Raw genomic sequence first — 141,634 nt, 5'->3', positions numbered from 1 at the left:
TTGGACTTTAAATTTTGAGTTTGTGATCTGAGCTACCCTAATAATCAAGTCTATCAAGATCAAGTAAAGTTGCAAAGGACCCACTAATGTAGTGGTTTGGAGTATTTACTCCCTCAGGCAAGATCTTGGGTTCGAGTCCTAGCATCCGTGTAGTGTGTGTGAGTTTAGTATGCTATCGCCCCTCTCAATAAGAAAGGTCCTTAAAAAAGTAAAGCTAAAAGTACAACAACAAAGATAAAACAAGAAAAAGAGAGAGAAGCAAAATTAACGTAAAACACTTGATAGAGTTCTTATTCATCATGTATGTCTTATGGGCTGGCCCACAACACAAGCAAACTCATAACCCCAACGACTATTTCGAACTCTCCTCCCACCTTTAATATATCCCCACTGGATTTAGGGATGGCAATTTTTTTTGCGGGTAAGGGTTTTTGTGGGATAGGCCCACTTCATATTGTATTTCACTAATCCAAACATCTATTTTATAGATATTTATTCAAAGATCATCTCTAAAAAAAAATAAAAATAAAATAAAATAAAATAAAAAAAATCACTTGAATTCAATATCATTTGACCACTCAATTGAATTATTGAAATTTTAGTACTTTCTTAAAGAATCGTATTCATTGATTTTGTATGACACAATTAGATGTCGAAACGATTTTCGATTTGTCTAATTTTTTGTAAAGATGATCTATGAATTTAGACTTAAAAAATAGATTGTTCGAATCGTTGAAAAAATATTTGTAGGAAACCCTAAAGAGTGTCCCTCAAATAAAATTATTTTTTATTTGAAGAATCCATCAATATATATAAATATATATGATATTGGAGTGATTATGTTGACAAAATTTTATATTTCCTATTATTATGACGTATATTTATATAATTTATACGAATCTTAAGCCACACTACTTATATATTTAGTTAACTTCCAATCAATATGTAAACATTCTTATATTGCTTTATATATATATTCATTATATTATCCTAATTTTATTTTTTTTTCTTTCAACAAAGTTGTTTTATATTGATTTTTTCTTTCGTAATGGGACGGATCGGGAAATCCATTCCCTAATGAAAGTGAAAATGAGGAATTCTCGATATGAATATTGAAAGTATGAAAAACAGGTATAGGGATGGGAATGGTAAATCCACCTCCGATTTGATCCATATCATTCCTAACAATCCCATAGGTGGGCCCAAACACGTCTCCCACCCCAGCAACTCGATGACGTGTCATACAAAACGACACGGCGCAGATACGTGGAACTACACCTCTCGAGGTGCGGCACACTCAAACTGACCGTCGTCAGTGAGACACGTGTCCACTCATCCTCCTCCGGTTCCTGCCTCCACCGCATCCCACCGCACCTTCCCTCTCCACAATCCTATAAATTCAAACCTCACTTCTTCTTCCTCCTCAAACCATTAATTATTTCTCTTAATTTTATCTTATTGAAAAAATGGAAAATCAAACTCTAACAGGTTTGTTGAAGAAGGTGGCCTCGGAGTTTCCGAACCGCCGCGCGCTTTCCGTTTCTGGAAAGTTCGATTTGACCCACGCGCGACTGCAAGAGCTCGTCGATCACGCCGCCTCTCTCTTAATCGCCTCCGGAATTGGCCCAAACGACACCGTTGCGCTCACCTTCCCCAACACCGTCGAGGTATTGTATTGCAACAGTTTCTTTTCCATTCACTTTCCTCAACTTTCTCGGGAACCAAACAAGTTTTTCATTTAAAAAAATTAAATAAGATTGTGTTTGTTTCTGTAGTTTGTAGTGATGTTTTTGGCGGTGGTTCGGTGCCGAGCCACGGCGGCGCCGCTGAACGCTGCTTACACGGCTGAGGAGTTCGAGTTCTACCTCTCCGACTCAGAATCGAAGCTTCTGATCACGCCGGAGGATCCGATTCAAGCCGCTAAAGCGGCGGCTACCAAGCTCAACATCCCTCACGTGACCGCCAACCTGGCCAGCGCCACCAGCCACGCGACTCTCTCTTCCGCCGCGGAGTCGAGCCCCGACTTGGTCTCGCAACTCGTCAACGACGTGTCCGACGTGGCACTCTTCCTCCACACGTCCGGCACCACGAGCCGACCCAAGGGAGTGCCCTTGACCCAGCTCAATTTGGCCTCGTCGGTCCAGAACATCAAATCGGTCTACAAACTCGCAGAGTCTGACTCGACCGTCATCGTCCTCCCTCTGTTCCACGTGCACGGGTTAATCGCCGCGTTACTGAGTTCACTCGTCGCCGGAGCCTCCGTGACTCTCCCAGCCGCGGGCCGATTCTCCGCCTCGACATTTTGGGCCGACATGCTCTCGTACAACGCCACGTGGTATACCGCGGTACCCACCATCCACCAGATCATCCTCGACCGCCATGGCAGCAAACCCGAACCGAAATACCCGAAGCTCCGGTTCATTCGAAGCTGCAGCGCCTCGTTGGCTCCGTCAATATTGGAGCGGCTGGAAGAGTCGTTTGGAGCGCCGGTCTTGGAGGCTTATGCGATGACAGAGGCGACCCATTTGATGTGTTCGAATCCGTTGCCCGAAGACGGGCCCCACAAGCCCGGGTCGGTCGGGCGACCCGTGGGTCAGGAGCTGGCGATTTTGGACGAGAAGGGTTTGGTTCAGCCAGAGGGCGTGAACGGCGAGGTGTGTATCAGAGGACCCAATGTGACCAAGGGGTATAAGAACAACCCAGAAGCCAACAAAGCGGCTTTCTTGTTCGGGTGGTTTCATACTGGAGATATCGGCGTTTTGGATTCTGATGGGTTTTTGAGCCTCGTGGGTCGAATCAAGGAGCTAATTAACCGCGGAGGTAATGAATTAATAGAAACTGAAGCCCAAGTGTTTAATAAAATGCGTGAGATAAGTTTAGCTCACAATGTGTTTGTTTGATTGTCTCAGGGGAGAAGATATCACCCATTGAAGTAGATTCAGTGCTTTTGTCACATCCAGGAATTGAGCAAGGAGTTTCCTTTGGAGTTCCTGATGATAAATATGGTGAAGAGGTAGGTGCCTACATTATATGATATTATTTGTATTTGTGTTTCTGGTTGTAATTGTTCTTAATTATTTATTCAATATGTGGTAATCTGCAGATTAACTGTGCCATAATCCCAAGAGAAGGCGCAAGCATAGACGAGGAAGAAGTGCTGCGATTTTGCAAGAAGAATCTGGCTTCTTTCAAAGTACCCAAGAAGGTGTTCATCACTGACTCTCTTCCTAAAACTGCAACGGGGAAAATCCAACGTCGAATTGTGGCCGAGCATTTCCTTGCACAAATCTCCACTGCCAAAGTTCCCAAGTTTGGTGCTTAATTTTCCTAATTCCTAAAAGAGTCGTGCACGTTTGTAATGGCACAAAAGTATATCCCATTTGACTACTGCTGTCTACAATGGTAGGCACATGGGCACGTTTAGGCTGCCTCCATTATTATAAACCTCTCAAATGGCACATCAGGGTTTTCTTTTCTTTTCATGATGGAGAAGATGAAGTGATGAACTGAGGGCCCTACCATACAACTACAGAAGCTGTTGTGTATTTTGTATCTCTTTATTTTTATTTGATCCGGATGTTCAAATGAGGAAATATTGACAACCATGTTGTTTGATTCGTTTTGGGTTTGTAGTGGTAAATAGTTAAAATGATACCTTTGCCACATGCTAACTCGATCTCCACTGATACCATATTTCCATAAAATAAAGGCAAAAGAGGCTTCTCAGCCAATGGAGCTGAGATTTTTTACTTTGATAAACTGAGAAAGCAAATGTCTGTTCATCTTTTAGGTCTACCTTTGTGTAGTAGATCATGACTCATCAAGTTCAATTGCAACTTTTAATGTAATGTGCTCGATAATGCATGGATTCCCCTGCCTACCTGACCTTGTGGGACCCTTGCACATGAAATAATCTTGTTTAAGATGGGGCGTCGTCTATTTTGTTTTAGCTTTTGGGCAATGGAGTAGGGCGTTGAATTCCTCAATTTTTATTAATATTTAAAAATATAAAAAAAACATGTCATTTGTATTTCTTTTTGCCAAAAAAAAACATGCCATTCACACAAACATAATTCTCTCACAGTAATTAAACAAAAAACGTTTTGAGGAAATTCAAGTCGTGTTCAATAGTTGTATTCTTAAGATTTCCTTTTGTTGCCTACTTAGGGCCTAAGCACAACCCGGGCCGGAATGAATTTTTCAAGATTAATGTGGCGTTTCATATAGATTTGAAATCTTATCGGTTTGATGATCTATGATTGGTCACAAGCTCTCATAATATATACCACAAATATGGCCGTTGGTGGATTCCACCACATGATTTATAAATCATACACATAGGTGAGTGCAACTACAATATTTTCTTTAATGAAAACATAGTGGTTTTCCAGCTCTTGATTTTGTTTTTATCCGATTTTTTCAGGGACAATACTACGGTTATTCTTCATGTGTGGAATATACACGTAGGAATCACGGTGGTATCACGTTGCAGTCTATTAGACTGATTGATGGTAGGGCTTATCTGACGTGGCTTAAGATTCCTGGGATAGACGCAAAGGAGAGATATGATGTTGAGGTGTTTAAAGACTTGATTTGTGCTATCCATTCTGAAGAGAAACCGGAATCGGAAGAGGTGACCCATTTAGCAATTATATAAATTAACTTTGTTACGGTTAGAGTAGTGTTGTGGGAGCGATTTTCGTCCCACAAGAATATTCAATTGATTGATTTCCCTTTCTTTTTCGTCGTCTTTTTATTCCTGCAAAATATATTAGAATAAGAGGACCACACCCGAGGAGTGTTGGCCAAAGGCCCTCTGATCCCTAAGTTAGTTCGATTGATTCGTAGAGAAACAATAGCTAAAAAGGGTATGGAGCTCTCGTGGGGAGAACTAGGTGGCCGGAGCCTTGTGTGAGAGAGAAAGAATTATGGCAGCTAGGGTTTGTGGGAGGGAATTTCTGCAGAGTTTCAGATGGGATTTTAGACGCACCTCAACCCTTGTGAGTAGCCATCTATTTATAAGGGCCTCGGAGGCTAGGGTTTTAGAAGAATAATTCCACATATGGAAATGAATTATTCTTCTCTGATTTGGCGAGATTGGTAAATCAAATCCCTAATTAAGGCAAGAATCAAATAAATCCCAATTAAATTAGGTAACTCCCAATTAGGTCAAATAATTCCTAAATTGATTGGCTTAATTATTTGACCTAGGATCTGAGATATTTTGCTTCTACAAGTGTTATGATTTGTTTTTAAATTTCAGTTTTGAAGTTTTATAGTGTATTAATTTTTTTGATTGAATACCACCCAATCTTTAAAAATTTGGAAGGAAAGATGGACCTTTGGTTATGGATATCCAAAACATTTCTTGAGTCGGAAGGGAGGAAGGATTCATCTAGTATTGTGTATGAGGATATGTGTTATGCATAGGACGAAAAGTATGGTTCGAAGAACTGTTTGTAAGCTATTTCATATTTTTATTCAATAATACTAAGCTTGATGAGACATGGTTTTAGTAGGTAAGATAGAGATCTTCTTCATCTATGCAGTCCTTAAGCTCTTTCTCTTATGGGGTGAGATTTTTGTATGAGTAGGTAATTAACTACTAGAGAAGGGACCTCTATTTATATGCATTTACTTAGGTTTCCTGCCCATTAAGAAACACTTAAGTAATCCAATTTGCATTAGGATAGTTTGTTTCAATCCATATGGAATTAGGAATTCTCTAGGTTCTTGTTTCCTATTAAAACACTCTTAGAAAAAGAACCACAAATCATGTTTAAGCCTGTACTCCTAGATCAGTGTAAATTGCCGAGTCCTTAATTATAGGATTAGAAGACCATAATCATGTAGGACAAGTTATTGTCTTACAGTCTCCCACTTGGTCAATAATCACAAAGCAAATTTCACTGATCACTTTAAGGCCTTGTGGAGTTTCAACTAAACAAAAATTCCCACTAAGCAACTGTCAATTTTGGAAAACTATAAGGAATTATCGAGGCTTATTGAACATACAATCATCAAAACCTTTATAATCACACTTCCAACACTACATGAAGCTTTGCTCAAGACTAAAACTTCATAATAATTATGACAAAACTTGGAAGTGCTTAATTATATCATGATTACTCTATTGTCCTGCAAATGTCTACCAAGGTCTATCTTTGAACAAGCAAAGACACAACTGTCATGAACACAAAACCAATATAGCTTGCCTTAATGCTAGCAATGTTGCAATAAATATGTGTTCAAGCAATCACAAAATCGATTCCAATATTTAAATTAAATATAAAACTTTATTAACCTCAAGTCTGAAATCATTCATCGAAACTCTACTAGTTAAGCAAATTAAAACGAAAATAAAAGGGCTGATTAACAAAATGCTGAACAAAAAACAAACTCCCACTGATGCTTGTTGCGTAGATTTAGCTCCACCAAAATGGATTAAGCTGCATCCTCAACTTGTGATACTCGCAAGTGCACGAACCGTTGGTAGTATAGCATATGTAAGTGCGAGGTCGATTCCACAGGGATTGGTGATTGAATGATCCAATTTAGTTTCCCTACACAAAATAGAAACAAAAACAAAGAACATAAAACAAGGAAGAAAGAAATAAGTAACTCAAGCAAATAAGTTCCCAAGTTCAATTTAGATTAATGGATTGATTCTAGCTAAAGTATGATTAAGCCATGGTGTGTGGTCATAACCTTGTGTTCCTAATTCCCTAATTTGATCATTTGTTGTCTAACCTAAAATTAAGCATTAGGAACCCATTAAGCATAGAAGAACATTTTAAACAACCAAGTATGTATCTAATCCCTGTTGTCGAATGTCCATACATACTCTTCCTATTCATAGTTCAATTCGAATTAAAGCATGGTGTATACTCTTAATTCAAACCAAGATAGCTAACATGCAAGCCTAAATGGTGATCAATCATTCAAACTAGCATATTAACTTATAAGCATAATGAATAAGAACAAAAACCATAATTGAAACTTGGAAACTAATTCAACTTGAAAACTTAAGAAAAGAATTTACATAACAAAGAAAAATAAATTACAACTAAGAAAACATTAAGGAAACTAAGAGAACTTTGAGGAAGAAAGGAAGTGTTTGAGAACTTTGAGGAGGGAGAAGAAAGTGTTTGGGAACTTTAGAGAATTTTGGAAGAACATGTGTTTGAGAGCTTTGAGGATTTTGGAAGGGAATGTGTTTAAGACATGGGGAATTTGGAAGAGAGTGTTTGAGAACTTGGAGGATTTGGAGAAGAAAGTAGAGAGGTGTTTTGAGAGCTTTGTGGATTTTGGAAGAGAGTGTTTAGGAACTTTGAGAATTTGGAAGAGAGTGGTTGAGAACTTGGAGGATGTTTGTGAACTTGGAGAATTTGAGAACTTAGGGAAGGAAGAGAAATGTGTTTGTGAAGTGTTTGAGACATGGAGACTTTTGGAAGAGAAGGGAAGTAGAGAGATGTTTGAGAACTTTGAGGATTTGGAAGAGAGTGGTTGAGAACTTGGAGGATGTTTGTGAACTTGGAGAATTTGAGAACTTAGGGAAGGAAGAGAAATGTGTTTGTGAAGTGTTTGAGACATGGAGGCTTTTGGAAGAGAAGGGAAGTAGAGAGATGTTTGAGAACTTTGAGGATTTTGGAAGAACATGTGTTTGAAAGCTTTAGAGAATTAGAAGAAGAGAAAGGAAAAGTGTTTGATATTTAGTACAAAGAAAATTTAATAGAATGATCTTATTACAACAATTGAGAACTACAAAGGGAAACTAAGAGAATTTGAGGGAGAGAAGGGAAGGGAGCTCTAGAGAAGTGTTTGAGAGCTCCCCCCCCTTGGGGTGTTATTACAAGCTTAGAGAACATCCCTATTTATAGGCCTAGGGGAAGTGAAAATCAGAATTCAATAAGACTAATGCATACAACACTTGAATTATAAAATCTGAAATGGTTGATGCACTTGTATTAGAAAATCTGAAATGGGTGATGCACTTGTATTAGAAAATCTTGAATTGGTTGATGCACTTCACCACTAAATCCCACCAGCAGCCCTAGCTCATCTTCATGTCACCATGACCAAGCTTCCAACCAGAAATGATAGCTCATACCTAGCTCACCATGACCAAGCATCCAACCAGCACATGCTGAGGTCAGCATGACCAGCAACTTCAAGGGCTTACAACTTGGGCTTCTCTTAATCAAATTAGGACTTTAAGCACTCTAAATTGAAGTTCAGAATGTCTTCTTTCCAGCCATATGTTATTTGGGCCAATCCAAGGTCGGAGGAAGAAGTTAAGGCCGAAACAAATTGCTAACTCATTTTCCGCGCTGATAAGATCCATCCTGAGCATGGTTCTGTGTTTTGCTAGGTAACGGACTCCAGATTTATCCAATGAGGCTGAATTTTGGATATGTTATAGTACACACCAATTGGAGCAACTTTCATGAAGAATGTGGCCTCATCCGAGCTATGTAGGTTGCTGAAACAAAGCTTGCAATATGACCTACGGAACTGGACTGGCAGGGGGCTGTAGCCATAATGAATTTGTCTTTAAGCTCTTCATCAATTCATCCAAATTAGGCCTTAACATGCTTGAATTGCATGAATTATGTTCTCCAAAGCCATCATTGTTACCTAAAGCTCAATTAACTGAAAGATAAACACAAAAAGGATTAAAAGCACAAGTTTAACTCAAAAACATAACCAAATCATAAGCTAGAAGGGTAAGAAATAATATACAATTATGAACCGATCAATGCTCTCACTATTTTAGCCACTCATTTCAGTTGTTAATCCCATACTAATCACATGTCTGTGGAACACACTATTAGGCAATCCTTTAGTGAGTGGATCAGCAACCATGTCATTTGTGCTGATATGATCCAATGCAGTGTATCCATCTTTGATTTTCTCCTTAACAGTAAAGAACTTAACTTCTAGGATGCTTGAAGCTTTGGTCCTCTTGTTCCTTTTTACAAAAAGAATCGTTGCACTATTGTCATTCCATAGTTGTATAGGTATGTTAATTAATTCAACCACATTTAGGCTTGTGATAAAATTCTTTAACCACATGGCTTGAGAGGTTGCTTCATAATAGGCTAGAAATTCAGCTAACATAGTTGATGCAACTGTGAGAGGTTGTTTAATGCTTCTCCATGATACTGCAGCTCCTGCAAATCGAAAAAACAAAACTTGGCGTTGATTTTAGATCATCTTTGCATCTGCAAAACCTTCCAATTCCAGTCTGTCACTTCTTCTAAAAACCAACTTATAACCCTTTGTCCTCTGCAGATATCTCATAACCATTTTACTTGCAATCCAATGAGCTTGTCCAGGGTTTGACTAAAATCTCCCTAATACACTTATAGGAAATGCTATATCTGGTCTTGTGCAGACCTGTGCATACATTAAACTCCCTACTAGAGAGGCATAAGGCTTGTTAGCCATCTCCAACTTTTGTTGGTTAGTTTTAGGTGCCTGGTCTCTACTGAATTTGTCTCTCTTCAAAATAAGCACATCCGTGCCTGCACAGTCTTACATATTAAACCTATTAAGTATCTTTTCTATATAAGCTTTCTGTGAAAGTCCCAGTAGACCCTTGCTTCTATTTATGCTTATCTCGATTCCCAATACATAAGAGGCTTCTCCCAAATCAGTCATGTCAAAATGCTTAGCAAGGAATGCTTTGCAGTCATGCAACAATAACATATTAGTGCAGGCTAACAATATGTCATCAACATAGAGAACTAGAATTATGAAATGACTCCTACTCCTTTTCATGTAAATGCATTCATCCAAGATATTTTCTGTGAAACCATATAGCTTATCAACTTCATTGAACCTTATATACCACTGTCTAGATGCTTGTTTGAGGCCATAAATCGATTTACACAGCTTGCAAACCAGATTTTCTCCCTTCTCTTGAATAAAACCTTTTGGTTGTTACATATAGATTTCTTCCTCTAGGTTTCCATTCAAGAATGTAGTCTTTACATCCATCTGTCCCTTTGAGTCCCTTTTGGTTTTGAAAACCCACTTGCAACCTATTGGTTTGCATCCTTTCTGTAAAGGCACTAATTCCCAAACTTTATTCTTTTCCATAGAGCTTAATTCTGACTTCATAGCAGCCCACCGGTTTTCACATTTCTCACTCATCATTGCTTGCTTAAAATTAATGGGATCTTTTATACCATTCACATCATTTTCAGATTCTTGGAGATAGACATGATAGTCATCATGTAAGGCTCTTTTCCTTGGTCTCTATGATCTTCTCAGTTCCATATTTAACTATGCATTGTTTCCTTCTTCTGCATTTCGAGTTTCTGGTTGCACGATTTGTTGTTCTTGAATTTTATCTGTTTCTATCTGTTCTTCTGCATCATTTTGGTTGTTACTCAAGTTTAAACTTGGTAGGATCACAATCACACTTTGTGCGTTTGTTGCAATAGAATTCTCAACTTCTGTTATCACTTCATCAAACTCAAAATTGTTATCTTCAATTCTTTCATCTTCAGATTCTATAAACACTGCACTCTGTGTTTCCACAAACCTGGTTGTGTTTTTGGGACAATAAAATATGTATCCCTTTGTTTTCTCTGGACATCCAATGAAATAACCAACTTGTTGTTCTTGAGTCCAACTTCTTCTCCATATGGTTATAAAGCTTGGCTTCTGCTTTGCATCTGCATACTTTTAAATGGTTTAGGCTTGGTTTTCTTTTGTTCCAGATTTCATAGGGAATTTCTCTTGGTTGGAAATCGATTGAGTATGTAATTGGTTGTTTTCAGTGCTTCTCCCCACATAAACATAGGTAGATTTGTGCAACATATCACACTTCTAATCATATCCTTTAGTGTTATGTTTCTTCTCTCTGCAATGTCATTTTGCTGTGGAGTTCCTAGATTTGTGTACTGAACAATTATCCCTTCTTGTTGTAGAAATTTTGCAAATGGTCCAAGATTTCTTCCATTTTCATCAAATCTCCCATAAAACTCCCCTCCTCTATCAGACCTTACAACTTTAATTTTTAGGTCTAGTTGGTTTTCTACTTCAGCCCTATAGATCTTGAACATGTCCAAAGAGCTAGATTTTTCTTTGATTAGAAAAACATGTCCATACCTTGAGTAATCATCTGTAAAGGTAATGAAATAGTTGAACCCTTCGTGAGTTGGAGTTGGGAATGGTCCACATATTTCTGTATGGATTAATTCTAGAACACTTTGACTTCCCACAGCTCCTTTCTTTCTCAAGTTAGTTAATTTCCCTTTTACACATTCAATGCAGACTTCATCTGTGTCAAAATTCAATGGTGGTAGAACTAATTCTTTGCATAAGGTTTTCATTCTTTCCTTTGATATATGTCCGAGCCTTTTATGCCATGCTTTAAAAGTATCTGTTTTGATTGGATTGGATTGGATTGGATTGGGTGACATTGATTTCCATTTATGTTGTTTTGCAATTCAATCGAAACAAGTTATCAACAATGCTTGTTTTTCCAACTATTTCTTTATTTCTTAGAACAACCAAAATCATCAAAGTTCAAAGTGAACTTTGACTTTACAAGCCTAGTAACTGAGATCAGGTTTTTCCTTATAGTAGGAATGTATACCATATCTTCTAATTCCAAAATAAAACCAAAATCTAATTCAAGCCAAACTACTCCAATGAAGTCTGCTTTAACTCTGACTCAATTGCCTACGGACACCTTCACTTCATCCTTGCTTGGCAGCCTCCTCCTTGTTAACCCCTGCAAAGAATTAGTCACGTGAATGCTTGCATCACTATCTAACCACCATGAATTATTTGGGATATTAACTAGATTAAATTCGAAGCAAACTAGAACTTGATCATTCTTACCTTTAGCCTTTTGCTTGTCCAACCATTTCTTGTATTTCCTGCATTCCTTCTTCAGGTGTCCATTTTTCTTGTAGAAAAAGCACTTCAGTCCCACTGATTTCAAGGCCTTCAAACTGTTATTCTCCTTTTCCTTTTCTCTTCCAGCAGTAGTTCCTTTGTTCCTAAATTCCAGGTTTTGTTTGGATTGAACCAGATTCACCATCTTATCACCTCTTTCTTTTATTATATTAAGTTCCTGTTGAACACATATGGTTATGAGGTCATTTAGTGTCTAATTTTCCTTCTGAGCTATCTATGTATCTTTGAGAGACTTAAACTCCTTAGGCCGTGAATTCAAAACAAAGTGCACCATCATATCTTCATCCACATTCATTTCCAGTTCTCGCAGCTTAGTCCCTATATCGATCAGATTCATGATGTGAGCTCTAACACAGCTTTTTCCATCATATTTCATGTCAGTCAGTTGACTCAGCAAGGTACTCTTAACAACTTTCTCTGATTCCTTGAACCTCTGTGCAATGGCTTCATAATACTGCTTAGCATGCCCAGATTTAGGGATGCTTTCTTTTACAGATGATACCATAGCTTTTTGCATAATCAACATGGTCATTTTGTTTGCCTTTTCCAATTTAGCATACTTGATTTTGATTTCTGTAGAGGCATCTGTAGATGGTGCTTGAGGTGGGTTCTCTTTGAGGACAAAGTCATAATCCAGAAATCCCAAAGAAATTTCCAGGTATTGCTTCCACTTTTGGTAATTTGATCCAGTTAGAGTTACAATGGACTGATAGCTTGAGGAATTAAATGAAACATAATGATAAAATAAATGAACTGTCCCCAAATAAATCTTTACTTAAACATTATCAATTTATACCTATAGGTTATAAACTAAACATGTTCCAAAACACTGAAAATTTTAGGTCTGAATAAACTTCCTTTGCAAGAAACTTCTCATACGTGGATCAAGAAATTTCATGTAGTTTACACAGTCCCTTTCCATGTTGTTCCATCACAACTGTCATCAATCTGTGCCTTTTCCATCTGTGGATGAAAACAACACACAAGGCTACGAGTTGTGATGCAATTCTTGATCAATCTATTGATTGAAAACTGATGTGGCTCGTTCAACTATTGCAGCTGTAATTTTCAGTAGTTGATCAAAAGTCTTACAAGCATGATCGAGCAGAAAACTTGATGCTCTCAATAAGATATGCAATTAGTTTTAAAATACATGCTTCATGACTAATGATCAACTTGAAACTGTAAACTTGTATGCAAACTTTATAAAATTCGAAAGATTAGATTAAAGACCAAGACCTAGTGCTCTGATACCACATGTAAGTTATTTCATGTCTTTATTCAATAATACGAACCTTGATCAGACATGGCTTCAGTAGGTAAGATAGAGATCTTCTTCTTCTATGCAATCCTTAAGCTCTTTCTCTTATGGGGTGAGATTTCTGTATGAGTAGGTAATTAACGGCTAGAGAAGGGACCTCTATTTATATGCATTTACTTAAGTTTCTTGCCCATTAAGAAACACTTAAGCAATCTAGTTTGCATTAGGATAGTTTGTTTCAATCCATATGGAATTAGGAATTCTCTAGGTTCTTGTTTCCTATTAAAACACTCTTAGAAAAAGAAACGCAGATAATTTTTAAGTCTATACTCCTAGATCAGTGTAAATTCCCAAGTCCTTATAGGATTAGAAGACCATAATCATGTAGGACAAGTTATTGTCTTACACCGTCCAAATTGGTGTACCACGTTGTCACGTTATGGTGACAAGTATGGTGTATTTGATAAGAACAAAATCTCATTTTCAAACATCCCGTCAATCTTCTAGTGTGGGTCTAAATGCAGCGAAGCATAACATAATGGTAAGTTTATGATTTACATTGTTTTTTATTGTATTTTTGGGTAAACTGCATTTACATTTTGTTCTTGTGGTCTAGGCTCATGGAGAACAACTTTATATCTTAGAATTAACTGCAGCATGAAAGGGATATCTACCTATGTTCCTTGTTTTCATACTTGCACCTCATCTGAAAATTAAAATTTGCATTTTGATAGATTTAGTTTCTATTGCTTGAAAATTGCGAGGATTGATAGGTAAATATATCAATTAATTTTGTTACAATTTGAGTAGTGTTATGATTTTTTTGTAAATTTCCTATTTGAATTTGTTTAGTGTATTAATCTTTTTTATTGGGTGCCACCGAATCTTTAAAGATTTGGAAGGAAAAATGGAGCTTTGGTTTTGGATATCCTAAACATTTCTTGAGTTCGAGGGGAGAAATGATTCATCTAGTACTGTGTCTGAGGATATGTGTGATGCATGAGACGAAATTATGATTTGAAGAACCTTCCAGATTGGTGTACAACATTGTCACGTCACGGTGTATTTGATAAGAACAGAAAGTCTGATTTTTAAACATTTCATCAATCTTCTGATTGTGATCCGAAATACCGTGGAGCAAAACATAAAGGTAAGTTTATGATTTGCATTATTTTTTGTTGTATTTTTGGGTAAATTGCATTTACATTTTATTCTTGTGGTATAGGCTCATAGAGAACAACGTTATATCTTAGAATTAACTCCAGCATAGAATGGATATCTACCTATGTTCCTTGTTTTCGTCTTGCACCTCATCCGAAAATTAATATTTGGATCTTGATAGATTTAGTTTCTATTGCTTGAAAATTGGGAGGATTGATAGGTAAATATATTAATTAATTTTGTTACAATTTGAGTAGTGTTATGGTTTGTTTTTAAATTTCATTATTGATTTTGTCTTGTTTGATATATAACATTTTGATTAACTGTGAAAGCTGACCTTGAGGGGTTTGATGGTACTCTATTGGGCATTAAAATGCTCATACCATAACAAATTGTGTAGGATTCAAGGCGAAGATTGAGGGATCGAGTTTTCCTCCAAGCCACTAAGCACTAGTTGTGTGTTGTTGATTTGTGTAATATTAGTGAGTAGTAAGCTATTGTTAAAGATCTTAGTGTGTGTATTCATAATTTTCGAGTCGGGACGTGACAATTTTGAACCATTATTTCAGATAGTATCATCAATATAATTAATAAATAAAAAGTGTCCAAGCCATTTAAAGATAATCCCCTTTTTGGGTGAAATCAAATTACTATAAGGTCTTTAATCTTAAAGTCCATTCCTAAAGTTAAAAAGGGTAATTTTTGACATTATCAAAAGACTTTCGATTTTTAAAATGTTGTTGCTAAAAAAGTTTAGAGAGAGATTGGCTACTCTCACCACCAATGCCAAGTATTGGCTGCTGGCAGCAGAACTTGAACACTAGTGGAGCTACACACAGTGCAGGGGCCTTACCAACTGAATCAGCCCTCATTGGCGATTTTCAAAATGTTTGTCATACATATTGTTGCATTTCTTTTCCTAAATTATCCCTAAATTAAATCTCACTCATTTTGGGATCCTACGCAAATTACACTGGTACATAAATCAAGAAACAAGAAATAAAAGGCAATACTGAAATCCACATATTCTAAAATGATATGCTAAAATAATTTAGCGAATTATTTAAATAATATATGAAGGTATGCTAGAATAAGTCACACTCATAAAAACGTAGGCTAATTTTGGTCGTTTTCTCGACTCCACTAGTTGCTCTCACCACACGACGCGATTTTATTTGTCGTTTTTTGTTTTAGAAGATGATTTGATTTGGTGCCCGTTGGCCGTTGCTTACTGGGAAAATAGCGGAGCAGATGAAAAAAAATCAGCTGGGAAATTAGGCGTTTTGGTTATTGGCTCAACACTGTAAGTCCTTGAAAGTTGAAACTCTCAAAGTTCTTTTCTTGTGTCTTCTCTCTTTGATGAATTATCGAATTCTATATAATTACTTCTACTCCAGAATTTGATGAAAATGTAAAAACCCATTGAACACTTCACTGCTACAACAAAATTGAAGTGATTTGTAGATAGTAGGATTGAGAAAGAGGCTTTAAGGCATAATCTTTAACATCCAGGAATTAATGGGTGTGATTCATTTTAGCTCATTTCATATTCTTCAAAATTTAAACTTGTTCTGATTGATTTATGAGAACTTTTGAATATCTCTTTAAATTCTTAGATTGTTGAAGGTGTTGCTAAAAGTTCAGTGTGATTGTTTCTTACCCAGTTAAAAAAATCAAGTTTTTGTTATTGGTGGTATAAAGATGGAAGCAGAGAGTCAAATGAGGGAGGTAAAATATGCTGCTGATATTTCCTCTGTAAGGGAAGCACAAGCACGCATCAAGCCATTCATACACCAAACTCCTGTCTTGTCCTCTGAATCTTTGAATGCTCTTGCAGGAAGGCAGCTGTTTTTCAAATGTGAATGTTTTCAAAAGGGGTTAGTGTTTACTTCTTTCCTAGATTGGTTTGGACTTCATTTAGTTTTCCTCAGCCAATAAGACTTCTTATTATGTGGCTATGCAGTGGTGCTTTCAAATTCAGAGGCGCTTGCAATGCTGTATTTTCACTCGATGATGATCAGGCTGTTAAAGGGGTTGTAACACACAGCAGGTTTGCTTTCGGCTCATTTGTCTTTCTTGGGTATTTCCTTTGACCAGTTTGTGGGATTACCACTTGATATTGTCCTCCAAATTCAGTGGTAACCATGCTGCAGCATTGTCTTTGGCTGCAAAACTACGCGGAATCCCTGCATATATAGTTATACCAAAAAATGCTCCGAAATGCAAAGTTGAGAATGTCATTCGTTACGGTGGTCGGGTTATCTGGAGTGAGCCCACAATGCAGTCAAGGGAAAGTACTGCAGCCCAGGTGTTGCAAGAAACTGGCGCAGTTCTTTTACATCCTTACAACGATAGGCGCATAATAAGGTACACATGCAACTTTCATTTGTTTTAACTGCATATGTTTGGAATTTTGGCCCTTAGATGAGGGAAGAGTAGAAATCTTTTGCATAAAGATGACCTTGTTTTGTATCAATATTATTGAAACTTAGGATGTATCTTCAGAGTCTACTGTGTTGATACAAAATAAGACAACATAAAAAGGTTGCTTTACAGTGAGGGTGTGCGAGAATGACCAAACCAAAATCATATTATGAATTGTAAACTGTTGATCGATATGTGTGTCATGGTTACCATATTTTCTTGAGAATACAATCATAGATGCTGCCTTGAATTTTATGGTGATATATAATATCACCCCGGCTACTCCTTGATTAGTATTACCTAGCCTAATTCATAATACTTAAACAATTCAGATGCATTAACGAAACTTCTTCCTTGTAGGTGAATGCATTGGATACTGTTTTACAATATCATAGTTCCTATTAAAGTAATGTGAGGACAGTACCATTCATTAGCATACCTAATGGAGTTAGGGCCTTTATGGCATGTTTAAATGTTCTTGCAGTGGGCAGGGTACCATATCATTGGAGCTTCTGGAGCAACAAGTTCCACAGTTAGACACTATTATAGTTCCCATAAGTGGTTGGTTCAGTTACATTTAATCATCATTTTTAAAATTAGTTCACTATTGTTCCTTCACATTTTTGTTGTTGACTTCTGAGCTTTGTTTTCTGGCGTTGATATATGTGTGCTTGTGGGTGGGTGTGTAGGAGGTGGCTTGATATCAGGTGTGGCTTTGGCTGCCAAGTCCATCAACCCTGCAATTCGAGTCTTAGCTGCTGAGCCTGAGGGAGCCAACGATGCAGCTCAATCCAAAGCAGCTGGGAGGATAATAACATTGTCTGAGACCAACACTGTAGCAGATGGTCTTCGAGCTTTTCTTGGAGATCTTACCTGGTAAAGGAAAATCTCATTTTGTCTAAATGGTATTTATCTTGCCTAGCTCAGTATCAAATGAGCTTTTACATGTTTTTGGCAATTTGCCGTAAGTAACTCGATCTTTCTTTCACTGCCCCCAGGCCCATAGTAAGAGATCTTGTTGATGGCATTATAACCGTGGAGGACAAGGAGATAATACACGCCATGAAACTCTGTTATGAGATTCTGAAGGTTGCAGTAGAACCTAGCGGAGCAATAGGCCTTGCTGCTGTATTGTCCGATAGTTTCAAGAAAAACTCTGCTTGGAAGGATTGCAGCAACATAGGAATTATACTTTCTGGAGGTAATCTAGATCTAGGCATCCTATGGGATGCCTACAGAAAATGAAGTAACTTTGTTCCTGTCTGTCTGTGAACTCTCTCTTTCCTTTGATACCTTGAGACATTTTACAAGCTGTCCTCTTTTATTATATACTTATTTCACTCATTGTTTGGTTTAGCCATAGGCATAGGAGAGAAAAATTGCTTAGAACTTCCTGTTCAATCCTTTTGATTCTTCTCTTCATAGTAAACTGATGGGGGTGAAGAGATATTATAAGCCTCTGGAATTGTATAGAGGTCGTGTATATTGATATTGATTATATAATGCTATACAAGAGCCCTACACCAGTAGGAGATAACTACACGTTTACAAGATAAAGAGGTATACAACTGTAATTCTAGGATAAGGACACGTGAGGAATACAATAGATAAACTAAGGAGTAGCATTAGGACTCTCCAGATCAGGATTGGATGCACGGCTCTCATTAGGGGGGATGTGGGGTACTTTCAAGCTGATCTGTGATTAGTCAAGGCGGCCAAGAGGACGCATACCTCCTCTATATTCCTTAAATAGGCAAGACTTGGATAGGAATTTATAGTGCTAACTTTTGAGAGACTTAGTATACATGCTTGAATGCAATCTTTGCCCTATAAAGTTGAGGACTGAAAGGGAAAAAAAAGCTTGTTATATATTCACAGTTTGTAGAAAATCCTTAGGTTATATTCATGGGCCAAGTGTGAATTTACTGTCAAGAAGCTGAAAGCAAGGCCTAGCTCGCTTGAGCTCGGCCCAATGAAATTTGGAGAAACAAAAACGAACACCAAATCAAACTCCTTCACTTCCACGGTATGGATGAAAGGATTTATAAAAACCAAATAAAATTTTAAGACTTATTGACAAACTTTCTAGGTGGTAAGAATTTCTTTGCTAGATTTTTTTCTCAGTTCTTACATTTAATACTGGGAAAGGAAAGAGACGAAAGGCATCCAATTCTAGCAGTTCCATTGTTTCTGTAGCAATTTGTGATATTTAAGTGATCAGTCTGCTATTCATTCATCCACTGTACTATATGGCTTAGCAAAATAGGCAAGTTGATGTACTATGGTTAAGCAGAGCACCGCTAACAATTAAATGAGCTAACTTATTTACCAGCATTTGGGACCACTGAGATGTGAATGGTCCAAAAATTAATGAGTTAAATCGGACCCTAGAAGGACAAACTTTTGCTAAATAACCTGGTGTTGAAGCCATTCTTCAGTCTTGTACAATGTTTGTTTTTTTTTTCGGGATATAACAACTGCCGTCCATGAGATTTGAACTTGTTGAACTTGAGACTCGAACTTATAATGGTTCAAGTCTCATGTTTCTGTGTGACTCTGTGGTTCAGAATTTATTTACTGGTGCATCAATGTCATATTCATGGGCCAATTGTGGTGGTTTCTCTATTAAAAGGCCAGAGCCATCAGATTAAAATTCTGTGTTTAGCCAATCAGGAACCAATATGAATATATCTTTTCCCCCCAGAACCGTATGTATATCCATGTCTACCACCGTTTGAAGTTTGAAGAATGGTTGAGAGATGTCGTCTTCTTCCTGCTCTGAATTCTGGTTCAGATGGTGGGGTGAAGAAATTGTAGTTGGGGACATTGACATGTGGATTTGACAGTCTTTCTTCATTAAATTCACACATTAATAACGAAGCGACAGAAGCAGCTTTGGTGCACCACACATGTATTTGTTTCCACGTACAAGAAGATGAAAAATCACATGTCACATTGCCATGTAGAACTAAAATACACATAATATTTGTTCTTCAGATACTCAACATATCAATTAGGTGGCCACAGGACCACAAGTCGTGGCTTAAAAATTTTAATTGCTTTGCCAACACTCAAGTAATTCGCCAGGAATCACCATTATTAACCGGTGCGAATGCAGTTTCACATCGTTCAATTAGCTCAATTAGCGCATTGCTCTCTAGGAATGACAGTTTAGGTCTTCAAACAAATACATTACTATTCCAAGGGCAACACTACCACTCTAAACAAAAATACTACTTGAAACACACACGTTAACGCCCTAAGTATAAACATTATCACTGTTCGCACTTTTTCACTGTACTAGACCCCGTAGACGAAACTTATGATTCTTATCTCTAACGGAGAGATAGTTCACTCAATGATAAATTGAGGTGGTCCAAATAGCTACTTTTTACATAATGTACACCTCTATTTGTTTTTGGGTAGATTAGTATCTTGTCAATATTAAGTCACTTTCATATTATATATATTGGTGGAACCACCTGCAAGCTGTTTCTGTACGCTACCTTGATGGTCGCTACCAACCCAACCCAAGGAAGGAGCTCTTCTTGCTTTCTAAAGTTTAACCAAACGTTGAACGTTCTTCCTCTTATATCCACTTTGATGAAGACAGATAATCTCGTACCCTATCATTAACCCAAAAACTAACTCATATAATTAACATACATAATAGTCATTGTTCCAAAATTTTCAGGATTAATATTTTGTTTGCATATAATTTTAAACAAGTCCCAAAATTTTATTTCATTTTCAGATTTTTTTGTCCCATTTTGCTGGCTGAGTTCATCAACTTAAGCTTTGGCATTTTAATATGTTCTTAACCTTCACAAGGTCCAAATTCAGATCAGAAAAATGGATAAAATCAGAAGAGAAAGTTAGAAAGAAAAAGATGAAATGATGTGGTATTGTGGTGTTGAGGGAACCAATTTAATTGCAAAACCATCATAGAGAGGAAAACCCTAGCTTTATTAAGGGTGAAACTTGGTTGCAACGGGGATAGTATTTTACCATCTTTGACCGATAACGCTATTTTCTGCGAAAATATTATCACGCATATCATAGTGTTATTTGTCGGGAGAGATAGCAAAATAGTACGTTGCAATGCAACAAAGTGTTTCTCCTCTGTTTCATGCGAGTGTTGATCTACTTAGGAAGGAAGGAAGGAAAAAATCCAAGCTCTGGAGGGCCCACCTTGTCCTATGTTCTATATGAAATGCGAGGGCTTTGTCAAAAGTTTGTTGACTCTTTCACTTTTTGGCGCCTTGATCATGTTTGATTCAGTAACATTTTGACACCTATTCGTTGAAGATGAAATGGGTTTTGGTTCACTTTTGAATTCTGATCAGTGCGAAGTGTCTTAATTCAAAAATCCAAATCATGAGGCTCCTCTCTCTCTCTCTCTCTCTCTCTCTCTCTCTCCCTTTAAAATTACTCAAATCCCTTTTTAGAGTGTCTTGCTTGGAAGCTTTGTATGGGGGGAGGACCCTTGATGCTTAAACAATGTCCAGTTCTTATGTCAAATCCAAATTGGACAACAAAAAAAAAGATGACTCTCATCAAGCCAAAACATAAAAGGCAATCATAATAATATAAGCTGCAAGCAACTGGAATATTAATAAATAAATAAATATATATATATTTGGCCCACATATTTAACAACTTGTTTTTTTTTAATCATGGGCAATTATTATTTTTTTATACATTATTAGTCAATTTTACCAGATGCACCAATATTAATAAGGTGTTTGTCGATTCTTAATACTCAAAAAACACAATCTAGAGAGAGAAAGGAAACCGAGTGATGGTGGTTGGTGTATTTCAAAACCTTTGAATATTTTGATGGATCACATGCTTTAGGTTGATGGAGAACAACTGGATGTTGTGTAACTTCAGAAGAATTTTCAATCTCTTTGGCCTCTTTTTATTTATTTAATTATTTCAAAGATGACTTTTTTCTCAACTAATTAAGAAGAAAAAAAAGGACTCAAAGGATGGCCGAATGACTTGACTGCCCTTGTTTGTAGGTGTTTTGATAATGAATGAGACGGCAGACGCATAAAAATACAGTCGCAAGGAAGGAGAAAAACAAAAATTAAAGTCCAAAGAGGAAGAAGGGTGCAGGCATGCAATTTGTAAATTACAAATATAAACAATCAAATATGAGTCAATGGCCGTACGTATGGTAGTAACATTAATAGCAGTATTGTTCAAATGATTGGTTTTAATTAATTTTACATTGACGTCAATTTGGAATTTTTATAGTTCAAAGTGTATTGTAAACTTAAACTTGAACTCACTCGGCAACATCACATTTCTGAATAGAGGCGTGATTTACGTATCACAGTCTATCAATAAAAGAAATATTGTCGAAAACACAAAAGTCAATAAATAACTATAGTTACTTGTTCATAGTCAACAAACATATTTGAATTTCATGATCAATATTTGTCTTGACAAACAAAAAGTAAACAAAAGGGCTATGGGATTCGGAGCTTCACTCCTCTTTTGATGCCAAGAAAAAGTGAGGGAGAGCCAAAACATGAAACACACATAAAAGAGATGCATTCATACTCAAAACTTACCTTAAAAACCCTAATTTCAAGTTATTCATGTTTGGGGGCCTTGGGCATGGGCCCACTAACTAAGAAGATTGTGGAAGTATTCCTTTACATTAATTCCCTATGTTTAATGGAGTTTTAAAAGCTTTAGGAGCCATGACCCCCTGGCCTTAAGACTTAAAGTGGCTCCACCATTGGATGCTAATGCTTGTAAGTCTCAAGTGTAACTTACCTTAAACTCAAAACAATACTACAATTAGGGTTTAATAAATAATAAAGCATCATGGAGGTGGCCAAAGGAAAACAAAAAATAAATAAAAAGTAGCACAAATGACAAAGTAAATTACTTGGAAAATGTTCTAGAACCAAACTTTTTCCTTTTGCATTTTCATTTTTCATGTAAAAGAATTTGAAGAACAAAATAAAGGTTAGGGCGTTGATTTTACCATTTATGTAAGGTAAAAGTGAAACCGACCATGAACAAAAACTTTGCATGTAAAAGAAGAAGGCTAAAATCAATGTGGTCAACTCTCTCGTAACAAGTCACTGAGAGACTCACAGCTGTTGTCTCACGAGATTTTGATTTTCACGAAAAATTAAGACATTATTAAACGACAAGAGCAGGCACGTCGTATCGTGTGCTAATAATTAAGGGGGAAGTGGTGTATTGATGTGATTATGAGATTAAAGGCACATGATTGCTGCCGCAAATACCGGAAGGTGCTTGTTTTGCTAAATTAAGAAATTTTACCAGCCAATGCATTTATCCAAAACTATCCATCCATTTATTACATGCCTCACTCTCTCATTATCATATTATGCAAGTTTTGTTTTAAGCGTTTGGTTCGCGGAAAGGAATTTATAGGAAATTAAACTCAACAGAATAAATGCTAATCAGGGTTTAGTCTAGTGAAAAATAACATTGGATTTGCATATCAATGGTCTCATGTTTGAATTTCTATGACACTTTGGTAGTGTGTGCGAGAAAAACCTCATCTCTGTTTTAAACTTTAGCAACAACCCAAAAAACTTAATGGAATAAATGCTTGTCTTGATTTTCCATGGTCAAAAAATAAAAATTAAGTTCAACACACACTCTCCTTGATAGAAAAAAAAAAGGCTCATTATTAAATAGTGGAATAATAAACAATATATTTTCTTTTTTAATGTGGTACATGCAAATAGTTCGCATTGCGCGTTAGGAAAATAAGATGCAATGATTTGCTGTTAGGTTTTTAAATGGTAATATTTTGTGATAGGTACAAAATAAAATAAAAATATTCATGGAAACCAGTCAACCATTAAAATAAATATGTAGAACTAATATTTGTTTATTTCACAACTGGATTCATATAAACTCATAAAATGATTCTCTAAGCCCTCAGTTTATATATATATATATATATATATATATATATATATATATATATATATATATATATACTTTTAAAAAGCATTTAAAAAAATTAATTTTTTTTAATTTCTAAAAAAAATATTTTTAATGATACTCTCCTCTCCTTCCTAGCTGCTTCCTTTATTTAAATTTAAAAAAAAAATACACTCTCTCTAGGTAGAAACACATACAGCAAATCCAGCCAACCAATGGGGTCAACGATTTTTATTCTGATCTTTTATTATTGGGTGGTCAACCATTTTTTGTGTTCATTTATTTTATAAAATGTTGTCGACCATTTAATTTTAAAAAGCAAGTGTAACAACCAAATTCCAATTATATTTAAAGGAAAAAAAGAAGAACCAAAAGCACAAGGATCAGCAACTTGGGCCCACCTTTGAGCGGCCTCGTAATCCTATCCGTCCGATCCAAAACCGCGTCGATGTGATCCATGTAGCCTACCTTCTTACAGTGCGCGCATCACACCATATAACAGAGGGCGAGATATTCAGTTCGGATATCTCGGGGACCGATATATCGTATACTCGAATTTACCAGTGAGAAGCCCCTGTTAACTGTCAAGTGTTAGCGCAAAATTTTAGCAGTTGGCAACAACGAAGATCCAAAAACTCCCACGACACCAAAACCCACTAATCAAAAGCGAAAAAAAAGGTAGAGAACAAAATAAAGAAAAAAGAAAAATGGAACCGCCATTTTTAAAGAAAATATTCTCTCTCTTTCTCTCTGGGTGATTTTGTTATCCATTTCTTTTGCTTTTTCGCTCTGGCTAAGCTTTTACTAGCAGCATTACCAAACCTCTCTTCGAATCCAAGTTTTTAGTCTACGTCTGTTGGGTGTCTTTCAGCTTCCAAATTTTGCTTCAGTTTCCACACTGGCCACTGATTTGTGTTGGACTTTTTAGTGGGTAGTTGCCAAAGCCTTGGATTTGGAACTCAGTGGTATTTGTTTCAACAATTTAACATATTTTTCATCTCTGGGTAGCATTTCTTTTTCTACTTTGTTGGTTAAGCCAACCCCATTGTAGTGAGTAGAAGGAGATTTACAGTATTAGTAGGATCTTGAACTTGGTGTAGGCTTTATTCTCTCATAAAGTCCCAAGCTTTAGGCCATTGGGTTTCTTTTTCCTTTTCCTTTTGCTTGGGTTTTCTTCTCTTTGGGTGATGCGTAGATGAGTTCTTCTTGGTTCTGTTTGTGTTGAGAAAACTGAGAGAAAAATGAGAACGTTTGCCTCGTTTCAGCTTCTGTGCTTGGTATCTGGGGTTCTTTTTGTGGCTTGTGAATCATTTCCATCAAAAGAAGGTATGTGTTTCTGTTTAGTCACTCTGTTTCTCAGATCTTGATTTCTGTAAATCTCCATTTAGCTGCTAAGCAAGTGTGGGGGAACAAAAGAATTTGATTGTCAATCTTGCGTTTAGTGTTGTTAAATTGACAGAAAATTTTACCATAGCTAAGAAGTTTCCTATCTTATAGTCGATGGAAAATTGTATAGGAGTCAAGGTTGTGTTTGACTTCTTCCTTAACCAACAGAGAGTGAGTCTTGAAGTAGTGTGAGGGTGATCATGCTACTTAAATCACTATATAACCGTATTGATAGTTTGGTTGAAGTGTTCAACTATGTTATTTGCTGGCTTACTAGATTAGCTAGCTCTACTTATGAAAATTACAGGAACACGATTTAGTATGTTTATTTGTTTAATTGGCCATTTGTTGTTTTAGTAGATTTTCTCTGAGTGAAAACTGGATTTTTGCACAGTTTGGGCCCTTACAACGTTTAAGGAAGCTATATATGAAGACCCACATCTAGTTTTGTCCAATTGGAATTCCTTGGATGTGGATCCTTGTGGATGGACCGGCATTATGTGTTCTCTGTCTCGAGACCATGTTCTAAAGATGTAAGATATGACATTGTCTATGTTAGTGCTAGATTATAGTATAATGTTTCCACAATTACATCCCTTTGAGGGGAGTTTGAGAATGAACGGTACAGACTTTGTTGTAACATGTGCTGCCATTTTGTTTTGGATTTTATTTTACTTTTTGCAGTAACATTTCGGGTTCATCAATAAGGGGATTTCTTGTACCAGACTTGGGTCAACTCAGCTTCTTGCAAGAACTGTATGCTTCACCCACCACACTGATTCTGAAATTCTATTTTCTTAACTTCGATCTAATTTGGCTGAAGCTTGATTACTTTTCTTTCTGTTTTATAGAATTTTGCATGGGAACAAGCTGCTTGGGATAATACCTAAAGAGCTGGGCTTGTTAAAATACCTCAGGATCTTGGATTTGGGGATGAATGAACTCACTGGTCCAATTCCTCCAGAGCTTGGGAACTTAACCAGTGTTGTGAAAATGTACTAGGAATTTAATATTCGTTTTTCTGAATGATACTTTAATTTTTGAGTTGTTTGGGATTTCTCTTATAGTGGGAATTACTACTTTTGATGCAGAAATCTTCAGTCAAATGGGTTGTCCGGTAGGCTACCTCCTGAACTTGGCAATTTGGCATACCTTGAGGAACTTCATTTGGATAGGAATAAGCTTCAAGGAACTGTTCCTGCCAATAGCTATCCAAATTTACCTGCTAATCTCCATGGAATGTAAGTAGCAGAGTGTTAAAGTGTTTGAACAGTTCCTGCAGCTTTGTATTTACACTGACACAGATGCCTTTAAGCTAAAAATAGCTTTGAAGATGGAAAAAAATCAGGATTTTATTTCTGGAATTTTGTTTTTCACAGTTCGTTTCTGCTTCAGGTACGCCTCAAACTCAAACTTAACGGGCCTTTGTCGATCATCTCAGTTAAAAGTTGCAGATTTCTCATTCAACTTCTTTGTTGGTAACATACCTAAGTGCTTGGAGTATCTTCCCAGGTACTTTCCTAACCAAGAGTGATGTTTAGGTTGTATCATTTTGTGTTCATGTCCAGTATTAATCAACCCTAACCTGTGTAATTGTAGTGTCACATCTTATGATATGAACATGACAAATACTCAAAACTAGGACCCCTCTTATCTCTAAACCAAAATCATTGCGCGTACATTACATTCCCATATATTTTTCTGCAAGATTAACAAGTTTGTTGTGTCAAAATTGTGTTATTCGTATTTGTAACGAAATCTGATCCATTTATAATTCTAGTTAGTGGGTTGTGTTATTTTCATGTTTGTGTCAACTGTCAAGTAATGGTGTAATCTCATATTTGTGTTGCATGCGTGTTTTGAAAATTGCCTAAGTTATCCTTTGATTGTATGCAACTTGCGCACCTTCGTTTACTTTCGTTATTGCTTGCAGGTCAAGTTTTCAAGGAAATTGTCTCCAAAAAGAGGATCCCAAACAGCGTCCTGTAGAACTATGTGGTATGCATGACATAATTGTGTGATTTAAGTTGATGAACTGTCTAGGGTTATACATGCTTAGTGGTTGCAAGAAAACTTTTAAAATGGATAACGAACACAAAAAGGGTGAACAAATGTTCATATGCTCCTTTCTGAGTGAGCATCCTAATTTCAATTTAATGATGCTGGAATTGCTTATTTGTGGCTATTTAATGTTTTTAATCGCATTTTAACTGATTATGTACTTTGAATGTTTCTCAACGAATGTTCGTTGATTTTTATAATACTGATTGTTGTGTTGTAGTTAGTGACCTGTTCTTTTGTCGGTTCTTTGTAGCTGGTGCGCCACCCTCTAAAGGACATCCAGGAGTTAACCCTAAGAACAAACCTGCTAAAGATGTCCCCAAACACCAGGAGACTTCAAAACCTGCCTGGCTGTTGGCTCTGGAAATAGTGACTGGAACCATGGTCAGTTCTCTCTTTCTTGTTGCTGTTTTCACTGCTCTTCAGAGGTGCAATAGCAAATCTTCTATCATAATTCCTTGGAAGAAATCAGCAAGTGAAAAAGATCATATTGCAGTCTACATAGGTTTGTTACTTCTTGCATCTGCCTCAGTGCAATTGAACTTTAACTGCTTATGGAAAGACAACAGTGGCTAATTTGGTTAGCGGTTTTTATACAGATTCCGATATGTTGAAAGATGTTGTCAGATTCAACAGACAAGAGCTTGAGGTAGCCTGTGAAGACTTTAGCAACATTATTGGCTCCTCCCCTGATAGTTTGGTTTACAAAGGCACCATGAAAGGTGGGCCTGAGATTGCTGTGATATCCCTTTGCATTAAGGAGGAGCATTGGACAGGCTATCTTGAACTCTATTTTCAGAGAGAGGTGACAGATTTGGCAAGATTAAATCATGAGAACGCAGCAAAATTACTGGGTTATTGTAGTGAGAGCACCCCATTTACGAGGATGCTGGTTTTTGAATATGCTTCAAATGGGACACTGTATGAGCACCTCCATTGTGAGTGAAGATCCTTTATTTTAACCACATTTAATTGCTATAAAAGGGCTCGTGAGGTCTAACCAGAATTTATTTTGCTGCAGATGGAGAAGGATGCCAGTTAAGTTGGACACGGCGCATGAAAATTGTTATAGGAATTGCTCGGGGACTTAAGTATTTTCACACAGAGCTTGAGCCACCATTTACCATATCCGAGTTAAATTCTAGTGCTGTATATCTTACAGAAGATTTTTTACCCAAGGTATGCCATAAAACTTCTCAACTCCCATTTTGTTCTTTTACTTGCTGAAACATCATTTCAGAGATGAAAATTCCATAAATCTTTGTGACTGAGAATAAGAGTCACTGGCTATAAGATTAACACTCTTGATTTCACCTGTAGCTGGTAGATTTTGAAAGTTGGAAGACAATTCTGGCGAGGTCAGAAAAGAACTCGGGCTCTATTAGCAGCCAAGGTGATATTTGTGTTCTTCCAAATTCTATGGAAGCACGCCACCTGGATGTTAAAGGCAATGTTTATGCTTTTGGCATACTTTTGCTTGAAATAATCAGTGGCAGGCCTCCCTACTGCAAGGACAAAGGGTGCTTGATAGAATGGGTAAGTAAGTTTCTGGACGTGCAATGTTTGTCAAATTTGCTCCCAAGGTAAACTGAGAACTGTAGTTTAAGCTAGTTGTGCACCACAAACTTAGACTTTTCTCTTCTGCAGGCCAAAGACTATCTTGAGCTGCCAGAGGTGATGCCTTATGTGGTGGATCCTGAACTGAAACATTTCAGTTACGATGACCTCAAAGTTTTATGTGATGTGGTGAATCTTTGCACCCATCCAGAGCCCACGAAGCGGCCTTCCATGCAGGAAATATGCACCATGTTGGAGAGCAGAATCGACACATCGGTGTCCATTGAGCTCAAGGCATCTTCTTTGGCATGGGCCGAGCTTGCACTTTCATCATAAATGAGTTAAATTAACACACTGTAAAGAAGAAATATACGACTGTAATACTCTGGCCTTGACTTACTTTTTGTTCCTTGTAAATGTTTGTAATTGGAGAGGAGGGAACTTAAGGATTCATGCAGGACAAAATCTCTTTGTATACCTGAGGTTACAGTAAACTAAGTTGCTAATCAAGTATGTTCCATGATTTTGTTGCTTCTGGTCATCTTATCAAATTGTCTCTTCCTGTGCATGATGATGATGCATTTCAGTTTTAGATGCGGATTTATTGTTGAGTGATTTTCGCACTCCATTTTTATCCCCACCTCCTTCAGAAAGAAAAAAGCTTCAGGACTGAATAGATGAAAATGCAGTTGAATTAATATTTGGAGAAAAAAAAAAAAACCAGCCACCAACACTCCAATTCGTTTTCCTGATAAGTGGCTTTCTCTTCTCTTCCTCACTTGCTCAACAAAAGTGAAAATTCTTTGATGAATTTGAGGAATTATAGGTGTTTTTGAATCTCTATGTGGAGAGGTATGTGATTTCATACAAAGTTTGATTTTATGTTTTATTTTTAAGGCAATATTGCTAATGCTTGATTTTATTTTTCTTTAATAACTAGGTTTTTGTGTCAGTTGGAATTCCTCTGTTTGTCTATTAGATTAGAGTTGTGTTGAATTTTGTCTTGCTGCATTCAAGAAGCCTTTTTTGTCCCTCAGCAAACTCATGCATTCCTTTCCAAGTTTCAGACCTTACAAATGATAGTCTGAAAATAGACAGGCATGATTGTACTCAAAGAACCACATGGAATTGCTCTCGTATACTATAGTCATAAATACCACATAAATTACCCACAAATCATTAGGCCACACTCAACGTATCCTAACAAAGAAACTGCTAAAATATCAAAACTGGTTTAAAAAATCCATTGGAATCAAAAGCTAAAGAAACCCGCTATTTATGCTTCGGCGAGTAATGATTGTCGTTGGGATTCCTCCTTCCACTGAAAACAGCTAGTGCCTTCCTAATGGGAGGCTGCAAAGGAGCTTTTTTATCAGTATGGTGGCAGAAGATGAAGTCATTGGTAGTGAATACGTCATCCCCCTGCAGATGTAAGATATAGTATAATCAGATATTTGATAGCTAAGCAAAAATCCACACATCAATAATCAGAGGCAGTCACAATTCAGGAACACCATAGAGTTTCAAAAATGACCTCCTTATTTGCTTTCTTCTTCGTCTTTGGATGAAGAAACTTTTGTGGGAGTTGATCTTCACGTAAAACAAGGTTCTTAGTAATGGCATCCCTTCCACCTTGAGGTAAAGGCAGTGAAAACTGCAACCAACCAAACATCAAGATGCATAAGCGGACATGAGCAACGAAACTTTAGGTGAAATACCACAAGTAGAACATGAAATCACAAATGCACATGTGGAAGCCAACACTCAAAGCGATGGACCAAAGCGATGGACCAAGGTATGATGGCTGATGAAATCGTGAATGCAATATCTTATGTTTCCTAACAACATATATTGGGATGGGATATGTTGTCCTCACATCCTAATTCAGTCATGACTTTGTGAACAAATTGCATGTTTGTGTGATCCCAGTACCTACCAACAATGTTAGTAGCATACAAATGACCATTAAACACTCATAATCAAGGAAATATTATCTTCATGTTAAAAGACTAGTGTCCAATAACCAAGCGAAGAGTATGCAATATATGTGTGGAAAGTACCACTGGGGCAACCAAAATGCCTAACAACCAATGGATAGGGGCCTTCATATTAAAGAGGTTATATGTGTTTTACTTGCAATAATCCAACAGATCTAAGCTATCATAGATGGTGACCAATTCCTGGTAAAAGCTGATATAGATATACTCACTCTTGTGCCACGCAATATGATCCGAGGTCGACGAGCTGCCAGAACAATGCCATTTTCACCAACTGTAACTGCTACCTTGCGCAAAGTACCACCATTTCCACACTTCGGACAGAAAATTTTCCCAATTTCACCAGTCACAGTATTGCAGGCATGGCATTTCAAAATCCACCTATCAAAGATGACACCACAGAAGCTCATGATACAGTTGTTTCATCAAGTAATTTTAGACACCGTAGTGAGGGGAAGAACAAATTTAAATCCAATTGGAACAGCCTATTTCTCACCGTTCCATACAGATCCTATGTAAGATATCTCTAATAAACATCATGGTATCTAAACTTATGAGTGGACCAAAAGAAAAGAGTTTGTAATAGTATGCAAAGGATAATTAAATGGGAAAAAGTGTATCAAATATATACCTATGGAGCTGTCGGATCTGCATTCCTCCAGGTGCCAGCAACCGTAAACCCATCTGCAGAATAACATTCTGCATTGCAAAATCACTAGTTATACAAGCTACACTGGACTCAGACAAGGATCTAACCATCCAGCTCTGCTCACTATGATCATCATTCAAATTGGATGTATCAACGCTTTCGTTAGTCTGACTTGAGATCTCCAAGTGATCCAGCTCCTCATTTATCATTTCAACTTCACCTCCTTCAACATCCAAATTCACATTATTATCAGTAGTAGCTTCCTCTGCCTCGGGATCATTAGCCTCTACATCATTGAGCTCCTTTCCTTCGTGAAGAGCCCTCAATTCATCTTCTTCCAGTCTTGTTTGTTTCAGGATTGAAGAAAGGCCTTCATCACCATTCTTCGCCTTTGTCACCTCACTCACCTCAGAAATTCCATTTTCAGGGCATGCTTCCTTAGAGTCCACAGGCAACGATTGATCCTGGCCTCTAGCTTCCTCATGTATGTCGCCACTTGCATTTTCCTCTGCATCTTGCTGAGCATCCTTTTCAGATAATGCCTCATTAGACTCACGCCTAGCTTTTCTTCTCAAAAACCTCCTATGAGTACTTCGACTGACAGCAGGCATCCAGTCCCCAGCATTATCATCAAACTGTCCTTGGGATGCATCAATTCCGTCCGAAACCATCTTCTTCCCTTCGATGTTTATCTCTTTCTTCTTGGGAAAATTTCTCCTAGGTCTCCTTTCAATGCCCAAACCATCCTCCTGATTTTCAGAATGAGCATCACTTTTAACTTCCACTGCAGAACCATCAACAGAATGACTATCGGAATCCATCACATTCAGGCTTATATTTTTCAACGGAAGAATTCTTGAACTGGGGTTCGCATTGTCCTCCGCAGCATTTTCCAGAGCTTCCCACTCTTCCAAATTGGGCACATTATTGCCCCAACCCGGCAAGTCCTTCTCAGGCAGCCTCCTGACATTGACTGTGTGAACTGGGGGAGGGCAGTCCCTGAGATTTTCAGTTCCATGTATCTGAGCCTCCAACGTATAAGTCAGAGCAATGAGCTTAAGATCCACATCCGAAAGCGTCTGCAAATCCCCGGTAGCCCTTGCAAACTTAATAACTGTCCAAAAATACACAGAAACCCATCAAACCCAATTCCCACATACATTCAACCGCCTTATACATCACATACTCATATAAAAAACCAACAACAAATCCATAAAATCATCTCATACCAATACTTCTCAACCATGATTGCTTGAAATTAAGCAACAATGCATACTAAAGCTTCAAGCTTTCACAGGTAAACATAGTTCTATTGATACACATACAAAAATATATTACCTTTGTTGAGAGCTTCCGGAGACGGCTCCATGGTTTGGACTTGGAAGGGAACAAAGGCGAGCCGGTGGCGGGAAACAGGGTCACGGACCTCGTCCATGACCTCGGGGACGGAGACCAACTTGTCGGCGCGGTGGCTGAGGCTCTCTCCGCCTTGAATGATGGCATTGGCATCGACCACTGCTATGGCTATGCCCTTGGAGGACTTGCAGCTCTCCACCAAAACTTGGGTTGTGGCGTTTGACTCCGAGGTCTGGGGCCTTGGCTCTGCTTGCTTCTTCACTATGTTGCTCCAGCCTGAGATTGGAGCTGGGTTCGCATTGGGGGTCGGGTTCTGGTCTTGGGCTGGGGCTGGGGCTGGAGCTGGGGCAGTTTCTTCGTCCATGGTTGTGTTCGACGAAATGGGGTGCAGGGGAGGTTGATAAACCCTAAACAGGCTGTGTGTTTGTTATGCTTGGGGAGGAGTAGGCAAGCCAAACGCTAGCGACGTCGTTTGATGTAAGGGATTTCCCATTTTGGTTATTTGATATTGGCTTTTATTTATTTATTTATATGTGGCTTTGTTAAATAAAAATAATTAAAAAAATTATGTACTAAAAACCACTTTTTGTTTTTGTTTTTGTTTTCAATTGCTGCTTTACTTTTCTCTTAAAATAGAGACAGAGAGTACTCCCATTCAATGTGAACTTGATTTTGCCATTTCTCCTTGTTACTAGGCCCAAGGTCAATTGTGGCTAGTTTAGGTTGTTTGTTATTGAGCCTTTTCCAAGACCCAATAGCTTGTGTTTGTGTGTGTGTCTTTGCACAAAGGTATAACAGTCAACACAAAGAAGAATGGAAAGTAACATATAGATACTTCAATTTTTCTTTGACAACAATATATAAAACACACTACACAGAATCACCCCGAGTGAAAAAAAACTGAGATTGCGATAAACCAGAGATTATCATGCTCTACTCATAACAATCTGTCTAAGAGCAACACTAGACAAATGGAAGCAACCCTATTCAAAGCAGCATCCACAAGCATCAACAAATGCTCTCATGGCTGCAGCCAATTTGGTTTTGAGAGCCTTTGACCAATCCCAAAAACCATATTGTTTTTCGAATATGGCTATTGACGTTATACAGAAGAGTACATAGTACATTCACAGATTCACTTGGCTAATTTGGAGTTTTTAAAACAAAAATCCAAGTAATAATAATGGCTATAAAATTTGGTGGCCCCCAAAGGAAACAGTGAGGGAAAGCATGGAAAGATTGGAGAAGAGAGCAAAAGGGGTGGCTTGGCTTAGAAGACTCGCCCTTTCACTATGTCCAAGCTCATCTCACTTGGATCTGTTGCTTGCAATTCGAATGAAATGCCATCCAATTCTCTCTTGAATCTGTCCTTGGAACTAGCATACACCATCTTCATCCTCACCTTTGATGAATCCGGTGACCTAACCCGTGCCACAAAAACATATGTACACATATAGGTTTTTAGTGTCCAAAGAAAAAGAAAGAAGCAAATATGCATCATGAGCGTCGTGTCGTACTTTTAAAAATTACTAATTTTTCTTCCATACCACCGGTTGTATACAATTATATATCTATTAATTTGTCATATGATCAAGAAGATAGTCATATAATTATATACAACCAGTTGTATAGAAGAATTACTTCTTAAATACAGACTCGTGAGATTGACTATTGTATGATGAGCCGTACATGTTTATTTTCAAGATGTTTTCTAAAAGCAAATCTAAGATGAGTCGTAGTTTCTTTGTGTGAAGTTAATTACCATGCAATGAAGAAAATCTTGCTTTTCTGGCAGTTCTCTTCGGTAGTGAAATCGAAATCAAAGACAGCATAACGACACTCATCAGCAGGAAAACTGGAGGTGAAATCATCATAACTCTCATTAGGTTCCCCGAGCTTATCAATCACAATTTGTTGTTGTTCAATCTTGAACAGAATGAATCGATAGTTCCTCTTTGCTTTTAGCTCCAAGAACTTCAGCTTGCAGTCATCGTGCACAGCCATTCCAGAAGCTGCATTGGCCTGTCCCATTCCATCACAAAGCTCAATTATTAGAACCTTTAATTAATTGGTCAATTACTTTGTATACCTATATTGTTCATCAAATTATCACCATGTAAGATCTGACTAAGGATTTTTTTATCTTTTTTTCTATGCGAGTTATGTAATCGTATCATATAAAGAAGCATTTTACTGGATGTTAATTAACACGGGTATATGTTCTCTTATTTGTTCAAACTATGATTCAAATCGTCAATCTAACATGTTATGTGTTATCATAAACGAATATGCATCAAAATGAAGCAACAAACAAGTCTAGCATGAAAAAAATAAAAAAGAAGAATCACAAAGCATGCACTTCAATACTGACATTATGGCCATGGTTGAAATCGAAGATATCAAATCGATCATTTCTTTAAATCCCCCCAAAAAATGAAAGGCTATCCTTATAATTGTATCTATGATCAGTACAAACCATAATAAATTGGTGTAACAAAAAGACAGAGAGAATGCAGGCATACCATTTTGTCTCCAATGAGAAAGGGCTTCTGAAATGTGAGAAAAAAGAGAGAAGGTAATTGGGGCCTAAGAGAATGGAAGTGGGGGCAAGAAGCACAATGAGAGCCTATGGGAGCAAAAAAAGAGAAAATAGATCCTTGTTTTTGGGAGGCATGAGAGGTGGAGAAGTTGGAATTTTGGAGGCTAAGATAGTGGAGGAGGAGAGAATTTGGAGGACAAAATTTGCTTCTTCTGCTTGATTATGTCCACAATTCACTTCAATGCTTCCACGTTGTAACCTTAATCTGTTATTGCTTTTTGGGATAAATTGCCCCTATTGAATTTTCCTGTTTTGGGTTAAAACTGTTTGTTTGATAATCCAAACTTTGGGAGACCCAAAATAAAAATAACTGACCATCGGATCCATTTTATATCCGAGACCCCTTCTCATGAATATGATAAATTTTGGTGATGGTAATTGGGTTTTCTTATTGTTTCAAACAGGTGACAAGTTGTGATTAATTTATGTACTTTACATTAAATTTGCATACTTGCTAAAAGTAATCTGTAACTAGTCCATGTGAAAATGTACGGCTAATCCTGCTTAGAGAGATTTTCCCAGTACTTATCTTCCCACTTCTGCACTTGTTTATTTAAATTGATATTCCTCCTATACCAGTTTCCAAGTGCTTGGGGTTTATAGGCAGGAGGCATGGTGCAGGGGCTTGTCACTGATGGACTCTTAACCAAGGACTCTGTCATGAACTTCTTCTCAGACTCAGCCGCAGGACAAGCCATACTCTCCGAGCACAAATGCGTCGCGCCTTCGGGTATTTTTGGCTCAAATCTTAAGAGTTTTGCGTATTCATTTAACAGATGGAACATGTAGTCATACACAAAGTCCATCTTTAGCTCTTGCTGAATGAAGTCGCTTGCTGCTTTTCCAATTGCTTGTGCCTGTGAAATAATTAATCCACAAGTATTATAAACTATGGAGCACCGAATTTTTGGGTAATGGTCTAGATGGATCACACTATGGACCGCATCTCTAATACAGACGAGCGCACTTTCGTAAATATGGTACAAATAGTTTTTCTCGGAGTTTAAAGGGGTTAGAGAAGTTACCTTTTGTTTGTGGTTGTTGCCCCAATCTACAGCAAACTTAATGGATTTACATTTGTCTTCATGCCTTATAGGCCAATAATGGCGAACTGGCTGCAGACTTCTTGTGAAGAAATCATAGTATTGTGGTTTTACAATTAGTGTTACTGAATCACAGGCTAGAATGTATTTCTCACTGACAGACCATGCATATCCCTCAATATAGATCTTGTACCTATATAAATCACATGAGAAAATAAAATGGAAAATGGAAAATCAAATTTTACTAAGCAAGAAGATTTTATTTTATTTACACTACTCTTCTGTGAGACATACCTGTGTGTGCATTGGCTTGCTACATCTGATTGCTTGAAGCCTTGCTGAGATTCAAGGATCCAATCCTGCAATTATACCCAACTAGTTAGTTGATTTAATTGCCCGAATGATCGATTTTCAGAGTCTTACAAAATTTGCTCACCTTGTTTTCAAGTATTGGATAGCTTGAAAGAATTTGCTTATGTGTTACCTGGATGAATAGGCGAGCATTCCAATCCTGTGAGTCAGAGACATTGCATTTGAGGAGGTCTTGCCTGCTTTCAGCGACAAAGGGGTTTCCTTTCCAGTATGCATAAGGTTCTCTTTCCATCCATTTGCTCCTGTCATTGCCTTTCTTGAGATCTTTCAACAAACCTTCCCATGGTTTTATGTTAATCTCAGCCCTTCAAAAATGCATGTAGCTTATGAGTAATAAGCGAGCATGATTAAAAACGGTAACATCTAGTATATTACGTTGCGAGACAATGAATTTGGACCACCTATACTTTATTGTCAAGGTTGACATGTGACATGACAGATTGTCCCCGGAGAAATTTCTCAATTCTCAAACATATCTCAGTGAGTATGGTTAAATTGATGAAGTACTATTTTTCTTTAAAGCAAAAGGAAATCACCAAGTATAACTTTTGAAACGTTCCAACATGAATGGACATTAGAGAGGTTGGTGCCCCATCATTTTCATGCCAGAACAAGAAGACACAGAAATTTTAAGCCTTGCCTAAAATTCAAACTTACCAACCCCAGAAGGACCAATCAGGGAACACAACGTCCCTTGTCCATCTGTCACCACAATACCGGAACAGTGGCGGCACCTGAGTCGAGTTCAGTCCCCGGTAGTCGCTTGATTGGATGACCGGCTTGTCATCACAGTCAAACATGAGCTCCAAGTCAGGCAGTCTCCCAGGGTACCTCCTAAGAAGCTGCAAAATGCCCCATATAGTAAACACATCCCTTGTCTGTATGGACTTCTTGTACTTTTCAACATAGGCCTTGCCATTCACAATCACTAGCCTAAAATGTGCTGTTTCCTTTGCTCTCTCCACCATGTCCCTTGTGATCCCTGTGGCTTTCCATGGCATTAGGTCCTGGTGGATGAACCGAAAATAATCCGGGCATACCGGGTTTGTTGAAGAGTCAAGATCATCAAGGTTGCTAAAGGTTGTAGGGTAGCTTGTTGGGCCGGTTTGTGTCTGATTAATATTGCTGCCAATAGAACAGTTGAGTGGGAATTCAATCACCTTAAAGGGTTCCTGATACTTGTTGGAGATTAATACGGTTTCGTTTGCAGAATTACCAATCTGAAAATTGGACTGCATGACACACAAAACATGAAACAAAAATTTGAGGGCAAACTAAATTTAAACATTCAGAAAATGACCCAAAAGTCTCAAAACTACATGCTAAAAGTTGACTGAAACTTACAGTTTGGATCCAATAAGAACACAAAATGGCAGCAGAAATTACGAAGAAACCCAAGAAGAGGATGGTGTTAGTGGCAGCAGCAATTGCAGGGCCCTTCCTGAAAGAAGATGGCAGCCAATCTGAACTTGTCCCTTGGAACTGAAAAGGCCTGAGCCTGACCAAGCGAGACCCACGCAACATTGAACTAAAAATAAATGTTGGGCAGGCAGCTCCTTAATTCTTCCTACTTGAAGACAGAGAAAACCCCTTGTCTGCTTTAATTCGGTTGAACTGAAGTGGAGTTCTAGAAGTCTAGAGCTTCAGTGCCTCTTTTGAGTTTTATTTTATTTTATTTATAGTTGTGTGCTTCACCAGAAAAGTCCTATAATAATTATGAGACTTTTCCCAAAGTTAATGGTGAAGTATCTTGGTTCTCCTCAAATTGTGTAATTCTAGATTAATTCTAAGTTGATGGTAAAGAATTAAAAAGTTAAAAGGTGTAATTAATGGAAGACTGGAAAATAGAAAAAGTCAAGAAAATCAGTTGTGTCTTTTTGTTTAATTGTACAGGTGTGTATACTATATAGTATGTAGATAAGAATTTTATAGGGTAAGATAGAGCCAAGAAGATTTTATGGAGCTATGACATCATTTGCATCCATTCACTCCCTGTATTTTTTTTCTTCGGTTCTGAAAACTCAGGCAGGAGCCTACTTGCAAGAACAGTTCAAAGGGCAATACAAAGAAGAAAGGAGACAGCTCCAAACTACAAGCACGAGGAGAGTTAAGGCACAGCAAAGAGGTGACCAACAGAGGACCACCCACCCAGAAGGCACAGAACAGAACAAAGAGCACACCAAAAGACAGCAAAACCAATATGATTGGGGTTCCCAAAAGCTTTCAATATTTTTCACCAGGTTTTGCTTCTTTTTTACGGGAAATTCTGTATGTTGAATTCGTATTTTTTTGTTCCAATGTAGAAGTTGTATTCAATATGAACATTTTTCAAATGATTTGATTGACGAGTTGACTTTTTAATAATATAGTTTATACATTGGAAAATCACCGTTAGTAGGGATGGACTTAGGATTCCCAGGATTTCAAAATGGGGTATGCTAGATTTACCTTACGGGTGGGATGTTAGATTTTGGACTGAGCTAAACCGTAAAACCTATATCCTAATTATAAGAGGAAAAAAAAAGACTCATATGGGCTATAGTCCAAGTTAGATACTCATAACTATTGGATTTGTACAAAATTTACATTGGTGAATCACCGTTGGATTTTTTTGTATATATTGAATATGAATCACTATTATGGAGGGTTTAGGGCTTGTCTGCTTTAATTCTTCATATTTGAAGACAGAAAACCCCTTGTCTGCTTTAATTCGGTTGAACTGAAGTGGAGTTCTAGAAGTCTAGAGCTTTAGTGCCTCTTTTGGGTTTTATTTTATTTTATTTATAGTTGTGTGCTCCACCAGAAAAGTCCTACGATAATTATGATATTTTTCCTTAGTTCATGTTGAAGATTCTTGCTGCTCCTCAAACTGTAATTGTAGAATAGATTAATTCTCAGTTGATGATAAAGAATTATAAATTTAAAAGGTGTAATTAATAATGGAAGACTAGAAAATAGAAAAAGTCACGAAAGTCAGTTGGGTCTTTTTGTTTAATTGTACAGGTGTGTATACCATATAGATAAAAAATTTATAGGGTAAGATAGAACCAAGAAGAATTTATGGAGCTATGACATCATTTGCATGCACTCTGATCAAAATCAGTAAAATATATACAAGGATCTTGAATTACAAGTTTCCTCTTCCACATTTATATTTTTCATGTTCTCTCTGTTTTTTTTTTTTTTTGGTGTTCTGAAAACTTCATATTAAACCCTCACGAGGTAGAAAAACTCACTCTATGACAAGTGAAAAAGTTATCACATATGCTATAGTGTGATTGATCGAGAATAGCAAAATAGTGCTATCCCCGTTGAAGACAAATGTTTCTCCTAAGAAGAGGGCAAGAAATTAGGCAGGAGCCTATTGGGAAGAAAAGGTCAAAGGGCAATACAAATAAGAAGGGAGACAGATCCAAAATACAAGCACGATGAGAGTTAAAAAGCACCCAGAACTAGAAGGCTCAGATATACGAGCCCACCATTTTGCAAATTTTATACGCTATGTAGCTCAGCCCCACCATTTATTGTATTTTGTTCCACAAAGTCTTATGCTTGCTGCAGATATATTAATATAAATTGTTTTTATTCATTACATTTTAGTTTGGAGGCCACCTGAGTGCCTTTTCTATTGTCTGGTTGGTGTTAAAAAACAATTCCCACAATTCAATTTTGTATTGTCTGGTTGTGTTTTTATTACCTTTTCTTTCACATTTTTTTTTCTTCACTCTCTCTCTCTACTTCTTCACTCTTCTCTGTGTTCTTTTTCGTCTTTAGGCCTCCTACCAAATTTTTTTTTTTGGACAATTTGAACCATCATATATTATATTAGGGTATACCGGTGAAATACCCCTTGAATTTGTACCTCGCTTTCAATTAGCCCCCTATCCTTTTTTTATAGAAAATTAAGGATATGAACTTTTTTTTTTCATCAATTTCCCCCCTACCGTCTAAATCATCAACATTTCATCCAATTTTCTGTTAAATCATTAAAAATAAATATTTTTTTTGGGAAAAAATTATAGAAAAGAGAAAACAAAAAAAAACCCTCCCAACAACCATCACCTTTCTTCTCACCATCACCACCACACCTCTCCCCACCATTGCATCACCAAACCTCTTACCCAACCCCACATCCAAGGCCACCCGCTTCCTCACTGCCACCTCCCCTCTTAGCAGCCCACCCTCCTACAGCCACCACACACACACACTCTCTCTCTCTCTCTCTCTCTCTCTCTCTCTTCCCCCAAAAAATTTACTCTACACGCCCAATCACCACAACCAACCACTCATCTCACTGACACAAAACAACTCCTCCCTATCCCTCAACTTAACCAGTCCAATGCCATCACAACAGCCAATGATCCACCCCATTCCCCACCTGCAATCAACCCCCACATCCAAAAAACCCAAAATGAAAACCTTATCCCCACCCACAAACCCAAACCCATTTCGCACCGTCCTCCTCCTCCAATTGTAGCTTCTTCACGCACTCGGAGGTCGGGTCCCACGTAGGAGCAGAGGTTGGTCTTCCATTCACGGTGTATGTGTTTGTGGCTGTGGTTGATTTGGGGAAGAAGGGATTGTAGAGAGTGGAAGAGACAGAGAGAGACGGAGAGATATGGAAGGTGAGGTTTTTTTTTATTTATAAACTTTATTTCTATTATTATTATTTCAAATTATTATTTTATTTTATTTTCATATGGAGATGACCAATTTGCCCTCATATTTAATGGAAAATTGGATGAAATGTTGTGGATTTAGACGGAGGGGGGAAATTGGCCAAAAAAAAGAGTTCATATCCTTAATTTTCTAAAAAAAAAGAATAGGGGGTTAATTGAAAATTAGGTACAAGTTTAGGGGGCAAATCACTAGTATACCCATTATATTATAGAAAAAGTCAAGAATTTTTTTATAGCCTAGTTCTATATAAATTCCTACTTCTAAGCCATTGACGACTGATATGAAAACATCAACTCAATCTTCTTATGGTTCACCATTATTCAAAAAAGAGAGGTAACTTTTCTATTTTTTTTTTTTCACTTACACTCCATTTATTGGAAATTGTAAGTTCCCATTAAAGTGATAATTTTCGATATAACCCGTTACAGAACTCGAAATCCACATGAGAAATTAGTCAATTCAACCTACATAATAAAAATTTGAATCATTTTTTAGTGAACCCCATGACCCTTTTAATAACCCGTTTATTTATAAATATTAGTAAGCGTGCAGTCCACAAATGAATATTTAGTTAAGTTGGTTTCATTCACATGCTTTTCGTTGGTGTGAACTAGGATCGAACTCCAATGCTAGTGCTACAGTATTTTTTCTTTTTACTCTCCTTTTTTGTAACTTCGAAAAGAAAAAGAAACGGGTCCACAAAGAAAGATAAAACATGTCACTTATCTGCCAATGGGTCCTTACCATTATGGTAAGGTGGTTGTCCTCTAAGAGCAGTTCCACCACTCCCGGCAAAGGGGGCACTAGGCCCAAAAAGGGCTTCCAGTGAACAAATGCTGCCCGGGTTGTTGGTGGGCTCCACAAGTTTGGGCTGGCTCTCAGGCAAAATCTGCTTTTGTTCTAATTTGGGTTTGTTGATGTCAGTGTTAACGTCAGCAACTAAATTTTTATAAAAAAATCTAAAAAAATTAAAAAAAAAATTAAAATTTTCAGAATTTTAAAAAAATAAATACTTAGTCATATTTTTCACTTCCCACACCAAAACTCTATACAAATTCCTCTACTCATATCTCATATGAATAGTGGTTGCCATAGCAATGAGTGGAAACACCACAAGCCTTTTACAAGAGCTGGCACTATTCATATGAATAGTAATAGCCCTTGCCTCCCCTTAAATGGGTGGAAGTGTATTTAGTAGTTTGTTGCAATCCCCCCTCCCCCTCCCTATCGACTGAAGAAAAAAAATCACAATATTTTTTCATTAACTAAAAAAAAAAAAAGTGGGGAAGCACATTAACCCCTTCCCCTTCAAGGCATGTTTACATATCAATAATGGGTATGGGAAGAAAGGGAATGATTTCCATTCCTGACTTCCCCTGCGTTTACTTGCAATCAAGAATGAAAAAATAAATGGGCTCCACCTCAAATTTCGTAATCACATCCCCTCAAAACTAGGTATCAGATCAACTAGGGGGGAGTAGTCGATACGATTCCCATTCCTGTTTTCTCTTAATAACTTCCAAAAATACCCTTACCACTTTACCATAATTCCAAAACACCCCAAACCATAAAAATAAAAAAAAATAAAAAAAAAGACTCATGCAAAGAAGTTCCAAGACGCTCTAACTTCTTTTTCAAGTTAGCGTTGCAGACACAACCTCCCAGAAGCAGCAGCAACGCCTTATGCTATGTAAGTCATTCTATTATGTAAGTCATTCTATCTATCTATCTATCTTCTTCTTCTTCTTCTTCTTCTATCTTCTGTCCACACATTCATCACAAAACAAAGTACGATCATAGATAAAGACTTATGTGGAGATTCTATATATTTTTTTTGTAGTATGAAGATTATGTATTTAATCGTATGAAGATTATGCAGGTTATTATTATTTGATTGTTTACTAGTTACGTAGGTGAAAGATATATATTTTTTGGAGTTTATTTTTTCGTTTGAAATTGGCTTTGGACAAAGGTGTTATTAACATTATCATTGAATTGGGCTCTTGCTGTTCATCTTGTTCAGCATATTGATTATTCCTCATGTTTACACTGCCTTACTAGTTTGTTGCATGATTAGTTTTGTCTCCTTAGCCAATTTGAGAATTATATATGTGTTGTGGTGAAAATGTGCAGGGCATTTTAGTAATCAAATTAATTTGGATTCTGATTCAAGAAAATTAGTAAATAATAACAATGGGAATCAACCCATTTACTTTGCTAATTCCATATGTTTAGTAAACAACTTAATGGGAATGATTCTTCCCATACCGATTCAGTAGTTCCCCGATTCATAAATTCTCTGATTCCTTACTTTCTCCATTACTGATACGTAAACATGCCCTCAATGTTTTTTCATCAACAAAACAAAATAATGTTCATGTCTAATTTTTTTTTTTCTCTTAAGCTCTCATATCATCATTAATCTCACTATGTCTCTTTGCTTTCGCCTACTGGAAAAAAGAAAAAAAATCTATTGATGGAGTTGTTCAAAACCGAATCCCACTTGCTACCATTTTTTGTTAAGGAAAATTAGGTATTAGACATAATTAACTTTATTAATTAGTATTTGAGACATTGGGTATTTTAGTTTGGGTTTTAATACCTATAAAAGAATTGTTATTTTGGATTAAGCCAAAGAGGAGGCTCAGATTCGTTGGCCCACCTTATATTAATCACTGAAAAGACAATTATATCCTTTTTATTAAAATATTTATTGGTCTCCTTTTTTTATCAGATTAGATCTCTTTCTCTTTCTTTCTCTCTCTCTCTCTCTCTCTCTCTCTCTCTCTCTCTCTCTCTCTCTCTCTCTCTCTCCGCAGCAACGACGACCACAGCCTTCACTTGCGAATGCGATGGAATTCTCAAGTTGCTCATCCCTTCGGCCTTCGCCAGTAACTCCAAGGTCGTGGTGGGACTGGTTGAGCCTCATGTGGTCCCGGATTTTCTCAGAGATTTGGAGTCCAAGCGTTCGGTTCCGATTAGGGTTAATGCGTACGAGACGCGGTGGGCCGGACCAGGGTACGCTAAGCAAGTGGTGGAGAGGATTGAGGAGGGAGCGTTGGATGCGATGGTGTTCACGAGCACTGTGGAGGTGGAGGGCTTACTGAAGAGCTTCAAGGAGTTTGATAGGATGTAATTACACAGAAAATAGCTTTTATCTTCGTTGAAATTATAGAATGTTTATTAGAATTTACTGGAAAATTTTGAGATTCTCAACTCTTGTGTATCAAATCCTTCGATTGAGGTATGGTTTTCTAGCTATTTTCCACGATCTAGCTGTTAGTTGAGTAAGATTTCAGAAATTTTGAGGTTTAATTGGTTAATTTCGGAGTTATTTTCCACGAAAACGAAAACGAAACTGTGATGCAGAAAACGAAACTGCAATGCAGAAAACCGTTTGATGATCGTTGGTGGTCTGGAGGTTTCTGGAGGTGAAGTTGAAGAGGTTTCTGGAAGTGAAGTTGATGTCGTTTTTAAGCTTTGGTTTAAAACTAAATACTGAAAATGGCATATGTTGTAATTTTCATATTTTGTAATGGTATTGTTGTTACATTTTGGTGTTTGGCCTTTTGCTAATTAGACTAAATTGTATTTCTTTCTACTAAATTAGTAAACTATATTATGGTTTAAAACTAAAGCTCCCTTTTTGTTAAACATGTTATTAACCAAGAAAGGAGGGAGAAGGCGGTGAAAAGAAGAAGGGGGGAGGGGGGGAGAGAGAGAGAGGAAAGCCATGGCTGTAGTGTTGGGTAGGTGTGGCTTGATGGGGACATAATAAGGTGCAAATAATTAGTTTTTAGTTTAATACTAGCCTCTTCACACGCCCTTCCGCGCTTGCGAGAGGCTTTTAAAAAAAAAAATTATTTTAGAACTAAAAAAGATAATAGGTAGTTGTGTTCCATAAAAAGAGGATCTATTATCATATTTTTCTTTTAATTTTAAATTTTTTTAATATGAAAAAGTGTGAATTTACCATATTATCCTCATTTAATTAATAATTTCAATTCTTAATGTTTACATTAACCAAGGACATTTTTTGGTGTTTTGAATGTTTCACCATTCTCTACCTTTTGCTTTATATATAGATAAGTTTGATGATGTGGACTTATTAAAATTATTAGATTAATTTCATAATTAATGTTTTTTAAATGCGTGCAAATGCACTCATGCTAAATATAGAGACTCAGAATTTAATGAAAATAATAATAAAATGATAAGTAAAAATATTTTCCAAAAGATACCGACAGGACAGGATGGAGAAGTTTTTTTTTCTGGGGCCGAGAATAGAGAAGTGATAATTATAAAGTGCAACGTGTGAGTTTCAGTTCAATACATCTGTCTCATATACCGACAACCAGATATGGGTCAAAGAGAGATGCATGCATGTGCCCAACCGACACATCATTTTTCTTTTTTCAAAAACGGATTGAATTGGAAATGTGTGGATCTGTTTTAAATTTTTGTTTTTACAAAGGTAATATTTTAAATTATGTTTCTTTGATTATAAAATAAAATAAAATACTGGCCTACATCAAAAATTTTTAAAAAACCTTGGCCTACATTTTGTCAAGAAATAATAATGCACAATATTACATTTGACAAAAAAATAAAAATAAATAATGCACAATATTACAAAATGCCAAATGTGCGATAATAACATATGGAAAAACTCACTTAAAATATAAACACCTTTTAAATATCACAATCATCATCACCTTATTAAGAAACTTTTTTGAATCATTAGATTAATATCCAACGGTGGGTGATCATAATCTCTTGGACTCCTGTGGTCCAAGAGATCGAGACTGTATGCATGTACAGTCCTGATCTCTTGGACTACAAGGGTCCAAGAGATTTGTGGTCACTCACCGTTGGATGTAAATTCAACGGTTCACTTACTCTTGCACTCATTTTAAGAAACTTTTTTGAACCATTAGATTAATATCCAAATAATTATGTACATAAAATAGTTTCTCTCTTTAAATGGTGTTTCTGTTTTAGTGTTTTGTATGTTCTTTTGGGATAAGATATAAATTTCCTCAATGATCTTATCGTGTGTTATTGAGAATTGCTTCTTACGAATCGTATCCATAAAATCCCTAAACATAAGGCATATAAATGCACGAGATACAATTGCTTTGATTACGAACTTCACAATCTTGTAAATCATTTCCCGAATAAAGACGTGGTTTTGAATTTTATATACACCTTTGTTTTTATTTATTTCTCTAGATTAATAGACGCAAAGTAATTCGTGGGATTTGAAATTGCGAGTTTCCTTCCTTGTTGTTAGTTTTGCATTTTAATTTTTGTTACCAAGAATAAGATGGCAAAATGACGGAGATTTAAAATCATAACATCAACATTACCGTAACTTATGCTAATTTTCACCTAATTGATTTTCATTTATATTCAACTTAGGGCTCGTTTGGGAGTGCTTCTTCCCGAAGCGCTTATGCCACTAGCACCTATGCCAGTAGCGCTTATGTTATAAGCGCTTCTACAAAGAAGTAGTTTGTCGGTTGGATGTCACATTTAAAAGTGCTTTTACATTACATAAAAGCGCTTTTGATATTTTGTTGAGTGTTTGGCTGACACAGTAAAAACGCTTTTAAAAGTACTTTAAAAAAATTTAAAAAATCCCAAAATATTATAATAAATAGGAAATAAAAATTCACAAGATCCCAAAATAAAAACACAACTTAAAAAAGTATGAATTCACAAAGTATAATTTTCCGCATCTTTGATTGTTCTGAAAGCTTTTTTTCCAATTAAGAAACATCAGGCCTGCAAATGACCTTTGATTAAACGAACAGAATGTTATCGTATCTAATGAAATAAGTAGTTCAAACTTAACTTGTGCAATCAACCCGTCTAAGCATTATCTAAACTGATTGGGATTGGATTTTATCAGAGGTTGTTTTTTCCAAAAAGACAATTGGTTTGACAATAAACTTTCGATGAAGCAATTATTCTTTTTACTTCAGGGGAGTTGAAACACAAATCGAAAATAGATACTCTTACACTGCATCTATGAGGTCTTTTTTTAGTGGAATAATAAACTTTCACTGAAGCAATTGTTCTTTTACTTCAGGAGAGAAATTGAAACCGAACTGGGAAATAGATACTCTTACAATGGATATATGGACTGAATTTGAACATCAGCAGGGAATAATTAGTTGGATGTCCTTCCACGAGTGTGTAGGAGTCTGATAGGTTTTGGCGTTAGGAGAGAAAGAGAGAGAAAGAAAAAAAAAATAAAGGGAGGGTATTTTGGCATTTAAAAAAATTAAATATGGGTATTTTTGGCATTTTAAAAGTTTCATTAAAGGGAGCCAAGTGCTTCCCGTGTTTTTGTCCTGCAGCGCTTTTAAGAAGAAGCACCTCTAAAGTGCTTCTTCCAAAACCACTCCAAGTGCTTTTGGATCTCACCCAAAGCGCTTTTGTAATTTTTGCCAAACACCATTTTTAAAAAACAGAAGCGCTTTCACCCATTTAGAAGCGTATTTCGCTTCTCCAAAAGCACTCCCAAACGAGCCCTTAATTACACCCACACTTTCTATACCCTCTATATTTATCTTCTCACTCATAAATACTAAAAAACACTTGTTATAGTATTGAAAAAAGGGGGTGCGGTGTATTAGGAGGAGAAAGACTTACATGTCATGAGGCAGTTGTGCTATCCTCATCCAATCATGTCCCGTCATGTGAAATTTTTATCATATATGGCGGAACGTGGTTGAAGATGGCAAATTGTGGAATTCTTATCAAATGTGGCGGAACGTGATTGGTTGAAAATGGCAAATAGTGCTATCCCCGTTGTACACAAAATTTTCTCGTCTATTAGGGTTGGTGTTGGTTTGTTTAAGTAATTAAATATTAAATATTTTTTTTAGTCAAAGAAATCAAATACATATTTCTGTGTTGGTTTGGTTGGTGAAAGGTTTCAATGGCATTTTTATCTTTTTACATATCTCTCCCCACTTATCCCAAGCACCTCCTCAATTATCTCTATTTATTCTCACAATCTCTCCCACTCTCCTTTCAACTCTCTCTAAACCGTACACCTCCTCAATTCTATCTCAACCCCAAGACGTTTTATCTCTATTTATTCTCTCCTCCTCTTCTCCTTTACTCTCTCAATCACCCTCTCGATTATGTTTACCAACCCCTCTATTATGTTCATTCATATCTCTTGGCCTTCCCTGCCTCTTAAACATGCAACAACCACCACCATCAGATCTAAATGGTGGTGGTTGTTGCATGTTTAAGAGGGTAGGCCGCATATGATGACAGATTTGCTGGTGGATCTGACAAAAGGGAGGCGGTTCCTTCAGTATATGACGGGGAGGGCAACTATACCTCAAATTGATGCATCCCTCTGTATACGGCATCTTTGATGCTTCAATTGTCAAACATATTTAATTCACTCCAATATCTTATATAAATCAACAAATATTTGTGCGAAGTGTTATTTTTACTAAAGATAACAAGCATTAAAAGTTATGTTACTCTAACATATTAGTAAGTATGAAATATCTTATCTTGTAGTAGCATATCATGCAAACTGATCAGTTATTATTTAAAGGTATAAAAACATGACTTGTATGATCTTTTCATATTTTGTGTGTTCTTGACACACACTTTACTGTGATTTTTTCATAAATAGTTTTCCACTTGCATTGTTTGATATGTGGTGGCCTTGGCCTTGGGCTTTTACCAAAAAGGAAATAAAAAATAAGATTCAGAACAGAAGGCATGTTTTAGGAGGGGGAGGCTACCACGGGGTCAAAGTAAGACACGGTATGGATCATTTTGGAATCTTAAAAACAATAACTGGGGTCAAAATAGAAACTTTTGTGCGCTGATTTCAAAATTGTTATAATATTGCGTTTAAAATTGTATATAAAGACATGAAAATTTTAGTGAAATAAAAATTCACTAATTTACATTCAATAGTCAAAATTCAAAATATGACTCGTCAAAGACAACTGGAAAAGTCGTGAGTCCCACACAAATGCACGTGGCACATGACTCACCAAGACAAAGATAAGCACTGGAGATGACACATGTTAGCATCTAAGAGCTTCATCAATCAAATCAAATCATAGCCAAAGAGGAATAAATTATCCTCAATTGGCCATCTTCCTACATTGTGAGTTAATTTTCTTACATGAAGGATTTTGACTAAATTACGAGCTAAATTAAATCAATTAGCTCAAATTAAATCAAATCAGAAACCAATCCCACAAATTAAGGGATTTAGATTGGGAATTCCAAACTCCAATTCCTTGCTTATAAATACTAGGCTCCCATTTAGAAGAAAGGACCTGGAGAAAAAGAGGCGCACACACTTTGGAAAACTAGAAAGCTTTCTACTCAAAGCAATACCTAGACTCTCAAGTTCTTCATCAAGCTCGTGGAGAATCACCAAGCATAACAAACACGTGCCAATTCCTTCACCGCCAAAGTCAAAGACAATCCACCACGTGACACTACTCGTGGTCATGACGTGTTCGAGATCAAGCCGTGACAGCCCTTGACGAAGTCTTAAATTCCTATTCAAGATCAAGTGCTTGGCACTCTCGAATCGCACACATTCTTGGAGATCAAATCCAAGGAAATTCTTTTATTTTTATAAAAGAATACCCACAAAGATTGTAACCTACACACTTGATAAATCAATACGAATATTATTTTGTACACGTGTTCTTGTCTCATTTGTTGCTGGATTTTTGTGTCTACAAATTTGGCACGCTCAGTGGGACCTCTCTGCCTTTCATCTATTTCTCCAGTTCCAAACCCAATGAGTCTTGTAAAGGCGATGGCTTCCAAGAAGGTTCATGTTGTTCTCGCCAGCAGAGGCAGAAGCGTTAGTACCTCTACTACAAGCAGAGACTCTGTCGATATTGTTGCTCGAAGTAAGACGAATGCCTACCTTTCAACCCGATGCACTGCTTCTACTTCACTTCTGTCCGAGTCGAAAGGAGTCATTGAGAAACACAAGCCGGTCATCACCCTTGCCTCGATGGGGGCAAAGAAGGACATCTTTCAAAGGAAGGATAGCTGGTTATCAAGACTAAAAGGAGGCCTCGACTTATAGAAGAGGTCTTACTCCATATCGAAGTCTATTGACCCAAAGAAAGAGGCTTCAGAAGTGCACTTGGAGTCATCTGACTCTTCTTGTTCAATGGCTATGCAGGTTATGATGGTAGGAGTTAACCTCAGATGATGAAGAACTAGCTCACATGGCTTAAGTAATAGAAAAGCTAATGAAGACCATCAAAGAGAAGGACATGTAGATTGCATCGCTCGTGAGCAAGTTAGAAGCAAAGCATGGTGAATAGTCAAATAAAAGCTTGTTTCATCCCGAGAAGGAGGTACGTCAAGAGTTCACCTCTGACCATAAGAAGCCGTCCAAGTCTGATTCCATTTCAATGCCATCCTTATCCATCCAACAACTCCAAGACATGATCACCAACACCATTAGAGCTCAATATGGTGGTCATTCTCAAGATACATTTATCTATTCCAAGCCCTATGCCAAAACGTTAGACAACCTTCGAATGCCAACGGGTTATCAACCTCCAAATTTCATGCAGTTTGATGGAAAAGATAACACAAAACGACATGTTGCCCACTTCATCGAGACGTGTAACAGCGCTAACACTAATGACGATTACCTCGTAAAGTAATTTGTCCACTCACTTCGAGGCACTACATTTAATTGGTACAACGACTTGGAGCTCGAGTCAATTGACAGCTGGGACAAATGGAGAGAGAATTACTCGTCACTTAGTTAGCATGCTAGAGCTCACTAGCATAAAGCAACGAAAAGACGAACCTGTTGTTGACTACATCAATTGTTGGAGTTCATTAAGTCTCGACTGCAAAGATCGAGTCTCAAAGTTATTGGCAGTAAAGATGTGCATTCAAAGTATGCATTGGGGTCTGCTCTACATTCTTCAAAGGATCAAACTCAGTAGTTTTGAAGAATTGACCACTCGTGCGCATGACATAAAGGTAAGTATCGCTAGTCAAGATGAAATGAAGGAAATGGTAAGCGATCATCGAAATGACAAGTCATCGAGAAATAGGGCAAACTCTTTGAAGAAACTCATCTTGGAGTCAATGACGATCAGTGCCGCTCTAATATAGGTTTCCACTTGAGGCAAGAAAGCTGGGAGGAAGGCCAAGTCAACTCAAGATCAAAAAACACGACGACACACCCTAAAAGAGATGAAGGAGAAGAAGTATCCTTTTCCAGACTCCGAAAGGCATGTTGGAAGACTTACTCCAGAAGAAGGTGATTGAGTTACCCGAGTGCAAACACCTTGAAGAGACGAATCATATTAACCGCCCAAAATATTGCATGTACCATCGTGCCATCAGTCACCTGATGGAAAAGTGCTTTAGGTTGAAAGATCTCATCATGAAGCTAGCACAACAAGGAAGAATTGAACTAGATCTTGATAAGGTGGTAGAGTCAAACCATGCTACGATCTCGTTTGTCTTCTCTGATTCGGCACCTTCGCCCTCACTTCAACCATTGGGGGCATTCTCTGAAACCCATGAACTCAAGCCATATGAGTGTGTTGAGGTGTTAAGTCAAAGTAGTGTTGATTCATCCGATGATGATAATGAAGGATGGACATTGGTGACTCGGAAGAAGTTACATAATAAGAATGCATCTTTGCCAAGAACTGCTCGATCAAAAAGATGTGTAAACAAAAGAAGTTCTCCTCAACCACGTGACACTAATCGTGGTCATGATGTGCTCCCATTCAGAAGAAATGACCTGGAGAAAAAGTGGCAGACACACTTTGGAAAACCAGAAAGCTTTCTGCCCAAAGCAACACCTAGACTCCCAAGTTCTTCATCAAGCTCGTGAAGAATCACCAAGCATAACAAACACTTGTCGATTCCTTCACTGTCAAAGTCGAAGACTATCCACCACGTGACACGACCCGTGGTCATGACGTGTTCGAGATCAAGCCGTAACGGCCCTTGACGAAGTCTCAAATTCTGATTCAAGATCAAGTGCTTGGCACCCTTGAACCACACACACTCTTAGAGATCAAATCAGAAGAAATTCTTTTATTTTTGTTAAAGAATACCCATAGAGATTGTAACCTACACACTTGATAAATAAATACGAATATTATTTTGGACATGTGTTCTTGTCTCATTTGTCGTTGGATTTTTGTGTTTACAATATTATTTTGTGTTAATTTGAATTATCATTATTCATTAGATTTGCAAACCCAGTATTTGGGTCTTGCGAACTTTGCATTCTCTCTAGTTCTTGAAAACTCTGTTTTCTCTCTGGTTCTTGGGAACATTTTATCCAAGTGATTTTTTTTCTTCATCTACATTCTTTTCCTTAGTAATTTTGGTCGTTCCATTTTCTTTTTAGGGTTTATTTTTCTTGAAATTCTATGATGTTCTTCCAATTTTATAAGAAGTTCTTCCAATTCTACGCTCTAGAATTTCAAGAACATCATAGAATTCCTGATTCTTCCAATTTCATAAGTTTGTCCGATTTATTGAGATTAAGGGTTTATATTTCTAATAATTTATTGTGTAAGTCTCTGATCTAGCTTCTGTTTGTTTCTAAAACCCATTACAGGATGGGTAGTTAGTTGAATAATGTTAGGTGTGTTCGCAATTGTGGCCGACACTTTGTCTTTCATGAGACTCTTATGGTTCATATTGCTTCTGGATGTGCATTAAGGGGTATTCTGTGGACAATTTTTTGTTGGTATAAGCATTCATAATATTTATTTTGTTGAATACGATGTATATTTTTTGTTTTCTAATGATTATTTGTGTGGATAGGGTTGCAATTTTGTTGGTATCAAGAATCGTGATGTGCATGAGTTGGTTTCTCATGTTAATGGTGATGTATTACAAGTGGGAGTCGAACGGTATGCAAAAGGTTTGAGTATTTTACTTTCGTTCTATTCTCCTTTTGACAAAGTCAAAAACATAGTGGAACTTCTGTCCTTGATATAGCAACATGTAGACGTCATCCCTGTATCTGATGTCAAGTATGCACATTCAACTGTGCTGGGGGATTTGAAGGTATATTTTTTATTCATGCTATCATATAGACATGTTATTTGTATAACATGTGATGCATACCCATTCACTCAATACTGTTTATCATATATACTGTTTATCATGCTTCTTCATCCTAAATTTTAGTTTTTTGGTTGAGGCTTATTGTCTGTTGTTTTCCTAATATAATATTTTAGGTTTTGGAAGTAGCGGGTTGTATAACATGTCATGCATATTGATTCATTCAACACGATTTATTGTATACATGTTAGATTTATCCACCAAAAGAAATGTGTTCTTGTGTGTGTGTTCTTGATATATATTAATTTTGTCGTTAGACTATAAGTCATTCATTATTTTGTTGGCCCTCTCTGATGGCTTTGCATCATGCTTTTTTCATTCTAAATTTCAGTTTTTTGGTTGAGGCTTACTATCTGTTTTTTCTCTAATATAATATTTTAGGTTTTGTAAGCAGCGGGTCAAGTTATGTTGATTTCAAGCCCATATGCACTAGAGGACATGGTTTATCCAAGTGACCCCCTGTTGCATAGGTTGACAATTGAATCTACTCAAAGTAGCACACCAAAGCAGCGCAGGAACAAGAAGACAACTGATACTGCTCAGAGCAGCAAAACAAAGCAGTGCAGGAACAAGAAGAGGGCATAGCATTGAAGTTGAAATTTAATGGATTTTTGAGTTGATGTTTGGATGTTGAAGAATATTGTTTCTGGTACAGTTTCACAGTTACATATACTTAGTAATGATTATAGACCTTCCTATGGCTCATGTCGGACATCTTATCCTGTAGTGAGTAGTTGATGGATTTTAGTTGCATAAATTTTTTGCTTGACATTTGGATGTTGAGGAAGATTTTATCTTCTACAGTTTCACAGTTACATCTGCTTAGTAGTGATTACAGATGTAGAATGTCTTAGTATGTGGTTTTACTAAGTAGTTGAATGGATTTGAGTTGTGTAAATTTTTTGCTGTGTGTTGGAGTGGAAAATTTTAGGTCCTCCAACAAGTAATTTGATTTCTATGTTGAGAACTCGGACACCATTTTGATTGTCACAAGTGAGAGAGGAGCGGGGTACCTGCAAGAAAACACTCCGATGCCCAAGTTAGTAAGAGTAATCGTAGGAGAGTTTATAATAGTATTGAACGTTATTTTCTCCTACTTGGGATGTTGTGTTAATTGGCCTTTTATAGGCAATGGAGTCTTTGGCTCCAAGTCCCACATTCCTAAATTTTCTCCATGTTTAAGGATAATGGATGTCATGTTGCTTGAATTTCTCAATTCCTCCAAGTTTAAGATGCATGGGTAGTGGGTTACTGCTTGTGTAGTTAATTTTGGCTCCCACACATACTTCATTTTCTCTTTTTAGACACGCTTCATTCTCGGGTGTGGAGAGAGAAAATATTTATTGTGGGAATTCGTTCCATGTGGGATTTCAAGAGGTGTCAAGTAATATAATAAATACATTTGTTAACTAACGAACATGAGGAAATATAAATTTTAAAATTTAGAAGCAAACCAAGTTTGTTACCTTTTGACCACAGCTAAGTAAAGATTCATGAGTAAAGTATTGCCTTGAGAAATCCTTGATCCACAAGTCCTTGAATTGTGATAATGTATTGTCAAATTTGGTGAACTTTAGTTGGGATCGGTAGAGGATCCAATTGATTGAGATCAACTAAGGATCCGATTGACGGGCTCGAGAGGATTGATAACCTCGAGATGATGTAAGGATCGACATTGATCCGATTGATGGGCTCTAGAGGATTAATAACCCCAGGGTGATGTAGGGATCGACATGGACCCAATTGATCACCCACAAAGGATTGGTAACCTCGGGGTGATGTTGGAATAGACATGGATCCAATTGATTGCCCTAGGGGATTGGTAGCCCCCAAGGTGATGTTAAGATCGGCATGGATCCAATTGATCGTCCTAGAGGATTAGTAACCTCGAGGGATGTTGGGATCGGCATGGATCCAATTGATTGACTTAGGGGATTGGTAAACCCCCGGGGTGATGTAGGGATCATCATGGACCCAATTGATCGCCTCTAGAGTATTGGTAACCTCGGGGTGATGTTGGGATTGAGATGGATCCAATTGATTGCCCCTAAGAGATTGGTAACCGCTGGAATGATGTAGGGATCGACATGGATCCAATTAATGGGCCCTAGAGGATTGATAACCCCAGGGTGATGTATGGATATGGACCCAATTGATCAACCCCAGAGGATTAGTAACTTCGGGGTGATGTTGGGATTATCATGGATCCAAATTGATTGCTCCTAGAGGATTGGTAACTCCTAAGGTGATGTACAGATCGGCATGAACCCAATTTATCACCTCTAGAGGATTGGTAACCTCATAGTGATGTTGGGATTAGCATGGATTCAACTGATTGCCCTTAGGGATTGGTAACTCCTGAGATAATGTAAGGATTAGCATGGACCCAATTGATTGCCCCTAGAGGATTAGTAATCTCAAGGTGAAGTTGGGATCAACATGGATCCAATTGATTGCCCCTAGGGGATTGGTAACCAACCCTAAGGTGATGTAAAGATCGGCATGGACCTAATTGATCGCTCCTAGAGGATTGGTAATCTCAAGGTGAAGTTGGAATCAACATAGATCCAATTGATTGCCCCTAGGGGATTGGTAACCAACCTCAGGGAGATGTAAAGATCGGCATGGACCCAATTGATCGCCCTTAGAGGATTAGTAACCTCCGGGTGATGTTGGGATCGACACAGATCCAATTAATTGCCTTAGGGGATTGATAACCTCCGGGGTAATGTAGTGATCAACATGGACTCAATTGATCACCCCTAAAGGATTGGTAACCTTGGGGTGAAGTTGGGATTGACATGGATCCAATTGAGTGCCCCTAAGAGATTGGTAACCCCTAGGGTGATGTAGGGATCGACATGGACCCAATTGATCGCCCCAAAAGATTGGTATCCTCGGGGTGATATTGGGATCAACATGAATCCAATTGATTGCTCCCAAGGGATTGGTAACTCTTGGGATGATATAGGGATCGGCATGGACCCAATTGATCGCCTCTAGAGGATTGGTAACCTCGGGGTGATGTTGGAATCAGCATGGATTCAATTGATTATCCCTAAATGATTAGTAACCCCCGGGGGATTTAGGGATTGACATGGACCCAATTGATCGCCCCTAGAGGATTAGTAACCTCGGTGTGATGTTGGGATCTGCATGGATCCGATTTTGCCTCGAGGTACTGTTGGCCTTAGGTCAAATTTTGTTGGAGATCAACAAATAATCCAATGATAGTGTTAAACAATTGATATGAACCAAGATAGTTTGTGGAGTTTTGAAGCATACCAAATTTGTTGTGCTTTGATAATGACTAAGTCGTCGCCCAAGCACCAGTTCATAGAGCATGTTGGCTTTGGTACACACCTCTCCTTTCTTCAATTTATCATTAAGTCTGTTAGTTGAGTTTTGTTGGTCTTTGAAATAAAATTTGGATATGCTCCCAGTTTGCAAACCTTGTGTGATGTTCCCATTAGTCACGTTGAGTTTCAAATCATATAAACAATTTTTTGTCAAAAATATCAAAATCATAAATTGTGGTGACTAAAGAGCATTTGAATGATTGAAGCATAGAATATAAATTTCTTAGATTTCTAGTCAGTTTTCATGCAAATTGGAAAATGAACTTGGGATTAACCAAAAGAAAATGTCTTCCACAAAATGAACACCGAATTCTTGCAGGACTCAAATTGGGTGCTTAAGCACTTCATGAATATATGATTATCAATGCATTAGTGTAGAAAAAAATTACATTACTAAAGAATTTCAAGAAATATAATAGTTGAGCTAGTTCATATGTGTAGAAGCTAACTATATTGAATAGATAACCAAGAATTATTAGGACATAACTTCCATGATAGACTTAAGCAATAATAGATAACCAAGAATCATGCTAAACTGCACCTGACATAGGCATCTAATTGGCATGCACATAATAAGTGAAATAATATGACATTTATGTTAATGACCATTAGAAATATGTAAACTTGTTGGTAATTTAGTATTATGTGAAAGTCAAAGTGGATGGGTTTAGATGATTTCTTATCTTGCTTTGAGAGAAGTTGAGCGAATGGCTAGCATTGGTTATAGGCCTAGTTTGGGATTGCTGTCACTTTTAAAAAAAGTTGCTTCTGCTGTGCTTTGAAAATAATTAGCTGTAAAGTAAAGCACCTTCATGTTTGGTAAACAATATTTTTAAAGTGCTGTTAGTACAAAAAGCAATATAAAAAAAGTTCGGTAAATTTTAATATAAAATTGTTGGAACTGTGAATAATGACTAAAATAGACATGATGTTAAGGGTTTAGGGAGTTGGTGGTGGTGAGGATGGCGGTTGTGGAGGTGGTGGTGGTGGCAGTGGAAGCATGGTGGTGGTGGTGGTGGTGTTGGTTGTGGAGGTGGTGGTGGATTTGGAGGGTTTGGAGGGTTTGGAGGAGGAGGTGGTGGTGGTGGTGGTGGTGGTGATGGTGGTAGTGGTGGAGGAGGTGGTGGAGGAGGTGGTGGTGGCAGAGGATGAGGAGGATGAGGATGTGGTGGTGGTGGTGGTGGTGGTGGTGATGTTGGTTGTGGAGGTGGTGGTGGATTTGGAGGTTTTGGAGGAGGTGGTGGTTGTGGTGGTGGTGGTGGTGGTGGTTGTGGAGGTGGAGGTGGAGGTGGTGGTGGAGGTGAAGGTGAAGGAGGAGGTGGTGGTGGAGGTGGAGGAGGAGGTGGAGGAGGTTGTGGTTGTGGTGGTGGTGGTGGTTGAGGATGAGGAGGAGGAGGATGTGGTGGTGGTGGCGGCGGCGGTGGTTGTGGAGGTAGTGAATATGTGGTGGTGCAAGTGGTGGAGTTGGATGTGGAAGTGGAGGTGGTGTCATTTTTTAAAATGAATGATGGTATTTTGGGAATTAAAAAATTCATTAAATGTTCATCTCTGCTTCTTTTGAAAGCAGCTTTGAAAAGCAACCCAGAGCCTGCTTTTAAAAGCTGCTGTCAAAAGGACATTGCTTTTAAAATAATCGGGATATTTTCTTTTTACCAAACACCTTAAACTGCTTAACTTTAAAGTGAAGTAGGTTTTTGGCGAAAAAAAGTAATCCCAAACGGGGCCATAGTAGTGGCTGCTTCGTTCAATCATTCAGGGTTGGAAATGATTTTCCTTCCCTTTGGGTCTGCATCAATAAGAACTAGTTTTGCAGATACTCATAAGATTATCAACCACTGACGAATCCAGCTATTGGGCTGTATGGGCTATAGCCCATGCCCTTTTTTTAGTTGTCAATATCCATGTAGTCTCTCTCTCTAGCCCATGCATTTAAAAAAAAAAAAAAAATCAATATCCATGTATTGCTGAAATTTCTTGCGTACATAAGGTAAATTTAGCCCACCGAGTTTTGAAATCCTGGATTCGTCCCTGTGCTGCATCAGAATTTGTGCGATATGTTCAATTGCAATATATATGCGCAGCGTTTAGAAGAAATAATATAGTAAATATCGTAGCAAGTGTAGACAATCAAAGAAAACACTACAATCTTTCACTTGAGGTCTTAGGCTAAGTCCTTAGCATTTGCTAGAACTACATAAGAATTGCACAATTTAATTAAAAAGCTAGAAAATAGGAAATAAAAAAGGCAAAAATAAATCCAAACTGAAATACATCTGCGTTGCCAAAAAGTGTGTTGCTAAATGTTTGGGCTATCCCACTTGAATTGGACTTATCGGAAAAACTGAATAAGAGATAACTATATGAGAAAGAACTCAATTGTGATTTAAACAACCCACAATAAAAGCAACTTTTTCATACAATATATATCTAGTTTCCTAGACGTAACATACATTACTTTTCCATGCTTAAATATATATAATTTTAATTTTTGGATAATAAATAGAGAAAAGCAAAAATTATCTGCTTGGGGTTCAGCCCGTTGCCCCGAGCTAAGTTACTGTTTGCAAAGCAATAGATATAGGAATGAATCTGATCATGGGGCAGGCGCTCGTCCCAATAAGAACATATAACTCATCCAAGCTAATGTATTTCCGCATAATAAAGCATTGCGTTGTAGTGAACATATATGATAATGTAAAGAAGATATAGTAAATACGTTGGTAATGCATGCGAAATCATAAATACGGTGGCTTAGACGATGTGTAATATTAGTGCCCTTTATTGGACAAATGACAATGAGGTTGCTTTGGCGGCGGCTTGCTTGGGGTCTTTTTTTTTTTTTTGTTACATTGGGAGGAAAGAAACCCCTTGGGGTTTCGAACCTGGGTGTCAAAGAAGGGGGAAGGGGGGAGGCCACCACTGTGGTACCTGCTCTCGACTTGCTTCGGGTCTCTTTTGATCTACATAGTCGCATCGCATCTATCTTAGCAATGATATGTTTGCGGGCAGAATTGAACAACGCTGAAAATTGGATAGGAATATAGTAGACGTGCCTCCAATTCATCGTTTGGTACAAATCAGGAACATGACTTGGTAAACAGTCCTCCCCCGACCAACGAAGGTTGGTCAGAGTGGAAGGGGCTTTGGTCGCTTAAGCAAGTGGTCTCGGGTTCGAGCCTTTGTGGATGCAGAAAACTTTCTTGGGAGAGGTCCCTGCATATGCGCCCGACACTACCTCAGAGGATTAGACTTGGGCCATGCCTGGGGATACCTTGGGAAACCAAAAAAAAAAAAAAAAAAAAATTCCTCCCCGCTGCAGGTTTGAATCGATGGATATTGGTGTGCCCATTGGTGCCCCCTTTCATTTGGTTTGTTGCATAATAGGATAGGACTCTTCGATTAACGTCTGTTTGAGGGAATTAACTCGTGCTCCATTTTAGAACGGGTGAGCCTTTAATTATACAGTATTCATTGCTCCTCAATATGACTTTTTGTATGGCTCCCATATGCGGCGCCAACTGTTGGAGCACAAGTTAAATTGTCTTTATCCGTTTTCCCTTCTTCCAGGAATGTGGGCTCCTCAACCTTACCAATTGAAGATCCTTCATCTTTTATTCTTCCATCCTCCACACTTTTCTCAAGCTCAACTTTATCATGTTTCTTCTCTTGTGCTGTAAGTTAGGTTGTTCTGGTTGTTTCTCCACTGCTAGACTAGGTGTATATGAAAATGGATTGATAGATTGATTAGTTGTTGGTACTAAATGGGTTTACATTTCCTTGAGAAAGATTGGTGTGCCTATTATATTATGAGTTCGTGTCTCAGAAATCATCAATGGGAGGAGCATTGTAGGTGTGTGTCCTGGGGCGCAATATGATATGCTATTGTTGGTTGAGAGTACTATTTTCAAAAACCATATTGAGTTTTAAAAAATTTCTTCGATTTTCTTATTTGGGTATCCATATTTCAATTTTACTTTATTGGCATTACAAGTAATTTGGTGAAAATAACACATTTTGATCACTTTTATAACATGGATATTGATTATTTTAATTTATCTGATTTACACTTCAAATGTGCCAAATTTCTAGCAGAAAAAGGCATAAAATGAGACAAAATAGGACAGCGATCTTAGTTTACTTCTGTGTTGATAAGAATTGATATTTGTTTATTCTCAAAATTAGGAGAAACGTGGGAAAAAAAAATCGTTAATACCATAAAAGACTTGGGAAATGGGAGAAAAGGCTACACCAGTAACTCTGGTGTAAGCACATATTTATATTACTGTATTGATAACTTACAATTCAAAATACAAGAGCTGTTCCAATAAATAAGGGATCAACTCAATTACAAAATAACATTATCAACATATCAAAATAACATTATCAGCATATCAACTATTCAAATTCAAATCCACAACTGACTTATCAATAACAATATACTCGTGACTTGGACTTGGTCTAACAAACTCTCCAATTAGAATTAGGAGATTTATTCTGTGAGAGAATACGATTGCTTTCCAATTAGAATTAGGAGATCTAATTAAAGACAGGGAGGGGGCCCGTTTCGATTGCTCTGCAAATAGCTAATGTTTTTTTAATTGGATTTTTACCCCCATTTAATTCATCCTACATCAGTTAACCAATCAATCAACGCCCGATTCTTGACCAAAACCAAAAAATAAAAAAAAAATCAACGCCCGATTGCCTTGAGTTCCAAACAAGCTAACACGTAACAACGGCACACGGAAAACCCTAAAACTTAGATATACACTATACAACTCATTTGCGTAATAAGCTCCTGCATCCTGCTTTCTCTCTAGTTCTCCATGGCGACCGAAGCACCAATTTCCTTGAGCTTCTAAACTTACCTTTTTTTTTTAGTAAAATGTTCTAATCCTACCTAGTCCAGGGTTTAAATAGCCCCAATCCCGATCTTGTCTGGTCTTACCTTAGGTATACTCTACAAAGCTTTTGGGAAAGCTTCACATTTAACCTCTCCAATGGCGACTGAAACACCAGAGAAAGCCCCGGCAGCCGACGGAGTCCAATCTCTTTCAATCTCCGAGCCTCCACAATCCAGTTCATCAAACCCAACGATCCAGTAAGCTTCGCTCGCTTTTCTTATCGTTTTCTAAATTTTTCCTTTGATATGAACTTAATTCAAACTTGCGGGTGTGATTTTGGTGAAGAATGAGTTTGGAGGAGAAGTACCAGATGTTGAGGAGCTTGGCAGAGGAATGTATTCAAGAGGACGAGCTTCGGAATTTGCTGGCTCATAAGCCTGAACCCATCGCCTATGATGGGTTTGAACCCTCCGGTCGAATGCATATTGCCCAGGTGTTTTTTCAAATTTTCTTTAGCAATCATAAAATTTATAAGACATAATTGATGTTGATTATATATCTGTAAATTTCAATAGTTGATTATGAACAAGATTTGATACATGTTGGGGAGAGAAGGTACTCAAATTGAGATTATGCAGTGTGTTCTTCTTGTGTATTGGTTATTTGGATTGCAATGGACTTTCTTGTGTTTTGAAAGAATAATTGTAGGAGGAAATTTAAGGGGCCGCATGTTTTCATTATATCATTGTTAATTTTGTGAGGTTCAAATGTGTTGTTGTCTAGGGAGTTATGAAGACGATAAATGTGAACAAGATGACCTCCACTGGCTGCAGAGTGAAAATATGGATTGCAGATTGGTTTGCAATGCTAAACAATAAGATGGGGGGTGATTTGAAAAAGATAGAGACTGTTGGGCGTTACATGATAGAGATATGGAGGGCTGCTGGGATGAATTTGGACAATGGAAAAGTTGAGTTTTTGTGGTCTTCAAAGGAGATTAATGCGAAAGCAGATGAGTACTGGCCTCGTGTGATGGACGTAGCTCAAAATAATAATCTTAAAAGGATAATTAGGTAGCTAGCCTACGAAAATGCTTATTGTGCCTGTTATATCTGTTGAATTTGGACTTAATGTATTTTTTTCTTCTATATATCCAGGTGTAGTCAGATTATGGGTAGAAATGAGCAAGAGGATTTAACTGCAGCCCAAATTCTCTACCCATGTATGCAATGTGCAGATATATTCTTCCTTAAGGTGCTTGTTGTTTTACTTTTGGATATTTTATTAATATGTTTTGTTTCCCATGTTGCCTTATGTTGTGACATACTGTAGACTTGGCTTCATCATTTGCTATATTGCACTGATTAGTGAGGGAATGGTGCTAGTTTTTATGTATGAATGAAGTATATGTTAGGTCCACTTAGAACACGATGCATTTAATTTGTGATGCTTCAGTTCTTGCACCTATTATATAAAATTACTTGAATATGAACACTTCATAGTGAAAAGTGCAAGGAGGAACATAAAGACCCATTTACTGAAGAGCCCTACAAAGGGCTTTCCTAACACTTATCTATTTATTTAGCTCTTGTTTTTCTGATGTGTCTCCTGATCATAATGCTTATAACAGAGAAACTACTAGATTTTTGCAATATGGAGAAGAATGAAGAACATCATATAACTTTTAGGTGTTTTGAACACAGAAGTTGCCTTATTGTGCACAATAGTCAAATTACATAGTGACGTGTGAAATGTTTTTCCTTTGATAGGCTGACATCTGCCAGTTGGGAATGGATCAACGCAAAGTGAATGTTCTTGCAAGAGAATATTGTGATAACATCAAGAAGAAGAACAAGCCTATTATATATCCTGTCTCACCGTAACATTCTAATTCCTATTTCTGATGTTGCAATGCTATGTTTTATGCTTTAACATGAAAGTACTTACACAGTATTTGTTTGTTTTTCTTAATGATGATTTGCAGACATGTTACCTGGTTTGCAGCAAGGGCAGGAGAAGATGTCTAAAAGTGATGAATCGTCCTCCATATTGATGGAAGATGAAGAGGTGAGTTGCTTGCTACTAAAGGTGAACTAAACTTGCAAGTGTTAAATCACCTATATAAGCTGCAGATTAATTGGAAGACAAATGTACTCAAGTTTTAAGCTAGGGGTTTAGCTTTCATTTTATGCCACAAAATATTTATTCTATTTTTTGACGGTATATCATTGAATCTCAGGCTGAAGTGAATTTGAAGATAAAGAAAGCTTACTGCCCTCCAAATGTTGTTGAAGGGAATCCATGAGTATGTGAAGTATCTCATCCTACCTTGGTTCAATGAGTTTATTGTAGAGCGCTCTGAAAAGAATGGCGGAAATAAGTAAGTGATAGACTTTAGATTTATACTGGTAAATTTTTTTTATTTAAAACGCTTTTGCTTATTTGCCTAATTGAACCTCATACTTTATCAAAAGCATTGAACAAAATACTGGAGGTAGGCTTAATTTTTTATATACATATGCAATGTTCTTTTCATTTTGAACAAAATACTGGAGGTAGGCTTAACTTTGTTTTTCCTGAATGCAGCCTGTACGCGCACACTTCAAGAATGACGAAACTGCCAAACAGCTATTGCAAAGTGTCAAGGTATATTCTGGTTTTGCCTTTAGATAAAACTTTGTTTTATTCATTACATATATCTCAGAATTATTAGTTCAAAGTTGCCTTAATTTATTAGTTGGAGGAAAACTCAACCAAGCTGTTCTTTGGTTTTGTAGAAGTATAGAGTCACCAGGTGATGAATGCAATGGAGCTCGGATGCGAAGAACGTACTTTAAGAGGAGTTCTTTCAAGTACGTTACACAATGCGAGTTGTGGGGTGACTTAGGGACAACTGTGCAACCGATGATTTATGCCTTTAATGGTGGAATAAATATTTGTTTCTCGACTCATTTCTATTAGAGATATAGTATAACACGTTGTCATTTTGATATGGTACAAATCACAATTCGTGTATTTTCAGTATTTAGTTGGATTTGATATTCTTCATTTTTTATTTGTTTCTATTTTTTGGTATTGAGACCGAATGAAATGGGCCGGCCCGGCACAACACGATAAATTAAATGAGCCAACCCGACACGATACGAAAATGTTAAAAGTACGAGTTTAAATGGAACGGGCTGGCCCGACACAGCCCGTTTGACACCTCTAATCTAAAGTGGGACCAAAGATCTTGAGCTGGGCCTGAGTTTGTTCTTTTTCTTTTTTCTTTTGATTTTAAAGTTTTCATCAAAGTGAGAATAATTTAGCATCGCCTACTGTCATCAGTCACCAATCCCTGCCTATATACATGGGCCAAACGCATTATATCAATCCATGTTGATAGAATTTTATTAGTTATTTAAGTTGAGGCGCTCCTATGTGTATGTAAATTCTCACCTTTTCTTTGTTTAATTTTCCTTTTCCAACCCAATCCCACGTCCAAAGCATAAGCCCAAGCCCAAGGCCACCACACATCAAACAATGAAAGTGGAAATTATTTATGAAAAAATCACAATAAAGTGTGTGTCGAGAACACACAAAATATGAAAAGATCATACAAGTCATGTTTTTATACCTTTAAATAATAACTGATCAGTTTGCATGATATGCTACAATAAGATAAGATATTTTATACTTACTAATCTGTTAGAGTAACATAACTTTTAATGCTTGTTATCTTTCGTAAAAATAACACTTCGCATAAATATTTGTTGATTTATATAAGATATTGGGGTGAATTAAATATGTTTGACAATTAAAGCGTCAAAAATGCCGTATACAGAGGGAAGCATCAATTTGAGGTATAGTTGCCCTCCTCGTCATATACAGAGGGAACTGTCTCCCTTTTGTCATATCAAGTTCATGAAACATTCTCTTCCTCCGGTTAAAAAAATTCAAAAGGAAAAAATATGGACAGTGATTTGGAAGAGATATGAATGAATAAAGAGACATAGTAGAGGTGGTGCTTTGTGAGAGATAATTGAGAGGGTGCTTGGGAGAGGAAAGGGAGAGAGATGGAGAGAATAAATAGAGATAAGGGGATTGGGAGAGATAATTGAGGAGGACATACAAACATGATGTGTTTTTTAACCTAGTTGGTAGACATAAAAACGTGATTGAGATGACTCGGTTGCAAGTTGGCTTGATAAACACGAAAATATCTACTTAAATGATGAATGTTTAGTTGGGTATGGGTTAAATCCATTTAAATGATGATTTTTAACTTGTTATATACAATAAGAATGTGTTATTTCTTTTTAAAAAGAAAAAAAAGTGATTAACTATGAATTAGTTATTTCTTACAGTCTAATCTATTGAAATTCATCTCGTCTAATGTGTATCTTAACCACCAATATTGATGTAACGGCTCTCCAGATTTTCATTTTTAATGGCACACTTATTAATTCATAATTCCTATTGGCTTATATTTTTATAGGATTATATTTATATTTTTAAGATTAAATCTCTCGTTTTGTAGAGCATTTTCAATTTTCTAGCAAGTTTCCTAGTATTCATAGTAGAGACAATGATACAAGAGAAGAGAAGAGAGTAGGATAGAGGTTATATTATATAAAAAGTGGGTGATTAAGTATTTAAGTTGGATAAAAAAAGAAAATTAATTGGGTGAAATTACCATGAGGTCTTTAATCTCAAAGTCCATCCTTAAAGTTACTTAATCTAGAAAGGGTAATTTTGACATTATAAAAAGACTTCCAATTTTCAAAAAGTTTGAACGTCAAACTCGCTTTTGATTGAAGAATATTTGTTGTGCACTCCTAATATCATATATAATTCACAATCTGGTAAAAGGGTCTTGAATTGTAGACCACTAGTCTAGTTTAGTGGAAAATGGTCTAATCTAGTGGAAAATGATCTTAACTTGTAGACTAGTGCTCTAGTCTAGTGGAAATGTTCGAATCCCTATGATACCTTAGTATTGTGTGTGTGTGAGAGAGACCCCTCCCCATGTAGTCTAGACTATATCACTTATACTTAAAACAAGACTTAGAGCATCCGTAATGGGCTCCCTAAACCACCTCCTTAGACAAATTTTAGGGAGGAATTGTAAAAATGCAACTCCAACCATGCTCCCTATCCACCTCCTAAAATAGGGAGTCCTCTAGGAGCTCCTAAATCTGAGGAGAAAGAAAGTACTCTTAGTGGCTCCCTATAATTTAATGCTGTATTATTTAATGAGTATTTCAAACCTTTATTTAATGCTAACTTCTAAGTACAGTAAACCCCCCAACCTATAGGGCCATTTTCAAGTACACCCCAATCTATCGACAAATTACAATTACATACACAACGTCACGAAATATTACAAGCGAGCCCCATCCGTTAGCGAGATCGTCAGAATAGCCGTTAGCTGCCTACGTGGCGTCTAGCTGGACATTTTTTTAAGGGCATTTTCGGCATCTCAAGTCCATGGGTTTCGCGCCAACACAACACGTGGCGTTTTTTAATTTAAAATAAAAAAACCCCCAAATCAAAACACCCCCACAACCCCTCAGACCCTAAGCCCCAAATCGACAGAAGTCGTTGGCTAGGTTCCAACTCGAAGAAGACGAAGACGACGATGTCGACGAGGTCGACGAGATCGACGATGTCTGAGAATCGAAGATGCGAAGTGGGCCCGCGAATTTGCCACTGCAGCAATCAATGTCGGCTGACGACGTCGTGGACTGACAACAACCCTGGGAGAAGATTTTGGGGCTGCGCTGATTATGGGGTAAGAAGAGGTTGTGCATTCTTTGAATGGTATGATCCACAGGTATGCGAGAGGTCGAAGATTGTGATATGTGGACTATTGAAACGATTACGTAAGGAAGAAGAGGAAAACCGAAAATTGAAAATAGAGGTTGGAGCTGGCTTGAAAGCACGGAGATTTCTACTAGCAAGTGTTCTGGGTTCTTGGATATTTTTGATTGTGTTGTTGGGAATGCTAGTACTGGAATGGAGAGACGCTGGATCTTCCAAGAATGTGAAATTAGCACTTCAATTTTAGGGTCTAGAATTTAGGAGACTTGGGAGATGTTTTTTGTGGCCATTTGTGGGATATTTTGGCAAATGAAAGTGCTTTATGTGTATGAAATGCGTTTTGTTGTGTAATCTCCCATGTCAATTTGTATGAAACATGTTTATGTATGAAAAATGTTCTTGCAATTTCCAAATGCATAGAATGTTTGCCTCAAGGCATGATCCATTATATATTGAGTTCAAAATACATACATACTTTGCAAACATTTGCAGCTCAATAATGCATAGACTGATCACCTAAATTGGGATATAACCAATTCAAAATACATACAGAGTTTACCAAAAGTTGACAAAATGGCCACATCACAAAACCAAAAGCTGCACTAGTTCAAAATACAATACATGGCATAAACTATGTTCTCTGTCTCTTGGATGCTCCCAATCCAATTCCTGCAGTATCAGCTGCATTTGGCTGGGAAGCATTTAGTGCATCCTTCTTTGCAACAGCAGCAGCCTTTGCCCTTCCATATGCAAGCTTTCTCCTTGCTCTTGCAGCTACTTTTGCTTCTTCCTACAGAGAAAAAAAAAATAGTTTCAGGTTCCATTGGTGTCAAACACAAAAACAGTTTCATGAATAGGCTAGGAATAAGATTAGGCACTCACATCAGCAATTGCAGGGTCTTGGTTAGGTATGTTTCTTGGTCTCCCTCTACCCCTTGATTTATCCTTTGGAGGTAGATTTCGATGGTGAGTCCTTTTGTTATGGCTAGTTGAGCCACAAACACTGCACCTCATTTGCATTCCTTGTCTCCCCAACCATTTTTTCCCAGTCTTATCTATTCTCTCTTCAGGTCCTTTTATTCTCACCTTTCTAGGCCTTCCAGGTTGTCTAGTGTAGGCTGGTGGCTTTATTGCTGTTTGGTTTGTCTTCTCCCATAGCTGTGACCCATTAATTGGCATAATCAGATTGGTATAGAGGGCCATGTAACTGTCCCTGCTGTAGTAAGAATGCACATAATCCTCCACAACTTGCCCTCCTTTGTAATGTATGGCAGCAATTCCATGAGCACAGAATGCCTGACAAGTCCCACTTCCTGCAAGAACAAGTGTGGATATCCAAATCTACCACATATTGGTCCCCTCTTCCTGCATCCACTTGATATTTAGGACCACCAGACCATTGCACAGTACAGTTGCATGCTTCTAATTTTTTGTCTTGCAGATGGTCAAAAATGTTCTTGCATATCCTATGAGGCCAACTGCTCATCTTGTCCCTCCTCCACTGGATCCTTCTCATCAACAAGCACCTGATCATCTCCAGCATTGTGATAATTGGCTTGTCCCTTGCTGCCTTGATAGTATTGTTGAAGCTTTCACACAAGTTATTCTGCAGCATGTCACACTTAATAAGTGTTCTGAAATGAGACTTAGACCATTGTGTTGGCGGCTTCTCAGCAAGCCACTCCCAAGCATTGTGATCTAAGGTCTTCATTACTTCCATTTGATACTTAAAGGAAGGCACATTGGTAGCTCTAGCACACTTCCATAACTGATCCCTCAAAACTTGACCTTTATAAGTTTTGTTGAAGTTATCCCAAAGGTGCCTCACACAGAATCTTGTCTCAGCATTAGGCACAAGGTCTTCAAATGCACCAGCCAGTCCTTTTTGCTTGTCAGATATAAAGGCCCATCCATGTGAATTAACAATGTCCACATCCTTGGCCAACAGATCAATGAACCATGTCCATGACTCCCTTGTTTCCATCTCAACCACAGCATATGCTATCACCCAAGTCTCGTTATTGGGATCGATCCCAACTGCTGTAACCAACTGTCCACCATAAACCCCTTGTAAATGGCAAGCATCTAACCCAATAAAAGGCATGCAGTTCATCTTAAACCCTTTCTTTAATGGTTCTAAACAAATGTACAGTCGTTTAAAAACTGTTTCACCATTAACAGACTGACAATGTATATTTGTTGTAGAGTCAGGGATTTTGTCTTCCAGCTCATGGCAATAATCCCAGAGCATGGCATATTGCTCAGCAACCGTTCCTTCAATGAGTCGAAGCGCCTCTGCCTTTGCCCTGTAAGCTTTCATCCTTGATATACCTACTTTAAACTCAGAAAAGGCTGAGTTGACTATAGACTGTGGAGGCATTGTGGGATTTGTCTGAATCCTAGGCAGGAACTTATCTCTCAACCATTTAGTTGAGGCTTGTGAGTTAGCAAAAACTCTAACACAATTGTGACTAGGATTATAGTTTTTCACCACCAAGCTTCGATCTGTAGTGTTTTTCGAAGCCACATAAATCTGCCATGGACAACTCACTGCCTTACACACTGCCTTCAGCTTATACCTTTCATTCATGGTGAAAGTGACTTCTTTCCCACTCAACAAGCAATATTCACGAACAGCTTCTCTAAAAACCTTGGCGTCACTGAATATCATTCCAGTATCAAATATAGGGTTTTCTTTGTCTGTTTCATGGTTATAGTGTTTGAATTTTTTCCCCCTTGCATCTCTTTCATCATCTTCATCTGAATGAACACTTTTCAACTCATCCTCCACTGCTTGATCCCCCTCTTCCAACCTGGTGTCTTGAAGATCTGTATACTCAAACTGCCTAGTCAGAGAAGGCGGCTCCCTGTTTTGACCAGTCTGTGAAGGGTGGTTTTCATTTTGACCAGTGTGTGAAGGATGGTCTTCATTTTGAGCAGTCTGTGAAGGGTGGTCCCCACTTTGACCAGTTTGTGAAGGTTGGTCCCCACCTACCAAGTTGTCTGAATTACGGACCCCACCTTCACCCTCATTAACAGCACCACCTTCACCCTCATTTCTCTCTTCATCTTCAAGAGGCCGAAAAGTATCTTCAACTGGGGCACGGTCTATAATCCACTTTTGCAAAAAATTGTGTTCCTCAGCCATCTCCTCAATGTTATCCCCCCCGTAGTCACTGTCAACAAAACTAGATGCATCACTATCTTCCCCTTTATCCTTTGAAGACTTTCTACCTTTTCCCCTTGTTGACACCGTAGGTGCAGCCACTGCTTTACCCTTTGAAGACCTTGTAGCCATTCCCCTCTTTGGTGCCTCAGTTGCAGCCACTCTTTTACCCTTTCCTTCTTTGGTGCCTCAGGTGCAGCCACTGTTTTACCCTTTCCCTTCTTTGGTGCCTCAGGTTCTGAAAAATCCCCAACATTATTCACTGCTTCTTGCTCCACTATCTTCACCTTATGTGGCTTAGGATATGTAGTTGCCTGCTCAACATTGCTCTTTCTGTTATAAAGAACAACATGACTACAATCAGCATATCCTAGATCCTCAATCACCAGTGACCTCTGTTTTTGTACCCCGGAACCTTCCACCCTTTGCAGCTCGATCTCTTTGTGTTTGTTTAAAAAGGTATAAGGGTCATCAGCCAACTGTGTCAAATAAATATCTATCTCCCTCACTCTAGGCACACATTCACACATTTTCATAACATCTACATCAGAGAGAAGCTTTTCTACAGAAGAAGAGTTGGGAAGCTCATAGTGATATAACACTATACCATCATAGCCTAACTCCTTAACCATCAGACCAATTTCAAACATAGACATTTGGTCCTTATCGCAAAAATCAATGAAGTCCACAGTCCCATTTACATACAGGTTGTCACATATAGAACCCCCATGGTTCATTCGAATAGTGAACATATCATCTTCACCTACAAAACAATTGTTCAATACAGCAATGGTGAATACACAAGGACATAAACAAATGCACACATTTTGGACCACTGAGTATTGTCTGGAATCAAAAGCAGTTTGGTCTGACAAACAAAGTGCTTTTTTTTATGCTTTTCCAACAACACACCGACAGAAATTGACCTTTTATGCTTTTCCAACAAAACACCGACAGAAATGGACCATGGACCACAAATATCACTCTCAAGCACACTTCAAAGCAAATCACAGGTTCAGAAAATACAAAACCGCAACCTCTGTACGACAAAACCAAAAAGCAAGAAGGAATAAAACCACATGCAACTTACAGTAACGAGGAGGACGACAGCCACGAGGATGACGACTCCACGCCATCTCGACTTACAGCAACCCAGCCTTCTCTGTGCGCTTTCGATCGACACGAAATGGGGTTTGGGTTTCAATTTGGGGAAGAAGTTTCGATTTGGGGGGGAAATCGATTTTCGTGGGGAGGGGAGGGGCTCTGGACGAGAATCTGCAAATCGATTTGGGGTTTTTTTTATTTTGAATTAAAAAACGCCACGTGTTGTGTTGGCGCGAAACCCATGGACTTGAGATGCCGAAAATGCCCTTAAAAAAATGTCCAGCTAGACGCCATGTAGGCAGCTAACGGCTATTCTAACGATCTCGCTAACGGAGGGGGCTCGCTTGTAATATTTTGTGACGTTGTGTATGTAATTGTAATTTGTCGATAGATTGGGGTGTACTTGAAAATGGCCCTATAGGTTGGGGGGTTTACTGTACTTAGTCCTATTTTTTATTTTATTTTTTAATAGAGATGGACAAATCAAAAAAGAGTTATAGCATTTATGACTCTCCAAATTAGGGAGTATGGTTGGAGTTGAATTTTTTTAGAGAGCTCCTAAAATAGTTTTCTTATATTTTTAGCTAAATTTTAGCTAAGAAATAGAGAGCATCATTGCGGATGCTCTTAATCATGTAAAAATAAATAAGAAATAATTAAGCAACTTAGGGCATGTTTGGTATTCAACTTAAATCCAACTTTTTAAACTCAAAAACAAAATTTGAGTTCAAAACAAAGAAAACCTGTTTGGTAGCCCTATTTTTAAAAACTCAAACTCAAGAACAACTAAAAAACACCACAATTGTTAAAAACAAAAAATATCTGTTTTTTCAAATTTTTTTTCTAACAACCCACAAATTCTCAAAATTTTAAGATTTGAAAACAATTTTCAAGTTGCATACCAAACAAGTTTTTGAATCTTAAAAATAGATTTAAGAACTCCTTCTTTTTAAGAGAAATCAAAGTTTTTGAGTTCCTTATTTGAATAGGATACCAAACGCCCCTTTAATTTTCACGAGACACAGAATTATAGACAATTATTGTCTTTCTTCACGGGGTATTGAATGGGCTGGTTGCAATAGAAATAGACATGCATGCACAAGGGGTTTGGGAGAGAATTTTTAATGTTTTTTAAAGTGCCATTAAAACCTTCATCAACATATGCGCTTGAAACGGTCTTTTTAACCTAGATTCGACTAAATTTGGGGAAACTAGTCCCCGAATCTAGTCGGCCAATTTTTGTTGTGTTTTGGCTAATCATAAATGCATGAATGGTGTTGCGCACAGTTTTGACGTGTCTTAACATGGTTTGATATTATTTTGGAATTTTCTAACCTAATTTAATAGGGTTTTAGTTTCCTATTCCTAGTAAACTTGTAATCTAAGTCCAATGAGATATAAATAGGAATTTTGGGGTTAGGTTAAATTACCCGAGCCAAAGAGAGGCCGGAGAATTTAGAAGAGAGAGAAAAGAAAATTGAAGAGGGAATTCTAGGGTGTTTACAAGGGCATCAAAAGGTTTGAGTAAGGGTGAGAGAAAAGAGAGTTAAGGTTCTTATGAGAGCTAAGGGGGTTCAAGATTGTAACCAAAATTGTTCATCATATGGTAGAGGCATATTATATACTCTTGTAGATGTATTATCCTATGGTGTAGGGTCCTATTGCCTATTGCATAAGTATATATGTGTTTTTTAATATTTTCTACAAAGTGTAATAGTATTTTATGTACCTTTTTTTTTTTTATAGGTAACATACAATTTTATTTGTCTATGTTTGTATCTCACTTATAGGTAGTCATATAATTTATGTTCCTAACTTATAGGCAGTATTCTAATTTATGTTCCTAACTTATAGGTAACACAACTTCTCCCTAAGTTTTTTTCGTTGCTAATAATAACACTATTTGCCTCTATGTCAGGTACATCATTTCATGTGAGTACTTGTCAGATTGATTGGTATAATATGTGGATCTTCACTTTTCATTGATTAAATTGTATTTTATTCATATATTAGGTAACTATTATCAAGGAAAGAATTCAAAATTTAAATTCTAAAATTCAATTACAAGGAAATAATGCATTAAATTTAGATTTTCAATGTGTTTTCCTTATTTACCTCAAAGGGTAAAATTGACATAACAAAAAAGTAATAAATGTCAAAGGACCTATATCTAAAACTAAAAACACGTGGACTAAACTTAATAACAACTAATCCTTTTGGATCTAGATCTAAGAAGCCCAATGATTTTCCTTCCCTTTGGGTATGCATCAATAAGAACTAGTTTTGCAGATACTCAATAAGATTATCAAGCACTGCTGCAACAGAATTGGGGGATGTGTTCAATTGCCATATATATGCGTAGCGTTTAGAAGAAATAATATGGTAAATATCTTAGCAAGTGTAGACAATCAAAGAAAACACTACAATCTTTCACTTGAGGTCTTAGGCTAAGTCATTAGCATTTGCTAGAACTACATAAGAATTGCACAATTTAATTAAAAAGCTAGAAAACAGAAAATAAAAAAGGCAAAATAAATCCAAAGTGAAATTCATCTGCGTTGCCAAAAAGTGTGTTGCTAAATGTTTGGGCTATTCCCACTTGAATTGGACTTATCGGAAAAACTGAATAAGAGATAGCTATGAGAAAGAACTCAGGGCATGTTTACGTATCAGTAATGGGTATAGGAGGAAAGGGAATGATTTCCATTCCTGACTTCCCCTGCATTTACTTGCAATCAGGAATGAAAAAATAAGTGGGCCCCACCTAAAAATTCGTAATCACATCCCCTCAAAACCGGGTATCAGATCACCTATGGGGGAGTAGTCGATACGATTCCCATTCCTGTTTTCTCTTAATAACTTCCAAAAATACCTTTACTACTTTACCATAATTCTGAAAACCCCCAAACCCTAAAAAAGATAAAAACTCACGCCAATAAGTTCCAAGACGCTCCAACTTCTTTTTCACGTTATCGGTGCAGACACAACCTCCCATGAGCAGCAGCAATGCCTTGTGCTATGTAAATCATTCTATCTATCTATCTTCTTCTTCTATCTTTTGTCTTCACATTCATCACAAAACATAGTACGGTCATAGATAAAGACTTTTGTGGAGATTATATATATATATTTTTTTTGTAGTATGAAGATTATGCAGGTCATTATTATTTGATTGTTTACTAGTTACGTAGGTGAAAGATATATATTTATTGGAGTTTATTTTTTCGTTTGAAATTGGCTCTTGACAAAGGTGTTATAAACATTATCATTGAACCGGCCTCTTGCTGTTCATCTTGTTCAACATATTGATTCTTCATGTTTACACCGCCTTACTAGTTTGCTACCAGATTAGTTTGGTCTCCTTAGCCAATTTGAGAATTATATATGTGCTGTGGTGAAAATGTGCAAGGCATTTTAGTAATCAAATTAATTTGGATTCTGATTCATGAAAATTAGTAAACAATAATAATGGGAATCAACCACATTCCTTTGCTAATTCCATATGTTTGGATTTTGTGATGGTCTAATGATATTGTAGGAACACTTAATTTCTTTTTTGCCTTTGCCTAATTGGAACCCACTGGAAATCCCTTGGCAAGCAAATTCTCACAGGCAGCAAATTTTTTGTATGCCTTGGGTAAATCTCACCTGGGTATTGGAAGTGAAAATTATGGATGCATTAGCTGACTTGGGTTCTGAAACATTGTCAAACCTATTTTTGGGCTAAATCTACTCTTTTGCAGCTTGTAGCCTAGCCCACTCCCTTTTGATAGTTCTCTAAATCGGATCCCAAGCCTATGCATTTAGGTCCGTGCATTTACTCTCATTTTGTTAAATCCAAGTCACTTAAACAATCTAACGACTTAGTACACAGCACATCATCAAACATTTAAATCATATTATTTTATTTTAATTTTCCAAAACTCATTAAACCCTATCCTTAACCGCGTTGAGGCTTCTTAGTTTTAACGCAGGCGTGTTTCTTCTTTTTCTCCCGCGCACACACAATACTAGCACTTCAAGCACAAACACTTGAATCTGCTATACCACATACCACTCCAAGCACACACACACACTACCACCCAAAGCATAGAGCTTATCACTGTTAAACCAAATATGTTCAAATAAAAGCTGATCGGTTTGTATGATATGTTACAAGAATATAAAATATATAATGATGGTTGGAATATTAGAGTAAATTAACTTTTAATGCTGGTTGTCTATGGTAAAAACAACACTTGAAGAATATAAATATGTTTATCTAAGATATTGGAGTGAACTAAATATGTTTGATAATTGTAAGAATATAAGCTGTTTGCAACCGACCAAGCTTTTTGGAGACCAGTTTCGGTATGAACTCTTTAAAGCCGTTCATTTCCAAACTCGCGCCAAGAGGATTCCCGCTACAATATCAAAACTTTGGAATCAAAATAAAAATTTCCAGCCAAAGCTTCCCTCGCAAGCTTCTTCCCTTAAAACGTCCATTTTCATTTACCAGAAAAGCCCGTCACCTAATAAAAAATTCAAACCACTATTACTGTCCACACTCGTTATTCTCCTCAAATCCAAGGGTAATTTCTTGACCATGCCCCTCAAATGACCGTTACACCCCTCTCCACCATATGGTCCAAACCGTGCTCATCCACTAGCCGCAAACGCAGACAGTAGAAATCGATTGCGCGCCTACTCATACAAGTTTCCGGAATCCCCAAAGTGCCCTTGTTTGGGTTCATTCTCCCGCAAGCTTTTCACAAATTTGAATCACCCGCTCCCAAAAACCTCAATTCAATATTCAAAAACCCTCCCTCCTTTGTATGTGTGTGTATATATATATGCAACCCTAACCCACCAAATTATCAAACCTCCATACACAATCTTCGAAAGCTTCAAAAACCCCCCAATCAAATTTCTTCGATCATCTGAATCTCTGAAATCTTCCTCGTCATAAAAATGCCTGCCTTCCCAGAAGAGCCATTGCTTGCTCCGAACCCGGACCGTTTCTGTATGTTCCCGATCCAATACCCGGAAATCTGGGAGATGTACAAGAAGGCCGAGGCCTCCTTCTGGACCGCCGAGGAGGTTGATTTATGCCAGGACCTACGCCACTGGGAACTTCTAGCCCCCGGCGAGAAGCACTTCATCACCCACGTGCTCGCCTTCTTCGCTGCCTCTGACGGCATTGTTTTGGAGAATCTCGCCGGAAGGTTCATGAAGGAAGTCCAGGTCTCCGAGGCTCGAGCCTTCTACGGCTTCCAGATCGCCATCGAGAACATCCACTCAGAGATGTACAGCCTCCTCCTGGAGACCTACATCAAGGACTCAGACGAGAAGAACAGGCTTTTTCATGCGATCGATACCATTCCCTGCGTCACGAAGAAGGCCCAGTGGGCCCTACGCTGGATCGACGGCTCAGAATCGTTTGCGGAGCGGATCGTGGCCTTTGCTTGCGTGGAAGGGATATTCTTCTCGGGGAGTTTTTGCGCGATATTTTGGCTAAAGAAGCGCGGGTTAATGCCTGGACTGACGTTCTCAAACGAGTTGATCTCGCGAGATGAGGGTTTGCACTGCGACTTCGCGTGCTTGCTGTACTCGCTGCTGAGGAAGAAGCTGAGCGAGGATCGGGTGAAGTCGATCATACGAAACGCGGTGGAGATAGAGAGAGAGTTCGTGTGCGAAGCGTTACCGTGCGCCCTGGTGGGGATGAACGGCGATCTAATGAGCCAGTACATCGAGTTCGTGGCGGATAGGCTGCTGGCTGAGCTTGGGTACGGGAAGATGTACAATGTGCAGAACCCGTTCGAATGGATGGAGCTGATCAGCTTGCAGGGGAAGACCAATTTCTTCGAGAAGAGGGTTGGGGAGTACCAGAAGGCTTCAGTGATGAATAGCATCAACGGCAATGTCGATTCGCATGTTTTCAAGATGGATGCGGATTTCTAAAAGCCGCTGATTCTGATAGATGTAGCGATGTGGGGGGTGAGGGATGAGATTCGAAGAACAACAAAGCCAATGTATTCTGAATAACATATTGTTTCGGGGTATTGTTCATACAGCTGCGTCAGCAGATTTTGACAGTGCTGCATCAGTTTTGTCTTGAGAGCAGATTCAAGAGATTGTTTGGAGGAGGGTGTCTCCTTTATTTAAGCCAAGGTAGATTGGAACATGTATCAGTGTGATGCAATGTAGTTTGTTTTCAGACTGGTACTTTGTCCAGGCTCTCTATGTAGCTGTTGTTTATTCTAGTAATTGCTCATTATATGTACTTTGTCCAGACTGGATTTCGGTTGTGAAGTAAATTTTTTTTAAGAAGGTAACAGATCAATGAACAACTGGACAGACTTCGCTTAAAAGCAGTGAAAAAACACAAATCAAAACAAATTTTTGATATGCACCCTATTAGAGCACCTCCACCCCAAAAGGCAAGGTAAGGTTTGTCACTATTTGGTTTCCACCCCTAAGGCCATTTCTAACCCAAGGATCTAAACCCAAAATATCTCAAATGATTGCCCCAAATCTCTCCCAACCCAAGAAAATGAAGGGGCCAAAATTTGGGAAAACCTAAATTTGGACTCAAATACCAATTCAAGTATTGTCTAAACCTAAAACTATTTAGTGGAGCCCACATTGAGATGGCACAGCCCATGTGCATAAGAAAAACACTGGAGCCCGTGCTGAGGCCAGCTCTAGTGGGTTTGTCTATTGGGCCATGCCACGTGTCTGATTTTAGTGAAGTGGTCGTTGCAATTCAAATGTCTCCTTTTAAAAATAAAAACAAATCTAATAGTAACTTTAAAAAGTGACTGGGCCCACGCTGCTGACTTTTGGAATAAAATTAAATTTATGGAATTTCAATTTTTTTAGGTCAAATTGTTCAAAAAATTAAATTATGATGTTATTTAAAAAGATTAAATGAAGAAAAGTTTTCCATAAAAAAAAAAAAAATTAGACTTAAACCATTCTTAAACAATTTAATAAAGTTCCGAACTTAAAATTTGAGTCCGGAGGGTTAGGAGAAAAAACAATTTGAGTCTAGGCAAAACCCAAATAGTCACTTTTTGAAGGGGGAAAATTTGGGTTTAGCCCCTCAGGGCACTTCCAGCAGTAAAACCCTTGCCATGGCAAGGGGGGGACTAGGGCAAGCACTATTCACATAAATAGTGCCTGCCCTTGCAAAAAGTAAAATGCACTTCCAGCAGTTGCAATGGCAAAGGGCAAATGTTATTCACTTTTTTGTTTTTTTAACAAATTTGTTTTCCTAAACAATTAATTTGGACAATATTTTCGGATAAGATTTTGGGTTTCAAATTTCAAATTTTGAATTTTTTTTTGCAGAAAAAATTTTCTGTCGTTGTATTAAAGGACAAAAATGAATCTGACAGCCCGGAAGCCGCCACGTGGCACCAGCCCTTGGGCCAGCACTCAGGCTCCCCCTGCCTTCGGGCCAGCCCAGGCTTGTGGACCCCACCACCTGCCCGGGCCAGCTTTTGTTGCTGGAATCAAAATTTGGGCTCTTGCCAACCCCCCCCCCCCCCAACTTGAGCCCTAGGGAGCTGTTGGAAGTGGCCTCATGGGTTAGAGAAGGCCTAAGGGCAAAGGCAATTACTATTCACATGAGATATGATGAGATGAATTTGTATAGAGTTTTTGGTGTGAAAAGTAAAGAATATGGCTCGGTATTTATAAAAAAATTTCTGGAATTTTTGGTACTTTTTTCAAATTTATTTTTAAGAAGTTAACAGATCAATGAACAACTGGACGGACTTCGCTTAAAAGCTGTGAAAAAACACAAAACAAAACAAAAATTTTGATCCGCACCCTATTCCTGCGAGCAAAAATTAAACCCATAAAAAATGGACAAAAAAAGGTGACGCAAAAATTAAACCCATAAAAAATGGACAAAAAAAGGTCTCACCGAGATTTGAACTCGGGTTACTGGATTCAGAGTCCAATGTCCTGACCACTAGACCATGGGACCTCGTTGGTGTAGCCTCGAGATGTTAAATTATATATACATAATACGTTGCAGCAGGAGCTCAGTTTCATAATATCATATATCCATTTATCGATATATACATATATATTTTTTAATTTTACCAAAGGTAATATATTATGTTTAGGAAATGGGTTCGAATGGCTTGGCCAACTTACTTAACCTATATTTCCTAACTGAAATTGATTGCCCAATTTCCATTTTTACCTTAATTGATGGGCGATTCCATTCTGACCCAATAAGAACAGGATATTATGAAGAGCGTGTAACTCTGACGTCGCAAGTGGAGATGGCCGAGTTGGTCTAAGGCGCCAGATTAAGGTTCTGGTCCGAAAGGGCGTGGGTTCAAATCCCACTCTCCACACTCTGTTTTTCTCAATTTTAGTTTCTGGTTGCTTCCATTCCATTTAACACAACCACTCTCCACGCTACCAAACCAAACACAGCTTCTCTGGATCCAGTTATGTCCCTAATGCTCCAAACACCCTATTTTCCTCTTTTCACTTCTCTCTTCCTCTGTGTCCTGGTTCTGTTTTGGAAGAGATTCAAAGCCAGAGGCCTCAAGTCACCTCCTCCAGGGCCATGGAAACTGCCTGTTATTGGAAGCTTGCATCATATGGTTGGTCCACTACCACATCATACATTGAGAGACTTAGCCAAGAAACATGGTCCCATTATGCACCTAAAGCTGGGCCAGTTGGAGGCTATCATAATTTCCTCCTCCAAAGCAGCCTAAGAGGTGTTGAAGACACATGAGCTTACATTTTCTCAGAGGCCTCTGGTTTTGGCAGCACAAGTTATGTCCTTTGGTCAAGCAAGTATTGCCTTTGCTCCTTACGGAGACTTCTGGAGAGAGCTGAGAAAGATCTATGTTTTTGAACTTCTCAGCGCAAAGCGTGTGCAGTCGTTCAGATCAATAAGAGAAGAAGAGGTAGGGAATCTTGTTGAGTCCATTTCCTCTGTATCCCAGCAGGGAGTTGCCATCAATTTCAGTGAGAAATGCTTCAGCTTGACAAATGGCATAGTGTCAAGAGCAGCATTTGGCAAAAAATGCAAAGACCAAAACGAGTTCACCTCATTGCTTGAGGAAGCAATCAAACTTGCTGGAGGGTTTGACATTCCTGATTTGTTTCCTTCCCTCGGATTTCTTGGGTATGTTACTGGGAAAATTCCTGCAATGAAAAGGATACGCAACAAGCTCGGTAAAATTCTTGAAAGTATCATCAGCGATCATATGATCAAAATATCGAAAGACTTGATCGCCAGTCTTACTACAACTGGCATTGACAAGGCAGAAGAGGAGGAGGAGGAAGATTTTGTTGATGTACTTCTAAAACTTCTAGAGTCCAATAAGCTGGAATTCAACTTCACAACCGATCAGATCAAAGATGTCATTATGGTAAGTGAACCAACTATTTTTTAAACTTGAGATATCAACTTTTTCTCTCTTTTTAATTTTTTTGGCAATGCAGGACATCTTCTCTGCAGGGAGTGAGAGACATAAGCTACTACCATAGAATGGACAATGTCAGAGTTGATGAGAAACCCTAGAGTGATGAAGAAGGCCCAAGCTGAAGTAAGACAAGTAGCCCTTGAAGGAAATTAAAACAGAATTGAAGAAGCAGATGTTCAAAAAATGGATTATTTGAAATCAGTGGTGAAAGAAACTCTGAGGCTACAACCTCCAACCCCATTGCTCCCAAGAGAAGCAAGGGAAAGGTGCCAAATCAGTGGATATGAATTGCCACTTAAATCAAAAGTGATTGTCAACGAATGGGCTTTAGGAAGAGATGTGGAGAGTTGGGGGGTTGATGCTGAGTGTTTTAAGCCAGAGAGGTTTCATGGTTCTTCAGTTGACTTTAAAGGGTTTGACTTTGAGTTCATTCCATTTGGGGCTGGAAGAAGAATATGTCCGGGCATAGCATTTGGGGTAACATGATTGAACTTGCACCTTCTCAGTTGCTCTGCCACTTTGATTGGAAACTGGCCAATGGGATCAAACCAGAAGAAGTTGACATGACAGAGACTTTTGGAGACTTGTACCTGATCGCCACCCCTCGTTTTCGTTTACTCAATGAGTCAGAGTAACTCGGGTTTAGCTAGTTGGTATGTTTTTAATTAATTATTAAGTAGAAAAATATTTGCAAAAAGAAAGAACATATATGTATAATGTACGGTCCGGAAGGCGAAGATTATGATTAGGCCATCCCCAATGGGGGCTCTATTTGGGGCTCAACCATCACAAGGCTCCCATATATAGAAACTCTCTTTAAAAAGGCATCCCCAATGGTGCAAATTTGGGGCTCTAAAACTTAAAGTCCAACCGGAGTAGTAGCTAAATGTATGTGCTTGGTTGAAGCCCTTGAAACCGAGTGAGTCCCGCAAGGAAAAAAGCTGCAGCCCACTTTTTGCAAGTCTCTCACTTGCCTTGCGATTGTACAAAGCCTACTTGCCATTTTTTTATTTTGTCAACAGCAGCTGACCCAGCATGCTAAATGAATTATTCAAAAACTGTGTAAACAGCCATATTGTCATACCACTTAAATAATTGTTGTGCATCTTGTTTTAATTTAACCATGTTGTATTGTATCTATGAAATAAAAATAATAGTCCGGTTGATGCCCCCTCATCAACCAGACTATTAGCATGCATGCCGTTCTTTGTTTTCTCGGTATCTTCGTTTCCTACTAATAAGTAATATTAATGTATGTCATCTAGAGAAGTATATTTGCAGCCTGTGTTATTTGGAGAGATGTTTGCTATATTAACGTGTGGCGCACATCCTTGCGATGATGACTATTTTCTCAAGCAAGTTTTTAACTCTCTGTTTCCTTTTGAGAAAATTTGTTGTGGCAATGCACTGATAGACGACTGTCTCAGTAACTTTGAGTATCAGTATCTGTTGGGTGCTTTCTTAGTTTAGAAATTTAGGATGGAGAGGAATTAAAGTTTTATGTCACTTTTCCTCTGATTCGCTGCAAATTAAGTAGATGTGCTGCATTGTTAGCTAGCCAAGAGTGGTAAAATGTTGAGAAGCATTTGTAGACTGTTACATTCTAAGCAAATATTTCTGTGCACTACTCAAGAGATAAGTGTACATATTTTATCTTCTTTTCATTCGTTTTAGGCCTTAGGCACTGCCTTAACTCCATCTTTAATTGAATTATGTAGCCAATCTTGGTAATTTACTGAATCTACTTAAAGTAAATCTGCATAATCTATTTTCAAACACACTTTTTTTTGCCTTTGCCTTTAATTGGAACCCACTGGAAATCCCTTGGCAAGAAAATTCTCACAGTCAGCAAATTTTTTGTATGCCTTGGGTAAATCTCACCTGGGTGTTGGAAGTGAAAATTATGGATGCATTAGCTGACTTGGGTTCTGAAACATTGTCAAAACTATTTTTTTGCTAAATCTACTCTTTTGCAGCTTGTAGCCCAGCCCACCCCCTTTTGATAGTTCTCTAAACCGGATCCCAAGCCTATGCATTTAGGCCCGTGCATTTACTCTCATTTTGTTAAATTTAAGTCACTCAAACAATCTAACGAGTTAATACACGGCACATCATCAAACATTTAAGTCATATTATTTTATTTTATTTTAATTTTCCAAAACTCATTAAATCCTATCCTTAACAGCGTTGAGGCTGCTTAGTTTTAACGCAAGCATGTTTCTTCTTTTTCTCCCGCGCACACGCAATACTAGCACTTCAAGCACAAACACTTGAATCTGCTATACCACATACCACTCCAAGCACACACACACACACTACCACCCAAAGCATAGACCTTATCACTGTTAAACCAAATATGTTCAAATAAAAGCTGATCGGTTTGTATGATATGTTATAAGAATATAAAATATATAATGATGGTTGGAATATTAGAGTAAATTAACTTTCAATGCTGGTTGTCTATGGTAAAAACAACACTTCAAGAATATAAATATGTTTATCTAAGATATTGGAGTGAACTAAATATGTTTGATAATTGTAAGAATATAAGCTGTTTGCAACCGACCAAGCTTTTTGGAGACTAGTTTCGGTACGAACTCTTTAAAGCGAGGGGTTATATTTCAATGTATGCTACCAAATGAGAATTCAATTTTTTGACATATATCACTGAATTTCAGGCTGAAGTAAATTTGAAGATTAAGAAAGCTTACTGCATTCCAATGTCAAATTGAATCCATGTATGTGTTAACGGTATAAGTATAAGGAAGAAGAATTGAGAGGCTGAAGGAATAAGAAGACTATTGAAGAAGAACTCATAAATAAGAGAGAATTTTCTTTCTTAGATTTTCAATCGTATGAACAATTAATTATAGAGAGATAGTGTTTTATATAAGATGTTTAGCCTATAACTAATGCTTAACAAACTAACTAATTACAGCTATGACATGTGAACCACACGTGCCAACACTAACAAACTCTTAGCTAACTATTACTGTTATCATTCCCCCTCAAACCCAGCTCTAGGTTGCCCAACCTCATGTTTGCACAATGGCTCAAGAAAACAAGACTATGTAGTCCTTTAGTAAAGACATCAGCTAGTTGTTCTTCAGTAGGAATATATTGGACAGTAAGATCATTCCTTTGCACCCGTTCGTGCACGAAATGGAATTAATGTCGAGGTGCTTGATGCGTGAGTGATATATAGGATTAGAACTTAGAGCCAATGTAGACAAATTATCACATGAAATTGTAGGAGGCTCAGGTAAACATACTTTTGAATCTAACAAGACTTGTCGAATCCAAGCTAAATCTGCAGTTGTATTGGCCAATGCCCTGTACTCTGCTTCAGTCGAACTTCTAGACACAGATCCCTGTTTCTAGTGAGTTGACCAAAACTGACTAGGAAGATGAGCAGTAGTCAAGAAAGTAATAGAGGTTTCAATGAGATGTCTATTCTTCCTCTCAGCTAAACCATGTTGCTGAGGAGTGTATGGACATGATAATTGATGTTCAATGCCTTTAGAAGCCAAATAATCAGTGAACAACTTACTAGTAAACTCCATTCCCCATCACTTTGCAAACACTTGACAGAAGCAGTAAACTGAGTAACAAGCATGGCATGAAACTCGAGAAAAGTAGCACAACTTCTGATTTATTATGAAGTGGATACAACCACATATAGCCAGTACATATCAACAAAGATCACATAAAGCCGTTAGCCATCAACAGATTTCATCCTAGAAGGACCCCACACATTACTATGTATTTTCTGGAATGGAATGGTAACTTTTACATGATCAGTAAGAAAAGGGAGTTTATGTGTAACATCCCACATCGACCAACGGAGAGGGGGTGATGTGCCTTATATGTACATGTCCACCTCCATCTAACACGAGGCCTTTTGGGAGCTCACTGGCTTCGGATTCCATGGGAACTCCGAAGTTAAGCAAGTTTGGGCTAGAACAATCCCAGGATGGGTAGCCCACTGGGAAGTTGCTCGTGATTTCCTAGAAACAAATCTGTGAGGGCAGAGAGGGGGGCCCAAAGCAGACAATATCGTGTTACGGCGGAGCCGATCCCGGGATGTGACAATTTGGTATCGGAGCCACTCTGTCGTGTGGTGCGAGTGTGCCGACGAGGACGTCGGGTCCCTAAGGGGGGTGGATTGTAACATCCCATATCGACCAACGGAGAGGGGGTGATGTGCCTTATATGTACATGCCCACCTCCATCTAACACGAGGCCTTTTGGGAGCTCGGAACTCCGTAGTTAAGCGAGTTTGGGCTAGAGCAATCCCAGGATGGGTAACCCACTGGGAAGTTGCTAGTGAGTTCCCAGAAACAAAACTGTGAGGGCAGAGAGGGGGCCCAAAGCGGACAATATCATGTTACGGCGATGCAGATCCCGGTATGTGACATTATGCATTTTGCCATGAAGACAATCAGAACACACGAAAAACTGAGAATCATCACAATAGGGAAGTTGAGCAGCTTTGAGCATATACTTCACCACTTCATTAGTTGGATGGCCCAACCTGTGATGCCATAAGGAAGATTTAACCAGCTGACCAAGAAACACAACTGATTGAGACACAGACGGCTGAGAATGTTGTATAAGAGACGACACAGAAACTGAAGATTGCAGAGACAATGGAATTGGATAGAGCCCATGGCTACTCTTGCCTTGGAGCAGAATTTGCTTGGTGAGCTTGTCCTGTATATAAAATCCAGAAACATCAAAGATAATATTGCAATTGTTATCTTTACACAGTTGATGCACAGATAAGAGATTAGCCGTGAGATGTGGAACATGAAACACAGATGGAAGTGTTAAAGAATAAAGCTTAGCAGTTCCTATATGACCAATTTGCAAACCTTCCCCATTGCCAACAATCACATTCTCAGCAGAATCACAAGCAACCACATTATTAAGGCAATCAAGAGTAGAGACCATGTGATGTGTAGCACCATTGTCAGCTATCCACACTTGATCAGGATTGTAGGCAGTTTGAGCAGTCATTGTTGTCAAGGACGAAGGAGGAGATTGACCTTGAAATGCATAATTGGAGCGATGGTAACAATCCAAAGCACTATGCCCCTTTTTACCACAAATTTGGCACTTAATTATCACAGATGAGGCAACAGCATTAGGAGAAGAATGGCGATGGTAATAATTAGCAGCGATGTGCCCACGTTTATTGCAAATTTGACACTCTGGAACTGCAGATTTATTGGTAGAGAAACCATTGCGAAATCCAGCAGAGGAAGGACGGAATTGAGATGAAATAGATTTACCAGAACCAAAACTGCCACGACCATAATTTCAGTTAAAATTAGGACGAGGACCAGAAAAACGCGTGTTAGATCCACCATAGCCAACCGAACCCTGCACCGGTGTAGAAAGCAAGCCTTGACTAGACGAAGGACCATAACTTGCAGACCTAGGAATGAAGTGTGAATTCTGAGCAGATTGAGAAGTAAACATTGCAAAATGGGTCACAACCCTAGCCTCAGCAGTTTGCTCAGCAACAAGAAGTTGAGCATGGAAGTCTTTGAGAGAAAGTGAAGTATCTCAAGCAATTAACAAAGTTTTGACGATATCATACTCCGGTGGCAAACCGTTGAGAGCAGCGATGACAAAATCGTCATCAGAAATCTTCACACAAGCAGAATGCAATTGATCACGAATATGCTTCAAATGAATAAGGAATCGTTTAACCGAGTCACCACCTTTCTGCGTTGTCTGCATTTCAGTCTTCAAGTGGTTAATACGTGCTTGAGAAACTCAAGCATAGGGACCCGTAAGATTAAGCCAGGCGTCACGAACAGTGCGACTTCCAATGACATACCCAAGAGCTTCATCGGAGAGGGAGGCAATTAGCAGACTCAGGAGAGCTTTATCAGTGCACATCCATTCTTTGTAAGCAGCGTTGACTTTATAGGTAACACCTTCCTCATCCAGAATCACAAATTACGGAGGAGAAGTCACAGAGCCATCAAGATATCCAAAGAGGTCATATCCCTGTAACACCGACTCAAGCTGATAGCTCCACTTCAGATAGTTGTCATCACTCAAGCGAGTGGTAGGCATGCCAAGAAGACTCTCAATCTTGAGAGAGGAGGTAGAGGAAGAAGACGCCATGAGATTGAAGAACTCACAAGCAAATAATTTAGGGTTTGAGAAAAAGTTGGGAAAAAAATGGATTTAGGGAAAATGTGTAGCAGAGAACAAGAACAAAGAGAGAAGGAGGAGAAATCATGTAGCAGAGAAGAGAAAGAAGATCAAGATCGAGTCCTGGCAACTGATACCATGTTAACAGTATAAGGAAGAAGAATTGAGGTTGAAGGAAGAAGTAGAATATTGAAGAAGAACTCAGAAATAAGAGAGAATTTCCTTTCTTAGATCTTCAATCGTATGAACAATTACAGAGAGATAATGTTTTATATCATATGTGAGTATGTGAAATATCTCATTCTACCTTGATTCAATGAGTTCATTGTAGAGGGCACCAAAAAGAATGGCGGAAATAATTAATGCTTCTAAAAGTATATACATTAGATATTCATATGTTTAAATTAAATTACACTTTTGAGTTACTTAAACAAAAAAATTTCATAGTTTTGACATAAATTTTCATTATTTTTAATTCAATAATTTTCAACCAAAATTTTCCGATCGATGTGCCGTCATCTCTCAACAAATGATATGTACTTTTAAACTGTTCTTAGCGTTATTTTTGGAGACTTTTCAATTGTCCATATACAGCTAGTCACCGATTTATAGAGCATACCAACACCAATAGACCCCAAACCTAGCTATGCGGCTGCGGCACACCGATGCTATGGTGGAAAATGGCATTTTCGTTTTGAGTTAGGTTAGTCCATATTCCAAACCCATCAAATTGATGAACAGTCTAAATTCTACCATCCTATAATTGCGACCCAAAACGTAACCCAATATGTCATCAAAGTCAGTTTATGAGTTAGTTACGTAAAGTTCAAGAATATAGCATTAATAAACATGTAAGTTCACCTATATAGAGCTTGTTATTTCTAAGGGAAAAAAAAAAGAAAAAGAAAGAATTGTGCAAGAGGTTTGTAATACATGTGATTAATATTCACTTTGCATATGAGGTCATGTGTTCATTCTTTTCATTCTAATATCGCTTGTATAAGAAACATATTATATAATTGAATATGACCGGTGGTCTAAGTGTCACCTCTTGTGTCCAAGTATAAAAGTTTCGTCGGTTCGAATTCGGAAGATATTCTTTAAAATTATGTAGCAAGTAAACGAAAAGAATTATATATGGAAACCAAAAGCATGTGCTCAGACTCTTGTAAATCAAATGAGAAGCCCCAAAAGAGTGGTTGCCCGCCATTAAATTATTGATCAGATTAATATAGAATAATTCAAGCGATCAGGTTATTGAGCCTATAGCTAAATGTCTAACCAAATAATCATACACGAGGAGGCAAAAGCAGTGCATGCATATCTCTATGTACTTAGCATGAGTCATGACATCAACATCCGGCGGACATCTCCCAATAGTTTAATGAGTTCATCAAGTACTTCAAATTGGCCATCGTGCTTCCTTATTCTCCATCTTCTCAAACAGTTACAGTTCCATAAAGAAATTTCAGAAGTAAACTTGAAAAGCTTTTCTATTAGTTCTTGCATGACTTAAACGTTTTTTATTAAATTAGTCGCATCTAACAAGCTGGTTGACCCATTGATCTTGGACTATAGTACTATTCTCAATCTCTCTGTCCTCTCTCTCTCTCTCTCTCTACTAATTAGCGACTAATAATATGGAAGAACTGCTCCTACATATCAAATCAAGGACAAAATTAATTTATAAATACCTTTAATAATGATTAGAATAATAAAATGCATAAATTAACTAGCAATTTTCTTAGCTCAACGTTGTAACATAAATAAGATCTTTTAGACATCTCTAGCTACCACCGAAGTTCTAATTTCAATTTCTTTCCTCTCATATATGGCTAAGGTGTGTCCTCAAGCTCCCCAAGTTCTCTCTATCCCTCCCTACATCAGTGGCTCTTCAAAGAGAGAAACATATACCATTTGGATGAAATCACTTGTGTGCCATACCAATGGTTGCACGATCTATAATTCCAATGGTGACGTTGTTTATCGAGTGGACAACTACGACAAAAAGTGTAGCAACGAAGTTCATCTCATGGATCTCCAAGGCAAAGTTCTTTACACCATACGTAAAAAGGTAAATATATGAACAAATACGGTTGCGTTTTCTAATCGCGAATCCAAGTACCTTATGGTTGTAAATTGCTTTTGATTTTGTAGAAGTTACAAGCTTTTGAACGATGGGATGGCTATAGATTGAGTGCCCCTTCTAAACTGGAGAAGGAGAAGCCTTGGTTTCAAGTGACAAGATATTGTAGAATGTTTATGGGAAGCATAGCTTGTCAAATTACAGTAGATTGTGACAAGTACTGGATAGTGAGATTGGAAGGCAAGAGTACTGTAAGATTTAGAATTGTTGACGTTGATGGAGATATTGTTGCAGAGGTGAGCCTAGCTAGTCTCTTTAATTGCTATATAAGGTTCTACCAACGCATATTTTATCACTAATTAATTTGCTAATAATTTTTTTAAAATTCGTTTTATGGGTTTGTGCAGGCAAAGCAGAAGGTATCATCTTCTGGGGTAGTTCTGGGGAGTGATGTATTAACTCTGGAGGTGGTGCCTCATATGGAGCATGCCCTTATAATGGCTATTATAGCTGTGTATGGATTGCTTTGTCGCAAAATGTAAATGGTCCATCTTGTTTTCATAATAGCATGGTTATCTCCAGGCATGCATGCAAATTAAGAGGAGGTTTCTGAGTTTCTGAGTTAATGTTATGTTGTTTCCCCCTTTAAATTCTATGGTAATGACATAGATTGTGTGGTTCTGGTATATATTCATAATTTAATTAATCACTACTTTGATATGCATCCAAAAAAGATCTCCTTCTCAATCGATTACTACTTTACTCTCAAACCATGCACTGAGGCTGAAAAATGCTGCCAGATTCTGATCTTGAATCACACATTTAGACAAGAACTAACTTAATTAAGGGTTCAAATTCGCTATTTGACAATATGAGCACATCATATTTCAAGACAATCTGGCAAGAAAACATTAAGCATATATAAACACCAACAATGCCAAATATATAGCAGGCTCATTGCCTAATATGTAAGTTGAATATCTTGGTGGCTCATTTTTTGGCAACATATATCAACTTTTCGGGTTAGTGATTGTCTAGTATATTTCAAAGCCTTCTTTGCAATAGGCCCTGAATTTTCGTCTTTCTCTCTTCCAGCTATACGTTTGTCCCCAGGCGTAAGTTTTTGGGATTAATGATTGTCTAATATTGTATATATCTGATCATTTGAGAGACCTAGCATTAGTTTATAAGGAGTTGAATTACTCCCCATTCTGCCAATTAATTTTAAAGTGAAACCTTAACTTCCTTGAGAAATAAGCTATATATATTAGTCTGAATTATTGATTAGGTAAGCTGTTATTAAAGTGTTAGCTACTTTTATAACGTAATGCCACTACCGAGTTCTTTGTTTACCTTTTGGGAGCACCGAGCAACCGTATATAAAATACTCTTCCTAGAAGGATTATTCTATAGCAGCTCTATATACATCAAGATCGTCGAGCATGCAAGAGCCATGGAATTAGAGAGAGAGGGCCAATGAGAGCCCGGCATTTAATAATTTTCAACAGAGAATTCCAATTGATTCTTCAGACATTGAGCTATTATAATCATAATAATGCATGCCCCAAGTGCACAATACAAAATGAACGTGGTCATCAAGATTCAGCTTCACTTGGCATCATTTCATCATCTGGAAAGATTGAATAAAGACAAGCTAATATATATATATATATATATATATATATAATTGTTCAATGTAAGTATATAGTTTAGAATTTCAAGTCCAACAAAAGCTGCAATTTTCTACTTGGTGTGCTTCTTAGAAGTACCAAAAAGGCGCATCATTTAACACATTATTTTGTACGGATACCTTACCTAATTGTTCATGGCCATTCTACAATCATTTTGTGCTATTCCTTATACTCTTTTATTTTTCTTTTCTATTTTTTAATTTCTTTTTAGTTTTAATTGTACTATTAGTAATCAAATCTCGACAACTTCCCCTATTTTGTCATATATATATAAGGTTTATAAGGTTTATATATATAAAATCCCCTTCAAATAATTTTATTTGAGAGACACCCTTTAAGGCCCCCTACAAATTTGTTTTCAGAGATCCAACCTATCTATTTTTTAAGTCTACATTTATAGATCATCTTTGCAAAAAATTAGACGAATTGGAAACTATTTCAACATCCAATTGTGTCCTACAAAATCAATGAACACGATGCTTCAAGAAAGTACTAAAATTTCAATAATTCAATTGAGTGGTCAAATGATATCGATTCAAGTGATTTTTTTTTTTGTAGAGATGATATTTGAATGAATATCTACAAAATAGACTATTTGGATTAGTGAAATACAATGCAGAGTATGCCCTACAAGAATGTCTTATTTGAGGGATCCCTCAATGATGATGTATATATGTCAAAATATTTGTATGTAGAGAGAGGGTAGAGCTAGAAACTTATTTAGAGGGGCCAGAGATAAATTTTACTAAAACTATATGCAGTTATTATGTATATTTCATTAATAATTGATACAAACGTTATTGGAGGTGGGAGAATTTGAACACATGACCTTGAATTCATAGGTTATTGCTCTTAACCTTGAGCTTAACAATTATAATTCCATGACATAAATTTTCACATTTAAAGAAAAGAAAAACTACGGTAAAACTTGCCATCTAGAATTGGATTTAACGCAATCTTTCTAGCTACTTTAGAGGCCTAATAAAGATCTTTCTAGCTACATACTTCTCATTTGTCCATTCCTTTCTCTTTTTTCCCTTTTAGACTTTTTGCGCAACAACACAAACATGTTCCTTCCATGTTTCTCTGAGGTCATCTCTTGTTTCTTTAATCTATTCCAGCTAAGCACACCAATTTATTATTATTTGCACTGTTATGTATAGGAATTTGTTAATTAATTATGTGGCCTCCACGTTGGAAGACCCCACGCAATGTGACAGTTTACGGGACCTCAAATTAATAGAAAATTAAGATAAAAATATAAATTAATTTGCCAAACATAAAAATATGTACAGAAAACGGCGAGTCCTTGTTAGCTAGCCATGTGCCACCAAGATCACCATCTGAATAATGTTAAAATCCCCTTTGTAAATTAATCTATTGCATATTTCATATAATACTCGTGAGAGCCTAGAAGAAGTCAAAAAATGTCCAAGATAATTTCAGTAATATATAAGAAGCTCTTAAAACTAATGTTTGTCAAACCAAAATTATAATATTTTGATTAAAAAAAACAAATTAAAAATAAAATTTATATACAATTTCTAGGCACATATCCCATATGCTTCTCATTATTTTATGCAATTACATATAATGGTATGCACAAATTAAACGTGGAGTTCTTGGATTAAGAAACTAATGTTTAATTAGACTGCATTAATTATATTCTCATTTTGAGGGAGTATAAATTACAAACTTGATTGAAGTACTCTCATCATCACACACCAAGTATCTTCTTTCACAAACCAAAGACTAAAGTTCTTTCATCTCTAATTTGCTCCCAAAATGGCCAAGGTTCATCCTCTCTCAATATCCAACACTGGTGATGATGCTTCTACTACTAGCACTTCATCATGTTCTAATAACAAGTACGTGACCTCAAAGAGAGAAACATTCACAATATGGATGAAATCGCTTGTGATGCAAGGAAAAGGATGCACTGCGTTTGACGAAAATGGAGAGATCGTTTATCGAATCGATAACTACGATGCCAAGCACAGCAACGAAGTTTATCTCATGGATCTCCGTGGGAAACTTCTCTTCACCGTGTGTGAGAAGAAAATGTGCTTTTTTCCAAGTTGGAAGGGGTATAAAAACAATGGTGCCAATAAGGCATTGTTTCAAGTGAGAAAAAATTGCAGATCAATTCTTGGAAAGAAAGGGTTTGCTTATAAAGTAACCATGAGATCTGATGGCAGCTGTTACCGGCTAGAGGGTTTGAGTGGTAAATCATCAGAATTCAGAATAACAGATAGCAATGGAGGAGTTGTAGCAGAGACAAAGAGAAAGCAGTCAAGTTCAGGAGTTGTATTGGGAGATGATGTGTTCACTTTGGTGGTGGAGCCTCATGTTGATCACTCCTTTATCATGGCCCTTGTCACTGTTTATGGCTTAATTAGACATCAAATATGACTTAATTAGAGCTGTCTCAGATACGTATATGCACGTATAGACCATATTCTTCTAGAAATTATATGAAATCAACTGAGTCTTTTTTTGGCCAATTTTGTACTTATAGTGATCCATAAGTAATACATGATCACTTTATCAAGGAATAGAAATTGATTCTCATTTCTCATTTCTCATTTCCTCTTCTCGTTGGCCGTACAAAAAGGAAGTATTTCATGTTTTGATTATCAGTCTATACTCATCTTGGCTTGCTTTAACTATCTCTTAAAGACAATGATCATCATATGGAAATCAGAATTTGATAGGAGTTTTTATTTGACTTGAGGTAATGAAGATCCATTAATCATGTTGTGTATTAGACCGGCATGGCCACTACTAAGTTCAAGATTATTGTCCCTAACTTAACCACGTAAATCTAATACCTTGGTTGGTTAGGGCGAATGCACCCATCCAAGTGTGAGTTTTTAACTCGAAAGGTGTTTTTGCAATTCTTTCCATATTTTAAAGATAAATATTTAGTTAAAGTAAAAACAATTGGTGAAAGTTGCCCTCATCTTCCTCATGTTGTATAATGTTCATTCACCCAAGTAATTATTCGGAATGCTTAAAGACTCAATTAATTTATATTCTATCATCAAACGATTCTATGAAATTTGCCCATGCTGTTCCCAAAGTGATAGGCAAGACCACACAATGTGACAAGTACTGAGGAGCCCTAACTACTAGATCATAACCGCGTGATATACCCTCCATAATTAAATTATGATTAAAATCACAACCATAATTAAATTATGATTAATATAACAACCGCGTGATATATAAGAAATTGATATATATGTAGTTTAAAGCGTGAAGTCCTTGTTTGTTAGCCAGCAAAGTGTCCACCCTCCGAATAATGTTGAAATCCCCTTTGTTATTTCTCTATTGAATATGTATATATAGCTCATATGATGCTTGTTTCGTAAGAACCTGGAACGAGTCAGAGGATGACAGTAAGATCAATATACATATTTCACCTATTCTAGAGACTCTAAAGATGCTCCAATTGTTTGGATCTAGATTTTTTTCGTTCATGGGCCCAAAGCAAATGCGCCTTATGAATGACGACAGTTCAAGAAAGAAAATGCTTTGGGCCTAAGAAGAGACTTTCAAGCCCACATGAGTGGTTTGAATGACAAAAGAAGCCGAGCTTTTCAAATCAAGGGAAAGTTTGCCTCACCTAGAGAGCAAACAAAGGGAAACTTGCTTACTTTAGTGCTTGCGTTTTGAAAGAAACAAGCTCGACCACAAAATGAGATGTTCTACCCTTGCATGCCAAGGAATTGTTTGCCTCACCGAGAGAGCAAACGGCGAGGCCATAATCTTCGTGGAGTACTTGCCTCACCGAGAAAGCAAGAACGAGATCGAGGCTGACCTGAGGTCAGAGCTCCACTGCCCAAGTTGTCAGAAAGTAGCCGAAGGTCATCTTTACCACCTCACAAATTGACCAATTGCAAATGAAAGCATAGAGCAAAAGCTATGAAGTCTGATTGGATAGGTGTCAAAGCGTGGCCATGATTATTGTCTCGGCCGAAGAAATAAAACTCTATCAAGACTGTTTTTCCTTAGGATTTAGTGTAACTCTCGTTAAAATGAACTTAGAAACAGTCTTGAATTCTTAGGCATTCCCCATTCCGATCGTTCATTCAATATATCAACAAGAAGTTCTTAGGATACTTGTATTTCTTAAGTTATTTCTTGACCACCATCTAATCCATTCAGATTTCTTAGGATACCAGTATTTCTGAAGCTATATGAAATCACTGAGCTACCAAGTCGAGTGTCACCACCAAGCTACCAAGGTCGGTGATACTATCCAACTATACACTCATTCTAAAGGCCTTGTGATTGAGGCCTAAAACTTTAAAGTCGAGAATTTGTTCCTATCTCGACCACAATCACTCGTAAGAAGTCAAGATCATAGGCAGATCACAATTCATTTGCTCATTCTTACCCACTACAACTTGTATTGGCACGCCACACACACCAAGAAGGACGTCTTTGTTACCAAATTCGTTTAGTCCATCAATTGTTTTATCCGAACAAAAATAATCGACCTAATTGGCCGAAAAGATTCAAAGGTCAACACCAATATTTCAAATAATTCACCAAGTGTCTCATTTGTTTTGATCTGAGAGAATAATAGGAGCCATGATTGGAGTAGAAACCCTTCAAACGTAACTAACTAAAGTGTGCCATCGTTTCTAATCTGCAGCAAATAAAACAACAAGCAAAGTAGCAAACATCTCCCTTTCCTTTTTAACTCAATGCGACAAATAGCCACGTCATAAATTGAAGTTCTTTAGTTAACATATTTGGGAATAGAATCAACATCAATGTATAGTTACATTGTTCCTTTTTGTTCGTTAGTTTATGGCAGAGTGCATGCACAAATTGGTAACCATAACTAATTAACAGATAAGCACTCAATATTAATATAGAAAAGTTGATATAGATCCAAATTCTCATTTAAAAGTTGAATTTAATCCTCGGATTTGGTGACTTTGATACAAGTCCTTTGACTTTTGTGCCACATAGGATTACATCCTTTTTTTAATATTGTCTGATGTAATCTTTTTATTTTATATATTTAAAATTATTTTTTGTTCCAATATTGCCCATTATCTTAGATTACTTACCTTAATGAGATATTAGCCAATATTATATTTCTTTCCTTATCCAATTTACCTTGAGCACATAAAACGTAAGGAATAATGAAGTTATTAATTGCAGCAAATTTTATGGTGGTTTTATAATAAATTACTAAATTTATGGTAAGTAAAGCCCTTTATTTTTTTGGCAAAATATTCAATTTTCATTCCGTCAATTGTTACATTTAATGTTCTTATTTGAAGATGAGCTTGAGGGTGGTTAGGGGATTGTGGTACAATGCCAGCGGCAGCAGTTGCTTGAGATATTTACAGGAGGCCTCCACCTCTGCCTCTTTCTCTGATTTTTTGACGACGTTGAAAAAAAAAATCAAGGCGGGGATTACCATTAATTGGGATGAGACTTTGGGGTTTCATTGTTGTCGTGGTTTGGGACGTTGCCCCTGACTGTTTTAGGGTTGACATGATTTAAAAGGTTGGTGTATTTTTTGATATATTTTTCTTCATATATATATATCTAAATTATAGGTAATATATTCCTTTAACAAAAAAAAAGTTATTAATTGACTTGTGTTTTGATATACATGAGATATAGGTACCACACTTTTTTGCCTTTTTGTTTATGAATCTAAGTTATAGGTAACATACAATTTACCACTTATCTTTTTTATGTACCGGAGATATAGGTAGCATATATTGTCCGACTTATGTTTTTATGCACCTAAGTTATAGGTAATTTAATATTCTCCTTGTTTATTTTTCCACCTTACATATAGGTAAGATGTTTTGTGGTTTGTTCAGCCTACGATGTAGATATATTATCCTATGGTATAGATATATTGTCATATTGTCCATTGCATAGGTATAATATGTCATATTCTATTTACCTATATGTCAGGTATATAATTTAATGTGGGTGCTTGTCTGATCGATTGGTATAATTTGTGGGTCTTTACTTTGTATTGATTAAATTGTATTTTATCCATATATTAGGAATATTATCAAGGAAAGAATTCAAAATTTAAATTATGGAATTCAATTACAAGGAAATAATGTATTAAATTTAGATTTTCAATGTGTTTTCCTTATTTACCTCAAAGGGTAAAATTGACACAACAAAAAAAGTAATAAATGCCAAAGGACCTACATCTAAAACTAAAACCGCGAGGACTAAACCCAATAACAGCTAATCGTTTTGGACCTAGATCTAAGAAGCCCATATTAATATCATACTTATCCAAACCAATAATTTGTTTGCGAAAGATAACATTGTATAAGTGATCCATTGATATAAGCGGATTAAGAAATTCAATTGATATATATGTGTCACTAAATGATGCGTCGATGAAAAAATTTGGTGTTCCTTACCGTACTTTTTTTATTTATAAAGAACTCTAACGATATACGAGAGAAATTTATTGATCACCAAAAAAAAAAAAGCCCTAAATAATATCAATTGGCTCTTCAAACCATTGTACTCTAGTGTTACAAGACAAAGCAGTCCTAGCAAGTCTATGTTCCTTAATACTTTTTCTTTATCTCGTCAAAATGTGAATTTGGACTGATGATCTGATTGATTCATGTAGAACGTGTGGTCATGATTCTTGGAATCATTTCTTTAATGCCGGCCCCACAATATATATGGTAGGTCACAGCCACAAAATGCATGTGAAAAATCTTGGGGAGCCCCAACTACTAGATAACCGCGTGATACACTCCATTATTAATTTATGATCAAGTCAGAAGTAGAGATAACTACTTTTATAAATTACTAATTAACTTGAATGAAGCAGTCCCAACAGTACCAATAGCGATGATGCTTCTTCAAGCTGTACTATTCATACACGTATATGACTTCAAAGAGAGAAACATTCACAGTATGGATGAAATCGCTTGTTATGCAAGGAAACGGATGCACTGCGTTTGATGAAAACGGAGAGGTCGTTTATCGAATCGATAACTACGACAACAAGCACAGCAACGAAGTTTATCTCATGGATCTCCACGGAAAACTTCTCTTCACTGTGTGTGAGAAGAAAATCTGCGGCTTTCCAAGTTGGAAGGGATGTAAAAATACTGGTGCCAATAAGCCATTTTTTCAAGTGAGAAAAAGCTGGAGATCGCTTCTTGGAAAGAAAGGGTTTTCTTATAAAGTAACCATGAGATCTGATAGCAGTTTTTACAGGTTAGAGGGTTTGAGTGGTAAATCATCAGAATTCAGAATCACAGATGGCAATGGAGGAGTTGTAGCAGAGGCAAAGAGAAAGCAGTCAAGTTCAGGAGTTGTATTGGGAGATGATGTGTTCACTTTGGTGGTGGAGCCTCATGTTGATCACTCCTTCATCATGGCTCTCGTCACTGTTTATGGCTTAATTAGACATCAAATCTGACTTAGGGTTAGCTGTGTCAAATAGACAAACATAAATACATATACTTGTAGCAAATAGTGGTTCTTAGTGAAATCAATTGAGTTTCTTGACCAATTTTTCTCAAGATTCCAACCCTTTTGGTGGGAATTCCACCCCACTTGTATCAATATGGGATATTATAAAGTAATTAATTATTAACTCAGTCATTTCATTTCCTCTGTTCCAAATTCATTTATTGGAGTTATGAATTTAAATTGATATAAAAGTTTAGTGGGCAAGCTGAGATCAATTAAGTTTTAAGGGATAAAATGAAACAAGTGTAATAATTCGTGAAGAATAGGTAACTAATAAGCCTTAGTTAAATTTAGCTATAAATAAAGGAGGATCTAAGATCCTTTCTCTAAGGCTTCTCCTTAGCCAAAATATATGCTCCAATCATGTTAATTACTTTGCTTCTAAATTTGAAGAGAGAGAGAGAGAGGGCATGTCGAACCTTCAACAGTGAGTAGATAAAATGAGAAGAGAATCCCATTTGTACAAGCTAGTTGGACTTCCGCATGGTCATTCATTCTACAAAAGGAGGCGGCCTTTAAAAAGTTATAAAGGTGGCAGCCAAGTACAAGCAAAGTAGCAAACATCTCCTTTTCACTTTTCTTTTTTTATTCTTTTGACAACACAAATATGTTCTTTCCATGTTTGTATTAGGTCACATCTTATTTATTTAAATTTTAAATAGCCATACTAATCTTCTTTCTTTTCTTTTTAGTGTTACTTATAAGCTTAAGATTCGTTAATGGCTTCTCTTTGCAAAGTCACTCAATGCGACAAATAAGCATGTCACCCTCCATATATTTGAGTTATTTTGGAAACCATGTACTAACAGATAAGACCTCAATGATCATAATTAATCAACAGATTCCATATAATTAATATTATTTGTTGGTTAGAGAATTAAGAAATTGATCATATAAACACAAAATCCCGACAAGTTCCCTCTTATAATACTCATGTGAGCCTAGAGGTAGTCAAAAAATGTCGAAAAAATGTGGTTTAGTATAAATATATATGTGTATATGTATACGCGCACACATAATGGATCATCTAAAAAACGTTTTCAAACTACTTTAAAGCTCTAAAAAAGTTTTTCAAAACACTTTAAACCAATTTCTATGCACATACAAAAAACGTGGAGGTCTTGGAGCAGCAAAACTAATAATTAAACCATTTTATTCTTAGTTCCCAATTTTCAGTACTGACTATAAATTACTAACTTGTTTCAAGTCTCACAAACCAAAAATTAAACTTGTCTCATATATCTCTCCTCTCCCAAATGGCCAAGGTTCATCCCCTCATAATACCCAGTACTACTGATGAGGCTTCTTCTGCTACTGGTTTTGCTTCTTGTTCTAATAATAAATATATAACTTCAAAGCGAGAAACATTCACTATATGGATGAAATCGCTTGTGATGCAAGGAAACGGATGCACTGCGTTTGATGAGAATGGAGAGATTGTGTATCGAATCGATAACTACGACAACAAGCACAGCAGCGAAGTTTATCTCATGGATCTCCAAGGAAAACTTCTCTTCACCCTGTGTGAGATGAAAATGTGTGTTTTTCCAAGTTGGAAGGGCTACAAAAGCAGTGGTGTCAAGAACAATAAGCCATGGTTTCAAGTGAGAAAAAGTTGCAGATCAATTCTTGGAAAGAAAGGGTTTTCCTATAAAGTAACCATGAGATCTGATGGCAGCTGTTACAGGTTAGAGAGTTTGAGTGGTAAATCATCAGAATTCAGAGTAACAGACAGCAATGGAGGAGTTGTAGCAGAGGCAAAGAGAAAGCAGTCAAGTTCAGGGGTAGTTTTGGGAGATGATGTGTTCACTTTGGTGGTGGAGCCTCATGTTGACCACTCCTTTATCATGGCTCTTGTCACTATTTATGGCTTAATTAGACATCAAATATGACTTAGAGTTAGCTGTATCAAATATACATATACATACTTGTAGCAAATAGTGGTGTATAGAATGAAATCAAAACATAAATTATTTTTTTACCCATATTTCATGTTCTTGTAGTTTTCAATATGAACTCATCTTAACTCCATTCAGTTCCTGGCTTACACCTTCACATTCATAGTAAGAGTTCGACTCTTACCCTGCTCGCTTTTCCTACAATTTTTTTATTTACAACAACAAACAAGATTTTAAATTCTTCTTATACACAAAAATTTCTCACTATTGTGAGTGTGGCAAAATTGATTGATACTAAAAATAGGGATGTTATCTTAACTATGGGATATTATCTTTATTTGAAAAGATAATATCACCAATTAAGATATTATCCAAAATTTGGAGATATCATCATCAATTAGTGATTTGATCCCAATCAAATCCCTAATTGACTCAATGTCACGCCCCGGATCCGGAGGTCGAAAGAAATCCCGCACCCGGTGCGTGAGAATAAAAAGTAAAATAAAATAAAAAGAAAGCTGAAACAGGGTTTAAAATGAACTTCTCTTATAAAAATAGCTCAAATTTCTTACAACTTTACAAGAAATAAATAAAGCTCTATCACTCTCATATAATTCAGCTTCAACCTGTTTAGTCCTTGTCTTGCCCACTAATTTATCTAAAAAATTAAATAGGGTGAGGGATGAGCAACCACCACTCAGTGAGTAGATTATGTAATATGTCAGTCAAGCAATGCCGTTTTACACACTCTAGAAAATATCATGAAAAGATACACCAATCCAGATCATATCACATCATCCCTTCATATCTCGGTTATCCTTCATAGCATGTAACCAACCACGTGACCCCTATTGGCCTCACTGCCCTATGTCCCCGTGTGGTACATCTATCCCTCAAATACTTCAACATTAAAGTTTTCATGTTCCATGAATAATACATACTTCATAAATATTCCAATCAATATATATATAGTGAAAGATTGCACCAAATTAGACATGCTTGACTTGAAATAGAGAGATATTTGTAAATAGAACAAATCCATGATAATTCATGGTTTTCATATTTTATCACAAAATAAGAAATTTTAGAGCACATTACATAAACCACTCACCTCGATAATGAGAGCTCTTAAAATAAATTGGCAAGACAACCCATCTACCTATCTTTATACACTATCACTCAAAGCAAGCTCCAAGAGTTTCATCACCACTCTCTCTCCTTCTTTCTCTCTTACTTTTTCCTCTTTCGATTTCTTTCTCTCTTCTCATGCACAACTATGCATGAAAACAAGAAATGATGATCCTATTTATACTAAGAACAGGCAGCAACAAACTTGTTATCCAAGTTTTGGATAACTACATCAACCCAATGACAGTAAGAAAAAGATATACAAAATATCTTTTATATGATAGCCACTTGTAAGTCAATTACTATGCTTGCATGTGCTAAAGCCACCTCTTACTTCTAATATTATAAATTAAATATTTAATATATATATAAATATGGTACTTCACACTCAATCTCTACAATTTGGGAAAAGAATATATATATGGCTACATTCAACACACAAGATAATCTTAAACCTGGCAAAAATACCCGAGAAACTCCACTCTCTCTCTCTCTCTCTCTCTCTCTCTCTCTCTCTCTCTCTCTCTCTCTCTCTCTCTCTCTCTCTCTCTCTCTCTCTCCAAGTAAATGGCACTATCACTGCCACCGGTCACACCTCTCATCTCTCCATATTTTCATACACGGCTCCGGCCACCCGGTTCTCCCCATAGAGAATACTTCGTACCCTTTTTTAGTTATTATTTCTCCTAGATACAATCACACTAAGTGTGTGGTCTTTTACTCCAATTTGATTTTTCAGGAATCAAGGAAGAGAGAGAAAGAAATTCAAAAGGTAAAGGATCTTCAAGCGGATATTCTCCCATTAGAATATTTCCACAAACAGTGACCCTCATGCCATTATATTTTTGGATCAGATTGAAGTCAACATAAGAGGATGATGATAACTAAAAACAAACAATAAGTGTGTTGCTTGTTGTTCATGGCATCAAATTCTTCCATATATTTAGGATAAATTGATTGGATAACAACAAACAAAAGAAAAGCCCTCCCAAGACAATGATGAAAGTTCCCCTTTATCTTCCGCATGCACTTATATATTGTACAATTGTTTACACATATGTAACTATTAAAGCATATTTGAGTCCGTAGGGTTAAGCAGATCAAGAAGTGAGGGAAAATGGAGGAATGAGTTAGAATTAGGATATGTCAAGCCATACCATGAAAATTTGAACTTTTTCGTCCCTTATATGCACAAGATTCCTTAGCAGATATAGCCACCCACAACAGAGGACGTGTGACACTTTCCCTATATTAATTAAATTATCATCAAATCATAATAAGGATACGGATATGAACAAAAATTATAGAAACCATAATTAATTTTCGATATACATGCAAATACGTAAAACAATATTTTATTAAAATGAAAATAAATTAAAAACAAATAATAAATAATAAATAAATAACTTACTGACAAGTCGATAGACTAACATAAGCTAGCCATGTGTAGCAACCAAATAATGTTAAAATCTCTATTCCTTTAATACTGGACAGACAGCCTACAAGGAGTCGAAAAAAGGTTGAAGATAAACATGTGGCTATGAACATATCCCCACATATCACATGCACATAGGTTAAAACGTGGAGGTCTCTTTGGATGTGTCATGACCAAACGATTATTTATACCAATTTCTTTCAATGGTTTTTTCCCAATTTTGAGTTGAGAATAAAATAGTAACTTCATATTGAAGAATTCTCACGCAAACCAAAATTTTGGTTCATCTCTCAGCTCTCAAATGTCTAAGATTCATCCTCTCATAATACTCAATAGTAGCCATGAAGCTCCTTCTAGCTCTACTGCTAGTACTTCATCGTGTTCTAACAAGTACATGACTTCAAAGAGAGAAACATTCACCATATGGATGAAATCGCTTGTGATGCGAGGAAACGGATGCACTGCGTTTGATGAAAGTGGAGAGATCGTTTATCGAATCGATAACTACGACAACAAGCACAGCAACGAAGTTTATCTCATGGATCTCCGGGGCAAGCTTCTCTTCACTGTTCGTGAGAAGAAAATGTGTGGTTTTCTAAGCTGGGAGGGCTACAAAAGCAACACTTTTGTTGGTGCCAATAGGCCAATGTTTCGAGTGAGGAAAAGTTGTAGAGGAATTCTTGGAAATAATGAGTGTTCTTATAAAGTAAGCATGGGATCTGAGACCAGTTGCAGCTACAAGTTAGAAGCCTTGGGGGGGAAATCATCAGCATTTAGAATTACAGACAGCAATGGAGGATTTGTAGCAGAGGCAAAGAGAAAGCAGTCAAGTTCAGGAGTTGTATTGGGAGATGATGTGCTGAGTTTGGTGGTGGAGGCTCATGTAGATCACTCCCTTATCATGGCCCTTGTCACTGTTTATGGATTAATTAGACATCAATTATGAGCTTTACATCTTTAGAGCTAGTAACTCTGATTTCTTTTTCTTTTTTTCGTTTTTGGTCTATGTGAATACGACCGATTTTGTGGTTAGCAATGTTGTTACTCATGGGGTTTTTTCCTCTCGTTTCCTTTTGTTGAAATTTTTCCTGATATTATTGTACATTTTTATTGAGATTTTGTGGGATTGAGCAGGTTAATTCAGCCTAATATTGTACATTTTCCATTTTCCTATACAGCAAGCTAATATTTCATGTATTAACAGAACCCAACAATGCTTTAAGCCTGGAATTTAACTAATAACCTGACAGAGGACCTCTCTCTCTCTCTCTCTCTCTCTCTCTCTCTCTCTCTCTCTCTTGTGTAAGACGTTATAATGTCTTGAACCACTTAATGTGGTCTTCTAATAAGATAAGGATTGGAACTCTATGTTGATTAGGAGCTTAGCTGTAGCCTAGTCTTTTAGTCCTCTCTCTCTCTCTCTCTCTCTCTTGATCCACCTTTTTTTGGGTCTTGTTTCAATGAACTTCCATGTGTATCATGCTTTTTTTTCTTGATGCATAGTAAACGCACAAATTTTCTGCAGCAGACAAGCATGCATGATTGGAGGAGAAGAGAAATAAATTTTCATTATAGGCAACTTGACTTCATCTGGAAATAAAACGTGAAAATGAAGGCCACAATTAGAACATCCAATTGCTAAGTTGCAAATTCTAATTAGAAATCTACCTCTTGTTTAACTATTATGACCCAAATCACCCACCTCTTAGTTGTCAGCAAAGAACAATAAGACCAATCACCAAAAGTCCTCTCAAATTTGAAGTACTCCATGATGTTAGTTGTAAAAAACAACTTAAGTGCATAAGATTTCTAGTGAACAGTAATATTGGGGGACGGGGGACTTGAACCTAGGACCTCGGGTGCAGGAGTAAATGCTCTTAACCACTTGATCCCCAATTTTGAGATTTGTTTTGTAATCTATAATACTCAATGAACGAAACACAACTACTGATGATTAACAAAGACTTACTAATGCCGACCAGAAGGCCACCAGCCAAAGGAATACATGTAGATTGAAGCAGCCATAATTTGACTGGTGTGGTACTTGATCTCCACAGATTTTAATGGTCAGTTGTCCTTCACCAGGCCAAAGGCAAGAAACAAGGGTGTAGATTTTGGCCACACATCACAAGCTAATTGAGTTCAGTCCACGAAAACTGCTGCACTGTTGGCCATGGCCAGAAATACAAAAACTATACTAAGATATATAGATACTCTACACATAAAAACGTACAACTCTTCTGATAACATTAACAGGAGCTGCAAAATTGAAAGGATAAAAAAATATAAAGAATATACTAATGATATGATCGTCATATATATTGGACATGAGAACATTGACAAGCTTTAAAAGAATCACAGAAAAAAGCATGGACAGAACACTGAACCACATTAACTACATTGGACATGGGAGCAGACACACAGCATAAAGCAAGTGAGGGGAAAAATTGTATGACCTGTGTACATATATTTACTCACTGCAATGAACAGTAAGGTCTTGATTTTTGGTGTTAACATACTCCAGTTTTTTCAACTGTACATGGTAATATAGGATTAAGAACAGTTTTTTAGCTCCTCTTCGAATTTTTGAGGTTGCGTACTGTCATTACGAGCTGTTGTCTTTCTCCTTCTACCTCTGCAAATTTGAGACTTATCTCTGAATATCTCTCTTGCATCTCTTTTAGTTCACTTTCCATTGATGTATTCCTCTCCTTAATTGATGCTAATTCAGTTAATAAGTCATCATGGTAGTCATTTCTATGATCCACATTGGCAAGTCTCGGTTCTTGCTCTGATGACATTTCATCAGTACTGTGGAAGGCCAAAAAAAAAAAAAACCATTTCAGTAACTTGCTGCATACTAGGAACAAGCAGAGTAAAATTGTAAAACATATAAAACAAAAAATAACTGACTCAGTGAAATTGATAATTTGTTTCTACAAATCATACCTCTTGATACAAGACATATCATTTCCATTTTCTTTGGGCAATAATGCTGAGCGGCCCAAGTATTCAGATCCACTCCTCTCTTCTTCATTTGAAGTTATACCAGTGATATCTTTGCCTACCTGTACCATAAGATGATTGCACAAATACCTTCAGATACAATTAGACAGCATTTAATGGCAAAGGCAAGAAGCTCAGCGTAGACATTATTCAAGAATTAGAGCAAGAAGAGAAGGAGAAGAACTAGAGCAAGATGAGAACTACCTTAAACTCAAAGTCAATGTTCTTACTCAATATGCCTCACATCTAAAACCCTATAACTAATGCCTATTTATGTAGGTAATCCCGTATCAAATAGCATTACAATCCAATTTCGTTTTTTTTTTTTAATAGGAATATGATTTTTCTTTTACATCATAATCCTTCTTATAAGCATAAGCATTGTATCTGATGCATTACGTAATACTAATAGAGAAGTTTACTGACCTTCAGAACTGAACTATTCTGATTGATTTCTTCCACCCTGTTCTCTAACTCTTCGATTATGTTTTGAAGATCCTTTTCCTTCTCCAAAAATGAAGCAGTTGAGGTTTCCAAAGCAGCTTCCCTTAACTTTATTTGTCCCTGTAAAATTAAAAAATTAAAAATTAGAGACATTGTCGGTTCATGCATCAATAAAGACAGTAGCTAGAAAATGATTTGGATGTATCAAAAGATGGTTTACAGTTTTTAATATCCGCTCTTATTGTTGCAAATTTAACTGATCTTCTCTTGGTTTATCTTTCATAAAAATAAAAATAAAGATCGTTTCATAAATAAAGTTTCGTATCAAAATTGTTTCAATATATGACTAAGAACTTAAAATTTACCTCGAGCAATTTTATTCTCTCCCTAAGACCTGCAACTTCTTTTGAACCTTTAGGAACTGGCAAAGACTTATTGTTTCTGTGAGTAGATTTAATTCCATCAGAAACTAATGCACGTCCATTGCTGTCCTTGAGCTTCTTTTCAATGGTTGTGAATGCATCTTCCTTCTTTCTCAGGTCAGCCTTTAGCTGGAAGACCTGCTTTCTAAGTTTTTCTTTCTCTACCTCATCCTCAGATATCGAATGTTTCAAGTCATTACATTGAGCTTTAAGCTCTTCTAATTCCGACTGTAGGAGTCCAACTGTTGCTTCTTTTTCTTCTTTGAGCTGCCTCATTCTATTCAACTTCTCCAATGACTTCTCTGCTTCCTCCTTCAGCATAGCAATTGTACTCACCAGCTCAATTCTTTCCGCATCTCCCCTTTGTATCAGCATCTCAGTTTCCTCAATTGATTTCTTCATTTGTTCCAAATCTGCTCTCAAATTGTTGTTTTCCTCTGCTTGCTCAGAAAGGCTGTTATTCTCAGTTTTAAGCCTATCAATCTCAGACTGGAGCTGTAAGATCACCTGGGAGAAATGCCCCTTAACTTCTTCCTCTTGCTTCTGCTGATGTTCAAGCTGCTTGGATTTATTCTCAATTTCCACTAACATCTGTTCTATCTGTTCAGTTTTCTCATCTATTTGGTCGGAGATCTTCTGCAATCTTGCCTCATAATCATTTCTAACTTCCTGGAGCTCTTCCGTAGTTTTCTGGAGCATTTCTTCTAGTTGACATTTCTGTACACACAGTTCGTTGGCTTCTGTCATTGCTTTCAAAGCTACCTTTTCATTTGCATCAAATGTTGAGGCCATTTGCACAGAGAGTCTTCTAAATTCTTCCTGAAGCCTCTCAGCTGTATTAGCATTTTTGGATCTAGTTTTCCTCAGTGCCTCCTCTGCTCGGATGGCTCTTTGCTCCTGCTCAACTTTCGCACATGTCACAGCTTCTAAATCAGCTTCAAATACTTGTGCCTGCTTCTCCAGTTCATCCTCCAAGCTTTTGATATGTGATTCAAGTTCCTTTATGGTAGCCAACGAATTAGAAAAATCTTCAGCCTGCTTCTTCAGTTCTGTTTCCAAATCCTCAACTTGGGATTCAAGTTCATTCATGCTAGCAGAGGGAGATGAACATTCATACTGCATTTTAAGTTGTTCTTGCAGTTGGCTTTGCTCTAGTTTATATGAGATGTCATGGTTTTCTTGTTTCAATATCTCATAGTCAAGTGCAAGCTGCTCCATTTGGATCTCAAGCTCATCTTTGTCTCTTCTATAGATTTCTATTTCACTATAGAGGTCTGCAATCTGTTTTGCAAGCAGGTGTGTTTCCCTGGCATTGCTGTGCTCCTTAACAAGATCCTCCAGCTCCATCTGCTCCTCATCCTCACTGGTCCCACCTTTTGAGATGGTTGCCTTCAACCCCGCAGCATTTTCAGTGGATTCTGGTCTGTTGGAAATATCAGCTATTTCACTATTCTTCTGCTCCAATATCTCCTCCAGGTCTCGTACAGCAAGAATCAACTCAGAATTTGATTCTTGCGTCTTCTGGAGCTGTAAACGGAGATTGAAAGTCAGGTCCTTCTCATAACTTAGTTCTTGTCTGATTTCATCTACAAGAGCCCGCAGATCTCCACCTTCAAACTGGAACCTGTTTTTAATTTGTGCATCATCCATACGTTTCTTCTGAAAGGCTTTTAGTTTTTCACATTCTGCCTTGAAAGCATCTCGCTCCTCTTTCAAGCTAATGACTTCTTTTGAAAGATCCTGCCCCCTTTTGCTCTCTTTGACTATCTGCTTCCTTAATGTTTGTAATTCTAACTCTGACATATCTGCCTGTCTAGCTAAAGCAACAAGTTCAGCTTTTAGCTTTTCGATCTCGTCATCTGAAGGCCTTTCTCTTGGAAGGGTGTCATGAGAACTCTTTGTTGAACCATCCGTACTTACTCCATGTTCAGAACCTGCAGACCATGCCCATTGTGATCGCTGATGCTCATCATAGGTTGTTGTCGGGGTATAAACAGCAGGTTTATGTTGTACGGAGGCATGACTAAGAGATGACGGAAAGCTTGAAGGATCATGACCGATATTAATGTTTCTCAGTCCATGTTCTCGAGGAGTATCGAGTCCGGAGCCGCTGTCAGAACTTGACAATGTAATGTCAGATCCTATAGATGCCCTACGATTGAAATCAGCATTTTGGGTGGTTCTATTGATTCCTTCATCCTGTGAATCAGCAAGGAAAATTTCAAATCAATAAAAAGAAGATCTTCACATTAAACTTGAAATGATTTTATTACCATCTATTCAACCACCCTCCAACCATCTCAACAGAAAGAAGAACTGATGTATGATAATTAGGAACAAATAAAAAAACTTTTCAATAATAAAAAAATATGCATTCTTTGTATGTATGGCATGAAACTCACGATCAAAACTCTCTCATCTGCATCAGGATTGCTTAAGTGATTCTTCAAGCTTCTATCCTGGGATTTAACAGTCGCATCTTCACAGCCTTCTTCCTCTCTTCAAAATTTACCAGGCAAGGGGAAAATCAAAAATCAGAATTCATATAAAAGCAAACTCCAAAGACTAAGGAAACTAACTACAAGTTTACCTCTGATCAACGTTTTCCTGCAATCTTTGAATGGTAACCTATTAAAAAACGAAAAGAGGTTGATAAGACACAACAATCAAATTGTAGTCTTTATCTAGTTATCTTTTTTGGGAAGCAGAGCTGTAGAATTTTAAAACCAGATAAAGTGGGAGAATACTAACATGTAAAACTGCATTAGAATTAGAATTCTTAAGGGGAAGAGAGACACAGGAAGTTTTAGTAGCCTCAGCATAGTCAGCAAAATCAACAGAAGCCTCCCCAAGAACACTAGCTTTAGAAGATCCCTACACAACATTTTAAAAGAAATCAGATACTCATAAACAAAATTGATATTAACCAGAAAAAAAATCTAACAATTCAATGCTTGACATTTTGTTAATAATTCATACAGTTGAGACAACAAAGTTGTAGAGACAGTCTTTGATCTTCCCAGTTTTCGGCTCACGGACGAATTTTACTGTTTCATAGGCCGGATTTTCCCATCGACAGCTCCCATCTCGAACTGTAGCTTTTTCTAATTTCACAGTTGCTTTTCCCACATCCCCCGGAATAACAGATACAGTCAATGTATCCACACCCAACTTTGGCACCTGAAATCACAAAAGAACACACTTTTATTATACAATTCCAACACCTCAATCACATTCACAGATTCACATTCTTCAATTTCCTCCACTTAGTTGCCAGGAAAAGAAAAGAAACATTTTGCTCTCAGTGAAATGCTCAATTGAGTATGCAATAATCAGCTCTCTGGTTCTAAACACTCATCGAGCCAGACATAAAAGATTGAAACTTCTATAACAAAACATTATTTGGTTTTCATTTTCCTGCATTTTCTCAGACACCAAACAATACCCAATTGAGAAAAAAAAAAAACAACCACAAAGCTTCAATTATAAAGGCAATGAGTGTTAAACAACCTGAGTTGCATGGAACTGCAATTTGAAGACGGCTTTGATCTTGTTCTTGTCGCTTCTCCATCTCGCTGACTTGAACATTTTACACTATAAAAACCCAAACCAAGCCTCGCCGGAACACTCACCGGAACTCCGACACTCACCGGAGCTCCGGTACAACCCGCCGGAACACCACCATTCTGCCGGTGAACAATCCAAACTGAGAACCAAGCTCTGCAATTTTGAAGTTTTAGCTCATTGGCTTAAAAACAGAGCACGAAACAGAGTGTACCCAGTTTAGCTGACTCGGTGGATCAATGCGAGTCGACTCGATGAATGGATTTCAGGGAAGCTTGGACTGTGAGTTTTCGGGAATGGGTTCGAGTGATATGCACAGAAGACAACAAAATTAAGCAGATCTGAAGAGCTTTCTCTTCTCTCTTCGTAACAGTATTTTAGAGAGTGATGACACATGTATTCTAACTTTTTCAAAAGAAAATTTGGGAGGAAATTTATATTTATGTCGTAAAAAATTGAGGGAGAAGCTTCTGTCAAATAATTTATGATTTATTAAGGTAATAGAAAATTAATTTGGAAAAAAAAAATTAGTTTTTTTATCAAATTTTTTATAGTGGTTTATGTATTGGGTCAAGGGAACAGTAAGTATGAAACTCTGGATTTGACATAAATGCCCTTGTGTTTTCAGGAGGTACATTACTCTGGCAATTATTATTATTTTGGGTAAATTCCAATAAAACAATTAAGATTTTATTTGGATTTGATTCAGATATTTAAATTTAACGTTTCTCCCATGTCTGTCCAGTTGTATCGTGGTTAAAATTGCTATCAAATTTTGGACATTGTCACATAGCGGAAGAATTTTTTTTTCCTCTTAAAATACTCGATGATAAACAATTTTGACGGTCATCTTATTCTTTTACTAACTTCCTCGTGCATTTTACATATAAGTAACAATGTGTAATTTACATAACATCGCATGTGTTTAGAATTTATTTGATAACCTTACGCATTACGAGAAAAGTGAATTATGAAGTATCCGAAGTTTATTCGAATGGTTGTACAATAATAAGACTGGGTTTTCCAGCAAGATTTTACAAATATGTCTCTTCGTATTGAGCATGGTTCTCTCCCATCTAACTTAATTTCTCAAGAAAAAGGAAATTAAAAAAAAAACTCAAATATGATAAGACTGGTTGTACTATCATTCTAATGGATTCTTCTGTATATGATAAGACCCCAGATAAAGCTTACACATATTTTTGCCTATTTATAGTTCACCCAAGAATGCATGCTTGCTTGCTTGGTCCATTAATTTAATTTCTTCCTAAATTAAACAAACTAGCCAGTAGCCAGGGGCCCCTTGGCACTTGGCTTCCACAAATGCCCCCGTTGCATTTCAATTCTGACCCTTGCAGGGTTTATGGCAGATGACAAAGACAAGAAACTTGCATCTGGGTTTTGTTGGGTTTTATTTTACCACAAAGAATGTGAAGATTGTGATGTAAGGATTTGGTTGGCTTTTCTTAATTTGGAAGTGTCAATTTAGTCATTCTTATTAACGGGAAAAAAAAGGCCTAAAAGGAACCACCAACGGTCGGTCAGCAATGGCTAATTTAATTTCCTTGATTATATAAATTTAAAGAAAATGACATTTAACCAAATTGGAGCGTTCTCTATCCAAAAAGCAACAAATTATTGTACGTTTTTAATATAAAGGTTTCAATTATAGCTAGCACTTAATTTTCTGAATATTAATGCCTACCAATACCTGCTGACTTGGTATAAACCACACATTATTAGCTTATTGGTGCATAAAATGCTCACAATTACAAACGTGCATTAAGACATTTGAGTCTTCTTCTCAAAAAGAGTGAACATCTTCAATCGATATGTTCAATTGAGATGCATATAAATCTAAAATAATGAAAATGAAAGGACAAAATGGTTCCGACAAATAGATTTAAAAGTAGCAAAATTAATGTCTAAAATATTTTAAAATATTTTTTTAACAGCAGAGCTCGCTATTTTTTACTCTCTTTTAAAACTTTAAAAAATTATAATAAAATATTATAGTATTAAATATTTATGATGGAGATTAGAAAAAACTTATAACATTTTTTTAATTATTATTTAATTTTAGCGTATGCAACTGAAAGAAAGTGAAAATAAATCATTCTTTTTACCTATTTATGGTTGGCACTTGGCAAGTAGAGGTAAATGGTAGTTGAACATAAAATCCCCTTACGTTTACTTATAGTCCACTTTTTACCTAAGCTGGATGCAGGCTTTAACTGTGCCTTGGTTTATTTATAAATCCATTTGTTTTACTTCCAACCACGTGTGATTAAAATTATATTAAGCCCAGTTTGATTGATGCTCTTTCGATGTTTATTAGTTTTTTTATATTCTTCATTGGGTTGTTTAGGCATATGAACAAGTTGGTTAGCAAGTAGCCACAGCTAATAGTATTATAAACTAAATAATTTTTTTTATTCGTTTGTCAAATACCGCATTTCAAGTATCGAACGGTTGATATATTTTAATGAGGCCACAATATGACTCCTCTGCCTATTTCGAAGTCGATGTACTGTTTCATTGTTTTGTTTTAATAAAAATATACCTTTTGATAAATAATAAAAATATCGAATGGTTGATATATTTTTTTATTGAGCATTTAGAATTAGAAGATTTGTGCGAAATTTGATAAAAGAATTAGGTAGCTTGTTGGATTGGTTCTAATGTCTTTTACCAAGCGAATCACGTTAAGATATGTATAATTTGACTGTTGTATATTGTATGGCACTGCGTGTTAGGTAAGTTAGGGACATAGACCAGAGAAACTTTAATTTCCCAGGAAGCGTCTATACCAAAGTATCCTATCTACTGAATTTCATAACCATAAATTTCAACCCATACAATATGAGTAATGTTGCCGCAACCCTATGGATGACACAGTGATAATTGAGATATGAACATGGGGGTGATGTCGTGTACACTCAAATACTTGGGTTAAATTTGCTACAAGAATTATAAAATATGTTAGATTGATGTATTTGAACTAACTAGATGTAGTATATCTGAATTGAATGTGTATCACTTGAAATCCATTTCATTCCTCTTCAAATGTTCACTAGTTATATTCATGCATTCGAGGTTCACTTTAAAATTTGATATTTGCGTTAAATTTTCACATGACTTAAAAACAGTGTTACACGCACGTATGTACCACATTTCATTTAAATATGAGACATTTGTGTGGGTACCATGAGTCTAATATAGACATCATTTTCGCAGAAGATGCATGTTTACAAATAGTTTTATTCACATATGTTACGAAATTGAAAATCATTAACAAAATAAAAAAAGAAAGGGTAAAAAGAAAGATAGAAGACGGAGAATGGGGGTAGCTAGAGTGTGTAGGTTTGGAAGAATGAAATTCTGGTACAACTTTAAAGGTGTGGTACGTGGGAGGAGACAGGAGAAGAAAGCTTTAGATGTGGGAAGATGATAGGGAGTTGGGGTTGCTGCTGTCTGTCTGTCTCTGTATTTCTTTTCTTTGCTTGGCTTTAAAGCTGCCTCATCTTTTTCTGTTCTCTTCTGTTGGCCGAAGCTTATAACCACAGTCAATAAGTAGTTTACTGACTCCACCTCCACAGCTCCAAACCAAAGCGTGCGTCTGCAGGCAGCACCAGACTCACCACCTCAATTTCTTCCAAGTACAACATGTGACATGTAAATATCTTACAATTTCTAATGTCCAAGAGGGTTTCTGAATTACATTTAATTAGAATCAGATCATTTTTATATATAACTTTAATAACTGTCAACCCAACTGCCCTTGAATGGGCTCCATGCCCAATCCCATGTACATCTTTTGCTTTTTGGCTCTTCATCTTGTGGCTGTGTGGTCCTCTGTGTCTGTCTGTCTATGCACAGATCTATTACAGGGACGTTGTTGTTGTTTAGAATATCCGACATTTTAAGCCTTGCGTTTAAGTCAATAAAAACTTTGAGCCTCTTTCACTAATTTACATTTGATTTTTTTGGATTGGATGTTTCGTGTTTATAACGTACGAGTTGTGTCATGATGAATCACTCACATGCTAGCCCACGTTTTATCAGTGATCTAAAATTTATCACACACGCGTAGATGACTGACGTTAGCAAAATTCTTAACATAGTTTGACAACATATTTAAAAGGCGTGTTGTGATAACCAAAAGTCTCAAATCATTGCATTCTATGTTGGCTAATATAAAGTCTCAACGTAATGTAAATTTTGCAACAGATTAAATCGTAAATCTCTCTGTATATTGCTAATTGATTTTGAATTCAATGTTACAATTTTATACAAGTGAGGTGAAAAAATCTAGAAAAATAAATTGCTAAATGTAAACTTGTATGTATTTTAGTAATTAATTTTGGCTTAGATGTTACAATTTTAACAAGTGTGAAGTGCCCGTTTGATAACCATTTCATTTTTAGTTTTTAGTTTTCATTTTTTTGCACTAGAGTATAGAGGAAAATGAGAGCGAGAGAATGGGAGTGAGGATGAGATTTAGAGAGAGGATGAGAGAGAGGAGTAATCAAAGTGAAAACAAAATATTGAAAGTAAAAACAATTTGAAATAGATTTTAGTTTTTGTTTTCACTTTTGTTACTCCTTCCTTCTATCCTCTCATCTCATCTTCGCTCTCAATCTTATCTCCACTTTCATTCTCACTTCCTTTCTCCCTTTTTTTTTACTCTATACTCTAGCACACAAAATGAAAACTAAAAACTAAAAATGAAATGGTTATCAAACGGGCCGAAGTGAGGTCGGGGGAAAAGGGTTAAGAGGAAACTTCTCCAATATCTTCCACCACAAGAAACTTTAGACCCACATTTTAGCAAACAAAAAGAAAAAACCCCACACATAAGAAAATTAAAAACTGAACTTGACGACATGCAATTTGCTAGGAGGACCCTAAAGGATGCTTGTGTCTTGTAACAAACAACTCCATGTGTTGTTTGGCCTAAATCAGTGTGGCCAACTGTATTTGCATCATTAAACCTCCTCCAGTTCATTGCAAGTGATGGACAAGTTTGAGAAGAGAACAGAACACTGAACAAGGGGTCCATTTACTTGAATGCTGAGGGCCATGCAAAATTGTAATGCGCCACTACTTCTATCATGCTCCAATTTAAAAAATTTCATCACACTGACATATCCATTATTGTTTTTGGTTTCATTTACCACACACGTATGGCTCTATCTATTAATTAGTTTCGTACTTTTGGTGTGCTTGTGAGTTCCTGTGAATTGCATTTAATTTGCATAGCTCAACAATCATGCAAACTCCTATCTTTCAATTCCTCTGTACTTTTTGTGCTTTGATTTTCATTAGATGTTTTACTATACAGCAAATACGTAAGTGTGAAAAATCGCTAGTTTGCTACCTTAGGGATGAGATTTATGGGTGCTTTAAGAGATTCCGAAGTTCTTTTAATGGTATATTCACTTATATCAGTAATGGGTATAAGAAGAAATGGAATTATGTCAATTATTAGCTTCCCCACATTTTCTAGAACACATAACCTTAAAATCATTAGCGCAATAGCCTCAAAATCAGGAATTGGATCAACTAGAGGACTCAGTTAATATAATTCCAGTTCTTTACTTCCCTCTTTTCAAGTAAGTAAACATACCATTAAGAGTTATCCAGAAAAATTAGAGGTTATTACTTATAAATGACTGCATGGACTTATAAACCCATGTTAGATTATGATAAAGAAAAAGTCATTAGTGGGGAGCCAGGAAGAAGTTGGAGAAGTGCCTCTATCTGCAGAGAAAAGCAGTGAGAAGCATAGATAAAGATGTAAATTGATGCTTAGGATAATGTCGCAGTCTCGCAGAGCAGAGGGGAGATGGTAATCATGACTTGCTAGATGGTCCCTTTAAAACTTTTCCACCTTATTAGCAATGAGAGGGACCCTTAATCCACTTTGTTGGTTGAGATCTTGGCTTTAAAGTTTTAGCATCCATATATTTTATTACACATATAGGCTCGAGTCACGCAGCTTATGTACATCAAATTACCAAAGTGGAAGACTTTTTGGGATCATTATTAAGCTATCAAATCTTAAGAATCTACGATCATAATGCATGAAATTACCCATTTAAGCATTTAAAAGTTGCTCAAGCTGCATCGTGGTTGAAAATATTTATTATCATGATTATGAAGTTGAAAAATAGATGGATTATAAATTTCCTCTCTTAATTCTATTTCCTTTTCTCCTTCAATATCTAAGTTTAAGCAAATGCATAGCGAGCGACAATGTACTTCCCATCAACTTTGGGAATCTTGTAATTATTAGGTAAACCTAATTCAACAACCTCTCGCATATGTCGTAGGTATTGAAAATATATATTAATGAACCCAAAGCTAATCATTAAACTTTTTGAATTATTAATTTCTCATCACAAGCTAATTATTATAGCAACAAGAATTTCATCAAAGACAAATTAGTTCCCTTCTAAAACACATATAAAATCAAGGATTCATCTCACATTCAAACAGCTTAAACCTTTCACAACATTGATAATCCAAGAAAAAGGCTATGGTCTGTTTGGGAGGGCTAAAAGCGCTTTCTAACAACGTTTGGTATAAAATGCTCGAAGTGCTTTTAGGTCGTAGAAGCTCTTTCTAGAGAAGCACTTGGATTTCTTATGAAAATTTCGACATCTTTATAATAAAAACACTTTTATGAGCATAAGTGCTTCCTAAAAAAGCAGTTCCAAACGGGCTCATGCATGTTTTTTTTTAAAAATCTGAATTGTAATTTGGGTCTAAGATATAAATTTAGCTAGCTTCTTGCATATGTTTCAGAGCTTGATCAGTCATGTGAAGGATATTTCTTTATACTTTCATCTTTATCTGTGTGTCATGTGACAACATCTCATATAAAAAGTGCACAGTGTGATTAGGCATTTGGGTTAGCTTGTGGAAATAAAAAGATCATATAAAGACAACTTAATCTTTTTTGGTTTCATTTTACTTTATCTTTATGTTCCTATTGCCATAATTGTCATCAAAAAATTTGTAGGACAAGGACTCGGCTGAATCCCAACAAAGGAGATGGGAAATGATGAGACTAAGTGCACACATGAGAGACAACAGAAGGTGGCCATGTGATGGTGGTATCCACAAACATATGAAAGATAGAAAAATTGGAAGCAAACGACCTCTTACAAAGTTACAAGGCATAATTAAAGAGACACCATCTAAGATACTTTCCAAGAAGGTCCATTGGTTTTGGTTTGCTCCCCTGGAAGCACCTCAAGCTGTCTCTCTCTCTCTCAGTCTCTCTCTCAAACAGTTTTTTTTTTCTTTCATTTTTTAGAATCGATCGATAAAATTACAAAGAGAATACCCTATCATACATGAATTTTAAAGAAATGGATAACGAAAAATTTGCAAACGAAATGTATTATGTCTCTCTCAAACAGTGTTATATATGTATGTATGAGCTAAAAAATAGTGTTATATGTAAAAAGACGTCTAGTTCAAGAATCAAGTGCCAAAGGGCAAAAGATGAAAATAAAAAATACGAAAGTGAAAACACAAATAAATAAAGAAAATCACGTGCTAAGACAGCCCAAAGTGAACAGGTATCACGTGACGAAAGAAATCTCAAGTGAGGGTGGAAAAAAGAGTAGGTGGGGAGTGGGGAGTGGGGACCTTTGAGTGGGCCTACGAACTCATGAATCTTTTTTTTTTCTTCGTTAGATAATAATTAACAAACGCATGAAATCCAATTTAGAAACAGAATCTGACTTTATTTAAACGGAGCATCTGGGAAACAAAAGAACCAAAAGAATTTGGCAACGTGTGTTTGGTTACTGAGAAAATCAATACGCAAATATTGGGCCATAATTCTTCAAGCACTGCTCACTCAACTACCAATTTTTAAGATTTCAACCAATTTTGGGAGCAAGTAATGCGAATGGGGCCTATATAACACAAACTGTTCGGCCTAAGTTGCAATAATCAAAACAAAAATGAGAAGTAGATAAGTATGCAAATGTGAGTTAGGCCAATTAGTTAGGGTAATGTGTCCGTCTCTTTGCACCCGAGTTTAAAATTCCTTTCTCGTAAATTAAAGTAATTAAGAATATCTCTATGTTCCTTAAAAAAAAAACACCATATAGTGTATTTAGTGGGTGGATTGAGTAAAATTATTACTTTTATTTTATTTTGTGTGGATGGAACAAGAAGTAGTTGGGTAGGACGAGTTAAGGGAGGCGACAATACCACCATTTAAAATATAAAATAAAAAAATAATAGCAATGGTAAAAAGTAGTGGCCCAAAAATTAGAAGCCCAACATTCAAGTGGGCTTTTGGAAGTGGAAGTTTTATTCCAAGTGTTTGGGGTGGATTATTGCAATGGGCTTGGAATGAGCTTAGAAGTTTCAAAAGTTGCCCATTTTTCTTTGCCATATATGTAAATTGTTATACACTTTACAAATCCTAAGAATAAAAGTTTATACAGTTATTCTCTCATCCGGATGTTCGCACGTTATTATCGTGTGGATGTTATTGTAAACAAGGAGGAAAACAGAGTGGTGTAGAAGAAAATACATGATGTTCACATGATAATAACGTCCGGACGTCCGCATAGGAAAATTTCTAAAAGTTTATATGGTTTGCTTTTTTATTTTTTATTTTTATAAATGTTGCATTAGAAATAAAAAGCTCAAACCAAAGTGGAAAACAAGCCCCTCCCTTATTTTTTATGGTTAATTACCTAACTGCAGAATGCTGGCAGATGAAGCACCCAAGTAGCAATTTCTTTGGTGTAATTCCAGTAGAACGAAACTTTGCAGCTGTCTCCTCCACCCTGAGGCATTGCTCTCTCTGTTTGGCTTCAATGAAAGCTCTCCTTTGGTCTCCTGCCTTGTGAATTTCAGCCACTTGGTTCTTCATTTTCTCAGCATACTCTGCCTTCTTTCTTTCAAATTTTTCCTGTCATTAGTCCCCACAGATTAGTCGATCGAAACACATTTTGGTCAAATATCAAAAAAGGGTTCTAATTAGATTATATGAACTAGTGTTAACTTCAAGCAATGTACATGTTAAGTTGGTACAAAATACATTGTCAGATAAATGGTATGACAAAAAAAGAATTTCTGTCCAGAAGCGTGTAACACAAGATTATTTCACGACTACGACAAAGTTCCAATTTTCATTTTATTTTTATTAAAGATCATAATCTACTACAAAACATGGTTTTCTTACCTCAATTTTTTTGAGTTCTGCCTCCACAGAAGTTTTCTTGCTGTCTTCCCACAATTCTAATGTTGACATTCTTCTATATGCCCTGTCAATAGTTGAAAATGTTGGATTAATTTAATTACCTTAATCAAGCATGAAAGAGCATGATTATTGTAAAGCAATAGATACTCCAATAATTTTCATGTTTAAGCTTATATAAAGCACAATAGCCTCCCTCATACTTGTTCTCTGCTTTTGTCTTCTCACTTTCCTCCCATGCTTTAATTAGGGCCAACCGTTTCTTTGTTTCAATTTGTGCATACAAAGCATCTGAAGAAACAATATGAAGAAGATGATGATTTATACATCTCATAAATTGAGGGATGGACCAAAACAGATCCAAAGAAACAAGAACATCAGTCACATACCTCTCTCAGTTGAACCCCCTCCTATTATGTCTTTCTTTACAGCAGGGTATGCACTCTCTGGTACGACCGTATGATCGAAAAATTTACATGTTAGATGAAGAATATGCACAAAATATGAACTCCGGAAACAGATTGAATGCAAGAATTAAAAACCAGATCATAATAGAATTGAATAGAAAATTATAGTTACTTAAAAATTAAAAAAATTTCCTTGGGTTTCAGTTCATGCTTGCAGTGTTTCCAGAAGAAAAAGTGGCTGGCTGGATACATGCAATTCCCATGCTTCCTCTCCTCAACCTTTTTATTCTCCACCCTTCTTGTGACTTCATATTTTATTTAGAAATTTTTTTCCTTCAAATTCTTTTTTTTCTTACTTCCAACCTATTTTATTATTTTTGTCTTGGCTAAAGCCTGATCAATAGGATCCAACTTAGCAAATTACCTAATCAAACTTAATGTCTCATATTTTATATTTTTCAGATTCCTAAAATACCCCTACTTAAAGTTTGATAGTTGTTATATCTATATATCGTGTTAACTTTCTAGCAAATTTAGAATAATTGAAAAGTTAGAAACTAGTAATTGTCTAAGAAAATTGGATGGGTAACAAAAATGACAATGTTTTGTAAACAAACGATAATACATGGGCAATTGCTGAGACAGGGTAGGCATCATAGCAACTGAAAATTGTGTGCAACATTAATCAATAATATCTGTGTAAGTAATAGCATAGAGGGAGGGAGATAGAGTGTGTGTACCTTTGACAGCTGCAGCAGGTGGAGGAGGAGGAGGAGGAGATGCCTTCTCATCAGAAATTGGGATCACGGTCTTGTCTTCAACGACATGGTTTAGAGCTCCTTCTTTATTCTCAATGACGCCGGGGGCTTCTGGTTCTGGTGGTGGTGGCGTTGTTGTGGGCGCAAAGGAAGCTTCAAGCTCATTAGCCTGCTTCTTGGGCTCTTGATCTCCCATGACGTAGTCTTTGAACTTGGCCACAATTCACACTCAACAAAAAATAATTAAAGAGAAAAATGAAATCAACTGCAACTGTCACCAAAATTTATAGCCAAAACCCAATGATCACAAAGAGCTGGCTTCGACGACTCCGAAAATCTGTCTTGTGTAGCAAGAAACATATGTTTTGCTGGAAATCCCTAGGTGAAAGGTGATGTGCGGTAGCTAGGAGATTACATATATAATAAGGTACAAGGGAGACAAAAAAAGGCATTCTTTGTGATCAAATGTTTCCAATTGAGTTTCAAATCAAAATCCATTTGAGTCTCAATTGAGTTTCCAGTTGAGTTTCAAATACTTGGGATATATGAAGAAACTTACAAAAAATTTGAAAGTGGAAGAAATATTGCCTTATGTGCATACAATGCATTTGAAGAAACAATATGAAGAAGAAGATGACTTATACATCTCATAAATTGAGGGTTGATCCAAAGAAACAAGAACATCAGTCACATACCTCTCTCAATTGAACCCCCTCCTATTATGTCTTTCTTTAAAGCAGGGTATGCACTCTCTGGTACGACCGTATGATCGAAAAATTTACATGTTAGATGAAGAATATGCACAAAATATGAACTCCGGAAACAGATTGAATGCAAGAATTAAAAAACAGATCATAGTTGAATTGTAATTTACTTAATTAAATTGGGTAATAGAAAATTATAGTTACTTAAAAATAAAATAAAAATTCCTTGGGTTCAGTTCATGCTTGCAGTGTTTCCAGAAGAAAAAGTGGCTGGCTGGATACATGCAATTCCCATGCTTCCTCTCCTCAACCTTTTAATTCTCCACCCTAAGTTGCATGGTCCCTTTGTTTTCTAAACCATATAGATTGAGGGGAATTAGATTCCGGAATTGGAGTAGGAGTAGTCTTAATTACTACAACGTTTTCGTTGTTGGGTTAAAGTAGATGGCAAATTTGGAATTTTGAAAATTGTGTGAGGATATAATGGGTAGAAAAGATAAATTCCTAATGGGTTAGTTCTCTATGAATTAGAATACCACCTCCCACCCAAGAATTGGAAATTCATGAATTCAATTCCAAATTTGGTGTTGGCCCCATTTACTTTTCAATTCCTTGATGTGAAGTAAATGGAGGAATCCTCCATAGGTGGAATTCAATTCTTGATGAGAATTCCAATTCTTGATTAGTAAACACACCATTAACCTAAACATGCATGAAGGTATATATATATATATATATATATATATATATATATATATATATATATATATAGAGAGAGAGAGAGAGAGAGAGAGAGAGAGAGAGAGAGAGAGAGTTTTTATTGAGGGACACCCTTGTAGGGCCCACTCCGCATGAGAGAGTTTTTATTGAGGGACATCCTTGTTGGGCCCACTCCGCATTTTATTTCACTAATCAAACCGTCTATTTTTAGATAATCATTCAAAGATCATATCTACAAAAAAAAAAAAAAAAAAAAATCATTTGAATCCGATATCATTTTACCACTAAATTAAGTTATTGAAATTTTAGTACTTTCTTCAAAGATCATCTTCAATTTGTCTAATTTTTTGAAGTTCTAACGTACACCATAAGGAACTAATCTCTTTGTTTTCAAGGAGCAGAAGAAAAATAAAAGCATATATATTAGAACTTCACACTTTCATTTTTCACCATGCTCCTTGAAAACGAAGTGATCTAGGAGGATCTCAATAAATCAATACAAGTGAAAAGTATTGGCTTAAGAGGGACGAGGGTGTGCTACACCTTCGAAAGTAAAAAATAAAAAATTCACCCTTGCACAGGCTACACCAATTTATTCAGATGGGATGAATACAAAGGATGTTAGTTGAATTTGGACGATGCATACTGTGGGAACCGAATTAATTCGTAACCCTAGGTCAAATAATTCCTTCCATTTGAGGATTATTTGACCTAATTGGGAATTATTCAATTTAATTGGGGATTACCCAATTAAATAGAATGTTACCTAATTAGGTTGAGGATTGATTTGATTCCTACGAATATTCTCAATTAATGGAGGAGTTACCTAATTAAATTAGGTATTGATTTGATTGCTACCCTGATTAGGGATTTGATTTAAATCAAATAAATCAAATCCCTAATTAGTCAAATCTTGCCAAATTGGGGAGGAATAATTCCCTTCCATCTACGGAATTATTCCTCTGAAACCCTAGCCCCCGAAATCTCTATAAAAGGATGGCCACACACAAGGGTTGAGGTACGTCTAAACTCATACTGAAACTCTGCAGAAATCATCTCTCAGTAACCCTAGCCGCCACTCTCTCTCTCCCTTTTACACAAGGCTCCGGCCACCACTCACGGCTCCGGCCACTCGGTTTTTACCACACATACATATTCCCGTACCCTATTTTAGCTATCGTTTCTCTTGAGATCGATTGAACTGACTTAGGCATCGGAGGGCCTTTGGCCAACACCCCCCGGGTGTGGTCCTCTTATTGCTATTCGTTTTGCAGGGAGAAAGAGAGGCGGAGAAGACGAAGGAATCTTTCAACCGAATATTCCCGTGGGAGGAAATTTGCTCCCACAAATTGGTGCTTTCATTGAGAGCACGAGATATACTCAAAGCGTGCTCAAGGAATCCGTTCCTCATATTTTCCAATCCACCGAAGCCTTCCAAACAACCATGGTTGGAAGCAAGATGACGAGAGGCAAAGCCGCCGCCATGGCTCAATCCGCGACGGCCCAAAGCCACTCCACCCATGATCCCGCGATCGACATGGTGGCGCCACCACCTCTCACCACTGCGCCGGTCACCGCAGCCGCCCAAGGCCCCTTGGCCGGATTTGGCCATCCTCATGGCACCACCGCCGAGCATGGTGGAACCTCCCATCAAAGTGGACTCGTCACCACCGCCGACTTAGGCCCGGTCTTGGAGCAACTTCATCCATTCCCTCCATTGCATCCGCGCTCGATACACGCTCCCGCGTACACCTCCAATGAAACCCTAGCCCGTTTGCAGTTGGGCTCCACACATTTCTCTCCTCCCGATCCACGAAGTCAAGCAGACCTCAATTTGAGAGTTGACCAGCTAGCTCTGAGAATGGACGACCAAAGCAATTTGATAAGGCAGCTCCTCAACCAAATCAATCTAGCTCAAAACCTTGGCCTTGGACCACTGGGCGAAGAGAGAAGGATGGACGACTGCGCCAACAAGCGGATCGACGGGCGCCGAGCAGGTCAAGCAGGCATGAGCAGACAAGGAAAGGGACAACAACGTGATCAGCTCGCCAACATGTCACAAGCATCCGCAAGCCACACTCAGAGCAACATGCGAGGAAGGCAGGGCCCACGACTCCACGTCCGCGACCGTCTAGGCTCGCAGAGGAATGCTCCTCAAGGGCTAGGCTCCCAGAGAAGTCAGCCTAACGACCATCGCAATGAGGATCGTGAAGAAAGGCGCTCTGCTGTTCACTCGCAGAGGAACATTCTTCAAAGGCTAGGCTCCCATAGAGGTCAACCTGACAACCTTCACGGTGAGGATCGAGAGGAAAGGCGCTCTGCTGCTTACTCTCGAAGAACCGATTCTCGTCGACAAGCTACGGAGGATCACTCGGAAGCGCAGTCCACCAACACGCCGCCTAGGCAACGCAGCCGAGAAGCTCGAACCTTGCGAATCAACGAGGAGGTCAATCAACGTCGCCCAGATCGCGAGGGTCATCAACGTGTCCAACCAGCAATGCGCGCAGAAGACGTCAAGAAGCTTGTGAATGACCAACTTTGAGACTTGAAGGCCGGCGGGAACTTCGATGACGCCCTACTCAAGGAGCAGGCGGCTCCCCCGAAGCGGTTCTCAACGCCTTCGTTTACGCCCTTCAAGGGAAACTCCGATCCCGAGAGCCACCTAAAACACTTCAAAAGTGTCATGATCCTCCACAAGGCCGACGACGCGTTGATGTGCAAGGTGTTTGTGATGACCTTGCGGGGAGCAGCTTACGACTGGTTCCATACCCTACCATCCGGGTCAATCAGCAACTTCAAGGAGCTGGCATACGTCTTTGCCAAAGAATATACGTCTTATCGGACAATCAAGAAGAACCCCGACCACCTGTTCAACCTATGTAAGAAGTCCGACGAATCCCTTCGACACTACATCAAGAGATTCAAAGCAGAAAAGGCCAACATTGTAGGATGTGACGACCGGATCGCGTCCTCTGCCTTCAAGAGAGGCTTGCCAACTGAGTGTGAGCTGTATCGCGAGCTGACCATCTCTCCCTGCCAAACACTGGAAGAAGTCTTCATGACAGCAGAGCGCTACGCACTTTGGGACGATGACCGGATCGCTGCAAAGAAGGTTGCCAAGCAAGCCGATCAACCGGTTGAGCAGGCAAGCCAAAGGAACGGCAGGATAAATGACAAAGATGGAGGCAAGCACGGATTACAGCCTCAGGGAGGTGCCTCAACAGTCGAGAGCTATACCGAGTTCACTATCCCGATACACCAGATCTTGGCCCAAGTAAAGAACATGCCTTGGTTGAAGAAACCATCGCCTTTGAAGGGAAACCCAGCCAAGAAGGATACCAGTAGATATTGCGAATTCCATGAAGGGCACGGTCATTACACAAAGGACTGCTTCGCCTGGAAAAGGCACCTCGAAGAGCTGGTCGGAGACGGCCATTGCACGGAATTCATTGCAAGGGGAGTTATCTAGCAAATCGAGGATCGTGACGTAGTTGCCAATGAGCCTCCACGAAAAAGGTCATACGGATCAGCCGACTCTAAGAGCCCAAGCTGACCACCGAGGAGCAGCAGAGAAAGATCAAGCAAGCGACTTTTTCTCCGGAGGTACTATCCATGAAGCTCCTCGCCTATCAGCTCGGCTCCAAGCAGGCAGCCAAGCCTCCCTCGCCTCCATTGAAGACAAGTTACTTTTGATGTTACCCCTGCAACTCATCTCTTTTGTTCAATAAAGCAATGTAGTCAAATAGACATCAATACAAGTTCAAACTTTTCTTTCTAATGGAGTGTTCACAAATGCCATCGACATGTCTCCGGACGTAGGCCGAATGGGCCACACTCATCGCCACGTCTCCGGACGTAGGCTGAACGGGCCACTCTCATCGGCACGTCTCCGGACGTAGGCCAAACGGGCCACATTCATCGACACATCTCCGAACGTAGGCCGAACGGGCCACTCTCATCGACACGTCTCCGGACGTAGGCCGAACGGGCCACTCTCATCTACACGTCTCCGGACGTAGGCCGAACGGGCCACATTCATCGACACGTCTCCGGACATAGGCCAAACGAGCCACTCTCATCGACACGTCTCCGGACGTAGGCCAAACGGGCCACACTCATCGACACGTCTCCGGACGTAGGCCAAACGGGCCACACTCATCAACACGTCTCCGTACGTAGGCCAAACGGGCCACTCTCATCGACACGTCTCCGGACGTAGGCCAAACGGGCAATTCTCATCGACACGTCTCCGGACGTAGGCCAAACGGGCCACTCTCATCGACACGTCTCCGGACATAGGCCAAACGGGCCACTCTCCTCAACACGTCTCCGGACGTAGGCCAAACGAGCCACTCTCCACGACACGTCTCCAGACGTACGCTAAACGGGCCACTCTCATCGACATGTCTTTGGACATAGGCAGAACACGCCCGGAGTCCCTTAAGGGGGATCCTGGCCCTCGCCAATTTCCTAAGGGAAAACATCTTACGGGATGCGCAGAACACGCCCGGAGTCCCTTAAGGGGGACCCTGGCCCTCGCCAATTTTATAAGGGAAAACATCTTACGAGATGCACAGAACACGCACGGAGTCCCTTAAAGGGGACCCTGGCAATCATAAAATCTCCAAAAGAAGATGCGCAATCAAAATACAGGCTGGTTACTCAAGCAGTCCACAAGTCAATATGCCAATTGAAGTTGAAAAAATAACTGAAATTTCCATAGCAAGCTGACCAACCGGCCAAGTTCAACAAAAGGAAGATGGTCGAATAAGACCAATTATTCTAAACAAGAAAGCAAACTACAAGGTGAAAAGAAATAAATGAGTCTTCATTTACTCTGGGACGCCAGCAGGAGATCCCTGATCTACAGCCTCTTCGGCATCCGCTTGATCAACCACGTTCTCAGCAGCTCCACCTGCTTGATCCGCGACGTCTGCCACTACCTCATCTGCTGCATCCTCCTCTGCTTCATCCTCTTCAGCTACTGCCTCTTCGGCTGCCTGCTCTTCAGCTCCTGCCATGTTCACAGCATTAACCTGCTCACTTTGCACATGGAGCAAGTCAGAACAGAGCATCTCAATGTCTCCATCTCTAATGCAAACTTGTTATAGGTGCCAAACTTAGCAAGAAGCTTGTCATAACCAAATGAGACGTCAGCATTCTTGCGCTCAAGACGAAAGTAGGCATCTTTTCGACTAACCAAGTCACCAGCAGAAGAGGGGGCAACAGTAGACGAGTTTCAGATATTTTCAGCAGCAAAAACTAATCATTTTTTAAGCAAATGAAGTGTCGCTTCCCTTTGTTTTTTCAAGGAAAGACTCGAGAGGGTGCCAAGTTCGCCGGCCTGGCGGACGTGGTTAACCAATTCAGCACAAGTGGACGGGTTTGACAGAAAGTTCGTCTTGAGCAGATCAGACACGCATGCACCTCCTGTGGGGTTGGGCTTGTCAACCTTGGGACCAACAGCTGACGTTGCAGAAGAACCCTTCGCCCGGGCAGATGACTCTCTCATCTTCTTAGCCTCTGCCAACCTCGCCTCCAAAGAAGTCCATGAGGCAGAATCAACTCCACTCTTGACTGCCCGTGTCTCAACAACCGAGCCATGAGCAGACCTCCCGCTTCGATCTCCATCCTTTGACTGATACAGACGACTCAAACTACGAAGAGGAATATCTGCATCTCTTTGACGCTCGGCAGAACGAGATCGGGCACGAACTACCTCACGAAGCAGATCATGATTTTCAAGCTTGTCAGCAGGAGGCTCGGGCAGAACACCCCGAACATCGCACATGCCACCAACCTTCGTACTATATGCGTCCATGAGATGTTTGGCCATGGCAGATGATGACAGAGCAGACCCCATTGGAGTCTTCTCAGCATAAGGGACCCTTGGCTTCTTCCTCAATGGAGACACATTCTCTGCTTGCGAATGAGTAGCTTCATCTCTTGAAGACTTGGCAGCAGCCTTTCTCTTTGGGGGAGATTTAGCAAAACACTTCTCCTGCCCAGCTGGCAGATCATCAGAGTCTGGACCATTTAGCTTCCATCTCTCAACATCCTGGGCAGGGGCAGACCACCGACTTTCTCCCAATACTTGCCCAACTGATGACGCCCGCAACGCATAGGCAGTGGCTGGTCCACATGCGCACCTGCTCTACCACAGGTTCTGCCCACTACCAGCCACCACCTGTCACGACGACATCTAGTCGGGCTTTCCCTAGCTGATCCTCGAAGCAAAAAAGAAGAAAAAGAAATACACGTGCTCGACTTACCTTGGGATGCAAGGCGACTCCTCTCTTCGACAAGCAGTACAAATTCTCCAAGATCTCTCTCAAGCTAGAAAGTAGAGAAGTTAAGTTTGCGATGTGAAGAAGAGTGAAGAGAAGCCCTGCATTTACACATGTTCGGCATCCTAGGTCAAGAAAGAATCGCAAGCCCATTCCTACTGGGAACCAAACTCCAAGTGCAAGTCATATACTTCCTCCACTCAGGAGCCCAAATCCAAGAAGGAAGCCCAGTTACAGCTGGACAGCCCAACAGATGATTTACATCTCCTACATGCCACCACGCGCCATGCAGAAGCTGGGGGGCATTTGTAGGAACCGAATTAATTCGTAACCCTAGGTCAAATAATTGCTTCCATTTGGGGATTATTTGACCTAATTGGGAATTATTCAATTTAATTGGGGATTACCCAATTAAATAGAATGTTACCTAATTAGGTTGAGGATTGATTTGATTCCTATGAATATTCTCAATTAATGGAGGAGTTACCTAATTAAATTAGGTATTGATTTGATTGCTACCCTGATTAGGGATTTGATTTAAATCAAATCCCTAATTAGTCAAATCTCGCCAAATTGGGGAGGAATAATTCCCTTCCATCTACGAAATTATTCCTCTGAAACCCTAGCCCCCAAGACCTCTATAAAAGGATGGCCACACACAAGGGTTGAGGTACGTCTAAACTCCTACTGAAACTCTGCAGAAATCATCTCTCAGTAACCCTAGCCGCCACTCTCTCTCTCCCTTTTACACAAGGCTCCGGCCACCACTCACGGCTCCGGCCACCCGATTTTAACCACACATACATATTCCCGTACCCTATTTTAGCTATCGTTTCTCTTGAGATCGATTGAACTGACTTAGGCATCGGAGGGCCTTTGGCCAACACCCCCCGGGTGTGGTCCTCTTATTGCTATTCGTTTTACAGGGAGAAAGAGAGGCGGAGAAGACGAAGGAATCTTTCAACCGAATATTCCCGTGGGAGGAAATTTGCTCCCACACATACCCCTTCCTCATTAACTATGTCATGTCACTAAAGGGTTTAAGGCAGCCTCTGTTTCCTTGGCCATGGCTAACCTAACACCTCCCCGATAAGGTTATTTTATATCATATCAATAAAAAGACACCTTCAATCTGCTTTAGAGCTCATTCAGAAGCTCCTCTTTCTTATTTTAAAACAAAAAGGCTTTTGTTTTTCTTCTTCGACTTTTTTATTTGGTAATAATTCTTCTCCTCCTTGATGAGCCTCACATGCAACACAGTGAAATTCTTAATGGATTATCAATGAATGACAGCGTTAAACAGACAGTTCAAGCAGAAAATTTCCACAAGATCTGTATTGATACCCTAATCTAGTTCTAAACTTAAAGAACAACAAAAATCAAAGTTGTATTGTAGGTGTCTCTGTGAGGGCCAGAGATTCTTTTTTAAGCTCAATATCCCAGGTAAACCATCCAGATATTTCATCTCACTATTCCTTAAATTTCTGTATGAAAAGTGCAAAACAAGTTGCCCATAAAAAAAATGCAGCATTTTTATTCCCCTGGATCCACATAACAATCAAGGGTCCGGATACCTCATGCAACCAAATACATAAGGCCCCTAGTTTCACATTACAATATGTGCAATGTGTCTAAATACCAACATAACCATGCACACAATGAAGCTCCTAGCTCCACATAACAACCTAAACAATGTGTACAACAGTCTGCAACGTGTCTAAATACCTACATAACCATGAACACAATGAAGCTCCTAGCTCCACAAAACAACCTGCGCAATGTGTAAAAATATAACCATCCACATAACTAACTAGAACATTATAGCACCACACATCACCATAAATTGCAAATTCATTGCCAAAATGAATAAGATAGGAAACATCTGGCATCCCACATGAAATAATGAGCCAATAAAGTAAATCAGTCATTCTCTTAAAACAACCTCAACTAAAGACTCCACAGAGGTTCGCAATTGATTAAACATAAAAGTTTCCACCTGTTTCCTTTTGCTAAACAAAAAGCCAAGTTACAAGAACATCCAATCTATATCAGTAAATTCAAAAAATGCCATATCATCATAGCAAACGTCACTGTAATGAGCCATTAGTTACCCAACTTTGTTAAGAAACAAACAAAACGCATCATCAACAATCACCATTTTGAGGCCTTCACATAAAAAGTCTCCTCCTGATCAGTAACGACTTCATTCAATGTCAGAGCCAAATCATGATCATTGTAACCATGCCACGGGAACAGTCTGTTGTGAATAAAGACCAATTCACTCCCCTTTAGACCTTGTTGTTGATGGACTTTGGACAAGACTCAATGATGGATGAGTCTTACACACACACACAGAAAATAACCAAGCACAAATGACACAAGTGTTTATAGAGGTTTAGCAAATTTTGCCTACATCCTCTTGGTGATCCCTTTGAGAAATTTCACTAATGAAGATAGGTTACAACTTTGGTTTACAACTGAAAACCCCCTCAGCTTAGAGTTATCTATAGGTGAAAAAAGCGCTTACGACCTTTCCACAATGCTTTTTTCACCTATAGATAACTCTAAGCTGAGGAATAATGAATCCATTAGAATCCACCAAGCGCTTATGACCTTTCCACCACTGTTCTAATGAATAGTGAACGCTACGAGTGAACACCAATATGTGTCCACTGTCAACTCGATGTGCAAGCTTTGGTTCAAGCACATATTTTGAACCGCACGTTGCTGATAATCGACGCCACGCATCTGCCGACTGCCAGCTAGCCATGTCCGGAGCTGCAGCAAAAGCTCTAAAGTGTGGGCAAATACTGAAAATATTTTCCAGTCTTCTAGTACATAACCAAAACATTTTTATATCAAACCAATCTCAACCCTGTAAATGAAAAATGCAAACCCATCAGGAAAAACTCAATGAGCATCCAGAAACAATGATGAGAACAGAGAGAAAAATATTTTAAACTGATAAGGACATTCAAAAAGGACCAGCACTTGAAACTAATGTTCATAATCTCCAATTAATCACCCATAAAAATAGCTAACATGCAGTTTTTGATGGCACATTCAAAAATAATAACTGCCTCTCAGCAGAAGCCTGAAAACTTCCATCGTTCCCCTTTACTCATTTTGATCAAACCTGGTGAAGAACGAAACTGCGTCTTCACAAAGAATTGATCATATATAACATTACCATTAAAAACCTCAAAAAAAAACTATTTAAATAGATGTACTAGATATGAATGATGCTAAAACAGAGCTATCATCTTCTAATATAGTGTGATTTCTCTATGTTCTTAAGGGAACCTAGGTAAACTATAGAAACCTACCCAGGCATGCATAATATGAAGAAAACCTTGAGGTGGGTTCGTCCCTTCCTTCTTCCTTCTACTACTTTTTTTTTGGTTACCGCCGCTGCATGGGTTTAGGGTTGTCTCTTGATAGAGGCAGGGTCTTTAAGTTTTAAGTTTACATTTTAACCCAAAACATTCAATAACTTTCAAAATCTTTGCCAAATTTTCAAAATATTGTAGTCTTAACCCCAGAAGACGTATCGGTACAGTCTAGTGCCCAGTCCGATATTAAACGGCGTCGTAGCCTTCCCCTCCCTTACAATTAAAACATTAAAAAAAAAATTAACATATAACCCAAAGTAAAGTTTAAAATAAAGTAAAAAAAAAACTCACGCATGGTAGCCTTCCCCTCCTTTACACACGCAAGGACCACGGACAACCACTATTAGATCTAGATCCAGATCTGTTGGCGCTAAAACTGAACAGACAGAGATGAGTGCAACTTACAAACGAGATGGACGATCGAGAGATCGATTGAATGTTGGATGCCGATTCTTCCTGTCTTTGGATGCTGATCCTGAATAGAAAGAAGTCGAGACTCGTAAGGTCTATGGAACCGGTGTGGAACCAGCCTAAGACCCTCCGATGCCGAAGTAAGTTTGTTGTTTTAAGAGCTCTTGTTGTTGACCATATAGAAGTATAAAAGTCAAGCTGAAAAGTCTTACCCCTGTATTGTAGTGAAGGGGCTTATTTATAGAAGGCATCTTGTGTGCTCTTAGTACTCATTTTCGATGTGGGACTCGTGGGAGGGCCCTATGAGGTTGACACGAGTCCTTAGATATTTAAGGCGGGTGCTTCGAGATTGATTCTGCAGAATTGGTAGGGGATACCGATTGTAAGCTGTGTTGGGCTTGTAATGATCTTTTGCTGCTTTGAGACAATATCATCAGTAGCCGATGCCGATTGTTTGGAGGGTCAGATATGGTACAAACAGTAGTCCCCCAAGTTACCGATTGAGGAGCGATTTCTCGGTTAGGGACTTGAATATGTCTTCGGCATTCTGACCCGAACTCAATAGTCTCGTTGTTGCCGATGGTGGCATGTAGTCCCCCAAGTGCCCGAGCGAGTGAGCTTGGATAAGAGACGGCATGATGCTCCGATTGTTACAGGGGGTGAGTGAAAACTCATCAATGTGTACCTGCAGTTCGGCACGAGAGGTGAGTGAGAACTCATCAATGTGCGCCTGCAGTTCGACACGAGAGGTGAGTGAGAACACATCAGCGTGCGCCTGCCGTTCGGCACGAGAGGTGAGTGAGAACTCATCAATGTGCGTCTGCCGTTGGTTAGTGGAGTTGTGCGCGAAGGTGGCTAGACCTGCCACGTTCGGGAAGTTGAAGCGTCTCTGAGGATTAGAAACGTGTCAACTGACAACGTTTGGTCTCCCCCATGCATGCGTGACACGTGTCGGCATGGCTGCGAAGAGTCGCGTCGATTCGTATCCCGATGCGTCGCTTCGCTTCCCGATGCTAAATCGGCTTTATAAATGTGAGGAGGAGACGAGAGTTCAAATACTTGAAAATTTTTTAGAGCAAAGAGAGCTTGTGAGAGGCGATTTCCGGCGACCGTGCGAAGGCTGAGCAGGCGATTTCTGGCGAGGTTGAACAAGGCGGAGGCGATTTCCGGCGAGCTTGAGCCACCGTGTAAACAAGGTATGTTGCCGTGTTTTCATATTTCCATGGATCAAAGTGTTGAATGCCAAGAATATTTTGTTTGAACAATGTATGAACGAGCATGAACACGCATGAACATAGTGTTGTAGGAGGTAGAATAGGATTTGGATTCTAGCATAGCCCTTAGTGTCCGTTCGTGTGTTGTTTGTAGATGTCAGATACCGAATCCGAGCGTAGGCATAGTCCGAGGGCATTCGAGGATGAGTCGTCCTCGGGGAGTTCTACTGAAGAGAGTGGGAGTTCTGAATCTGCTAGCTCTTCGAGCTGTGAGATAGTGGAGGGGGCAGGAGAGCGTGCCGAGGCTGGGGGCGCTTCAACGAAAGTGCCTGGGGGTGGTGAGCCTTCGACTTCGGGTCGTGAGGCCAATGGGGGTGGCGTCTCTGTTGCCGTTCCAGGGGAAGGGGTGCTGAGGGTCGTCAGGGGTAGGCAACGGATCCCGATGGTGAAGCCCACGGAACCTGTGTTCGGAGTAGATGACTTAGAGCCGAACACACTGACCGAATCTGAGTTGGCTAAGATTCGGTCGGAGTACAATATTCTGGAATCGGTAGGGATGCGAATTCCGGGGCCCTTAGAGTCGCTTAGTGACAATGACAAGGGGGTGGTCTTCTTCACAGACGTGTTTAAGCATGGCCTTCGGCTGCCGTTAAGGCATTCGGTGCAGAAGATCCTGGCGGCGATCGGTTATGCACCAGGGCAGTATAACCCAAACTTTTAGATTACGCTGCTCGGGACGATCACGGCGTTCAGCTTGGCTGGTGAGGGGGAGCCAAGCTACGAACAGTTCGCCCAGCTGTACAGTGTGACGAGGGCAAAGAGTGCCGATCATGGAGGGTGGGTTCAGTCCAACTGTCTCTCAGCAGGGCAGCGTGGGCACTTTGTGGTGGGGGTGCCGAGCTCTCAAATGACGTGGCGTAAGCGTCGAGTGATTGTCTCCGGTGATTGGGAATCGGCACCCGGAGTTATCATGGAGAGGAGGATTCCTACGTCTTTCCAGACAGTTGGTAGGGTAGAACCTGCCGTTCGGCAGGCGCCAATCTGTTGGCGCTAAAACTGAACAGACAGAGATGAGTGCAACTTACAAACGAGATGGACGATCGAGAGATCGATTGAATGTTGGATGCCGATTCTTACTGTCTTTGGATGCTGATCCTGAATAGAAAGAAGTCGAGACTCGTAAGGTCTATGGAACCGATGTGGAACCAGCCTAAGACCCTCCGATGCCGAAGTAAGTTTGTTGTTTTAAGAGCTCTTGTTGTTGACCATATAGAAGTATAAAAGTCAAGCTGAAAAGTCTTACCCCTGTATTGTAGTGAATGGGCTTATTTATAGAAGGCATCTTGTGTGCTCTTAGTACTCATTTTCGATGTGGGACTCGTGGGAGGGCCCTATGAGGTTAACACGAGTCCTTAGATATTTAAGGCGGGTGCTTCGAGGTTGATTCTGCAGAATCGGTAGGGGATACCGATTGTAGGCTGTGTTGGGCTTGTAATGATCTTTTGCTGCTTTGAGACAATATCATCAGTAGCCGATGCTGATTGTTCGGAGCCTTGGGCATTTGGGGAGTTTAAATGATCCACGTGTCGTTGGATGAGTGGAGGGTCAGATATGGTACAAACAAGATCCAACCTTCTCCTCCTCCTCATCCGGCTAATCCAAATACAAACTCCAAACACCATAAGAACATATCAGAACACAACAAAGATATGACGGACAAATGTTTTATAAAAAAATTCCAAAAGAAGAAAACGGGAGAGAAAGAGTGAAGGTAGGGTTTGGAAGAGATATGAATTTAAAAAGAGACATAGTTGAGAGGGTGCTTGGTTGGGAGACATAATTAAGGAGGGAGAAGAGATGGAGAGAATAGATAGAGATAGTTGAGGAGGTGCTTGGTTGAGAGAGAGAGATAATTGTGAGGGTGCTTGGGAGAGCGATGGAGAGACATAACTGGCTTTGGAGAGATAATTGAGGAGATGCTTGGGACAGAGGGAGAAAGCGCTTTGGAGAGAGATGGAGAGAATAAATAAAGTTATGGGAGAGATAGTTGAGGAGGTGCATGGTTGAGAGAATGAAGAAAACCTTGAGGTGGGTTCGTCCCTTCCTTCTTCCTTCTACTACTTCTTTTTTGGTTACCGCCGCTGCATGGGTTTAGGGTTGTCTCTTGATAGAGGCAGGGTCTTTAAGTTTTAAGTTTACATTTTAACCCAAAACATTCAATAACTTTCAAAATCTTTGCCAAATTTTCAAAATATTGTAGTCTTAACCCCAGACGACGTATCGGTACAGTCTAGTGCCCAGTCCGATATTAAACGGCGTCGTAGCCTTCCCCTCCCTTACAATTAAAACATAAAAAAAAAATTAACATATAACCCAAAGTAAAGTTTAAAATAAAGTAAAAAAAAAAAACTCACGCATGGTAGCCTTCCCCTCCTTTACACACGCAAGGACCACGGACGACCACTATTAGATCTAGATCCAGATCCAACCTTCTCCTTCTCCTCATCCGGCTAATCCAAATACAAACTCCAAACACCATAAGAACATATCAGAACACAACAAAGATATGACGGACAAATGTTTTATAAAAAAATTCCAAAAGAAGAAAACGGGAGAGAAAGAGTGAAGGTAGGGTTTGGAAGAGATATGAATTTAAAAAGAGACATAGTTGAGAGGGTGCTTGGTTGGGAGACATAATTAAGGAGGGAGAAGAGATGGAGAGAATAGATAGAGATAGTTGAGGAGGTGCTTGGTTGAGAGAGAGAGATAATTGTGAGGGTGCTTGGGAGAGCGATGGAGAGACATAACTGGCTTTGGAGAGATAATTGAGGAGATGCTTAGGACAGAGGGAGAAAGCGCTTTGGAGAGAGATGGAGAGAATAAATAAAGTTATGGGAGAGATAGTTGAGGAGGTGCTTGGTTGAGAGAGAGAGATAATTGTGAGGGTGCTTGGGAGAGCGATGGAGAGACATAACTGGCTTTGGAGAGATAATTGAGGAGATGCTTAGGACAGAGGGAGAAAGCGCTTTGGAGAGAGATGGAGAGAATAAATAAAGTTATGGGAGAGATAGTTGAGGAGGTGCTTGGTTGAGAGAATGAAGAAAACCTTGAGGTGGGTTTGTCCCTTCCTTCTTCCTTCTACTACTTCTTTTTTGGTTACCGCCGCTGCATGGGTTTAGGGTTGTCTCTTGATAGAGGCAGGGTCTTTAAGTTTTAAGTTTACATTTTAACCCAAAACATTCAATAACTTTCAAAATCTTTGCCAAATTTTCAAAATATTGTAGTCTTAACCCCAGAAGACGTATCGGTACAGTCTAGTGCCCAGTCCGATATTAAACGGCGTCGTAGCCTTCCCCTCCCTTACAATTAAAACATTAAAAAAAAAAAAAAGAACATATAACCCAAAGTAAAGTTTAAAATAAAGTAAAAAAAAAACTCACACATGGTAGCCTTCCCCTCCTTTACACACGCAAGGACCACGGACAACCACTATTAGATCTAGATCCAGATCCAACCTTCTCCTCCTCCTCATCCGGCTAATCCAAATACAAACTCCAAACACCATAAGAACATATCAGAACACAACAAAGATATGACGGACAAATGTTTTATAAAAAAATTCCAAAAGAAGAAAACGGGAGAGAAAGAGTGAAGGTAGGGTTTGGAAGAGATATGAATTTAAAAAGAGACATAGTTGAGAGGGTGCTTGGTTGGGAGACATAATTAAGGAGGGAGAAGAGATGGAGAGAATAGATAGAGATAGTTGAGGAGGTGCTTGGTTGAGAGAGAGAGATAGTTGTGAGGGTGCTTGGCTTTTTTTATCACTACTCCAACTAGGTAACAAATATATATGGTTTTATTCTAATTATGAGAACTTTTACAATAATATATATCTTTCTAATTATGTATGTGAATCGGATCTGAAACTTTCTCCAATTAAGTAGAGTTATTCCATATTATCAGGACATATAAGTCAAGTGATTAAGAACGTTCCACTGCGGAGACTAAATCTCTCGAGGTACGGTCAGGCACAAAGCGGGAATCTCTCCCAACAGAGTCTGCTCTATTCGCAAGCGCCTGTGATCGAACCCAGGACCTCTTGCTTAAAGGATCCAAGCCCCTTCCACTTGGACCAACTCTTGTTGGTAATAATTAATGGCTTTGATGACAAACGAAAGGGTATATAATATTCAAAATCACATCCTTATTCGGGAAATAATTTACCAAATACTTCTTTAAGTTTGAAATCAAAGCAATTGTATCTCGTGGATTTATGGAAATGTTTGAATCATATATAATTAATTAATTGATAAAAAGGGTCAAATCCGAGCCATAAAATAATCCCAATTTTTTTGTTCTTTTTTGCCAATTTTTAATATGAACCGTATCAATTAAATCCCTAAAAATAAGGCATACATGAAATTAGGCAATTTATATGCGTTATATGCCTCATATCAAGCAACTCACAATAACACACGATAAGATTTTTTATGCAATTTAAATGTTAACAAAAAAATTCATAATTTCGTATATATGCATAATTTAGGCAATAGAATAAAGAATTGAGGGTGTAATTAAAAACGATTAAGAAAATAATTAGGCATACATGCATGCACAAGGCGCTCGGTGCAAGTTGCCAATAAGTTCCAACACCGAAAATGGAAGTTTCCACATAAACCCTAACGCTTGCTCACGCATTTACTGTTCAATTAATATTTTCACCAAATTACGGAAAATATACAAATAAACAAAAGCAAAACAAAGCAAACCCAAAAAGAAAATGTCGGTCCGTTGGCCCATGCTCTATCCCTCTCTCTCACCTTTTATTATGCCATATAATACCTTACCCACCACCACAATTCACGAAAAAGAAAGAAAAAAAAAAATGATGTGTCTGTTGGCCATGCCATTGCCATTGCCATTGCCATTGTCATTGCCATGCCATTGCCATTGCCATTGCCATTGTCATTGCCATGCCATTGCCATTGCCATTGCCATTGCCATGCCATTGCCATGCCATTGTCATTGCCATTGCCATTGCCATTGCCATGCATGCATGATGCATCTCTCTCTCCCCTTCAATTATATTCAATCCCCTTCAATTATATTCACCAAAAAAAAAAAACGAAGCAGAATAACTTCCATCCAAGTACTAAAAGCCACGAGCCACATGGTGAAACTGAAACCTGCCCCCTTCTGCATGGACATAAAAGTCATGCGTGGACAATAAAGCGTGCGGTCATCGGCTAGTATATATATGGTAATTTTGAGTTTAATTCAAATATAAATTTGATTTATATATGTGTATTAAACGTTAAAAATATGTATGTATGTGTATTGTATTTTCATTTTTTTTAAACGTGTATTTTACCAAGCTTTTAATATGAGTATGAAAAATGAAATATATTAAAAATACGTATGTACATGCATAATACGAGCATTAAATGAAAAAATGATAACTAGGATGTGCCCCCAACCCAATCCAATAAATTGCTGTATTTTCTAACCGTAGTTTTGATATTAATTGAATAGTAACGAGTTTTATATATACTAGCCTCTCTGCACGCGCTTCCGCGCATGCGAGAGGTTTTTTTCAAAAAATTTTAAATTTATTTTAGAATTAAAAAAGATAATGGGTAGTTGTGTTCCATAAAAATACGATCCATTATCTTATTTTTCTTTTAATTTTAATTTTTTCAAATATGAAAAAGTATGAATTTACCATATTATCCTCATTTAATTAATAATTTCAATTCTTAATATTTGCATTAACTAAGGACATTTTTTGGTATTTTGAATGTTTCACCATTCTCTGCCTTTTGCTTTATATATACTATGCGCTCCCGCGCCTGCGAGAGGCTTTTTTTAAAATTTTTAAAATTTATTTTAGAATTAAAAAAGATAATGGGTAGTTGTGTTCCATAAAAATAGGATACATTATCTGATTTTTTTTTTAATTTTAATTTTTTTAAATGAAAAAGTGTGAATTTACCATATTATCTTAATTTAATTAATAATTTCAATTCTTAATATTTATATTAACCAAGGGCATTTTTTGGTATTTTGAATGTTTTACCTTTCTGTGCCTTTTGCTTTATATATATATAGATATAGTGATAATTAAAGCAACTTTCATACATGGTGATCACCCAATTGAGTGTTTGAGTTAATCATTTCGCAAAGAAAAAAAATGAGTCGTTGATTCTAAAAATCTAGCACAGGTACTTAGATTTCAAGCACCCGCGGGGCATCCTTCTCGAATCCGGATGCAGTCGCTAGGAATTGGTCTCTAATTTGGAAAGCCATCGTGCCAGCCAGAGTTAAGATTTTTTTGTGGCGTGTTAGATCTGGAATCTTACCTACGAAAGCAAATTTGACACAAAAAAAGGTGTCTATAGAATAGGAATGCATGTTCTATGGGGGACCAACTGAATAATTAGTGCTAATATAAAAAACACATAAAATTATTATATATATATATATATACAGTTATTCTCTTATCCGGATGTCCGCACGTTATTATCGTGCGGATCCTATTGTAAACAGGCAGGAAAACAGAGAGGGGTAGTACAAAATACACTGCGTCCGCACGATAATAACGTCCGGATGTCCGCATAAGAGAATTTCTATATATATATATATATATATATATATATATATATATATATATATATATAATAAAAGGCAGAGAATGGTGAAACATTTAAAATATCAGAAAATGCCCTTGATTAATTCAAACATTAAGAATTAAAATTATTAATTAAATAAGGATAATATAGTAAATTCACACTTTTTCATATTTAAAAAAATTAAAATTAAAAGAAAAATCAGATAATGTATCATATTTTTATGGAACACAACTACCCATTATTTTTTTAATTCTAAAATAAATTTTAAATTTATAAATAAATAATTAAAAAAAGCCTCTCGCAGGCGCGGAAGCGCGTGCAGAGAGGCTAGTATATATAAAGCAAAAGACAGATAATGGTAAAACATTTAAAATACCAGACAATGCCCTTGTTTAATGCAAACGATAAGAACTGAAATTATTAATTAATGAGGATAATATGGTAAATTAACACTTTTTATATTAAAAAAATTAAAATTAAAATAATCCTATTTTTATGGAACACAACTAATCATTATGTTTTTTAATTTTAAAATGGGAATAAACAAAGATGAGCAACATCCATGGCAAGCAGTGAGGTTGGAGAGCATTTTCTGCGAGGAAGGTGGTTGTTAATTATGGCTGCTCCTTTTTTCCTTTTCTTTTTCCAGTTCTTTTATTTTTTAAGTTGAAAATGTAAAAATGGATTATTAAATCGAGCTGTATAAAGAGTTTTTTTAATTATTATAATAATATAACATGTCGTAAATTTTGAATGAAAATATCACGAGGTGGTATTAATATATACCATAGTACTACATTCCATTAAACTTGCGACACGTAGATATTAATATATTTCTCTGAAATTTTGAATTTGGAAGTTTGAAATTTGAATTCGGTGACTAAAGCAAGAAAAAAGAGTAAGAAGCAAAACGAACCGTAAATCTGTGTAAACCCATATGAAGCCAGCGTATTGTTTTCAACAGTTATTTATTTGAGAACTGTTTCTAGGACAACCATTCCGGAACTTCATGAAGCTTCATGGATTTGGGTTGCAGAGCAAATTATCAATGAAAATTGCACGAATTTATTGGGTTTTTATTCTCTCTTTTTTCAAGAGATGGTGTTTTCCAACCCATTATTGAGTAATGAATTTGCATGAAATGTTAATGTAGTGGACCAAATTGTGGATAATGAACTCGCAGGGCAGAGTTCTTCAAATTATGCATAGATCTCTAATTAATTGATGTACTCTATAAATTTTGTA

General features: G+C 37.8%; 12 protein-coding genes, 2 non-coding genes and 5 pseudogenes across 18 annotated transcripts; 13 read left to right on the top strand and 6 right to left on the bottom strand.

Annotated features, from left to right (window-relative positions):
• The first annotated feature begins 1,418 nt into the window (after positions 1-1,418).
• On the top strand, positions 1,419-3,618 carry AAE3 (AMP-dependent synthetase and ligase family protein). Its single transcript, XM_021959783.2, has 4 exons — positions 1,419-1,667; positions 1,776-2,820; positions 2,910-3,013; positions 3,104-3,618. The coding sequence occupies exons 1-4, from the start codon at positions 1,467-1,469 to the stop codon at positions 3,320-3,322; spliced, it is 1,569 nt and encodes a 522-aa protein (XP_021815475.2). The 5' UTR covers positions 1,419-1,466; the 3' UTR covers positions 3,323-3,618.
• An 11,889-nt stretch (positions 3,619-15,507) lies between these two features.
• SR (serine racemase) lies at positions 15,508-18,139 on the top strand. Of its 2 annotated transcripts, none has more exons than XM_021959785.2 (7): positions 15,508-15,662; positions 16,024-16,236; positions 16,323-16,409; positions 16,496-16,726; positions 17,268-17,344; positions 17,473-17,659; positions 17,782-18,139. In XM_021959785.2, the coding sequence occupies exons 2-7, from the start codon at positions 16,061-16,063 to the stop codon at positions 18,026-18,028; spliced, it is 1,005 nt and encodes a 334-aa protein (XP_021815477.2). In that variant the 5' UTR covers positions 15,508-15,662; positions 16,024-16,060; the 3' UTR covers positions 18,029-18,139. The 2 variants fall into 2 exon arrangements, with proteins under 2 accessions (XP_021815477.2, XP_088109159.1); XM_088253033.1 differs by having other exon boundaries at positions 15,551-15,662; positions 16,061-16,236.
• A 6,209-nt stretch (positions 18,140-24,348) lies between these two features.
• On the top strand, positions 24,349-29,265 carry LOC110758023 (putative LRR receptor-like serine/threonine-protein kinase At1g63430). The gene is made up of 12 exons (XM_021959806.2): positions 24,349-25,054; positions 25,509-25,647; positions 25,799-25,870; positions 25,966-26,109; positions 26,206-26,355; positions 26,510-26,626; positions 27,048-27,112; positions 27,429-27,680; positions 27,775-28,113; positions 28,197-28,354; positions 28,496-28,711; positions 28,823-29,265. Exons 1-12 carry the CDS (start codon positions 24,970-24,972, stop codon positions 29,066-29,068), a joined length of 1,983 nt encoding a protein of 660 aa, XP_021815498.2. The 5' UTR covers positions 24,349-24,969; the 3' UTR covers positions 29,069-29,265.
• A 571-nt stretch (positions 29,266-29,836) lies between these two features.
• On the bottom strand, positions 29,837-33,222 carry LOC110758025 (RNA-binding NOB1-like protein). Its single transcript, XM_021959808.2, has 5 exons — positions 32,717-33,222; positions 31,361-32,492; positions 30,942-31,110; positions 30,267-30,386; positions 29,837-30,154 (listed from the first exon to the last, which is right to left on the bottom strand). The coding sequence occupies exons 1-5, from the start codon at positions 33,096-33,098 to the stop codon at positions 30,005-30,007; spliced, it is 1,953 nt and encodes a 650-aa protein (XP_021815500.2). The 5' UTR covers positions 33,099-33,222; the 3' UTR covers positions 29,837-30,004.
• Positions 33,223-33,624: 402 nt separating this feature from the next.
• On the bottom strand, positions 33,625-35,555 carry LOC110758030 (actin-depolymerizing factor 7-like). 2 transcript variants are annotated; one of them, XM_021959813.2, is made up of 3 exons: positions 35,257-35,555; positions 34,497-34,756; positions 33,625-34,155 (listed from the first exon to the last, which is right to left on the bottom strand). In XM_021959813.2, the coding sequence occupies exons 1-3, from the start codon at positions 35,257-35,259 to the stop codon at positions 34,005-34,007; spliced, it is 414 nt and encodes a 137-aa protein (XP_021815505.1). In that variant the 5' UTR covers positions 35,260-35,555; the 3' UTR covers positions 33,625-34,004. The 2 variants fall into 2 exon arrangements, with proteins under 2 accessions (XP_021815505.1, XP_021815504.1); XM_021959812.2 differs by lacking the exon at positions 35,257-35,555 and having other exon boundaries at positions 34,497-34,765.
• A 128-nt stretch (positions 35,556-35,683) lies between these two features.
• On the bottom strand, positions 35,684-38,433 carry LOC110758029 (uncharacterized). The gene is made up of 6 exons (XM_021959811.2): positions 38,093-38,433; positions 37,406-37,980; positions 36,861-37,053; positions 36,671-36,735; positions 36,359-36,569; positions 35,684-36,190 (listed from the first exon to the last, which is right to left on the bottom strand). Exons 1-6 carry the CDS (start codon positions 38,270-38,272, stop codon positions 35,828-35,830), a joined length of 1,587 nt encoding a protein of 528 aa, XP_021815503.2. The 5' UTR covers positions 38,273-38,433; the 3' UTR covers positions 35,684-35,827.
• Positions 38,434-50,865: 12,432 nt separating this feature from the next.
• Positions 50,866-51,586, top strand: LOC148294506 (uncharacterized; annotated as a pseudogene).
• A 10,153-nt stretch (positions 51,587-61,739) lies between these two features.
• On the top strand, positions 61,740-64,791 carry LOC110759173 (tyrosine--tRNA ligase 1, cytoplasmic-like; annotated as a pseudogene). Its single transcript, XR_015836006.1, has 9 exons — positions 61,740-62,029; positions 62,118-62,265; positions 62,556-62,845; positions 62,930-63,026; positions 63,542-63,651; positions 63,757-63,839; positions 64,012-64,152; positions 64,359-64,418; positions 64,550-64,791. The product of XR_015836006.1 is annotated as a tyrosine--tRNA ligase 1, cytoplasmic-like (transcript).
• Positions 64,792-76,501: 11,710 nt separating this feature from the next.
• LOC110747817 (ribonucleoside-diphosphate reductase small chain) lies at positions 76,502-77,892 on the top strand. The gene has a single exon (XM_021947908.2). It carries the CDS (start codon positions 76,795-76,797, stop codon positions 77,782-77,784), a length of 990 nt encoding a protein of 329 aa, XP_021803600.1. The 5' UTR covers positions 76,502-76,794; the 3' UTR covers positions 77,785-77,892.
• A 1,855-nt stretch (positions 77,893-79,747) lies between these two features.
• Positions 79,748-79,819, bottom strand: TRNAQ-CUG (transfer RNA glutamine (anticodon CUG)). Its single transcript has one exon. It is a non-coding gene; the product is annotated as a tRNA-Gln (tRNA).
• Positions 79,820-80,117: 298 nt separating this feature from the next.
• Positions 80,118-80,198, top strand: TRNAL-AAG (transfer RNA leucine (anticodon AAG)). Its single transcript has one exon. It is a non-coding gene; the product is annotated as a tRNA-Leu (tRNA).
• A 99-nt stretch (positions 80,199-80,297) lies between these two features.
• On the top strand, positions 80,298-81,922 carry LOC110759172 (melianol synthase CYP71BQ17 pseudogene; annotated as a pseudogene).
• Positions 81,923-89,277: 7,355 nt separating this feature from the next.
• Positions 89,278-90,265, top strand: LOC110759176 (protein LURP-one-related 4-like). The gene is made up of 3 exons (XM_021961211.2): positions 89,278-89,532; positions 89,616-89,840; positions 89,952-90,265. Exons 1-3 carry the CDS (start codon positions 89,290-89,292, stop codon positions 90,084-90,086), a joined length of 603 nt encoding a protein of 200 aa, XP_021816903.1. The 5' UTR covers positions 89,278-89,289; the 3' UTR covers positions 90,087-90,265.
• A 2,720-nt stretch (positions 90,266-92,985) lies between these two features.
• LOC110759175 (protein LURP-one-related 3 pseudogene) lies at positions 92,986-93,703 on the top strand (annotated as a pseudogene).
• Positions 93,704-98,025: 4,322 nt separating this feature from the next.
• Positions 98,026-98,879, top strand: LOC110759177 (protein LURP-one-related 3-like). Its single transcript, XM_021961212.2, has one exon. The coding sequence runs from the start codon at positions 98,143-98,145 to the stop codon at positions 98,680-98,682; it is 540 nt and encodes a 179-aa protein (XP_021816904.1). The 5' UTR covers positions 98,026-98,142; the 3' UTR covers positions 98,683-98,879.
• A 1,060-nt stretch (positions 98,880-99,939) lies between these two features.
• Positions 99,940-100,771, top strand: LOC110759179 (protein LURP-one-related 3 pseudogene; annotated as a pseudogene).
• A 2,615-nt stretch (positions 100,772-103,386) lies between these two features.
• LOC110747903 (protein LURP-one-related 3) lies at positions 103,387-104,315 on the top strand. The gene has a single exon (XM_021947972.2). The coding sequence runs from the start codon at positions 103,498-103,500 to the stop codon at positions 104,140-104,142; it is 645 nt and encodes a 214-aa protein (XP_021803664.2). The 5' UTR covers positions 103,387-103,497; the 3' UTR covers positions 104,143-104,315.
• A 1,157-nt stretch (positions 104,316-105,472) lies between these two features.
• On the bottom strand, positions 105,473-111,046 carry LOC110759149 (Myosin heavy chain-related protein). The gene is made up of 9 exons (XM_021961186.2): positions 110,579-111,046; positions 110,048-110,248; positions 109,820-109,942; positions 109,659-109,696; positions 109,471-109,567; positions 107,012-109,267; positions 106,629-106,766; positions 106,146-106,264; positions 105,473-106,007 (listed from the first exon to the last, which is right to left on the bottom strand). Exons 1-9 carry the CDS (start codon positions 110,654-110,656, stop codon positions 105,764-105,766), a joined length of 3,294 nt encoding a protein of 1,097 aa, XP_021816878.2. The 5' UTR covers positions 110,657-111,046; the 3' UTR covers positions 105,473-105,763.
• Positions 111,047-118,766: 7,720 nt separating this feature from the next.
• LOC110759158 (remorin-like) lies at positions 118,767-122,045 on the bottom strand. Of its 2 annotated transcripts, XM_021961194.2 has the most exons (6): positions 121,728-122,045; positions 121,015-121,243; positions 120,257-120,313; positions 120,071-120,158; positions 119,853-119,934; positions 118,767-119,579 (listed from the first exon to the last, which is right to left on the bottom strand). In XM_021961194.2, the coding sequence occupies exons 2-6, from the start codon at positions 121,226-121,228 to the stop codon at positions 119,358-119,360; spliced, it is 663 nt and encodes a 220-aa protein (XP_021816886.1). In that variant the 5' UTR covers positions 121,229-121,243; positions 121,728-122,045; the 3' UTR covers positions 118,767-119,357. The 2 variants fall into 2 exon arrangements, with proteins under 2 accessions (XP_021816886.1, XP_088109678.1); XM_088253552.1 differs by lacking the exon at positions 121,728-122,045 and having other exon boundaries at positions 118,768-119,579; positions 121,015-121,721.
• Positions 122,046-141,634: the final 19,589 nt, after the last annotated feature.

This window comes from Prunus avium, chromosome 5 (assembly GCF_965620075.1).
Source record: "Prunus avium chromosome 5, drPruAviu1.hap1.1, whole genome shotgun sequence".
Lineage (NCBI taxonomy): Eukaryota > Viridiplantae > Streptophyta > Magnoliopsida > Rosales > Rosaceae > Prunus > Prunus avium.
This window is presented reverse-complemented; position numbering and strand designations above follow the sequence as displayed.

Coding starts and splice junctions, on each gene's coding strand:
- AAE3 (XM_021959783.2), top strand. CDS start 1,467: ATGGAAAATCAAACTCTAACAGGTTTGTTGAAGAAGGTGGCCTCGGAG. Junction 1,668..1,775: donor CCTTCCCCAACACCGTCGAG/GTATTGTATTGC, acceptor TTGTTTCTGTAG/TTTGTAGTGATGTTTTTGGC. Junction 3,014..3,103: donor ATGATAAATATGGTGAAGAG/GTAGGTGCCTAC, acceptor GGTAATCTGCAG/ATTAACTGTGCCATAATCCC.
- SR (XM_021959785.2), top strand. CDS start 16,061: ATGGAAGCAGAGAGTCAAATGAGGGAGGTAAAATATGCTGCTGATATT. Junction 16,410..16,495: donor GGGGTTGTAACACACAGCAG/GTTTGCTTTCGG, acceptor CTCCAAATTCAG/TGGTAACCATGCTGCAGCAT. Junction 17,345..17,472: donor TATTATAGTTCCCATAAGTG/GTTGGTTCAGTT, acceptor GTGGGTGTGTAG/GAGGTGGCTTGATATCAGGT.
- LOC110758023 (XM_021959806.2), top strand. CDS start 24,970: ATGAGAACGTTTGCCTCGTTTCAGCTTCTGTGCTTGGTATCTGGGGTT. Junction 25,648..25,798: donor CGAGACCATGTTCTAAAGAT/GTAAGATATGAC, acceptor TACTTTTTGCAG/TAACATTTCGGGTTCATCAA. Junction 28,114..28,196: donor ACTGTATGAGCACCTCCATT/GTGAGTGAAGAT, acceptor ATTTTGCTGCAG/ATGGAGAAGGATGCCAGTTA.
- LOC110758025 (XM_021959808.2), bottom strand. CDS start 33,098: ATGGACGAAGAAACTGCCCCAGCTCCAGCCCCAGCCCCAGCCCAAGAC. Junction 32,493..32,716: donor TCCGGAAGCTCTCAACAAAG/GTAATATATTTT, acceptor ATTTTTGGACAG/TTATTAAGTTTGCAAGGGCT. Junction 30,155..30,266: donor AGAAGAAAGCAAATAAGGAG/GTCATTTTTGAA, acceptor TTACATCTGCAG/GGGGATGACGTATTCACTAC.
- LOC110758030 (XM_021959812.2), bottom strand. CDS start 34,765: ATGGGACAGGCCAATGCAGCTTCTGGAATGGCTGTGCACGATGACTGC. Junction 34,156..34,496: donor AAGATTTTCTTCATTGCATG/GTAATTAACTTC, acceptor GGCACGGGTTAG/GTCACCGGATTCATCAAAGG.
- LOC110758029 (XM_021959811.2), bottom strand. CDS start 38,272: ATGTTGCGTGGGTCTCGCTTGGTCAGGCTCAGGCCTTTTCAGTTCCAA. Junction 37,054..37,405: donor GATTGGTCCTTCTGGGGTTG/GTAAGTTTGAAT, acceptor GCATTTTTGAAG/GGCTGAGATTAACATAAAAC. Junction 36,570..36,670: donor GCAAGCCAATGCACACACAG/GTATGTCTCACA, acceptor TGATTTATATAG/GTACAAGATCTATATTGAGG.
- LOC110747817 (XM_021947908.2), top strand. CDS start 76,795: ATGCCTGCCTTCCCAGAAGAGCCATTGCTTGCTCCGAACCCGGACCGT.
- LOC110759176 (XM_021961211.2), top strand. CDS start 89,290: ATGGCTAAGGTGTGTCCTCAAGCTCCCCAAGTTCTCTCTATCCCTCCC. Junction 89,533..89,615: donor TTTACACCATACGTAAAAAG/GTAAATATATGA, acceptor TTGATTTTGTAG/AAGTTACAAGCTTTTGAACG. Junction 89,841..89,951: donor ATGGAGATATTGTTGCAGAG/GTGAGCCTAGCT, acceptor GGGTTTGTGCAG/GCAAAGCAGAAGGTATCATC.
- LOC110759177 (XM_021961212.2), top strand. CDS start 98,143: ATGACTTCAAAGAGAGAAACATTCACAGTATGGATGAAATCGCTTGTT.
- LOC110747903 (XM_021947972.2), top strand. CDS start 103,498: ATGTCTAAGATTCATCCTCTCATAATACTCAATAGTAGCCATGAAGCT.
- LOC110759149 (XM_021961186.2), bottom strand. CDS start 110,656: ATGTTCAAGTCAGCGAGATGGAGAAGCGACAAGAACAAGATCAAAGCC. Junction 106,767..107,011: donor AGAGAATAAAATTGCTCGAG/GTAAATTTTAAG, acceptor TTAATTTTACAG/GGACAAATAAAGTTAAGGGA. Junction 106,008..106,145: donor GATATGTCTTGTATCAAGAG/GTATGATTTGTA, acceptor GGCCTTCCACAG/TACTGATGAAATGTCATCAG.
- LOC110759158 (XM_021961194.2), bottom strand. CDS start 121,228: ATGGGAGATCAAGAGCCCAAGAAGCAGGCTAATGAGCTTGAAGCTTCC. Junction 119,935..120,070: donor AAGACAAAAGCAGAGAACAA/GTATGAGGGAGG, acceptor AACTATTGACAG/GGCATATAGAAGAATGTCAA. Junction 119,580..119,852: donor CAGAACTCAAAAAAATTGAG/GTAAGAAAACCA, acceptor GACTAATGACAG/GAAAAATTTGAAAGAAAGAA.